This window comes from Canis lupus, chromosome 29 (genome assembly GCF_048164855.1).
Source record: "Canis lupus baileyi chromosome 29, mCanLup2.hap1, whole genome shotgun sequence".
NCBI classification, from domain to species: domain Eukaryota; kingdom Metazoa; phylum Chordata; class Mammalia; order Carnivora; family Canidae; genus Canis; species Canis lupus.
In genome coordinates, this window is record NC_132866.1 from 107668 (window position 1) to 247531 (window position 139864).

Genomic DNA, 139864 nt, shown 5'->3' on the forward strand with positions numbered 1-139864 from the left:
TTGGGAGAAGCCAGGTGGTTAGGCAGGCGGCTCCAGAGGTCCTTTACCCTAGAGGCTGGCAACAGAAGGAGTGACTGTACCTGGTTCCCTTCAGGAGAGGCGGTCCCTTCAGGAGGTGCAGGTCCAGCAGCACAGGGCACGGGATCCCCGGGCACCCAAGTGGACAAAGCCTAGGATCCTGCGCTCGCCCTGGGACAGGCGGAAACAGGGAGGACACATGACAGCGAGAACTCTCCTGCACTGGGAGCCACGCAGCTGCACAGATCAGCGCACCCAAGCCCAACCCAGGAGCATCCAGGCCAGTGCGGACTTGGAGCTGCGGTTAGTTACTCATGGGGAGCTGACTCCAGAGCTGCGAATCTGCCCGCCGCCATTGTTGGTTTTCCTCCTTGTTTCACCTCTGCCTGGGAGGGGCGAGGCCACCAGGGAACAAAGGCTTCCCAGGATAAACAGCTCATACTGAGCCCAGCACCTGGTGAGCAGCGGGCATCTCCACCCAGGCGCACACACCTGAGAACCAGCACAGCAGGCCCCTCCCCCTGAAGACCAGCTGGAAGAACAGAGGAAAAGCAAGTTTACTGAACAAGCAGTGCTGTAAAGCTCCAGGACTGAGGGAAAATAGAATATAGGACTAGAAGGTCCTTTTTTTTTTTTTCCATTACGACTCGTTTTTATAGCAGGGTAAAAATTTCCAATATTTTTTCTCTTTTCCCACCTTCTCTACAATATTTACCAACTCTTCATTTTTAAGTTTTTTTTCCTTTTTGACTTTCATATTTCTACAATTACATGTCTTAGACATATTTTTCACTTCTGGATTCCCTTCAACGTACTCAATTTAATTTTGATAGGTATACGAGATATGAGTATTTGGTTTTTTTTTTTTCTCCCTTGTTTTGTTTTACAATGGTGGAAGTTAGTACCTTCTAATGCATGACCTACATACACCCAGAACCAAGTGGAACACAGTGTTGGTTCATTCTGTGAGATTATATTCTCTCTCTTCCTTCCCATTCTGAGCCCCTCTTTTATCTTGTTTATGTTTTTGTGGTCAATGTTGGGGCTTTATATAAGTATTGCTGGGGTTTTTTTTAAAGATTTTATTTGTTTATTCATGAGAGACACACAGAGAGAGAGAGGCAGAGACACAGGCATAGGGAGAAGCAGGCTCCATGCAGGGAGCCCGATCGTGGGACTCAATCCCAGGTCTCCAGGATCACACCCTGGGCTGAAGGCGGCACCAAACTGCTGAGCCACCCGAGCTGCCCAGTATTGCTGGTTTATAGAAATTTGGGATTGAGCATCTTCTAACTACAGAACAAAATACACTCAGAACCAAGAGGGTCACCCTCTAGGACACTCAGGGAGACTACATTCTCTCTCCACTACCACTTCCTCACCATCCCATCCCTGCCCTTTTTTCCCTCTCTTTTTTTTCCTTCTTCTTTGTTTTTGGTTTTGGGTTTTTTATTTTTACTATTTGTTTTAAAATTTGTTTATCAGTCTAGTGGTCCTTTTGATTTACGTTGCTCTGTTCTTTCTCTTTTATTTTCTGGTCTCTGACTTCATCACAATCATCTAGTGTGAAATTTGCTTAGGTCGTGGCTGATAGTTTTGACTCAACCCATTCATATAGCCACTCTGCATTGGACAAAATGACTAGAAGGAAGAATTCACCACAAAAAAAAAGAATCAGAAGCAATACTCTGCCACAGAGTTACAGGATTTGGATTTTGATACAATGTCAGAAATTTAATTCAGAAGCACAATTATAAATCTACTAGTGGCTCTGGAAAAAAGTGTAAAGAACTCTAGAGACTGTTACTGCAGAATTGAGATCTAATCAGGCTGAAATTAAAGAGATTAACTGAGATTCAATCCAAACTGGATGCTGTAACTGCTAGGGTTAACAAAGTGGAAGAGAGAGTGAGCGACATAGAAGACAAGGTGATGGTAAGGAAGGAAGCTGAGGAAAAAAGAGAAAAACAATTAAGAACCCACGAGGAGAGGCTAAGGGAAATGATAGCTTGAGAAGGAAGAATATGCATCTAATTGGGATTCCAGAAGAGGCTGAGAGAGAGAGAGGACCACAAAGTATATTTTAACAAATCATAGCTGAGAACTTCCCAGATCTAGGGAAGGAAACAGGCATTCAGATCCAAGAGATAGAGATGACCTCCCAAATCAATAAAAACCATTCAACACCTCGACATTTAATAGTGAAACTTGCAAATTTCAAAGATAGAGAGAAAAATCTTATTTAATATTTTATTTATTTATTCATGACAGAGAGAGAGAGAGAGAGAGGCAGAGACACAGAGGGAGAAGCAGGCTCCATGCAGGGAGCCCAATGTGGGACTCAATCCCGGGACTCTAGGATCAGGCCCCAGGCTGAAGGCAGTGCTAAACTGCTGAGATACCCAGGCTGCCCAAAGAGAAAATTCTTAAAGCAGCCCGAGACAAGAGACTTTTAACTTATATGGGCAGAAATATCAGATTAACAGCAGACCTCTCCACAGAGACCAGGAAGGCAGAAAGGGCTGGCATAATATAGTCAGGGTACTAAATGAGAAGCACATGCAGCCAAGAATATGTTATCCAGCAAGGCTGTCATTCAGAATAGGAAGAGAGATAAATAGCTTCCAGGACAGACAGAAACTGAAAGAATATGTGACCACCGCTCTGCAAGAAATATTAAAGGGGGGATCCCTCGGTGGCTCAGCAGTTTAGTGCCTGCCTTCAGCCCAAGGCATGATCCTGGAGACCCGGGATCGAGTCCCACATCAGGTTCCCTGCATGGAGCCTGCTTCTCCCTCTGCCTGTGTCTCTGCCTCTCTCTCTCTCTCTCTCTCTCAAATAAATAAAATCTTTTTTGAAAGAAATATTAAATGGGACTCTGTAAAAGAAAGAGGGAGCCTAAAGAAACAATCCTTAAAAATGGGGACTGAATAGCTAATACAATGACACTAAATTCCTATCTTTCAGTAGTTACTCTGAACAGGAATGGGCTAAATGATCCCATAAAAAGACACAAGGTATCAGACTGGATAAAAAAACAAGACCCAAGAGACTTGTTTTAGACCTAAAGACACCTCCAGCCTGAAAATGGAGGGGTGCAGAACCATTTACCCTTCAAATAGTCCTCAAAAAAAAGCTGCAGTAGCAATCTTCATGTCAGATAAATTAAAGTTTATCCCAAAGACTGTAGTAAGAGATGAAGAGGGACATTATATCGTACTTAAAGGGTCTATCCAATGAGAGGACCTAAAAATAATAACTATTTATGCCCCTAATGTGGGAGCTGCCAAGTATATAAATCAATTAATAACCAAAATAAAGAGACACTTACATAATAATATACTAATAGTAGGAGACTTCAACACAACACTCTCAACCAATGACAGATTTTCTAAGCACAACATCACCAAAGAAACAGGACTTTAAATGATACACTGGACCAAATAGAGGTCACAGATATATAGAGAACATTCCATCTGAGCACAACTAAATACACATTCTTCTCAAGTGCACTTGGAACTTTCTCCAGAATAGACCACATACTGGATCGCAAATCCAGGCATCAACTGACACCAAAAGATTGGGATTGTCCCCTGCATATTTTGAGACCACAATGCTTTGAAACTAGGACTCAATCACAAGAAGAAATTTGGAAGAAAGTCAAACACATGAAGGTTAAAGAGCATCCTGCTAAAAGATGAAAGGGTCAACCAGGAAATTAGAGAAAAATTAAAAAGATTCATGGAAACTAATGAACATGAAAATGCAACCATTCATAATCTTTGGGATACAGCAAAAGCAGTCTAAGAGGGAAATACATCACAATACAAGCCTCCCTCAAGAAATTGGAAAAACTCAAATACACAAGCTAACCTTGTACCTAAAGGAATGGAGAAAGAACAGCAAATAAAACCTACACCAAAGGATCCCTGGGTGGTGCAGTGGGGATCCCTGGGTGGCGCAGCGGTTTGGCGCCTGCCTTTGGCCCAGGGCACAATCCTGGAGACCCGGGATCGAATCCCATGTCAGGCTCCCGGTGCATGGAGCCTGCTTCTCCCTCTGCCTGTGTCTCTGCCTCTCTCTCTCTCTGTGTGTGACTATCATAAATAAGTAAAAATTAAAAAAAATAAAAAAAATAAAACCTACACCAAGCAGAAGGAGAGAGAGATAAGAAAGATTTGAGCAGAACTCAATGAAATAGAGACCAGAAGAACTGTGGAACAGATCAACAAAACCAAGAGCCGGTTCTTTGACAGAATTAATAAGATAGATAAACCACTAGCCAGCCTTATTGAAAAGAAAAGAGAAAAGACTCAAATTGATAAAATCATGAATGAAAGAGTAGAGATCACAGCCAATACCAAGGAAATACAAGCAATTTTAAAAACATATTATGAGCAGCTATATGCCAATAAATTAGGCAATCTAGAAGAAATGGACACATTTCTGGAAAACCACAAATTACCAAAACTGGAACAGGAAGAAATAGAAAACCTGAACAGGCCAATAACCAGTGAGGAAATTGATGCAGTCATCAAAAACCTCCCAAGACACAAAAGTCCAGGGCCAGATGGCTTCCCAGGGGAATTCTATCAAACGTTTAAAGAAGAAACAATACCTATTCTACTAAAGCTGTTCCAAAGGATAGAAATGGATGGAATACTTCCAAACTCATTTTATGTGACCAGCATCACCTTAATTCCAAAACCAGACAAAGACAAGGAGAATTACAGACCAATATCCCAGATGAACACGGATGGAAAAATTCTTAATAAGATACTAGCCAATAGGATCCAACAGTACATTAAGAGGATTATTCACCACGACCAAGTGGGATTTATCCCTGGGATGCAAGGCTGGTTCAACACTCATAAAACAGTCAATGTGACAGGTCATATAAATAAGAGAAAAAAACAAGAACCGTATGATCCTCTCAATAGATACAGAGAAAGCATTTGACAAAATACAGCATCCATTCCTGGTTAAAACTCTTCAGAGTGTCGGGAGAGAGGGAACACTCCTCAGTATCATAAAAGCCATCTACAAAAACCCCACAGGGAATATCATGCTCAAGGGGGGAAACAGATTTTTCCCTAAGATCAGGAACACGACAGGGATGTCCACTCTCATGACTTCTATTCAATATAGTTCTAGAAGTCCTAGCCTCAACAATCAGGCAACAAAACGAAATAAAAGGCATTCAAACTGGCAAAGAATCCGTCAAACCCTTCCTCCTCAAAGATGACATGATACTGTACACAGAAAACCCAAAAGACTCCACCCCAAGATTGCTAGAACTCATACAGCAATTCGGCAGTGTCACAGGACACAAAATCAATGCACAGAAATCAGTAGCATTTCTCTACCCTGACAATGAGACTGAAGAAAGAGAAATTAAGGAGTCAATCCTATTTACAATTGCCCCCCAAACCATAAAGTACCTAGGAATAAACCTAACCAAAGAGGTAAAGGATCTATACCCTAAAAACTACAGAACACTTCTGAAAAAAATTGAAGAAAACATAAAGAGATGGAAAAATATTCCAAGCTCATGGATTGGAAGAACAAATATTGTGAAAGTGTCTATGTTACCCAGAGCAATCTACACAGTCAATGCAACTCCTATCAAAATACCATGGACTTTCTTCACAGAGTTGGAACAAATAATCCTAAGATTTGCATGGAACCAGAAAAGACCCCGAATAGCCAGGGGAATATTGAAAAAGAAAACCAATGCTGGGGGCATCACAATGCCGGAATTCAAGCTATACTATAAAGCTGTGGTCATCAAGACAGTGTGGTCCTGGCACAAAAACAGACACATAGATCAATGGAACAGAATAGAGAACCCAAAAATCGGCCCTCAACTCTATGGTCAACTCATCTTCAGCGAAGCGGGAAAACATATCCAATGGGAAAAAAAAGACAGTCTCTTCAATAAATGGCTTTGGGAAACTTGAACAGCTATGTGCAGAATGAAACTGGACCATTCTCTTACCCCAGACACAAAGATAAACTCAAAATGGTTGAAATATCTAAATGTGAGACAAGAATCCATCAAAATCTTAAAAAACATAGGTAGCAACCTTTTTGACCTCGGATGCAGCAACTTCTTGCAAGACACATCTCTAAAGGCAAGGGAAACAAAGGCAAAAATGAACTATTGTGATTTCATCAAGATAAAAAGCTTCTGCACAGCAAAGAGTTGACAAAACTAAAAGGCAACCTATAGATGGGAGAAGATATTTGCAAATGACCTATCAGATAAAGGCTAGGATCCAAGATCTATAAAGAACTTATCAAACTCAACATCCAAGAAACAAACAATCCAATCATGAAATGGGCAGAAGACGTGAACAAACATTTCTCCAGAGAAGACCTACACATGGCCCCCAAGCACATGAGAACATGCTCTGCATCACGTGTCCTCAGGGAAATCCAAATCAAAACCACAATGAGATCCCACCTCACACCAGTGAGAATGGGGAAAATTAATAAGACAGGAAACAACAGGTGTTGGAGAGGATGTGGAGAAAGAGGACCCTCTTGCCCTGTTGGTGGGAATGTGAACTGGTGCAGCCACTCTGGACAACATCGTGGAGGTTCCTCAAAGAGTCAGAAATAGGGCTGCCCTGTGACCCAGCAATCGCACTACTGGGGATTTACCCCAAAGATACAGATGCAGTGAAACAGCGGGATACCTGCACCCCAATGTTCACAGCAGCCATGTCCACAATAGCCAAACTGTGGAAGGAGCCTCGGTGTCCTGGAACAGATGATGGATAGAGAAGCCATGGTCTACGGACACAGTGGGCTATCACTGAGCCATCAGAAAGGATGCGATCATTTGGAACAACATGGATGGAGCTACAGGGGACGATGCTGAGTGAGCTAAGTCAGTCAGAGAAAGACAAATACTATATGATGTCAGTCATGTGTGGAATTAAGAAACAAAACAGATGAACAAAAAGGAAGGGGGAAAAGAAAAAAAAGAGAGAAGGGAGCTAGCCTTAAGTGACTTTTAACAATAGAGACAAACTGAGGGTTGCTAGAAGGAGGTGGGGGGATGGGCTAGATGGGTGAGGGGTATTAGGAGGACATGTGTTATGATGAGCACTGCGTGTTGTACGTGAATGAGGAGCCATTGAATTCTACTCCAGAAACCAATAGTGCACTGAATGTTAACTAACAAAATTTAAGTTAAAAATAATAAGGAATTTTGGTTCAAAGTTACCAAATTAAAGATAAGGTATATAATTTGAGGATGGATGAGTCAAAGGCCAACATTTGGGAACGTTGCCTACCCATCTGCTTGCACCGTCCACCTGACTGAAGGAGGCCTAAAGATGCTTTCTTCAGCCAATGAAATAAAATAAAATAAACCCACAACTTAATATCTTAAAATATGAAATTGTGTGTGTTGGTCTTTTAACATTTCAATAAATATCTAATAATGTCATTTCACTTTCATCCTTTGCATGATTAATTAGATATTCCTCATTCTGTGTTCTTAGATCTTGCATAATATTGCCTGTTTGTGCATTGTATCTGCTAATATCACTGCATGTGATGGGAAGTAAATGCAACACAGATATCAGTGCAATCTCTCCTAAATCCTCCAGCATGCAATAACTAGAATTCAATATTTGTGTATAGGTTTTTCTTTTTTTTAGGTTTTTCTTTTGATATATGATTTATATATAACAAAATGCACAATCTTTTTTTTAAAAGATTTATTTATTTATTAATGAGAGACACAGAGAGAAAGGCAGAGACACAGGCAGAGGGAGAAGCAGGCTCCCCGTGGGGAGCCGGATGTGGGACTTGATCCTGAATCCTGGGATCACACCCTGAGCCAAAGGCAGACGCTCAACCACTGAGCCACCGAGGCGTCCCCAAAATGCACAATCTTAAGCATACATTCACTGAGTTTTGACAAATGCATGAAGCTGTGTGACCCAAACGTCTATCGAGTTATAGAACGTTTCCATCCCACCCAGAAGGCTCCTTCCTGTTCCTTCCTTGACAGTACCCACTCCTTCCCCTGATGCAACCAGTTTTCATTTTTTCTACCAGAAGATAGTTTTGCACGGTCTATAATTCCACGTAAAACAGAATCATACGGTACGTACTCTTTCATATGAGGCTTCTTTCATTTAACACAGTGTCCTTGAGACCTGCTCATGCTGCTCTGTGAATCCACAGTCTATTTACGTTGCAGGAAGGATCCTATTACAGGTCAATGCCATGTTTATTCTTCCATTTTCTTACTTATGGATGCATGAGTTATATGTTGGCTTTTTGGGTGTTGTGGATAAAGCTGCTCCAAACATTCTGGTACGAGTCTTTGTGGAAATGTATCTTAATTAATCTTGGGTGCGGACCTTAATTTATCTTAGGATGCTGGGTCATAGGGCAGGTGTATATTTAGTTTTGTATGAAACTGCTAAACTTTGTTCCAGAGTAGCTGCACCCATGTTCATCCCCACCAAGAATGAATGGGAGACCCAGTTGTCCCGTACCCTTACCGACACTTGGTATGCCAGTCTCTTCCATGCTAGTGTCTTAATGGATGTGCACTGGTATCCCACTGGGTTTAATTTGTGTCTCAGGGTGAAGTGAGCAGTGGGATAGCTCCTTAGGGGGGGCAGGCCTGCGGGTGATTGCTGTGGCTGCTTTGCTTTTTACCCTCTCCTGTTTCCTTCTGATTTCCTTTGTTGAGATTTTCTTGTTTCTTGAGTTAAGTGTTTATTGAATTTACGTACTGACCTGTTACTTTAAAAATCAGCTTTCTTGTTTAAAGCACCTTTAGGTTTACAACAAAATTGATCAGGAAATATAGAAATTTCCCATATCACCCCTGCCTCTCCCCATTCCAACAGCCCTCCAGAAAGGTTCGTCGGCTGCAGGCTGCCGCTGATGAACTCACACTGACGCAGCATATCCCCCAAATCCATGGCTTATGTTAGTATGTACAGTCTTTCATTTTCATGTGTGAGTATTGCACGACATTAATTTTTATTGAAGCAAAACCGACATATAACATTATATTAGTTCCAGATGTGAATCATGATTTGATATTTGCATCTATCGAGAAATGACCACAGCAAGTCTAGCTAACACCTAGCACCACACAGAGTACAAAGTTGTTTTCTTGGGAGGAGAGCTTTTAAGACTTGTGCTTTTAAGACACCATATTTCATTTACCGACTCATTTAGTCGATGGGCATTTGTGTTTCCACCTTTGGCTTCTGAGCTTTGCCCCTACAGACATTTGTATATGATATTTTCGTGTACATATGCTTTCGTTTCTCTTGGGTGCATATACACCTGGGAGGTGGCACTGCTGGGTCAGACAGTGACTCCACGTTCAATAGGTGGAAAGCCACAGAACTGTTTTCTAAAGTGGCCGCACCAATTTATGTTTCCAAGAGCAGGGCGTGAGCGGTCTGATTTCTCCACATCCTCGGCCACGCCAGTTATTGTCTGCCTTTTTGTTTGTAACTGTTCTAGTGGGTGAGAAGTAGCGCTCCATGTGGTTCTCATTTGCATCTCCTTCATGACTTATGATGTTGAGCATCTTTTCACGTACCTGTTGGCCATTCATGTATCTTCTTTTGAGAAGGTCCTATTCAGATCCTTTGCCTATTTTTTAATCAGGTCATTGGTCTTTATATTATTGAATCAAAAGAGTTTTTTTAGAATTCTAGATACAAATTCCTTATGAGATGTACAATTTGCAAATATTTCCTCCCATTTGCTAGGTGGCATCAATTTCTTGATTGTATCTTTTGACATATAAACTTTTAAAATTTGAAGTCTAATTAATCTAATTTTCTTGGGTTGCTAGTCCTTTTGGTGTCATATCTAAGAAGACATTGCCAAATTCAAGGTCATGACGATATAGATGCCTCTATGTTTTCTTCTTAACGTTGTATAGTTTTTGTTCTTGGGTTTTTGACCCTTTATGGGTAATTCTTATATATGGTGTGAGGCAGGGAACCAGATGCATTCCTTTGCAGGTGGATGTCCAGTTGTCCCAACACCACTTGTTGAAAGGACTTTTCCTTCCCCACTGAATAGTCTTGCTAGGTTTGTCAAAAATCAATTGGCCATAGTTACATGGGCTTATTTCTGTTGAGTTATAGTCCATTGATCAACATGTTGATCCTTATGCCAATGCCACACTGCCTTGATTACTGTAGCTTCTTAGAAAAACTGAAGTCAGGAAGAGTATTGTTGGGTCCATCAGCATCCCGCTGAGGCTTGCTGCCCTGTGGACCTGGGAACCTCTGGAGAAGAGAGACTCTTGCACTATTCTGAGAATCCTCACAGCACTGGGACAGTGCCACCCATCTGGCAGGTGCCGACCAGATTGTTTAACTAAATTAGCACAGACATTGAGGTTTATATGCTACAAATGACGGGTACATGTTGTGAGCTATGAGAAAAAGTTAAAGCTCACTGATTATTTTCATGAATTGACATTATCCCTTTAAAAGAATATGTCAATTAGGAAAATCAGACATAGCCAAAAGTTATCCCACATATAAATAAAGTAGAGGAGGGGATCCCTGGGTGGCGCAGTGGTTTGGCGTCTGCCTTTGGCCCAGGGCGCGATCCTGGAGACCCGGGATCGAATCCCACGTCGGGCTCCCGGTGCATGGAGCCTGCTTCTCTCTCTACCTGTGTCTCTGCTTCTCTCTCTCTCTGTGACTATCATAAGTAAAATAAAAATTAAAAAAAATATAAAGTAGAGGAATTGTTCAGATCTTGAGTCGCTGAAACTCTGTTGCATTTACAGTCACATGAAAAAATAATTATTGGTCAGGGACTAGAACTACGTGCTGATGACTGAGGTGAAGGAATTCGGAGGCATGGGACCAGTAATTGTTCCTTTTATGAAGTTAAGAACCACTGTAAATTAACAATGGCCCTTCTGCAATGACTAATATCTCTGTCTTATTTTGAATTTGGTCACTAAGATAAATTAGTAGATTTTTTTCTGTACGGACTATTTTTTATATGTTGGGCATGTTGAAGACAGACCACCTACAGGCCAGAAACTGCTAATCAGTTGTGAGCCTCTTGACCATTCAGGTGAAGGAGCCACTGCAGTGACCTCACTGTGCCTCATCGCCCACTGCCGGGTCCCCAAGGGGTGTGCGGGCTGGGTTCGAGCCTGCCAGCACGACTCTCCTCCCCTGATGCTGGGGCGCCCAGCATTGGGCTGGCCACTTAAAAATGGTTATGAAAAAAAACATCTTCTGCAGACCAACATCAACACTGAAAGTCAGTGACAGATGTCTCCTGATGTGATGAGGTGAGGGTGACTCCTCACCCTGTGATCTTCCTCCTGAAACAGCGCCCTAGTCTGATCCCGAGAAAAACAGCAGAGAAATCCCAATAGAGGAAGACTCCACAAGATGCCTGATTAGCACCCCTCAAAGCTGTCATCAAAACCAAGGAAAGTCTGAGAAAACGTCAGCCAAGAGGACCCTACATGTCACATGATATCCTGGGTGGGATCCTGGGACAGGGAAAGGACAAACTCGGGACAGAAGCTAAGGCAATCCAAATCAACTATGGACTTTAGTTAATAACGATATGTCGATTGATTCACTACTAATAACAAATATCCCACAGTAATGGACGTTGTTACCAATAAGGGAAACTGGATCTGGGTTCTGGGAATTCCCTGAGTCGTCTTCTCAATTTTCATGTAAGTCCAAAGGCTGTTCTGAGAAATAAAGTCTATTTGAAATAAATCTCATCTATTTATGGGATTTATTGCTGCAGGATTGGTCTTAGACGGCTCTCATCCGAGACTGCCCACGAGAAAGAGGCTTCACGCCGCCTTTACACCCATGTCCGGGGGAGCCCTGTTCCTGGGGCCCCAGTCACCCCGACCCTTTTCAGTGCCCACAGGGGGCCCTGGTTACCGCCAGGAGGATAAGTGCTCTCTGCACTCTGAGCTCGTCAGCACCCCCAATATCCACTTGGTGGGTTGGACGTCACTTACAGGCTGACAGCAAGCAAGGGAGTCACAGAACGGGAAGGGATGGTGTCAGCCTCACGCCCCATCCTCTTTCCCACCAGAGGAAGAGTTTCCTGTGTCTTTGCATGAAAACATGGATGTCTTACATTTAGACAGGAGATGGTCTGCGGTGCGCCCCTTACATCCAGTATCTTGCTTTGTGGACCATCTTCCCTAATTTTCCTTTTGATGTTTCCAAAATGGAGATTTGTTTTTGCCCTGACCTATTTTAATTGTGGAAAAAAATTATAGAAAATTGCTTTGCTCGTGGTTTTCACTGCTCCAGTTTGAAGTTGCAAAGTCCTCAGAGACCTCCAGCACATCTGCTCATCTGTGACCTATCTGCACCACATCAGGAGGGAGAAAGCCAGCAGTGTGGTTTGGAGCCTAAGTAGGTCAGGATCTTTAAGAGAAAGATCTAGTGAGCCTGCAGCTGGGTTTTTGTTAATCTGGGTGGGCGGTCAGCCACACCTGCTGACAGGTACCTGGGTGCCAGAGGGGATCTCATGTGGCTCAGATACTGCAACCAGAAGAGGACGTAGGAATTCCCACTTGCACACAGCAGGTCCCCGGCGACTCCTCAGAAGGGTTGTGTGTGGCATGGGGCATGGGACGGGGCCATCAGTGACCAGCAGGTGGGGACTCCCAGTTGGCTGGCTCAGTGGCATCTTGGCTCTGCACAGGTGGGAGCAAGGAGGGGAGAGGGTTAGACATGCAGCCGGCGGGCTGTCAGGAAGCCCAGAGCTCTCCAGCCTTGGAGCTCTACCGTAGCTGATTGTAGCTGATGACGTATTTCTGTAAGTTGGCGTGTCTTTGTTCAGGGTCCACTGGGAACAGACAAACTTTCTCTGCTTGAGATAAAGCAGCTCTGCCGTGTTGTTAGCACCTGTGCCTGGTAGCCCACAGCCCACGCAAGCCCCCAAAGCAGGTCATGGGTGCTCCTACCTGATGCCCCGGGGGCTGCATGGGGTTGGCCCAGGGAGGGAGATCGGGCTGGCCTCGTTTTCCTCATGCACCATCTAACTGCACTGTGGGCATGAGGAGATGCTCCCCTCAACTGAGCCGGGCCCTGTCCTGCCCAGGGAGACTGGGTGGCCCCAGAAGGGTTGAGGGCTGTGGGTGCGCAGGCCTGGAGCTGAGGGGATGCATTGGCCCAGGTCGTGGGGCTTGCCTGAGCTGGGTCTGTGCCCCTCTTACCTGTATCCCAGCCCCTGGGCCAAAGAAGGGACAGGCTTCTTGTCCAGCCCAGGAGCAGGAGACGGGGTTAGAACCTGGAGCCTGGGTGGCCCCACTCCCTCCAACACCTTATCCCAGGGGAATGGTCTGGACCAAACCAGTCAGGGCTGGGCAGCTGAGGCTTCAATGGCAGGGCGGTGGCCAGGGGAGTCCACACTGACTCTGACGGCTGAGAACGACCATCCCCAAGCGCCTGAGCCCTCTGATGCCCTGGGCATGACAGGCTGGGCCTCAAGCCACTCATGTCCCTCCAAGACGTTGCTCTGCCCAGTGCCTCGCTCACAGCGCGCACAGGTGACAGTCCCATGGGCTCCCCTGAGTCCTGGAGGCCCCCGTCCGCCCGGGCTTCTGCTCCTGCACGGAGACAGCGGCGTGCTCTGTGCCGCACAAGCGGAGCCCACCTTGAACCCCCTCACCTGCTCTCCAGGGAACAAGCGTGTCACAGTGGCTCAAGAAAGCGTGTTCCTACGTCTGATAAACAAAAGGAAATCGCCGTGTGGAATGTTCGGGGGTTGAGCAGAACCTCAAGGGGACCTCCGCATTACAGGCCTCGGGCTTCCTAGGAGTAGGTCCTGGGACGGCACTCTCCAGAACTGATTTATTAAAGTCTTACTCCAGAGAAGCCAGGCTAGGTAAGGACAGGGATCAAACATGAGTGTGATTGACTCTAGCTGAGGCCTCAACATTGGTCTGACCCTGGGGGCGGCTCTGGAACAGGAGATTGGCGATGGGTAGAGGGGTGGACTTTCATCCGCCCACACCAGCTGCTCCATGTCATGGGCCCCAGGCAGGGATGTACCTGTGCAAGGCAGCCCGGTCCTCATGTCCCGGGAGGTGGCACTAAAGCTACAGCATAGGCCTTGCATGCAGGGAGACGCTGATGGGGGGAGGGGGTGCTCAGAGGGAAGGAGCACAGCTGCTGCGGTGTCTAGTCAGGGCCAGTCGACTGCAGGCGCCATCCATGTGCTGTATCCATACTTTAAGAAAGGCACAGCATGGTCAGTCCACCATCCAGCCCGGAGGCAAAACCAGAGCCTGGCATTGGGCTGTAAGCTACAAATTCCTAATAAATGTGTGGATGGAGGGGGGGAGTTAAGAATGTGGAGGAAAGGGATCCCTGGGTGGCGCAGCGGTTTGGCGCCTGCCTTTGGCCCAGGGCGCGATCCTGGAGACCCGGGATCGAATCCCACGTCGGGATCCTGGTACATGGAGCCTGCTTCTCCCTCTGCCTGTGTCTCTGCCTCTCTCTCTCTCTCTCTCTGTGTGTGTGACTATCATAAATAAATAAAAACTTAAAAAAAAAAAAAAAGAATGTGGAGGAAAGGAGGACCCGGCATTTGTCTGGTCCCCGGAATTCAGCTAGATATTTATCAAATCATTCTGAACACCTGTGAAATCAGCTGAAGATCTGAGAACGGTTGCAATTCTACAAACTAGAACAGCTGTGACAGGAGGTGCAAGAAGTGAATCTGGGGCTATATGTGTAAGATCAACCATGAGCAGAGGGAACTTCCTTAACCCTGCTCCTGGAAAGTGTTAGAAGCAGCAGAGTACTAAATCAGAACTTTTGGAAGTCTCTCTGAAAGGGCTTCAGGTAACGAAGCAGAGCAGGGGATCCCAAGTGGGAAGCACGTTTTCAGGATCCCGGGGTCACAAAAAGGATGGGGGCACCTGAGCGCGGCAGGGGTCCCAAGCATCAGGGCGAGCCCAGGTGCCAGCCTTCTGCTGCCCACTGCCATAACCTGGGAAGTCTGCACAGTTGGGCAACTGCTCCCGGAGCAGGGGTCCCGCAAGAGGCAGAAGCACGGCAGGACCCCTCACCCTCCCCTGGAAGGGGCGACATGGGTCCCCCACAGGAGTCTGTGAAGTCTGAAGACTTGAATTGGGGTCACTTGTCTGAGTTAAAAATGCTGAGTCACAGGCTGGGTGAACACAGAGTGTGGACGGACACCAGGGAGACAGAATGACGGACAGCTTTTCTGTGAGGGCACATGAGGAGTGGGGGGTGCTAACTTCCAGCTCCGAGGCTGCAGACGGGGTGCTGCTATTTTCACCCCCTCCCAGCTCAGGAGTCGCTTAGACTGAGCCCGTCCCCCTGGCAAGGGCGGCGCAATTACTCCTGGGCAAGGACATGTGTGAACCAGCCCAACAGGCCCGTCCCCCAGAAGGCCCGCAGGAACACCCGGCCAATAGCACAGGAACCCAACCGAGAGAACTGCAAAACTCCAGCTCTGGGGGAAATAGTATATGGCATTCCTGGCTGGTTTTATTATCATTTTTTAAAATATTTTATTTATTTATTCATGAGAGACGCAGAGAGAGAGAGAGGCAGAGACACAGGCAGAGGGAGAAGCAGGCTCCATGTAGGGAGCCCAATGTGGGACTTGATCCTAAGACCCAAGATCTCGCCCTGAGCTGAAGGCAGCGCTAAACTGCTGAGCCACCTGGGCTGCTCTGTTTTTATTATTTTTTAGTCTTCCGGGTTTTTTTTTTTTTTCTTTTCAGCTATTTTCTTATTTGATCAATTCAGTTTTTAAGCCTTTTTTAACTTAATTTTTATATTTAATCTATATTTTTTTTCACTTGGTTTCTTTTCATTGCATTCAATTCTATTTTCAGATATAAATAAGTTGTTCTTTCTTTCCTATTATGGGATCTAGTTTCTTCAAACAAACATCTATTTTATTGTTTTGATGTATATTACTTCTTGTTTGATTTCTCACTCTCTCATATTTTTTTCTCATTTATTTTGTTTGTATTTTTCTGCTGTTGCTATTTTTGAATTTTCTCTCTTTCATCTATTCTTTTCTGTATTTAATGATGAGATGGAAACACTCGCCTCAAAAGAAAGAACAGGAGGCAGTACTCACTGCCAGGGATTTAATCCATATGGATATAAGTAAGATGTCAGAACTAGAATTCAAAATAATGATTATAAAGATACTAGCTGGGCTTGAAAAGAAAGCATAGAAGACACTAGAGAATCCCTTACTGAAGAAATAAAATAATTAAAATCTAATCAGGCCAAAAGCAAAAACCCTATTACTGAGATGCAGTCAAACATGGAGGCTCTAACTGCTAGAATAAAAGAAGCAGAAGCTGTGGTCTATGTATACAATGGAATATTCCTCAGCCATTAGAAACAACAAATACCCACCATTTGCTTCGACCTGGATGGAACTGGAGGGTATTATGCTGAGTGAAATAAATCAATCTGAGAAGGACCAACATTATATGGTCTCATTCATTTGGGGAATATAGAAATAGTGAAAGGGAATAAAGGGGAAAGGAGAAAAATGAGTGGGAAATATCAGAAAGGGAGACAGAACATGAGAGACTCCTAACTCTGAGAAACGATCTAGGGGTGGTGGAACGGGAGGTGGGCAGAGGGTGGGGGTGAGTGGGTGAGGGGCACTGAGGTGGGCACTTGAAGGGATGAGCACTGGGTGTTATTCTATATGTTGGCAAATTGAACACCAATAAAAAATAAATTCATTTAAAAAAAAGCAGAAGAGAGGTAGTGATACAGAGGACAAAAAGATGGAGAATAAGGGAGCTGAGATAAAGGGAGATAAACAGCTACTGGATCACCAGGGGAGGATTCGAGAGATCAGCAATACTATAAAGTGAAATAATATTAGAATAATTGGGGCCCAAGAAGAATAGTAGAGAGAGGGGATGGCTAAGGATTTTTTTGAATATTATAACAGAGAACTTCCCTAATCTGGGGAAGGAAACAGGCATCCAAGTCCAGGAGGCACAGAGAACCCCCCCCCCTCAAAACCAATAAAAAATAGATCATCACCACAATATACTAGTGAAGCTGGTAAATTTCAGAAATAAAGAGAAAATCCTGAAAGTAGATCAAGAGAAAGGTCCTAAACCTGCAGAGGTAGAAGCATAAGGCTGGCAATAGACCTATCCACAGACCTATCCACAGACCACAGACCTGGTATGTGGACCTATCCGCATACCAGCCAGAAAGGGCTGGTATGATATAGTCAGGGCACTAAATGAGAAAAACATGCAGCCAAGAATACTTTATCCAGCAAGGCTGTCGTTCAGAATAGAAGGAGAGATAAAGAGCTTCCAGGACAGACAGAAACTGAAAGAATATGTGACCACCAACACAGCTCTGCAAGCAATATTAAAGGGAATCCTGTAAGCAGAGAGAGATCCCAAAAGTAACAAAGGCCAGAGAGAAAGAGACTATGTACAGAAACAGTGACTTTACAGGTAATATAATGGCACGAAATTCATATCTTTCAATAATTACTCTGAATGTTTGTGGGATAAATGCTCCAATCAAAAAACAAGAAACACAAAAAACACAAATCCAATCAGATTGGATTAAAAAAACAAGACCCATTGACATGCTGTCTCCAAGAAGCTCATTGTTTACCCAAAGACACCTACAGATTGAAAGTGAGCGGGTTGGGGGGACCATGTATCATGCTAATGGACAGCAAAAATAAGGTGGGGTAGGAATCTCTATATCAGACAAATTAGATTTTAAACCAAAGAGATGAAGAAGGGCACTATTTCATACTAAAAGGGTCCTTCCAACAAGAAGATCTAACCATTGTAAATATTTACACACCTAACATGGGAGAAGGCAATTTTGTAAACCAATTGATAACAAAATTAAGAAACACATTGATAATAATACATTAATAGTAGGGGACTTTAACACCCCGCTCACAGCAATGGACAGATGGTCTAAGCAGAAGAACAACAGAGAAACAAGGGCTTTGAATTACACACTGGACCAGATGGACATCACAGACATATTCAGACATTCCATCCTAGAGCAACAGAAGACACATTCACCTCGAGTGCACATGGAACATTCTCCAGCATAGGTCACAAATCAGGTCTCAAACGGTACCAAAAGATTGGGGTTATTCCCAACATATTCTCAGACCACAATGCTCTGAAACTTGAACCAAATCACAAGAGAAAATATGGAAGGAACTCAAATATGTGCAGGTTAAAGAGCATCCTACTAAAGAATGAATGGGTCAACCAGGAAATAAAAGAAGAATTTTTAAAATTCATGGAAACAAATGAAAACACAACATCCCAGAACCTTTGGGATGCAGCAAAGGCGGTCCTAAGAGGGAAGTGTAGATCAATACAGGCCTTTCTCAAGAAAAAAAGGAAAGTCTCAAATATACAACCTAACCTTATTCCTAAAGGAGCTGGAGAAAGAACAGCAAAAACAAACAAGCAAATGAATAAATCCAGTAGGAGATGAGAAATAATAACGATTAGAACAGAAATCAATGAAATAGAAGTCAAAAGAACAGAGAATGGGTGAACAAAACTAGAAATGGTTCTTTGAAAGAATTAAAAATATTGATAAACCCCTAGGCAGACTTATGTAAAGGAAAAGAGAAAGGACGCAAATTAATGAGATCATAAATGAAAGAGGAGAGATCATAATCAACAACAAAGATATACAAGCAACTATAAGAGCCTACTATGAGCAATTATATGCCAACAAATTAGGTAATTCAGAAGAAATGAATACATTCCCAGAGACATATAAACTACCAAAACTTCAAGAGGAAGAAATAGAAAAACCTGAACAGACCCATGACCAGCAAAGAAATTAAAGCACTAATCAAAAATCTCCCCACAAACAAGAATCCAGGACTAGATGGCCTCCCAGCAGAATTCTACCAAACATAGAAAGAATTAATGCCTATTCTTCTGAAACAACAACAGAAGAAGCAAATAGAAATGGACTGAAACAGAACAGAAATGGACAACAGAAATGGACTGAAAACTTCCAAACTTTCCTATGAGGTCAGCATTGCCTTGATCCCAAAACCAGACAAAGACCCCACCAAAAAGAATTACAGACCAATATCCCTGATGAACACGGATGCAAAAATTCTCAGCAAGATACTAGCCAATAGGATCCAACAGTACACTAAAAGGATTATTCCCCACAATCAAGTGGGATTTATTCCTGGGCTGCAAGGGAGGTTCAACATCTGTAAATCCATCAACGAGATACAGCACATTCATAAAAGATGAGAATGAGATGATCCTCTCAGTAGTTGCAGAAAAAGTATTTGACAAAATACAGCATCTTTTCTTGATTAAAAAAACTCCCTGCAGTGTAGAGATAGAGAGAACATACCTCAATATCATGAAAGCCATCTATAAAAAACCCACAATAAATATCATCCTCAATGGAGAAATACTGACAGCTTCTCCCTTAAGGTCAGGAACACGACAAGGATGTCCACTCCCATGACTGTTGTTCACTATGGTAGTGGAAGTCCTACCGTCAGCAATCAGACAACAAAAGGAAATAAAAAGCATCCAGATTAGCAAAAAAGAAGTCAAACTTTCACTCTTCACAGATGACATGATACTTTATGTTGGAACCCCAAAAGACTCCACACAAAAATTACTAGAGCTGATACAGGAATTCAGCAAAGTCACAGGATATAAAATCAATGCACAGAAATCAGTGGCATATCTACACATTAACAATGAAGCCAAAGAAAGAGAAATCAAGGAATTGATCCCATTTACAATTGCACCAAAAACCATAAGATACCTAGGAATAAACCTAACTAAAGAGGTAAAGGATCTGTACTCTGAAAACCATAGAACCCTCATGAAAGAAACTGAGGAAGACGCAAAGAAATGAAAAAAAAAATGTTCCTTGCTCGTAACTGAAGAACAAATATTGTGAAGATGTCTATACCACCGAGAACAACCTATACATTCAATACCATCCCTATCAAAATAACATCCACATTTTTCACAGAGTTGAAACAAATAATCCTAAAGTTTGTATGGAACCAGAAAAGACCCCAAATAGCCAAAGGAATGTTGAAAAAGAAAACCAAAGCTGGAGGCATCACAACTCCAGACTACAAGTTGTATTACAAAGCTGTGATCATCAAGGCAGAGTCCCATCACTGGAGAAGAGAGAAAAGGGCAGAAAGCTACTTGGAGAAATAATGGCTGAAACCATCCCAAATCTTGGAGGGGTATGAACATGCAGAGACATGAAACTCAAAAGATGCCAAACAAGGTCAACCTGAAGATTACCCTCAGACATGTACATCATCAACAATCATCAAAAGCCAAAGACAGAGAGTTTTGAGAGCAGCGAGAGAAAAATGCCTCATCATATACAAGGGCTTCCCCGGCCCTCCTCTGAGGCCATCACTGGATTTTTCAGAAAAAACCTTGCAGGCTTAGAAGGAAGTAGGATGACAGATACAAAGTGCTCAAGAAAAACCTGCAACCAAACACTAACGCTGTCCTTCAGAAGCAAAAGAGAAATAAGACATTCCCAGACAAATAACAGCTGAGGGGGTTCATCACCACTGCGTCTCCCTTACAAGAAATGCTACCTGGACTTTAACAAATTTGGCTGAAAGGAACTTATTAAAGTTGTGATATCTTATGAAAGTATGAAACTGTTAAAGGTAAATGCATAGTCAGATTCAAAATATGCGTGCCGTAACGGTGGTGCACATAGTACTTTTAGCTGTAGCGTAAATGTTAAAAGGCAAAAATATCACACACAACTATAGCTACGGTCATTTCTAATGAACACACAACATAAAAAGATGTAAAGTGTAACATCAAAGCACAAATGTGGAGAGAGATGAGGAAAGGGGGAGTTTTGTAGGCTCTTAAGCTAAGCTGCCATCAGCTCGAAGGAGATTTTTATAACTATAGGATGTTTGATGGCAACCTCTTGGTAAACAAAAAGCAGGAACTGCTAGTAGGTACACAAAAGACAAAGAGAAAGGAATCGAGGCAAACTATGACCAAAAAACTCAACACATCACAAAAGAAGACAGCAAGAGAGCAGAATGGGCCTCGGGAACTGCCAAAAGTGAAATAATATTAGAATAATTGGGGTCCAAGAAGAATAGTAGAGAGAGGGGATGGCTAAGGGTTTCTTTGAACATTATAACAGAGAACTTCTGTTGTTGTGAAAACAACAGAATGGCAGTAGTAATTCCCTACCTTTCAAGAATTACTTTAAATATACATGGATTAGAGATGCCTGGGCAGCCCAGTGGTTCAGTGTCTGCCTTCCTCTCAGGGAGTGACCCCGGGGTCCCGGGACTGAGTCCCACATCGGGCTCCCCACAGGGAGCCTGCTTCTCTCTCTGCCTGGGTCTTTGCCTCTCTCTCTGTGTCTGTCATGAATAAATAAATAAAACCTTTTTAAATTTTTAAAAATTAAAAAAATATACATGGATTAAATTCTCAGGCAGCCAGGGTGGCTCAACGGTTTGGCACCAACTTCAGCCCAGGGCGTGATCCTGGAGACCCGGGATCGAGTCCTACGTAGGGCTCCCTCCATGGAGCCTGCTTCTCCCCCTGCCTGTGTCTCTGCGTCTCTCTCTCTCTCTGTGTGTGTCTCTTATGAATAAATAAATAAAATCTTAAAAAAAAATTCTCTGGGTTGAGTGGGTAAAAAACAGGATCCAAAAATATGCTGCCTAGAAGAGACTCATTTTGACTTAAGGTAGTCATCTGCTGAGAAGCAAAGTCGTGGGAAAAGATATTTTATGCAAGTGGTAACCAAAAGAGCTGAACCGGCTATAGGTACATTAGACAAAATTCCAAATAGTCTTCCGGTCAAAATCAGTCATAAGAGACGAAGACATCAGTATGTCCTGATAAAGGGGTCGGTTCGTAACACAATACAACAATTTAAAGTATATGCACCCAAGGTTGGAGCATCTAAGTACAGGAAGTGAACGTTCACAGAAGTGAAAGGGGAAATGGAACATCACGGGACGACACTCGAGGACTTCCAACCCGCACTTTCATAAGTGGGGAGACCATCCACACAGATAATCCATTAGGAAACCACAGCAAATAACGGCCTGAAATACTCAGTGTGTTCCATCCCCCGGTGGCAGGATGCAGGTTCTTCTCCGGTACGTGCGGGCATCTCCAGGAGGGATCATATAGTGTCCTACATTGGGCCACAACACGGGCTTTCGCAGATTTAAGAAGGTTAAGATCATACCAAATATGTTTTCTGAGCATAACTACATGAAATTAGAAGTCAGCAGCAGGAGGAAAGTTGGAAAATCTGAAGCTGTGCGGAGGTTAAATAGCATGCTTCTGAAGAGCCCACAGGTCAGAGGCAAAATCAAACCTACCTTGAGCAGCAGGGAAGGAAACATAACACAAGACGGAATCAGACAGGGAGACAAACCATAGGAGGCTGAGTCACAGGACACAAGCCAAGGGTCGCTGGAGGGGAGGTGCGGGCGAGGGGGCACCTGGGGCCGGGGCGGGATGAGCACTGGGTGCCGAATGCAACCGATGAATCACCAAACTCTACCTCCGAAACACTAATAGAGAACTACATTGAGGCAAGATGAAGCGGAAACACAACGTCCAGAGATATGGTTTGCAGCAGAAGCAATTCTAAGAGACTCCTTTTATTTTTTTTATAAATTTATTTTGTATTGGTGTTCAATTTGCCAACATATAGAATAACAAGAGAGTCCTTTATAGCAATAAAGGCCTACGTGAAAAATGCGCATCTTGGGAAATAGGAAAAGAACAAACTAAGCCCTAAGTTACAGAAGGAAGGAAGTCCTTTGAGCCGAAGAAAATGAAATACGGGCTAGAAACACGATAGAAAATATCAACGCAAATAAGAGCTGGTTTTTTGAAATGATAAAGAAACGGGACAAAGCCCGAGCTAGACTCACAAAGAATAAAAAGAAGACTCAAGTCAACGAAGGAGACGTTACAGGTGACACCACAGACACAGCGACGGCCCCAAGAGGCTACGACGAGCAATTCCACCCAGCTAGTGGACAACTGGAAGAAATGAGCAGATTCCCAGAGACACACAAGTGACCAAGGCTGAATCACCCAGAAACAGAAAATCTGAACGGAAAAGTAGGGAGGAAGGACACGGAATCAGTCATCAGAAACCTGGCGACAAAGACCAGCCTGGGGTGCGCGGCTCCTACCGACATGGAGATGGACGCCCTCCTCTCAGGCCCTCCCCAAGAGCCGCAGAGGAGGTCGCTGGCCCGGCCGGCACAGCTCGGTCCCCGAAGCTGGACACGGACGCTGCAGGCAAGTGGCCCCGACGAGCACCGCTGAGAACGTTTGGGAAAGGAGCACAGGCCGAGGCGAGGCAGGACGACGCCTGGCACGGGGATGCCCGCGCGGGTTCGACTCGATCTACGCGAGCCCATGGGAGCAGGACAAGGGTGAAACCATACGACCGTCTGGGAGACGCAGAATTCAGTGTCCTTCCACCACGACAGTCCGTCCACCATGAGCCGCAGAAGGAGGGCGCTCAGCACAGGAGCCAGGGCCACCTCCACCGCCACCGACATCACGCTCATGCTGGAAGCCACCAGCCTTCCCGGGGCCGGGAACGAGGCAAGGACTCCACGCCCAGCACTGTGGCCCCGAGCGCACGGAAGGCCTGGCTGGAGCTCTCAGGCCACCAAGACAAGTAAAAGGCATCCCCTTGGGAAAGGAGGAGGAAAGTTGTGCCTGTTTGCAGACGGCGGGATCTTATAGGAAGAGAATGACCGTATGGGTGACCTGAAACAACCCCACAAGGTGCATCCTCACTTTTGCAACAACGTGGATGAGCCTGGAGCACATTCTGATCAGCGAAATCCGCCACAGAAAAATGGAAAACATGTGGAATCTGAAAAAGAGTTGAACACGTGGACACGGGGTAGAAAGGAGCCTGCCTGGAGCTCAGGGTGTGGGGCACGGAGGGAGCCTGGCGGAGGCCACACTGCACGCTGACGACGCACTGTCCTCCATACTTGACATTTGCCAAGACAGTAAACATGAAGCTTTCTCCCCGAGAAACGGCAGCTGCGAGATGATGGCTGTGTCTTCTGACTTGACTGTGGCGGTCACTGCACAGGGTCCTCGGGCACCGACCGTCACGTCACGTACCGTCAAGGACTCAGGTTGATAAGACCCGGTACAGACGCCTTTTCTTTGTCATTCTTACCTACATAAAACCAGGGGGAAGCCGGGCCCGTCCCACGGCCCTTACGAGCACCAATGGGGGGGGGCGCTGACCCCTTCTCTGAAACCGGGCAGTGGAGGGTTCGGGCAAGTGAAGCCCAGATTAGGCCCAAACTGGCAAGTGTCCAACCAGGAACTGAAGACGCCCAGCCCAGATGGGCAGTGTGGACGGGCCTGACAAGAGCTGGTGGCCAGCCAGCCGCTGCTCCCTCCGCGAAGGTCCCCGAGGTCTAAAAAGCCACCGGCTGGAAGCCCCCCGCCTCGTCCAGGAGCAGAGGCACCTGCAGGCACCAGGCTGCGGCTGGCGGCTGGCCCTGGGCGGTGGGGGGAGGCTGCATGCTCTCAGGTGTGCTGGGGGGCGGTGCCCGGCGGCACGAAGTCTACACTCGCTCCCTGCGTGAGGCAGTGGCACTGGAGCACGGGACGCGAAGGGCAATCCCAGTGGCTGCTGGCAGGCAGCCGTTAGCTCCTCCAAGCTGCTGACACTTGGGAATGTCCAGCAATGGCCCCGGGCAACGACCCGCTGGCAGGCGGTGGCCTTGATCTTCTGCACACGTGGATGGGGAAGGAGGACAGCGTGTCCCGTGGTGGAGACGCAGGGTTGGTGCGCTCTCTCCCTGCGCTTGTCCTGTTTAAAACAAAGTCTGTTTCCTAATCATTGCTGACGACTCCCTAGAGCTTTTTCCTTGGGACCGAGCAGGAACCTTCTCCAGAGGACACGGGATTCCAGACCTTCTCACGCGTGTGTGAGCAGTTTCTGCAATTGAATGTGGGGCCCACGTTGTGCAAAGGGGAAGATGTGCAGCGCTGCTGGGTGACGCCGTATGATCTGCTTCACTCTGCGGCTGAGGGTCTGAGATCCCATTGCCCGTTACGTTTTAGGATGAAAACTCTCTGATTATATTTTTTAAAGGAAAATGAGCAACAAGGATAATATGTAAAATCCACCTCCCTCCCTCCCTCCCTCTCTCTCTCTCTCTGTCTCTTATTTAAAGAATCACAATATTTGGCTGAAACATCTCAGCATTTCCCAGTGGGCGATCCGGTGGGTCATCCCAGAGCCTCTTCGCCGGACATGTCCCCAAACGCCAGTGACAGTCGCACCGCCCCGACTGCCGGGTGGGTGGGGAGACCGATCCCGATGGAGGCCGAGCCCCGTCCAGGCAGACACGTGAACGTCTTTACTTAACCGAAGGGCTGGGGTCTAAGCAGTGACGCATCTTCAGGCCGCCGTGTCGGAGCACCCACCCGCGCCCACCTGGCCACCAGCACCCGCCTGGCCACCAAGGGCGGCCGGAAAGCCCGAGCCCCGCTCCTGCAGACAGATGGGCCGAAGCGCTCGGGCGCTGGCTCTGATTTGGGGCCTGTGGTGGGCCGTCCTGCCCCCGACACACGGGCCTGGCCCAGCACCGGAGCCCGCACCTGAGGGTCGGCGGGGAGGACAGCGGGCCCGTGTGGGCAAAGCCCTGCCCCAGCCCTGGCCAGCGCGCTTCTCTCCCACATGCCCCTGCTCCCTCCGCCCGAGGCGAGGCTCTGGGGGAGCAAGCAGAGGGTCTCTACCAACTAGAGCTCACGTTGGAAAGGCCGCACACAGGCATTCTGGTGACATGGTTAGTCCGGAGACAGGACCATTCCTCTTCTCTCCCTGATCACATTCGTGAGGTTGGTAAAACCTGCGGAAAGTCAGCCGGGGACCAAGGCGGTGGCCAGGGGCAGCGAGGGCAGTGCTGCTGGAGCCCTGAGCTCCCCACGGGACGTCACAGCAGGCGGCTGGTAGGCCACGGAGCGCTTGCCTCTCCGACCTGCGACCTGCGAGGGGCTTGCAGGCCGCGCTTCCAGGGCTGAGCTCTGGGGCCAGACTTCACAGGCGAAGTGCCCTCCGCTCCGCCGCCTGGGGGAGACTCCCCACCCAGGTGAGGGTCCAGAGCTGCGCGCAGGAGCCCAGGGGGCCCCAAGCGCCTCGTACCCCCGGCCCACATCCGCTCCTGGGTTTCTGGGCTCCACGCCTCGGGGATTCCCTGGGAAGCATCCACGGGGTTTCTTTTCATTATAAAAGTGTATTTTGTGCTAGTAACATTGGAAAAGAGAGGACACTTAAAAGGAGAAAATTGAAAAGCAGACTCTTGTGATTCCATCCGAGGAAGCCCGTCCATGAGCACGCAGGCTGCGGGGAATGCAGAATGACTGTGCACGCGTCACTTAATAAGCCGCCTCGCGTGCAAGCCTTTCCATGTCATTCCGGAATCTTCCAAATCAGTCGATGTTCCAAGGGCTCAGTTTCTTTCCCGGCTCGTGTGCGCAGGTGTCAGGAGCCCACCGCCTCAGGTGGGTGGCGTCCTGTCCCAGGAGTGGCGGCCTTCCTCCCAAGCCCTAGGCACAAATTCTCAGCAAGTCTCTTGTTCTTTTCCTGCTTCAGAATAAAACATATGCAAACTTAAGGATTTTTAGAAAACTTTGAATTAAAAAGGACACGACGGGCTGTTTCCACTTCTGTAGTCTTTTTTTTTTTTAAGGACACTTCTATAGTCTTAAGTAGGTTTTCTCAATAGCCCTCACACAAGAACAATCGTAATCTTCAGAGCAAAATTCTTTGCGTGTCACAGCTCTTTCTAGAACCTGAGACTGGCCTAAATCAGGCAAAACTGGGTAGGAATAGACCTGGAAAGGATGGAGTCAGTGTAAGGATCTGTGTCTAAGCTCGACTGCGAGGTGACCTCGGGGCACTTACGACGCATCACAGGGCCACAGGCCAGCTGGCCTGAGGGGTCAGAGGACAGAGATTGTGGCTGCCGGGCAGATGGGAATGGATGGTAAATGTCTTGGAAAAAAATAGAGGCGGGGGATGCGAGGGCCTTCCAGCCACGGGCCGACCTGAATTGTGCCTGGACGGGGCCCTGGACGGAGACAACGGACTGTCAGTGTCTGGAAGGCTCAGGGGGCTGCATGTGAGCTGCTCTCATCATGCGGGGCACAGATGGACTTTGCAATTCGAGTCCATCGCGTTAAAGAGACTTGGTTTTCCATTAAAACCCAAGAAAGGTCGTACCTACGGGATAAGGACTGTGTCACTGGACCAAAGAGTCCCCTTAAGACTAAGATGGGGCAACTGGGTGACGGGCATGGAGGAGGGCACGTGGTGTGATGGGCATCTGAGGAATCGCTGAACACTACATCTGAAACTATGTACTATCCATGAGCTAATGCAATTTAAATTTTAGAAAGACTAAGATGGCTCAACTACAGATCAAAGCCGCGATGAGTTCAGCAACTATTACTTGAGCTCCTACTATGTGCCATGGACTATTCTGGAAGTGAACAAAAGAGGCATATGTCCTGCCCGCAAACAGCTGACACTCTAGTAGGGGCAAGGAGGATCAGACAATAAAGAGGTAAGTATTTAGTATGTCACCCCTGAAAATGCTAAGCATCAAAATAAAGCAAGCGAAAAAAGGGAGTAGGTATGTGGGCATGAGTGAGGGGCCAGAGGGGAATGAGGGGCCAGAGGGGAACTGCATTCCTATCAACAGTCTGTTTCTCCTTATAATTCTATTGATGTTTGTCTTGGGTGTCCTGAGCTCTGTTGTAATGTGTGATTACTCTAGATCATTTACCTTCTAAGAGAAATTTTTCCTTTTTAAAAGAGCAATTCTCTGTCATCTTTCTTTTTTATTATAAATTTATTTTTGTTGGTGTTCCATTTGCCAACATATAGAATAACACACAGTGCTCATCCCATCAAGTGCCCCCCTCAGTGCCCATCACCCAGTCACCCCCCCCCATCCACCTCCCCTTCCACCACCCCTAGTTCTTTTCGCAGAGTTAGGAGTCATCTTTCTTTTGCATCTGTATTAGTTTGGAATTTACACATATCCGTTTCCTTTTTTATTCAATTTTAATTTTTTTTTTAATTTTTATTTATTTATGATAGTCACAGAGAGAGAGAGAGGCGCAGAGACACAGGCAGAGGGAGAAGCAGGCTCCATGCACCGGGAGCCCGATGTGGGATTCGATCCTGGGTCTCCAGGATCGCGCCCTGGGCCAAAGGCAGGCGCCAAACCACTGCGCCACCCAGGGATCCCTCCTTTTTTATTCAAATTGGTTACTCAGCTCTAAAATTAATCAAGAGCTCTCTTCTAGCCCAAGAAAAACAATAACCTAAAGGTTATTTTAATGTTGATCTTTTCTTTCTATAATATCTTTGATTAATATTTAGATTCAAGTGGTTTTAAAACCGCAAATTTGAACATTTTTAACAGATTGATCAAGCTATTCATACATCCATTTGCTCACCATTGTGTCTTGAATATTCTGTTTTATTTTTCACATTGTACTATCTGTATTTAAAATGTATGTATTTAAAAAATGTATGTATTTTATAATTAAAAAAAAAACAAAAAACAAAGCCGTGATGAGGCATCACCTCACTCCCGTCAGAATGGCTGACACGAAGTGATCATATGCGTTGGTGAGGACGTGGGGAGAGGAAGCCTCAGCCCTGTGGGTGGGAATGCGGATGGAGGCAGCCCCTGTGGAAAGCGTGGAGGCTCCTATTCCATCCAAAATTAAAAGAGAATTACCTTATGCCGCAAGCATTGCACTTCTGCACGTATGCAAAGGGGTTGAATCAGAAGCGTGTAAGGGTCTCTGCACCCCCACGTCCACCGCAGCACGGCTCTCACACGCGGCAGGACACCGTTCAGCCTAAGGCAGGAGGCCTGACCTTTATGGAACTGGGATGCAGCTTGAGAGCGTTGTGCTGACTGACCCCCTTAGACGGAGCAAGATACACGCAGTGTGAGGCTCTTACACGGGATCCAAACCAACAAGACCGAAAACTAAGAGAAACAGCAAGGTGATGATGAACAGACACTGGGCAGGTGGGTGGGAAATGGGAAGATACTGGTCAAAGGGGAGCAGCTTCCCGTGATAAGATTAACGAGTTGGGGGACCTAACAGCTAATGGGATCATTAGTTACAGCTAATGATCCTGCATCACACACGTGAATGCTCTAAGAGCGGATCCTAAGTTCTGACCACAAAGAAGTGGTACCCGAGTGTCACGGGGAGGTGTCGGCTAACGCTCTGATGCTGTATTTTCATAAAATACAAAATTTTCAACGTGCAGATGTGTCAGATCCATGTTGTATGACTCAACGTACAAATGCTATATATGTCGATTATATCTCAATAAAGCTGGGGAAAAAAATAAATGTACAACAGCGAGGACTGTGGTACACGCACATGTGTACGCAGCGGACTATTCCGTCAGAAGGGAGGAAGTCTCGCCACCTGCATCGTCATGGATGGAACTGGAGGGAGTGATGCTCAGAGGAGGGTGAGTGCCATATGCTCCCAGTCACACGCAGAATAAAGAAATAGTGAAAGTGGGCAGCCCGGGTGGCGCAGCGGTTTAGTGCCGCCTTCAGCCCAGGGCGTGATCCTGGAGACCCAGGATCAAGTCCCACATCAGGCTCCCCGCAGGCAGCCTGCTTCTCCCTCTACCTGTGTCTCTGCTGCTCTCTCTGTCCACCTCTGAATAAAAATAATAAATAAATAAATAAAAATTAAAAATTAAAAAAAAAAGAAATAGTGAAAGTGACCACAAGGGAAGGAGGGAAACAAAAAACAAAAAACAAAAAAAAAAAAAAGGGAAGGAAGGAAAGCGAGTGGGGAAAAGTCAGAAAGGAAGACAAACCATGAGCAACTCTTGACCCTGGGAAACAAACTGAAGATCGCCGAGGTGGGGGGGGCGGTGGATGCGGTAACCGGGTGACGGGCCCTGGGGGGGCGCCAGGTGTGATGCTCTACTATGCTGTCGGCAAATTGAAATCAAATTAAAAATTAATAAAACAATGAGGGAAAAACTAGCGTTGAAACCGAACAGACCCATCCTGATAAGCTCTGGGTGTTATTCTACATGTTTGCAAATTGAACACCAAAAAATAAATAAATAAATTTATTTAAAAAAATAAAAATGAATAATTTCTTTAAAAAAAAAAACAAAACAGACCCATCCTGACAAAATAAAGAGTGATTCCCAACAAACAAAGTGAAGCTTCCAGAAGCTCCCACCAGTAATTTGACTCTGGTGGAGAAGTCAGCCCTCTTCACAGGAAGGAAATGTGCTCAGAGGGCCTGGGGAGGCCCGGTTACGGGGTCTAGCAGTGTGCCCGGCTCACAAGGTCACACACGCGGTGGGGACGGTGTGAGCAGAAGACAGGAACACGGTCACGGAGGCGCACCCCGAGACGGCCCCGATGCCGGAGAGCCTGAGTCCTCTAGCTCTCAGCCGTGTCCCGTCCACCAACGGCCTCTCGGAGGCAGTCTGCGTCCCCGTCCTGGTGGTTTGTGTCCGGAATTCCCGTGCTCCTCCTTGGGATTCCTACCTCTCCGCTCAGTCGCCGACCTATTAACTGGAATCGTTTTATGCTCCTGGTCTGATCCGTCCGACCTCCCTGTGCGCCTGGTTCTGAGGCTCCTTCTGCACCTTCGCTTCATGCCTCGATGTGCCCGTGATGCCCTCTCCACACCAGCTGCGTCGGATCGGTCAAGGGAACGGCCACAACGGGTCTTGGCGCTGTGCTGGTGAAACGGAGGAGGGGACGCCGTCTGCCGTCCTGCCAGGGCCCGGGCCTTCAGGAGTCCGTGCCCAGGGTAGGGCCCCGGAGACTCTCGGGCTCCTACTGGGTTTGGGGTCCTTGGATCCAAGTGTGGGCATTGCAGCTTTCAGTGTCCACCCCTCACAGGCACGGAGTGTCCAGATGGGAGCCGGCCGCCCTGGGGGCCAGGACCCCGGTGAGGGAGCCCGGGGCCGGATCCCACGGGGCCTCCCCTGAGAATGCAGCCAGGGCTGTGTGAGCAGCTTGCGGCTCAACGTGTTCCCCGGAGGAAATCGGCACAACTGCAAGGGCTTAGCCTCGTGGTCCCGGGAGGGAGTGGACAGGCCGCAGCGCCCCCACGTCCCTGGGGGGGCAGGCGGGCGCCTTCCTGCAGTGACAACCAGGAGCATGAGAGACGTGCGGCCTTGCAGCCCCGTGGGTGTGAGAGAAAACACCTGGATTCTAGGGGCACGGGAGGGACTCTAACCCGTCGTGGGGCCGTGGGGCGAGCGCGATGTCAGAAGGCGATGGGCCAGGATGGCCCAGTCCGGGTGGAGCGGGGGGCGGGGGCTGGAGGGAGGCGCCCCTCAGAGCAGGGTGGGGGACAGGAGTCGCAGGACGGGTGCCTGACCCTGCAGGTTCGAGACCCACCAGCCACGGCGCAGGGATGGGGGGCGGCAAGAGCAGGTGAGGGAGACAGGCAGGCACGGGAGATCGAGGCGGGGCACCCTCAGAAGGGAAGGTCTGCACGGGGGCGGGGCCGTCAACACCTCGGGCTCTGGGGGAGACGACGTCCAGGAGACATGGTTTGGCCTTTGTTAGATTTAAATACGTGAACAGTGTGAGGAGGGGTCGGAGGGGTCCCCAGGGTGCAGGCGAGGGGACAGCGCCCGGGAGCAGGTCTCGGGGAGGGCACCGGTGCAGAGCAGGGTGGCGGCCCGGGGGGTCAGGGGTGCGGGGCTGTGCACCCTCGTGGGTGACAGGCCCAAGCCCCAGGCGGACGTCCAGGGGAGGGGAGGCTGCGGGCCGTGAGGACGGGGCAGGCCCTCAGTCTCCCCAGAGCCCGCGCCCCCGCCGCCCTGCGTCCTCCCCGCCGGACTGCGTGCCGCCGTTTCTTAGACCCCGACGACGCCCCAGCCCCGGCGGCAGGTCTGCCCTGCACCCCCAAACCAATCTTCAGTTCACCCACATGCGTGGACGAGAGAACCAGGCGTCCCGGCTGCGTCACCTGCTCCAGAGCCCCGGGCCCTGGCACGGCCACACCTGGCCCTCCCTGCACCTGCTCCCTCCCCACTCATGGAGGTCAGCACCACCGCCTCCAAGAAGCCTCCTGGGCAGTGCCTGCAGGGAAGCGGGGCTGAGTGTGCATGGGGACTGGGCGTCCTGTGTGGCCTGGAGCAGGGCCAGCCCCTGCCTGCGCTTCCGGCCTCCGCCTCCCTGCACAGCCGCTCGGCCCAGGCCACCGTGCTCAGGTCCCCAGGCCCAGGGCCTCTGAGGCCCTGCAGATGACAGGTCTGCAGTGGATCCCGGCGGGGGGGGGGGGGGGGGGGGGGGGGGCGGGCGCGGCGGGGGGAGGCTGGCGGCTTGGCTCCGGGCGCACAGCAGGCGGCTCTGCTCAAAACCACGGTCACTCCACCCGGGCTGCCTGCCTCGTCCTGAGCAGGGACCCGCCTGCCACCGAGTGCCGAGTCCTGCCCGGGGCCTCCCTCGGCTGCCTCAGGACCCCTACCCTGCCTCTAGGGCTCGGAGGAGCTCCAGGCTGCTCAGGGATTTTTTTTTTTTGAAGATTTTATTTATTTATTCATGAGACACACAGAGAGAGAGGCAGAGACCCAGGCAGAGGGAGAAGCAGGCTCCATGCAGGGAGCCCAACGCGGGACTTGATCCCGGGACCCCGGGTCACGCCCTGAGCCGAAGGCAGACGCCCAACCGCCGAGCCCCCAGGCGTCCCGCCGTGTGTTCATTCTCCGTCTCGCGTCTCTCTCCTGCTGTTAAGGAGACACCGTTTACAGAATTAGCACAATTACCATGACTGAGGCCATGAAACGTTGTATCTGTAGGTCATAGATTATTATTATTGAGCAGTTTGGAATTTTAGGAGGTAAGTGTTGGGCGTCCTCCGTGTTTGCGGGGAGGGCAGGGCGGGAAGGGAGGAGGCCGGGGAGCACGTCCTTGCAGCAGGTGTCGTGCTGTGCACCGTCCCCCAGGCGCCGCGGGCCCCTGACGGCCTCCAGGGCTGCGGGCCGCCCGACACCTGTCCCCTCCAGACCCACAGGAGGGAGCCAGACCACAGGGGGCCCGAGGCCGCGCCTTCCCCTGCGGATGACACGGCGTCTGTGTGTCTCTCTGTGAGGTGACCGTGGCCGCGGGGATCCAGGTCCTTGAGTCTGCGGTCCCAGCGGGTGCGGGTACCTGGCGCTACGGAGGGTCGGGTTCGGTGTGTCTGAACACCACTGACTTCTGCTTTCGGAGAATGTGTGGTTGTTAGAATTCGCCATTTCGTCGAGTTTTTTTTTTTTTTTAATTCAGCATTCTTGCTTCTTTTTTTTTTAATTTTTATTTATTTATGATAGTCACAGAGAGAGAGAGAGAGAGAGGCAGAGACACAGGCAGAGGGAGAAGCAGGCTCCATGCACCGGGAGCCTGACATGGGATTCGATCCCGGGTCTCCAGGATCGCGCCCTGGGCCAAAGGCAGGCGCTAAACCGCTGCGCCACCCAGGGATCCCCATCGTCGAGTTTTTAAACCAACTGCCGAGCACGGTGTCCAGGCTCAGACGGGTCGGGGAAGGAGCAGGGGGTGGGGGTGGGGGTTCCCGGGAGGCTGCCCCCACTGCTCGCACCGCAGCCCCTCGGCCCCCAGCCCCGCATCCATGGAGCGGCCCAAGCCGGCAGCAGATCAGAAACCGCTGGGCCGTGCAGGGTCCTCCTCCCTGGGGGGGAAGGCTGAGGGGCTACGACCTCGGGTCCCCTTGCCAGGATCACATCCTCAAGAGCGCCTCCAAGAACGTCCTATTAATGCTGCAGAACTGCACAGAACGGAACGGTCCACAGGCTACTTCGGGAGCTGGGGGTGCCCCCAGGCTGCTGGGCCTTCCCCCACGGAGCCCTCCTAGGGCTGTAAACAGGGAAGCGCTGGGGACCAGGCCCATCGCATGTTTCAAGCAGGGATATTTCCCTACAGACCGGGGTGTCCCCGTGAACCCGAGCAAGCTCGGTGCCTTTGCTGGACGAGGTCAGAATTCAGGGACAATACACCCCACTCTGTGTTGGAGACCTTAGAAGGTGCTTGCCGTGCAGACGTCAGCGGCAGGCCACGCGGGGTGGGGGATCCTGGGTCCCGGGGGTGTCCGCTCGGCGGCTCGGGGCTGGGGTCACCGGCCGCCCCCACTTCCCAGCAAGCGAGGCCACCACCTGCTGGGCAGCGGCCGCGGGCTCCCGCACAAGTACCTCGCTGCTTGTCGCAGGGGCCGGGGCGTGCAGATGCGCGCAGCGTGTCGTGGTCGCCGCAGCCTGACCCCAGGTCTGGGACCAAGACTCCGAGGGTCCCTCTCCACCAGGTGACGGGGTGTCTCCAAAATGTCCCACCTTCTCCACGAGACTGACGTTCACCCACTTGTCATTTGTAGGCTCATCCAGGGGAAGTTTCTTTCAGTCTATTTTCCCACAACCAATGTAACTAAGGAATATAAACTTTCCTGCAACTGTGCCGATTTCTGAAGTCGTCACAGAACCAGCCGGGACCGGGACTCCGGGCAGGGTCGCCCACCGAGAGCTGGATGCTGCCACCCAGGCCTCAGAAGCCTGCCCTGCCCAGGCCTGGACACATCACCCCCAGAACCAGCAACACGCGTCTCTGGAAAACCCTTTGGCTCTGCTCTCTTCTTGTGTGGCCGCCCTTGACTGGGAAGCTCCTGGCGGCCCCCAGGACTGCGTGAATCGCTTCAGACCCTGCTCTTCTGGCCCCGACTGTACCCCCAGCCTGGACCTCATGCCGCTCCCTCTTGGTGACTTAGGTCCCACCTGACTGCAGAGGTATCTGCCCTGCCCCGTGGCCCCCTGCCTTCCCCTGGCATCATTCCCCATCCCCCTGTCCAGAGCCAGGGCTCGGTGAGGCTCCGATGTTCCTGAGGAGGAATCTCATGTCTGGGGCAGGTCATCAAGGGGTGTGAAGGGATGGGGGGGGGAGTCAGGCAGAGGAAGTGCGACAGGACACTTAGGGGTGCAGGGGAGAGAAGCAGGGGCGATAGAGACACTCTCTGGCCTGATGGGACATGGTGACACTTGAAGGCCCCCTGGAGACATTGGATATCATCTCTGAGGGCTCCAGCAGGGACATGGCAAGGTCAGACCATCACTGTGGGAGGACAGTGTGCCATGTTGAGGTGTGAGAGGGTTTTCCTTAGTGTAGTGGTGGGAGGATGGAGAGAAGTGGTGGAGGATGGAGGGAGGAGGTGGAGGATGGAGGTACGAGGTGGAGGATGTGGGGAGGAGGCAGAGGATGGAGGGAGGTGGTGGAGGATGAGGGAGGAGGTGGAAGATGGAAGGAGGAGGTGGAGGATGAGGGTGGAGGTGGAGAATAGAGGGAGTAGGTGGAGGATGAGGCAGGAGGTGGAGGATGGAGGGAGGAGGTGGATGTTGGAGAGAGGAGGCAGAGGGTGTGGGAGGAGATGGAGGATGAGGGAGGAGGTGGAGGATGAGGGAGGAGGTGGAGGATGGAGGCAGGAGGTAGAGGATGAGGGAGAAGGTGGAGGATGGAGGGAGGAGGTGGAGGATGGAGGGAGGAGGTGGAGGATGGAGGGAGGAGGAGGAGGAAGAGGGAGTAGGTGGAGGATGGAGGCAGTAGGTGGAGGATGAGGCAGGAGGTGGGGGATGGAGGCAGGAGGTGGGGGATGGAGGCAGGAGGTGGGGGATGGAGCACTCCTGCCCCTTCCTGAGAGGAGCTTGGTGGCTGTGCTGCCCAAGCAGACCGGACGCTGGCCGTCGTTCATGGGGGGGGTACCCCGAGGGGCCCCGGCGCGGACCGCGGACCGTGAGCTGCGCCCTGTCTTGCAGCCGCAGAGCCGGGAGCCAAGGCCAGTCTGCGCCATGAGCAACAGGACGCTGCTGACGGAGTTCATCCTGCAGGGCTTCTCCGACGCGCCGCGGCTGCGCGGCCCCTTCTTCGCGCTCTTCCTCTGCCTCTTCGCGGCGGCGCTGGGCGGGAATCTCCTCATCGTGGCGGCCATCGCCTCCAGCCCGCGGCTCCACACGCCCATGTACTTCTTCCTGGTCAACCTGTCTGTGCTGGACGTCACCTGCGCGTGCACCGTGGTGCCCAAGCTGCTGGACATCCTGCTGGCAGAGAGGAGGAGCATCTCCTACGGGGGCTGCATGGCCCAGATGTACTTCCTGTCGTGGTCGGTGGCGGGGGAGGTGCTGCTCTTCACGGCCATGGCCTACGACCGCTACGTGGCCATCTGCCGGCCGCTGCGCTACGGCTCCCTCATGAGCCCCAGGGTGTGCGCGGCGCTGGCCGGCGCCGTGTGGGGCATCAGCGTGCTGGGCGCCGGGGTCAACACCTGCCTGATGACGCGGCTCAGCTTCTGCGGGCCCAACGTGATCGATCACTTCTTCTGCGAGATCCCCCCCGTGCTGGTGCTCTCCTGCTCCTCCACGCTCGTGAACGACATCATGGCCGTGATGGCCGACATCTTCTTCGCCATGCTGAACTTCCTGCTCACCGTGGTGTCCTACGGCTTCATCATCTCCACCATCCTGAAGATCCGCACAGCCGAGGGGAAGCAGCGAGCCTTCTCCACCTGCTCCTCCCACCTCACCGCCGTCACCTTGTACTACTCCACCATCATCTACACCTACCTGAGCCCTGGCTCCAGCTACTCCCCAGGGATGGGCAAGGTCATGGCCGTACTGTACTCCACTGTGAGCCCCACCCTGAACCCTCTCATCTACTCCCTCAAGAACAAGGAGGTCAAGGCAGCCCTCAGGAAAGTCTTGACGCTCGTGGTCAAAAGCCTGTAAACGGGCGGGCTCTCGGACCAGCGACCCCGAGACATGCACCCCACCCGCTATAAACACCCTCTCTCTGCGCGAGTTGACTCGGACCCCCTCGAGACGGCTTTGCCGGGAAAACACTCCCCTGTGAGTTGCCTACGGCACCTCGGGGAGCGGTGGCTTCGGCCGCCTGTTACTGACGGGCTGCAGCTCCCGGAATTTGACCCATGTTAGTCTACATGGGGCGCGCGGCTCCTTCGCAGATCCCTGGGCTGCACCCCGACTCGGAGTCCCGCCCGCGTCTTATTGACCATCATGACTCGGGAGCTGACTCAGCCCCGTCACCCATGCCCCCGGGAGGCTCCCCAAGGTTCTGCTCAGGCCACCGGATCTTGGCCTCAAATTGCAGAGGACGCAACTCCTACGACGGCTGATTTCGTTGTGTCGACCCGACTGGGTTCTGGGACACGGGACAGCTGCCCAGACATCACCTTGGGCTGTGTCTGTGAGCGTGTCTCTGAGAGACATGAGCCTCTGAATGGGCGTGAAGATCACAGACCATCCTGACGCACGGGGGGGACATCATCAGGACCCTGGAGGCCAGGACGGGACAAAAAAGAGAAGGAAGGTGTACATGCTTCTTCGGCTTCCAGACTCAGAATCATGCTTGCAAACAGCCCCTGATTTGCAGGCCTCTGGATGTGGCCGAATCACGCCATCAGCTGCTCCAGGTCTGCAGGTGGCAGACGGTGGCCATTGGGGCTTCTCGTCTTCCACGAATACTCGAGTCAATCCCAATAATAAACCTCCCAATGTAGACGAGCTAGGGGTGGTGGAAGGGGAGGTGGGCGGGGGGTGGGGGTGACAGGCACTGAGGGGGGCACTTGATGGGATGAGCACTGGGTGTTATGCTATATGTTGGCAAATCGAACACCAATAAAAAATAAATTTATTAAAAAAAAATAAATACACCTCCCAATGTACCTCAGTGTGTATATGCACGCACTCACCGTAAGGTCGGTCGGCACACAGGCAGGCAATCACACGTGTATTGTCTATACGCGTGCTACAGGGGTGTGCGTGTTGTATACGTGTGTGTGCATGTTATGTAACGTGTGTGCGCGTGTGTATAGATGTGAATGCAAATCCTCACGAGTCCAAGAGCGTGTGAGTACCTCCTGCTGGTTCTGTTTCTCCGGAGAACCCGCCAAGCCCCCTCCCTTCCCGTGCATGATTCCCCGGATTCCCTGGAGACCACTCAGGGCTCATCTCCCAACTCTGCAGGTGCTCGGTGCTATTTCCGAACTGTCACTGATTTTGCCCCGTAAAGCCGTGAAGTTCCCTCATTTCCCACATCTCCTCAGCGGCTTGGACAGGTGACCGGAGAAAGTGATTGCAACCAACCTTGAATTATTTCCCCCACTTCTCCTCTGTAAGAGCAGATACCTAGGTCTCATCCCTGCAAAATGTTCCAGGAAGAGTGAAAACAGTTCCACGGGTGGTTGGTCCTCCCCGGATCTGCGCTCCCCACTTACACACACCCCGTTTCGACCTCCAGAGGAATCCCTGTTAATTTCTTCTTTTGCATTCTTCCAGAAAATTTTTGTTGAGCGTCGCTAAACAAATACTGGATAGCTGTCTGTCACGCCATTTGTAGATTTCTGTAATTTTTTACTGTACAAAGTAATTTTATTTAGTCAGGTATTTATTAATGGAGGTTTGAATTATTTCATTTTTCTGTTATTAAAATACTACACTTGGGGATCCCTGGGTGGCTCAGCGGTTTAGCACCTGTCTTAGGCCCAGGGCATGATCCTGGAGTCCTGGGATCGAGTCCCACATCGGGCTCCCTGCATGGAGCCTGCTTCTCCCTCCTCCTGTGTCTCTGCCTCTCTCTCTCTCTCTCTCTCTCTATGTCTATCACGAATAAATGAATAAATCTTTAAAAAAAATACTACACTGGATCTTTTTACAAGTACGTGAGCACTGAGTATTTATGCAGAGCACAGTGTGGGGGAGGTGGAATTCATCACGGAGGGGATATTTATGGAAACTGTCAAATTTTGTTTCTTTGTTCAAAAAATGCAAATAATGTACAAATGTATTAATTTTCCCGTAGCTTCACCAAAATTTCCAACCCAAAGGAGAAATTTTATTTCACTGTTGATGTAACTTGCACATCCCCCTCCCCCCAATGCTGGCAATACCAGGTCTCTCTTGGGACTCGGCTCGTCCTTCCTCAGCTAAGCCGTGTGCCGGCCACCCTCCCGGGGCGTGGACTGCAGGTGCTCAGGAGGGGACGCGGAGGGGCTCCGGGGCCCACGCAGGCCCCGCCAGCCCGAGCGAAGGCCGCCCGCTCCGCCCGAAGTGCCTACAAGGAGCCTCCCAGAGGCGAACAGATCGTGACCTGCTCGTTTCCGGCCAGAAACACGACAGAGACAGGAGGCATTTTTCTGGAAAAAAGTCAATAGCTTAATATTACAAATAGATATTATTAATAAACTGATTGAAGTGCATGACAACACGAAATCATGCGTCCGGCATCCGTTCGAGATGACAGACGAAAGGGGCAGAACCGAAGCGTGACAGACCAGGGTGCAGGTCGGTGAGCAGATAGAGCAGAACACGCGCGGGACACGGAATCCGTAACTGCATCCAAGCAGCCCGTGGTCCGTGCTAAAAAAGTGAGTGTAAGTGAAGACAAAAATGCAGAGGCTTAATTAAAAGCCAGATCGGACGTGTCGACATGGAAAGTGCTGTGCGTCAAGTGGAGGCTCTCGAGGCACAGAGCTGGTGGCTCTGCAGACGCAGCAGCAGCCGCTCCTCGCGACGGAGGCCAAGCAGAAACCTGGGAAACCAGCGTCTCCGCTGACCCACGAGGGATACCGAGCCGCCTGTCAGCCGGAAGCGGACCACCCAAAAGGGGGTGGAAACAACAATGGAAATGGGTCACAAAAGATTTCTTAGGTCCAGGGATCTCAAGGGTCGCCCCGAGCAGCACAAACACACGCTGACTCTGCGTCGTGACCACCGTCACCCAGTCTGACCCGGAACAGAGACTCTCAAGAGGAGCTGAAGGAGACGAAGACTCACATATGAGGGAACAGAGATAAAATATTGGCTTGTCACCAGGAATTGTGCGAGCCGGGGCGCCCGGGGGGCGCAGGTGGGGGAGCGGCCGGCTCGGCATCGGCTCAGGTCGTGATCCCAGGGTCGTGGGATGGAGCCTTGCACCGCTCTGAGCGCAGAGCCCGGTCTCCCTGAGGTTTCCCCTTTGCCCTCCTCCCCCTACAAGGAAGGAAGGAAGGAAGGAGGGAGGGAGAGAGGAGGGAGGGAGGGAGGGAGGGAGGGAGGGAGGGAGGGAGGGAGGGAGGGAAGGTGTGTGAGCCAGAAGGCCGTGCAATGACAGCTCTACTTTTTTTTCTTTTTTATAATAAATTTATTTTTTATTGGTGTTCAATTTGCCAACACACAGAATAACACCCAGTGCTCATCCCGTCAAGTGCCCCCTCAGTGCCCGCCACCCAGTCACCCCCACCCCCCGCCCTCCTCCCCTTCCACCCCCCCTAGTTCCATCTGCCCTACGACCCAGCAATTGCCCTGCTGGGGATTTACCCCGAAGATACAGATGCAGGGAAACGCCGGGACCCCTGCACCCTGACGACAGCTCTAAAATGCAAAACACTGTGCGTGGAAGCATCTGTGGGCAAGAGCCACAGAGTGTGTCACGCCTCAGGCGATTCAGAAGGAGATGAAAGTCTTGTGTGTGGTTCTCTAACAAAGACTTAGGGAAGGAAGAATTCTTTTATTTTTTAAGGAAGGAAGAATTCTTTTTTTTTTTAAGGAAGGAAGAATTCTGATTTTACAAAACATCTTCCAGGGAGGGGAAAGACTAAAGCAATCCTGACTTACCCGACAAGTCCACCAGGGCCCTGAGTTCCGAGACCCGCGGCAAAGATATTATAAGAGGAGAAAACAGATCAAAACCCTCCACAAAACATTACAAGGTCAGGCTGATAACGCACAAACGATGAACAGCAGCGGAGGCTCAGCCAGAGGGCGGAAGGCTGGTTCAACCAATACAGTTCCCGTCCAACCGGCTACCGAAGCCTACGATGATCCTTGAGATGCAGAAAAACCAGCTGACGAAACTCAGCGTGCGCCCAGAACACCTGACGGGCGACCTGCACACCGCCACTCTGGGGCTCCGCTTCCCGGACAAGCGGCTGCTCGAGGAGAAGCGGAGGCTCTGTAAGGCTGGTGGGACCCCAGACCCGGCCCCGGGGACGCGGAGGCCGCGGGGCGTCCGAGGTCACCGCGGGGCCCCCTTTGGCTGGAGCCTCCTTCCAGAGCGCCCGGGGGCGGCGGGGACCAGGGAGGCTCGCCCCCCACAGCCCGCGCTCCGAGCCAACACGTCGTCACCTTTTCCTGAAGGTGACGGAGAAAGGGAGGCGCAAAGGTCACACGAGGCAAAATCGCGTGACTGTTCACTATTTGGCTCTCGAATGGGTCGAGATGTCACCGGCGGGAGCGCATCCAGCTGGCTCTGTCTCCTTTGGACCCATCGTCATCGTCTTTGAGCAACCTCTGGCTGGAGGCCACCGGCTTCCTCCCAGGACACGTCCCCCGGGTGCTGCTGTTCCCGGGGTCCCACAGCCACCCCATAGCCCACACCTTGCACACCTGCTGGGCCACAGGCTGGCGGCGGCACGTCCACCCGCTCCTCCCACGTCCCGCTGTCACCGTGGCCTCCTCGGCTGTGTCCTCTGCCCCGTGAGCCGCCCCAGCCACAGTCCTGAAACCGACAGCGAGTCCGTGTGCTCTGCGGACCTGAGCGCCCCCAGCGCGACCCCCCATCCAGTCCCCGAGGAGCCCGTGGGTCAAGCTCGCCCGGGGAGCCCCGTCACCCTTCCCGGAGGTCACGGTGATGTCAAGGCCTCCTGGCGGCCTGGGACCCCTGCACCTGTCTGGACACCAGGCTTGTGGACGTTGTGCCCGGCTGTCACCTGTCGGGCCGGTGACAGCTGGGCGTGCGTGCTGACCACGCTCTTCCCACCTCACAGGCCCGTGCTGCGCACACGGGGCACGCCGCCTCTGCAGAGTCACAGCCCAGGTCCCCGTGGATGCTCGTCCTGCCCCCCAGGGGGGCGTCACGGCTCCCGGGGGATCCAGCACCAGACGCTGGAACTGCCCCGAAGCCGCTGCTGACCGGCTCTTCCTTTGCGGTCACAGTCTCCTGCTGACCCCGAGCTCTGGGGACGGGCCACCAGCTGGATCTGTGACGTCCTAGTGTCCCCACCCCCGTAACCGGAGGGCCGGAGCCCCTTCCTTGGGGCACTGTCCACCCCGTGCTCCCAGCCTGCCCCCATCCCCGGGTCCCACCTGCCCCGGTACCAGCCCCCCCCGCCCCCTGTGCGCCCCCGACCCTCCCTCTGCCCTGAGCCGTAAATCCTGGCAGCCGCCCGCCTCTGACGGCGTCCCAGCACCTGGCCGGCCGCTCCGCCTCATGCCAGTGTCACAGATCCCCGGGGCCCGTGCCGCCCTCGACCCTGCAGAGCGGGTGGCGGCCCTGACGAGGTCCTCGGGCTCCTCCGGGCCCTCCCCGCTGGTCTCGCTTCCGAGCGTGTCGGGGTGACGGGGCCGGGGCCGGTTCAGGGACCCGCAGTAGTACCTGCCCCGCCTTCCAGGGCGTCCCCCCGACCCCGCCCGCTCCGTGCTTCTCTGTCACCAACGTTGTGGCCAAGAACTGACACATCCTGCCCTGCTCCGTCCCACAACAGGCTCCAGCCACTCGCCCATCCAGGGACACGCTCACGGCCCCACGGCCCAGTGCCCAGCGGGTCTCCTGAGCTCCACGCATGAAGACCCCCCTGTGCTCCAGGTGTACCCCGAACTCCTCAGAAACCAGTTAACAGGGGCAGCCTGGGTGGCTCAGGGGTTTAGCGCCACCTTCAGCCCGGGGCGTGACCCCAGGGTCCCGGGATCGAGTCCCACGTCCGGCTTCCTGCATGGGGCCTGCTCCTCCCTCTGCCTGTGTCTCTCTCTCTGTGTGTGTGTGTGTGTGTGTGTCTGTCACGAATGAATAATCAAATATTACACAAAAAAAAGAAAGAAGCCAGTTAACCCGTTCCTAATCCACACATGTGGGTTGAACTGTGTGCCCTGAAAAGATGCGCTCACGTCTTTTTTTCTTTAAGATGTTATTTATTTATTTGACAGAGAGAATGAGAACGCCTGTGAGCAGGGGAGCAGTGGGGGGGAGGGGGAAGCAGATCCCCCACCGAGCAGGGGCCCGACGTGGGGGCGACCCCAGGACCCTGGGACGGTGACCAAGCCCCAGGCGCCCTAGCATATGTTCAAGTCTGAACACACGAGCCTTTGCACGTGGCCTTTGGAGACGGGTCACCGCAGACGTGCAGCCGAGGCGAGGCCCTGCCACAATGAGGTGGGCTCTGACCCCCCTGACTGGGGTCCTGATGAGAGACCCCGGCCGTGGATGCAGGGGAAGCCCGGGGCCGGTGGAGACGACACTGGAGCCGAGCGTCCATGAGCAACGTGTCTGGATCGCCGTGAACATAGACACGGGACGCCACGGGGACCCTCCCACAGGCTCAGACAGGGAGGGCGACCCGCGCCGGGGCTCAGGGGTGGGGCCTCGAACCCTGGATGGCGCCCGGTGTCTGTGGTTTTAAGCCAGCAGGGTGCGGACCCTACGGCAGCCACTGTGGGGAGTGGGTCCCGTCCCGCAAGAGCTGTGGCTGTGGGCCCGCAGTCGTCGGCCTCGGGGGAAGGACGTCAGCAGGGGCCACAGGGAAGGGGTCGGCAGCCCACGACCCCCAAGGGGCTCCAAGGGTCCTGAGCTGCTGCTCGGGGCAGTGGGCGGGCAGGTCAGCAGCACAGAGTCTGGGTCCCCGGGGCCCCGGAGCGAGCTGTGGGCTGTGGGCCGACGCTTTGCCTGCGTGGGAAACAGCTCTGGTGCCGGCGGGGCCCCTGCCCACGGCCAGCGGTCGCACTGACGCTCTGCCCGACCAGGCCGCCCGCCCTGTTTATGCAAGTGACAGGCTCGTCCCCAGGCCCCAGGGGCTCGTGGCCCAGGGTCCGGCCTGTCCCCCCCAACAGTCGGCCCCTGAGTCGCCCAAGTCGTCAGGGCCACGGCCCCTCTGCTCCCTGGGCAGCTCTGGGAAGGCCTCCCTGCAGCAACGGGCGAGCCCTGGCACCCCTCAGGCCTGCACCGGCCAAGCTTCCTCTTGGACACAAAGCCCGGGCGCCCCGCAGGAGTGGGCCGGGGCAGGTGGCCCCGGGGCTGCTCCGTCCCTCCTCATACCACCTCGAGGGAAGGAGAAGGGCACAGCCGGGGTGGGGGGCCCTGGTGGGGCTGCCCGTGACCCCAGCACCACCCTGCCTCTTCACGAGTCCCGTGCGCCCTGCGGTGCAGGAGCAAGGACGCTGTCCCCTCCAGCCTCGTCAGGGCTGGGTCCTGGCAGTGTCCTCACTCCGGAAACACGTTTGGTCCAGCACGGTGTGCGGGCGGCTTGGCCCCGCAGAGGCAGGAGGGCCCGCCCAGCCCCCGGGCTGTCTCCATGTGTTCGGGGTGGGACACCACAGATGGGGGGCCCGCAGCCCGCAGTCCTGGAGGCAGATCCGGGGAGGGGGGAGCCCACCTGGGTCCTCACAGGAGGCAGGCGTAGGGCGCTCTCTGGAGTCTCTTCCAAGGGCAGCGACCCAACTGGTGCGGGCTCCGGGGCCACAGCCTCGTCACCTTCCAGCGACTGACACCCTGAGCTTGGATCTCGAGGTGGCAGGGTGATGGGACGGCCTAGAATCCTCCGGGGCCGTGGTCAGCGACCGCAAGCAGCGCACAGTCCTCCGAGAGCGCGGGCTCTTGGAAAAGCAGCCACACATGCCACCGGCCAGGAGCCAACACCCCGGCAGGCCCGCGTGCGGACCCAGGCCGACAGGCAGGTGCACGCCCCGTGGGACACACGCGGGACACAGGCCAAGCACCCCGGGCCCCGCGCTTGGCGCTCACGCCTTGGCGTCCAGACCGACACGTCCTCCCGGACATACACCTGGAGGCTGAGGGGCTCGCTTCTGAGCACACAAGTGTTTCCATTCTCTTTCTTGGTTCCAGGAGTTTTTAAACTTGCAATAATAAATGTGTATTATTTTATAAACAGAATAAGGTCAATAGGGGTTTCTTTCTGGGAGATTTGCCGCCGACCAGTGTCCTGGGGGCCGCCCAGGTTTCCAGAGCGGGAGGCGCGAAGAGTCTGGAGGGAGAGGCCAGGAGGGCCCGCGGGGCAGCAGCCCGGGCACCCCGTGAACCACAGCCCGGCCTGGTGCCAGAGACACCCCACCAGCACCCCACAGACAGCCCGGGGGGTCCAGCAGGTGGGGCGCACGGCCGTGGGGCACAGTCTGGGCACAGCGGGTGCAGACGGGCAGCCAGAGGGACGAGCTCCGCGCCTCCTCCGAGTCCTGGGCCCTGGGCACCCCCCCACCGGCCCGCTCTGCTCCCCACGGTCTCCCGGGTCCCCTGTCATGCTCAGATCCCCACCCCACCTCCCGCAACTCACTTGTCTCCTCTGGACCCCAGGGACCCACCCCTGGGCTACACCCTCCCCACACCCCAGTCCCTGGGATGTCCAGTGTGGTGGTGGGGAGGGGGTGGTCGGGGTAGGGGGGGGTGATCAAGGTGGGGGTGTGGTCGGGAGGGGATGTGGTCGGGTGGGGGTGATGGGGAGAGGGTGGTCAGGGAGGGGGTGGTCGGGGTGGGGGAGGTCGGGGAAGGGTTGTGGTCGGGGAGGAGGTGTGGTCGGGGAGGGGTGCACTGGGGATGGGTGCCGTCAGGGTGGGGTGAGGCCGGGGTGGGGGAGCCCATACACCGCTAGCTCCCCCGTGATCCCCCACCGGCTTGGGGGGGCGTCCAGGAGCAGGTGGGTGCGGAGCGCGGAAAGCCCGGCCCGGGAGCAGGGAGGCCGGGAGCTGCCCCGGGGCTGCGGGGCTCTGAGGAATGTCTCTGAGCTGAATTAATGCACGAAGGAGTGACTCCAAAGGGACTTTAATGACATCTGCTTTTGAAATGAGGACAGTGAAAGCCACCAGGGCGGGGGCTCGCTGCCCACTGTGGTCCCACTGACGTCCCCACGGCCAGCTCCCTGTCCTCACCGCCTTGGGCGCGATGCGTCGTCTGTCTCAGCCGGGGCTCCAGGGCCTCGGCCGGAAGGGGCCGCACCTGCGTTAGAGACACGCGCATCGAGCCCATGGCTCAGGGCCCCACACCTTCTGGGCCCTCGTGGGTCACTGCACAGGGTGAGCCAGGGTAACAGCGCGTCCCCCCGCCTCCCCGCTCAGGACAGTGGCCCAGGGTCACAGCGCGTCCCCCCACCTGCCCAGGACAGTGGCCCAGGGTCACAGCGCGTCCCCCCCCACCTGCCCAGGACAGTGACCCAGGGTCACAGCGCATCCCCCCCACCTGCTCAGCACCCCCCATCACAGCCAGCAGGACAAGGTGCTAGAACCTGGGAGCAACCAGGAGAAGAAACCCGAAGAAAACCCCAGGACCCTCCCTAACTCCACATCCACCCTTAGGAAGATTCCAGCCTCTGGGGCAACTTTGAAGGGATGGCCGAGCCTCCTAACGACCAAGCCTGTGACGCTGGACTGAGGGGCATGGACACACGGACAGGTGGCTCTCAGAGTCTTTAAATGTAGGCGCTGGCCAGAGCGGAGCCACGGGCGTAGGAGCAGTAGAGCAGAAACAGCGCGACAGACGCCCAGGCACAGAGGTGCACACCTGCAGGGCTCAGGGGCGCCGGCTCCTCCTCCTCCTCGTCCTCGTCCTCGTCCTCGGTGCCCAGCTCCAGCTCCCCAGCGTCATCATACTCCTCCTCCAGGGCCGGGGTCCCGGACACTGTGGGTCCCTCGCCTTGGTCCGCCATGGGGACGGCGCCGATGTCCTCATAAACGCCTTCCGAGGGCAGACTCCCCCACATCCTGGAACCTGCGAAGGCCACAGCTCAGCCGTCCAGCAGACGCACTCTCCCTGCCGCGCCCCCCCGCCGGCCCACAGGTGCCCTGCAGCACCCTGGCCCCTCTGCTGCGGCCGCACACGACGGCGACACGCCAGCACCAGGGCACCAGGGCCACCCGGCTCCAGCCCACGCACCGCACGAGGCATCAGGAGCCCACGGGGCCCCTCAGCAGCTGAGCAGGGACGGAGTCCCCCCACCCTGTAACTCATAGGCCCTAGAGCGGCACCGAGAAGTCACCACACAGTGGGGCCCGCTCGCTGAGTGGGTCCCAGGACAGGAAGGGCCGCGATGGGTTGGGTCTCAGAGCACGCCCCCGCCTCCCCCGCCTCCCCCCAGAGCCCCGTGTCAACCTCCCAGCTACTGCCACCTACCCCTGCGGGCTCTCCTGCCGCGGTACCACTGTACCCCCAGGACCAGGGAGACGGCCAGCAGGAGGGTGCCAAGGACAAAGCAAAGCATCATGGGCAGGTTCCCAGCCTTGAGGGCAGGCGGACGGGCCAGGGGGGCTCCTGTGGGGACAGTGACAGGCGGGGTCTCCCCTGTGCGCCCGTGTGCCTGGGGTATTGTGACCTTGGGCCTGGACCACCAGAGGTGCTCAGGGTGGGTGAGGCCCCCAAAGGACAGACGGGCCTTGCGCTCCTCCCCCAGAGGTGGCCCTGAGGTCACGGGGCAGAGGTCAGGAGGGAGCGGCAGGGGAGGGTGGGGGCCAGGAGGAAGGCCACACTGTTCCCGGGTCAGAACCCCCAGCTGGTACAAGAGTGACCCCAGAGAAGGGGCTGGGAGGGCCTGAGCCACGGCCCGGGCATCCCGAGGGGCTGACAGGGGCCTCGGCGCCCACGGGAGACTCCCTGGCGCCCCTGTGAGCCGACGCAGGGCCCCAGGCGGGGCCACACAGGAGGGCGTGAGCCAAGCCCTAGCGAGAGCAGCCTACCTGGTGTGTGCGCCAGAGCGGGCGGCAGGGCCGGGGGTCCCCTGTCACCTGCAAGAGAAGGGGAGTGGCCTGAGGCGAGGGGAGCAGCGCAGGCCCCAGCCGGACCTCGCAGCCCAAGCCCAATGCACACAGGACAACCACCGGGGCAGCCCCCAGTGGGCACCCCTCCCGGCGGCCACCCCAGCCCCCAGCCAACCTGCCACCACCTGTCCCGCCGCCACCCACTCACGGGAGCAGCGCACGCCCGCGTCCTCCTTGTGGCCGCAGTCTCCGAGTCCCCAGGGCTCCGCAGGGCAGCTCCACAGGGATGTCTCGCTGCCCCGGCACCCCACCTCGTCCAGCCACACAGGCCCCGAGCCCGGCCCAAAGGCAGCCCCCATGGGCGCATCCATGGCCGGCCCGCAGCCCAGCTGGCGGCACACGACCTCCGCGTCTGCCAGGTCCCAGGAATCGTCACACACGGTGCCCCAGGAGCCAGCGTGCCAGAGCTCCACGCGGCCTGAGCAGCCGTCCTCGCCCCCACGCACACGCAGCACGGCCTCCCCTGGGAAAGGGGGCTGTGGTCACCGCAGGGTGGGACCAAGGTGAGGAGCGGACGGGGGGGTGGGCAGAGGGGTACCTGGGCAGCTGTGGGTGGACGAGCAGTTGAGGGGCTCCCCGGAATCCTGCGTCATCTTCTCTGACACTCCTGTAGGATTACACAGTCACCATCCCATGTAAATGCCCTGGGAGGCTTCCGAATGAAGTTTGTAGAGCCCAAGGGACCCTCCCCGGGCCCTGAGTCATGGAGCGAGGGCAGTCCCTGCAGGTGGCTTGTTCCTGGACCTGCAGGGTCCCACCTGCACAGGTGATCCAGGCCTCCTCTCCAGGGGCACAGGACTGCGGGTGCCATGGTGCCGAGGGGCACTGCCACAGCGTAGAGTTTCTCAGCCTGCGGCACTCGATGTTGTCCACCCAGGAGGGGCCCGAGCCAGTGGGGACCGGCCTGTTCTCCAGCCAGCCCTGCTCCCCACAGCCCAGCTGCTTGCAGATGATGGACATGGAGATGTCCTGCAGGGCGTTACTGCACACGGCGCCCCACGTGCCATTGTAGAACACGTCCAGCCACCCAGCACAGCGCTGGGTGCCACCTCGCAGCCTCAGAGCCACTGACTCTGGAAGACAAGAGCACTCAGGCCAGGGGACATCTCTGAAGGCCAAAGTCAGAGTGTCCCAGCACCAAGATCAATGCCACTCAGGGGCATCCGACCCGGGAGCCCCTGCATGAACCTTAAATCAGTCGTGCATCCCCATGACAATGTCCCACCCCAGAGATGCAGGGGGCGCTTAACCTCAGGTGACCAGGGTTAATCCCCAGCTGAAACATCTTAGCAGGTGTCAGTAATTGTCCAGAAATCCATCCTTGGAAACCATTTAAAACACAGAAATAATCCAAGTGCTAAATGAAAAAACTACGCAACCAAGAATTCTTTATCCAGCAAAGCAGTCATCCAAAATACAAGGAGAGATAAAGGGCTTCCAGGACAGACAGAAACTAAAAGAATTTGTGATCACTAAACCAGCCCTGCAAGGAATATTAAAAAGAGATCCTTTAAATTAAGAGAGAGCCCAAGAGTACGACAGACCAGGAAGGAACAGAGACTTTACAGGTAATAATACAGTGACACTAAATTCATAACTTTCAATAGTTACTCTGAACGTCGACAGGCCTAATGCCCCAATCAAAAGACACGGGGGTGTCAGACTGGATTTTTAAAAAGACTCATTGATATGCTGTCAGCAAGAGACTCATTTTATGTTTTTTTTTTTAAGATTTTATTTATTTATGAGTCAGAGAGAGAGAGAGAGGCAGAGAGAGAAGCAGGTTCCATGCAGGGAGCCTGATGTGGGACTCGATCCCAGGACTCCAGGATCACTTGGCGCTAAACCTCTGAGCCATCCAGGCCTCCCAAGAGACTCATTTTAGACTAAAGACACCTCCAGGTCCAAAGTGAGGGAGTGGAAAACCATGTGTCGTGCTAATGGTCCTCAAAAGAAAGTGGGGGTAGCAACCCTCGTATCAGACAAATTAGATTATAAACCAAAGACTGTGATAAGAGATGAAGAACGGCACTATTTCATAATAAAAAGGTCTATCCAACAAGAAGGTCTAAAAATTGTAAATATTTATGCCCCTAACATGGGAGCAGCCAATTACATCAACCTATCAAAAACAAAATTAAAGAAGCACATAGAAGAAAAAGAAGAAGAAGAAGAAGAAGAAGAAGAAGAAGAAGAAGAAGAAGAAGAAAGAAGAAAGAAGAAGATCATCAATAATAATGAAATAACATAAAATAATAATAAAATAGAGGACGTTAACACCACTTTCACTGCAAAGGACAGAAACAGAAGAAACTCCAACCACAGTTCAGGTGTAGTGACCTGAAGGGACCCTTGCACCCCAGTGTTCACAGCAGCCAGGCCCACAATAGCCCAACTGTGGCAAGACCGTTAATCACAGGAAACAAACTGAGGGTCGCTGAGGTCAGGGTGGGGGTCCCTGGGGGGCAGGCAGGAAGGAGGGCGCGGGATGGCATGAGCGCCGGGTGTCATAGGCAACTGATGAATCACTGAACTCTACCTATATGCTAATTAATTGAAAAACCAAATATAGAACAATCCTTGTGTACTAGATGATCAACTTAGCGGTGACTATAAAAAATTTAAAAATTAAAAAAAAAAAACAGGAATGAGCGCAGCATTCCATATTCAGAGACAACATCAGCCCTGGCTGGTCATGGCCCGAACATCATCACGTTACCCTCAAGTGGGGCAACTCCGACCACAGGGAGACGTATTAAGGAGACTACGATATCACCCATAATAAAGCACAGGAAACTCTTCAAAATTATGCAAGTCCATGATACGTCAAAAATACGTCTACAGGATAAGTGGAGAAAGTAGGATACGAATTGCATATGACAGGGTCATAACAAATTAAAATTTAAATAAGCTTTTAAAAGACACTCGAGGGCAGCCCCGGTGGTGCAGCGGTTTGGTGCCGCCCACAGCCAGGGATGTGATCCTGGGGACCCGGGATCGAGTCCCATGTCGGGCTCCCTGCATGGAGCCTGCTTCTCCCTCTGCCTGTGTCTCTGCCTCTTTCTCTCTGTATCTATGAATAAATAAATAAAATCTTAAAAAATATAAAAATAAAAAAATAAAAGACACTCAAAAGGGGATCCCTGGGTGGCTCAGCGGTTTAGCGCCTGCCTTTGGCCCAGGGCGTGATCCCAGGGTCCCGTGATCGAGTCCCATGTCAGGCTCCCTGCATGGAGCCTGTTTCTCCCTCCTCCTGTCTCTCTCTCTCTCTCTCTATCATGAATTTTTAAAAATAAAAAATAAAAATATAAAAAAATAAAAAGACACTCGAAGGAAGTGCATCCATGATAGGTGACCAGAGAGGCCACCAAGATCTCCTGCCTGCACCCACACCCCTGGAATCCAGGTTGGCCCTGGGACGTCAGCCAACTGAGCAAACAGTGTAAGAATGACCACAGCCGTTCTGGGCCTGGGGGGCCCCCGCACCTCGCTGGCCTCTGCTCTCGACTCCGGAGCGCTGCTGCCATGCGGAGTGGCCGCAGCAACAGGGCCCCCCGCCCCCCGCAGCCGAGGCCCCTCAGTCAGCAAGGGAGCACTGCCGCGGGAGCCCGTAAGGCGAGCCGGCCAAGCTGAGAAGGACGTCCAGCAAGAGCGGTGCTGCACCCGGCAAAGCAGTGACGCGCACACCTACGGTCTCCGGAGCCCCTCCCGCGAAAACAATAAATAAAAGCGACAGGGAAGAGCTAAAATAATGAGGCCACGGGTCACGTTGGAAGACACGCGATTGCAACAGAGCCATCCTCTGAGACAAAGCAGAGGAAAACTTTCCTAAAGCAAAACCAGGACTGGAAGGGATGAAAGAAGCCACAGTGAATGCTCGGCTCGGCCGTGGGGAGCAGCCCCAGCAGACCCCGGGGGCTCACACCCCCAGTAAGGCACCACTGTCACCCAAGAAGGCCACACCCCCGCGCGGGCAATGCAGAGAGCCTTCCACAGCATGAGCTAAGACACAAAGACGTTCAAACACCACCTGCAAAGCCCTGGAGAAAGCCCAGCCACACTGAAATAGGGGTCCCAAGAGTTTGAGACAGAGACCCTCCCACTCACTGTGAGGTGAGCCTGTGAGCAGGGGTGACAGACCCCAGGCAGAGCTGATCCAGCCTGCCCCGGCCCCCACCCCCTGCAAGTGAGAGAGCCTAGGAAGAGCTGACCCAGGCCCCCAGCACCTCTGAGCAGACCTGCCCCCCTCAAGGTGTCCCCCCCAGGTAAGAGACCCCAAGCAGGGCTGGCCGGCCCCCGCACCTCCGAGCACACCGGGGACCCGGAGCCCGCGGGACCCCCCCCAGGCCGTGTAAAGGTGCTGGGCCCGCAGCATCGCTGCAGCAGGAGCCCCCAGGCCTGCAGGCGAGGCGGAGCTCCGGGGAGGGACAGCGCGAACCCCCCCCACCGCGGCCCCGGGCACGCTCGACGGGACGGACCTGAGCAGACGACGCCGGCGTCCTCCTTGTGCCCGCAGCCCTGCGCACCCCCGGACGGGCACCGCCACAGCGCGGACTCGCGGCCGCCGCAGCGCAGCTCCCCCATCCAGATGCGGCCCGAGCCGGCCCCGAAGGGCGCGGCCCCCAGGGCGCGGAGGGCGTGGCCGCAGCCCAGCTGCCCGCAGACCACCTGGGCGTCCCGCAGGTCCCAGCCGTCGTCACACACGGTGCCCCACGCGCCCCCGAGCAGCACCTCCACACGCCCCGCGCAGCGGTGGGGCCCCCCCGCCAGCCGCACGCGCCGGCTCCCTGCGGAGAAGCGATTCAGGGCGGGAGGGGGGTCGGGGGCGCCCTGGGTTGGGGTCGGGGGCGCCCTGGGTCAGGGGGGCACCCTGGGTCGGGGAGTGCGCCTTGGGTCGGGGTCGGGGGCGCCCTGGGTCAGGGGGTGCGCCCTGGGTCGGGGTTGGGGGCGCCCTGGGTCAGGGTCAGGGGCGCCCTGGGGCGGGGGCGGGGGCGCCCTGGGACTGGGGGTGTGCCCTGGGTCGGGGTCGGGGGCACCCTGGGTTTGGGGCGGCCTGGGTCGGGCGGGCGGGGGGGCGGGGCCGGGACCCACTCACCCGAGCACACCACGCCCGCGTCCCGGGAGGTGCCCGCGGGCACCAGCGCGGACCTGGACACGTTGCACTGGGTCAGGCGGGTCTCAGTGCCCCGACAGCGCGCGCGGCTCAGCCCCACGGGGAGCGCACGGCTCGGGGGGGGCGCGTCGTAGGCCCGGTGGGCCCGGCCACAGCCCAGCTGCGCACACACCACGGCGGCGGCGCGCAGGTCCCACGCGGCGTCCAGGACGCGGCCCCACGCGCCGTCCAGGGAGACCTCCGCGCGGCCGTCACAGCGGCTGTGTCCGCCCCTGAGGCGCAGAGCGTGCGGGAGACCTGGGGGCATGGAGGCCGCTCGGGGTCGCGGGGGTGGGCACCGGCCTCCCGCGGAAGCCCCAGGGCGCCCGCGCCCACTCACCTGAGCACACTGCGGCCGCCGTGCTCCCCGGGGCGCAGGCCCGGTTGCCCAGGGTGCTCACGGGGCAGTGCCACAGGTAAGGCTCTGTGCCCGCGCAGTGGAAGGCGTCAGGCCAGATGCCCACGTCCCCGGCCCCAAAGTGGCCTCCCGGGGGCGTGGCCTCTGCGCTGCCGCAGTTGAGCTGGTGGCACAGGACAGTGGCATCCGCTAAATCCCAGTGGGCGGCGCAGATGGGCGCCCAGGCCCCCTGCACCTGCAGCTCCACGCGCCCCTCACAGCCGCCACTGCCGTTCACCAGCCGGAACTCTGAGGAGCGCAGGGGGTGTCAGCATCCCCGCTGCCCCTCCAGGCCCCGGGTCTTGGTGGTGGCCCCAGAGCTGTGCCTTTCCCTCACCAGCTCCCTGCCCGCAGCCTCGGCGCCTGGTCCCACCTCTGTGCACCTGTGCCTGCCGTCGGGGGGCAGCCTGGGGGCACCATCCTCCCCTCCCCTTCCCTCCACCCGCAGGAACACCCCCCTCTGGGCAGGAGGCTCCCTTAGGAAACCAGCTTAGAGCCCGCAGGGGGAGTGAGCACGTGGCTGGCAGGGGAGGGGCAGGGCTGAGCGTCAGGGCCCTCCCGGCCCGCCTCACCTGAGCACCTGAGCCCAGCATCGCGGCGGTGCCCGCACCGGTGCCCAGGCCCCCGAGGGCAGTGGAACAGCAGAGACTCGTTGCCCGCACAACGGAAGGCCTCGGTCCACACGGGCCCGGAGCCCAGGCCGAAGTGCGCGCCGCCGGGAGCCCACACGGCCGAGCCGCACCGCAACTCCCGGCACACCACGTGGGCCGTGGCCTGGTCCAGGTCAGCGTCACAGACGGTGCCCCAGGTCAGGCCCCGCCTCACCTCCAGACGCCCAGCACAGGGGTGCTCGCCACCCTCCAAGCGGGCTTCCACATGTCCTGGGAGGACACACAGCCGCAGGATGAGTGTTCGCAGGGGACACTGCGGACACGTCCCGGACCACGGACCATGGGGCAGACCCCCTGTGAGGGCAGCGGGCCACAAGGCCTGGGAGGGGGTACAGCGGGGGCCCGTGCACCCCGCACCCAGAACGGAGCAGGGGTCCCCGTCACTTCCCGAGGGCAGAGGGCAGAGTCACCTCCTCCAGGCACCCACCTGGAGGTGTCATAGCCTCTGCCCACCCAGGCGGTGGCCTCCAGGCCCCGTGTGCCCCTGCAGGCCAGGCCCAGGCACCCAGGAGGGCGGCCTTCCTGCTTCCCGGGGCTCGGGCAGGACCCAGAAGGGCCACCTCCCTTGGCCACCTGAGACGGGACTGCGAGGAGGCCGGCAACAGTCCCTGACGCGCGCTGCACGGGCAACAGCCCCGGCCCGGGGCCCCTGAGCCAGGGCCGGCACACGCGGGCGCCCACTGGGTGAGGCACCGCCCGGGGCCCCTGTGCTCCCGCCTCGACCTCTGCCCGGGCTTCACGGCTTTCCGGCCTCTCCCCTCTCCCAGGTGCCCGGGGGGACGGCCTCACCTGAACACACCACCTCCGCGTCCTGCTGGAAGTCGCAGCCGCCGCGGAGATTGTTGTTGAGTCTGCAGTTTCGAATGGTGGGCTCGGTGCCCTGGCACGTCATGTACCGGCTGCTGCCAGCCGCGGCCCGTCGGGGGGCCTGCAGCGCCCGCCCGCAGCCCAGCTCCCCGCAGAACACCGTGGCCTCCTCCTCGTGCAGGCCGCACAGGCGGTCCACGCCGTTCACGTTCCTGATCTCGGGGAGCCCGGCGCAGGGGCTGCGGCCCTTGACCAGCCGGATCTCCCGAAAAGTGCCGTCTGGGGAGCACAGGCCATGGGACCGAGGTGGGGACGCTGCCGGCGCTGTGGCCTGCCTCCAGGACCAGCCTGCCCGGGTCCACGACGGTCCCTGCCCCGGGGCCGAGCCTGAGACCAGCCCTGCTCCTTCCAGGGGTCAGCGCAGCGCTGACAGGGGTCCTTCCTGAGCAGTCACAGGGGTCCCTCCGCTCCCAGGGCCCCCCACCCAGAGCGTCCCCGCTCACCGGGGCCTGTGCCTGACTTGGAGACCGTGTGGTGACCCAGGAGCCTGCGTGTTCCGCCAACGGGGCCCCTGAACCCCGGAGTGGGCCGGCTTCAGGCACAGGCTGCTGGGGCACAGGCCCGGAGGCAGTGGGAGACCCTGCAGGGGACCTCCCAGGGAGAGCATCTGCCGGGCCGAGACACCGAAGGCGGAGGGCGCCCGGCCGGCTCTGGGGCACAGGGGGGCACCCGCCCCGCCCGTCTGGTTCCTGCCCCCCACGTTCCGCAATTGCCGTTTCCCGAGTCTGTTCACTCTGCGTCCCCCTGGGAGAGAACAGGCTCAGGCGGCGGCATTTCTGTCGGGTTCCGTCCCAGCCACACCCTCTGCATGAAGAGCACCTCACGAGCAGCATTTGGTGGCTGGGAAGGACAGGAGCCCTAACCGAAGGGCGGAAGGGGTCTGGTCCCCACGGTCCCCCCAGCGGGCCTGTTCCCTGCACGAGCCCTCCTGCGCCCACTTACTCGCGCACAGGGCCACCACCACCCACTCGTGAGGGCAGGCGGTCTGCGTCCAGGCCCCGAGGCTGCAGTCCCAGAAGGAGGGCTCGTCACCCCTGCAGGACACGTTGTGCAGCCGGGGCCGCAGCGTCTCCCCAAGCAGCGGGACGTACTTGGGGGCGCCCACGGCGGGCCCGCAGCCCAGCTGCCTGCACACCACGGATGCCTCCGCCAATGTCCACTCCTGGTTGCACACATGTCCCCACTCCCCGTCGCGTCCGACCAGCACCACTCCATCGCAGGGGCTGTGTCTGTACCCCAGCCGCAGGTGCGGCGGCCCACCTGCAGCAGGACGGAAGGACAGGCCGGCCTCAGAGGCGCGCGCCGGGGTAGAGGCAGGCCCGGCCTGTCCCAGGGCTTGCAGTCCAGAAAGGTGAAGGGTGGGGTCACACAGAGCCCCGCCCTGCAGCCCCTCCGCCCCGTGCACAGCCCCGTCCCCCACAGCCCCTGCTCCGCCAACCCTCTGGGGCCCCTTGATGTGGGTCACCCCCCCAGGCGAGGAAGTCCCCTGGTCCCCCGCTGGCTGGAACTGGGCTGGCCCTTCCCACCACCCTGCTCCACCGCCCGATCACCATCTCCCCGCTTCCTGAAGAGGCCCTGCGGCCCCGACTCACACCTCCCCTCTCTCCGCACCCTGCTCACCCCTACCCACCCACCTGGGCTGCACCTTCCCTTCCACTTCCACTCTCCAAGCCGGCCTCCTCGGGTCTCAGGGTCTCAGCAGCTCCCTAGACCCCAGCCAGCGGGCCCAGTCCACAGGACCACCGAGGTGTCCCTGAACCCCTCCTAGGCCTCTGCCCCCTGGTCTGTCCTGCACCGCCCCTCCCACCTCCATCCTCACAACCCCCCTCCGGGGCTGGTGCTGGAGAAACACAACAGCAGCCACGGAGGAGTCTACATCCCGGCCTGGGCCACCCCACGCCACCTCCAGGGCCCATCCTGGACCCACGGAGGAGACAGGGGCAGACTCCCCACACAGGGCCAGAGGAAGGCATGGCCCTCGACCCGCCCCTCTCGCTGACACCTGAAGGTCTCCACTGATCCCCGGCACCCTCCCCAGAGCCTCCTCATCGCCTTCCCGCCGCGCTTCTCTGGACATAGACGTGCATGGTTGTCTGCATCTTTAAGACGAAACAGGATGCCCTCCAGCTTGCGCACTGCCCACAGATGCCCGCCACCACCGCCCGGGGCGCCCCTGCTCTCCAGCTCTGGGGTCACCTGGGCTGGGCCCTGTATCACCAGCAGTTTCCAGGGCACTGGACACTGCTACCCTCTCCTGTGACCCTGCCCAACACATGCACACATGCACACCCGGGCTCTCACTCTGCCACACCCAGTCCAAGGCCGCGTGCCACTGTGTGCCGTCCCCCCCAGGGGCTGCTCTTTCACTACCAGCCTTTCCGTGCTGTTCCCTCTGGGAGAACAGCTTCCTGCCCACGATTCTGGACCCAGCAGCACCTCACGCCCCTGTGCCCCCCACCTTGCTATTGTAGCTCCCCGGAACTGTGACTTTCTTCCTTGCCCCAGCCTGAGCTGAAGGTCACCCTCACTGCCAGGTACAGCCGGCTTTCCTGCTCCCCGCCAGCCCAGCCCCAGGGACAGGAGATGGAGCAGCCGCTCAGCAGACGCATCAGCATCTCCCGTCCATGGGGGTCACTGGGACCAGACACTAGCCATGTCCCCTCATTCCATCCACTCTCTGACCCAGACCTGCACCCCAGGTTCACCCTGGAGTTAGAGCTGCTCAGTCATTAGAGTAAGCGTCTCCAGAGGTACACGCTTAGGACGCCACAGCTCTCCCGTCCCAGGATGACCCATCCACCTCTGGGCTGAGCAAGAGCCAGAGAGACACCCCAGGGTCCCAGGCTCTACACACCTGCTGCCTTCAGAAGCTCCCGTGGATGAAGGAAGGAAGTACTTACCAATGGGGACTGCCTCGAGAATGAGGAGAAGGGTCCCCAGTCCCAAGGGCCAGAGAACTGCCTTCATGGCCCTGTGATCCCCAGGGCCCAGCCAGCTCCTGCCGCCCAACTGATGCAATGGCAGACAGTACAGTCCAAAATCAGATATACAGAAGTAGGAGCCACCAATGGCCTCCAGGGGCCAATGGGGACAGTGAGGGCCTTTCCAGAATGTACCAAGGGTCTGTCTCCCTATCTCTAAGCAGAGCAACCAATGGCCTTGGCAGCCCTGAGCTTTGCCAGATATCAGGGAGGGGCCCAGGCTGTGGGTTTCCTCCCACACTGGTAACTGCTGACAGGGTAGCTTGACTCAGACCCCACAGTCAGGCAGGTGGGCCAGTCTGCCCACAGCCACAGCAGCAACAAAGCCCTCCACCCAGCCCCAGAGGCTTTGGTTCCCCACCACAGACAGTGACACAGTGACACCAGACTTCTGGGGACCAGCGGGGACTGAGTGGAAGCCCCACAGCACCAGAAAAATGAGACAGGCCAGGGCAGCCTTGAAAGGCCCCTAAAAACTGTCATTGGGGGATCCCTGGGTGGCACAGCAGTTTGGCGCCTGCCTTTGGCCCGGGTTCGATCCTGGAGACCCGGGATCGAATCCCACGTCGGGCTCCCTGCATGGAGCCTGCTTCTCCCTCTGCCTGTGTCTCTGCCTCTCTCTCTCTATCTGTGTGTGACTATCATAAATAAATAAATAAAATCTTTAAAAAAAAAAAAAACTGTCATTGGAACTAAAGCCACAAAAAGGTAGAACCTACACGCTGAACCTAAACAGGGTGACTGCAAGAGTGTCCTAACATCACAGTCCAGAATACGAGTGAAAATCACGCATCATCTGAAAAATCAGGAAAACAACAGATGATCAAATGCAATGAACTGACACAAGATGAAGTTGATCTGGCAAGGACTTTTAAATACCCGTCATAAAAATGCTTCCACAATATATTGCAAACTCTTTTGAAACAAATGGAAAAAATAGAAAATCTCAGCAAAGAAATAGAAGTTATAAAAATGAATTACTGGTGAGGATGTGGAAAAACTGGAACATTCATTGGAAAATGGTGCAGTCACTTTGGAAGACAGTTCGGCAGTTATTCAGTGTTAGACATAGAGGTACTCTGCGACCCGGCAATTCCACTCCTAGTTACGTATCAAAGAGAAATTATTATGTCCACACGAAAACCAGTACATAAACGTTCATAGCAGCAATGTTCATAATAAAAAAAAAACAGAAACAAACTAGATGTACATCAGTTGATGAAAGGATAAACAAAATTTGGTCTATCCACAGCACAGAACGATATTCAGCCACTGAAGGGACAGAGGCTCTGACACCTGCAACAGTGGAATGAACCGTGACAGCATCGTGCTAAGTGAGGGCTGTCAGACACAAGAGACCACCTGTGTGACTCCACTTATATAAAATATCCTGATTGGGCAAATCCATAGACAGAGAAAGTGAATCAGGGGTTGCCAGGAGCTGGAAGGAGGAGAAAATTGGAAGCGACTGCTAATAGGTATGGGGTTTCCTTCGAGAGAGATGAAAATGTTCTGAAATCAGCCAGTGGTGATTGTTGTATAATTCTGAGTATACTAAAAACTACTCGGTGATACACTTTTAAAGGATACATTTGGTGTATGAATTATATTCTCAATAAAGCTGTTATTCTTTTTTTTAAGATTTTATTTATTTATTCATGAGAGACACAGAGAGAGAGGCAGAGGCACAGGCAGAGGCAGAAGCAGGCTCCATGCAGGGAGCCTGACGTGGGACTCGATCCCGGGTCTCCAGGATCACACCCCGGGCTGAAGGCGGTGTTAAACCACTGAGCCACCTGGGCTACCCAAAGCTGTTATTCTTTTAAAGAACCAAATGGAAATTATAGAATTAAAAATATAATAGCTGAAGTTTTTTTAAAACTCACTAAATAGGGACACCTGGGTGGCTCAGTCTGTTAAGCATCTGCCTTCAGCTCAGGTCATGATCTCAGGGTCGGGGATTGAGTCCCACATCGGCTTCCTGCTCAGCAGGGAGTCTGCTTCTGCTTCTCCCTCTGTCCCTCCCCCTACTCTCTTTCAAATAAATAAATAAAACCTTAAAAGAACCCTCACTAAATGGACTCAAGAGTAGAATGGAAATGCCAGAGGTTAGCATCAGTCAAATTGAAGACAAATATATAGAATTTACATAATGTAAACAGCAGAGAAAAAATAGACAAAAAATTAATACTGCCTCAGAGGCCTCTGGGACAATAAGAAAAGAGCTAATATTTCCATCACTGAAGATCTGGAAAGGAAAGGAGAGAAAAGAATGTGAAGAAACAATGGCTGCAAACTTCCCAAGACATAAACTTACAGATACAGGAATCTGAGTAAATTCCAAACAGGGAAAATCCAAAGAAATTCACACCAAACCATATAATAATTAAAATTCTGAAAACCAAAGATTTAAAAAAAAAACTAAAAGCAGCCAAAGAAAAATGACACATTATCTATAAAGGAAAACCAATTTGAATAACAGCAAATTTCTCATCTGAAATGGAGGCCAGCAGGTAACAGGAGACCAGTTTTTAAGTGCTGAAAGAGAAGAGTGTTAAGCCTGCATTCTACATCTGTGAAACCATCCTGCAGAAATTAGGGGAATAAAGACATCCTCAAATGAAGGAAAACAAGAGAACTTCTTGCTAGCAGACATACTGTTACATATGGCTAAAGAAAACCCTCCAAACAGAAAGCAAATGATAAAAACCTGGGACTTTCAGAAAGGAAAGAGGAACAGTGAAATGGTTAAAAGTAGAGGGACCATAATAGACTATCCTTCACTTTGTGAATTTCTTTGATCACATTTTATGTTATAACACTATCCGAAGTGGTGCTCAGTGCGTACAGAGGATAATTCCAGATGGTTCTGTGTTTAAGGTGGAAGGGTAAAAAAAAAAAACAAACTAAATATAAGTAAGGTTTCTATATTTCACTTGAAGTGGTATAATGGCAACACCAGAAGGCTTTAGTATATAAGTATATATACATACATATAATTGTTTATATATATGAAATTGTTAACTGTTATATACATAACATATATAATATAGTATTATATAGTATAATCTTGTATATGTTATATATAAGGTAACCAATAAGAAAATTATACAAAACTCAAAAACACTATAAATACATCAAAACAGAAAGCTGTTAACATAACTCAGAGGGAGAGAAGGAAAAAAAGAAACAGATACATGAGAAACAGGGGGAACAAACAGAAACCAAAATGCAAACAGCAGATATAAGCCCTAACACACTAATAATAATTTAAATGTAAATCTTCTAAATATACAAATTAGAAGACAGATGTTGACAAAGTGAATTTTTAAAAATGATCCAAATATATGCTGTTTTTTTAAAAAAGATATTTTATGTGAGCATTAATCAATAAAAGTGGGAGTGGCTATATTGCTATCAGAGAAAGATTCCAGATAAAAGAAAATTACTAGGAAGAATGGGGAACGTTACATAATAATAAAAAGGATGAACCCACCACAAAGAACAATCCTAAATGTGTATGCACCAAACTACAGAAGTTCAAAATATATGAAGCAAAAATGGATAAAACTGAAAAAAGAAATAGACAAATCCACAATTCTGATTAGAGACTTCAAGATGCCACTCACAGCAATTGACAGAATTACTGGAGAGAAAATCCACAAGGTCTGGAAGAACTGAACACCATCAACCAACAGGATCGAATCCACATTTGCAGAACACTCACACAACAGCAGAGGAATACACATTTGTTTCACACCCACCGGACATTCACCAAAATTGACTATGTCCTAGGTCATAAAACAAACCTTAACAAACTTAAAAGAATTTAAATCATACAGAATATGTTTTCTGACCATAATAGAACCAAACAAGAATTCATTAACAGGAAGACAACAGAAAAATCTGCAAACACTTGAAAATTAAACGTACTTCAAAATAATCCATGGGCCAATGATGAAGTCTCAAAGGAAATTTTAAAAACACAAAGAAGTGAATGAAAATGAAAACTACATGTCAATATTTGTGGGATGCAGCTAAAGTAATGCTAAGAGGGAAGTTCTTAGTGCTTAATACTTACATAACAGGAAAGATCTCAAACCTATAAGCTAAACTGCCATCTCAAAAATCTAAATAAAGCCAAAGTATGCATAAAGAAAGAAATAATAAAGATAAAATCAGAAATTGATGAAGTCAAAAACAGGAAAACAATTTTTAAAAATTAATAAAACAAAAAGCTGGTTTTTTGGAAAGAAAAATAAAATTAACAAAACTCTAGCAAGAACGACAAAAGTTAAAAATGACCCAAATCAATACCTAGAATAGAAAAAGTGATATCTTGAACACCCAACAGCCACTAGAAGGATAACAGGGAGGGGCACCTGGATGGCTCCAAGGTCGAGCATCTGCCTTTGGCCCAGGGCATGATCCTGGGGTCCTGGGATCGAGTCCCACATCAGGCTCCCCAGTGGAAGCCTGCTTCTCCCTCTGTATGTCTTTCTGCCTCTCAGGTCTCTCATTAATAAATAAATAAAATCTTAAAAAAAAATAAAGGGATAAGAGGGAAATCCTATAGACAACTTTATTTTTTTATTTTTTTTTATTGAGTTCAATTTGCCAACATATAGCATAACACCCAATGCTCATCCTGTCTGGTGCCCCCCTCACTGCCCACCACCCAGTCACCCCACCCCCTGCCCACCTCTCCTTCCACTAACCCTTGTTCTTTTCCCAGAGTTAGGAGTCTCTCATGTTCCATCACCCTCACTGGTATTTCCCACTCATTTTCCCTCCTTTCGCCTTTCATCTCTTTCACTATTTTTTATATTCCCCAAATGAATGAGAACATATAATGTTTGTCCTTCTCTGATTGACTTACTTCACTCAGCATCACACCCTCCAGTTCCATCCACGTCAAAGCAAATGGTGGGTTTTTGTCGTTTCTAATGGCTGAGGAATATTCCAGTGTATACACAGACCACAGCTTCTTTATCCATCATCTGTCGGACACTGAGGCTCCTTCTACAGTTTGGCTGTTGTGGACATTGCTGCTAGAAACATTGGGGTACAGGTGTCCCAGCATTTCACTGCATCTGTATCTTTGGGGTAAATCCCCAGCAGTGCAATTGCTGGGTCGTAGGGCAGGTCTATTTCTAACTCTTTGAGGAACCTCCACACAGTTTTCCAGAGTGGCTGCACCAGTTCACATTCCCACCAGCAGTGCAGGAGGCTCCCCTTTCCCCACATCCTCTCCAACATGTGTGGTTTCCCGTCTTGTTAATTTTCCCCATTCTCACTGGTGTGAGGTGGGATCTCAGTGTGGGTTTGATCTGTATTTCCCTGATGGCCAGTGATGCAGAGCATGTTCCCATGTGCTTGTTGGCCATGTGAGGGTCTTCTCTGGAGAAATGATTGTTCATGTCTCTTGCCCATTTCAGGATGGGATTGTTTGTTTCTCTGCTGTTGAGTTTAATAAGTTCTTTATAGATCTTGGATACCAGCCCTTCATCTGATACATCATTTGCAAATATCCTCTCCCATTCTGTGGGTTGTCTTTGAGTTCTGTTGACTGTTTCCTTTGCTGTGCAGAAGCTTCTTATCTTGATGAAGTCCCAATAGTTCATTTTTGCTTTTGTTTCTCTTGCCTTCATGGATGTATCTTGCAAGAAGTTACTGTGGACGAGTTCAAAAAGGGTGTTGCCTGTGTTCTTCTCTAGGATTTTGATGGAATCTTGTCTCACATTTAGATCTTTCATCCATTTTGAGTTTATCTTTGTGTCTGGTGCAAGAGAGTGGTCTAGTTTCATTCTTCTGCATGTGGATGTCCAATTTTCCCAGCACCATTTATTGAAGAGACTGTCTTTCTTCCAGTGGATAGTCTTTCCTGCTTTGTCGAATATTAGTTGACCATAAAGTTCAGGGTTCACTTCTGGGTTCTCTATTCTGTTCCGTTGATCTATGTGTCTGTTTTTGTGCCAGTACCACACTGTCTTGATGACCACAGCTTTGTAGTACAACCTGAAATCTGGCATTGTGATGCCCCCGGCTCTGGTTTTCTTTTTTAATATTCCCCTGGCTATTCGGGGTCTTCTCTGATTCCACACAAATCTTAAGGTGATTTGTTCCAACTCTCTGAAGAAAGTCCACAGTATTTTGATAGGGATTGCTTTGAATGTGTAAATTGCCCTGGATAACAATGACATTTTCACAATATAAATTCTTCTAGGGGATCCCTGGGTGGCGCAGCGGTTTAGCACCTGCCTTTGGCCCAGGGCGCGATCCTGGAGACCCGGGATCGAATCCCACGTCGGGCTCCCAGTGCATGGAGCCTGCTTCTCCTTCTGCCTGTGTCTCTGCCCCTCTCTCTCACTGTGTGCCTATCATAAATAAAAAATAAATAAATAAATAAATAAATAAATAAATTCTTCTAATCCATGAGCATGGAATATTTTTCCATCTCTTTGTGTCTTCCTCAATTTCTTTTAGAAGTGTTCTGTAGTTTTTAGGGTATAGATCTTTACCTCTTTGGTTAGGTTCATTCCTAGGTATCTTATGCTTTTGGGTGCAATTGTAAATGGGATTGACTCCTTAATTTCTCTTTCTTCAGTCTCATTGTTAGTGTATAGAAATGCCACTGGCTTCTGGGCATTGATTTTGTATCCTGCCAGGGATTTTTGTATCCCTGAAAACCCCAAACTACTGAAACTCAGCCTGATGAAAGAGATAACTGCAGAATTGCTGTATGAGTTCTAGCAATCTTAGGGTGGAGGCTTTTGGGTTTTCTATGTACAGTATCATGTCATCTGTGAAGAGGGAGAGTTTGACTTCTTTGCCAATTTGAATGCTTTTTATTTCTTTTTGTTGTCTGATTGCTGAGGCTAGGACTTCTAGTACTATGTTGAATAGCAGTGGTGAGAGTGGACATCCCTGTCTTGTTCCTGATCTGAGGGGAAAGGCTCCCAGTGTTTCCCCATTGAGAGTGATATTTTCTGTGGGCTTTTTGTAGATGGCTTTGAAGATGCTGAGGAATGTTCCCTCTATCCCTACACTCTGAAGAGTTTTGATCAGAAATGGATGCTGTATTTTGTATAGACAACTCTAAACTCATAAAATTGATGGCTTCAAAGAGATGGACCAATTCCCTGAAAACCACAAACTACTGAAACTCAGCCTGATGAAAGAGATAACTAAAACTAGAAAAGAAACTAAGTTTTCGCAAGCAAAATGCTTCTGAATCCAGAGTTCTCACGGTTACAACTGACATTTACAGACCAACAAGGGCAGGAGGCTAAAGGACACACGCAGGGTGGATAAGAGGTGGAGATGTCAGTAAGATCTTGTGTTCAGCTTAACATGGGTACAGATGGCTGCATACGGAAATGTTACATGTGTGTATATTTCTACACAGATGTGTGCATAGATGTGCACGTACACACATGTGTTTCTTTGTTCTGCCAACTGAGAAGGCCTGGAAGCAGTAGTGCCCCAGTAGCAATGAGCACACCCAGTGCCCAGATCTTGGTGTCTAGCATCATCTTCAGTAAAAGGAACCAGGACTCCTGGGAGAAGTGGCTGATTCTAAGACTGGGGTTGGAAACATGTAAGGTGGGTCTGGAGCATCTTGTAATGTCAGAAAGTAAAGAAGTGATCAAAAACAAACCATAAGAGAAAATTGAGAACACTGATGATGAGGTATGCAAAAGGTGCATAGGGCCTGACTGAAGGAGTCCCAAAGACCAAAGCTGGAACAATTTGCACAATGATCAATCCATCAGTCAATATTGGCTTATAACCCAAAGGGTAAAATGCAGATCCATGAGTCATCCTGACATAGGAATGACTGAATAAAGGGAGAGAAGGGACACACTTCCCATGCAGAAGAATTCCAAGTGATTTGTTTACATACTCTGCTTTCAAGGAAGGAGTGCATAAACTCCCGCTCCTTAGGTGTGGGCCTAATGTCTTCCTCAAAGAGTGAAGTATAGAAAGGAGAGATAAATGGAAAAAAACTTGACAAACACAATTCAGCCACGTGATCGAGGTCAACACCAACAATCCTACACCATCTTTTTTTTTTTTTTTTTACACCATCTTGATATGTGTACCCTTGATCATATGGGATGAAAATGGTACTTCACCTCTGTGATCTGCCTCCAAAAAACCTGTAACTATGATCTAATGGGAAGATCATAGAAATTCCTGTGTGAATAAAAGGGGATCTTACAAAATCCCCGAGCATACTCTTTAAAACTGTCAAGGTCACCAAAACCAAGAAAAGGATGAGAAACCACCATGGCCAAGAGGAACCTCAGGAGACACGCCAACTTAATGTAACATGGTGCCCTATATGGGATCCTAAGACCGGGAAAGGACATTAGATAAAAACTAAGGAAATACGAATAAACTATGAACTTTTGTTTATAGTAATATGTCAATATTGGTTCATTAATTGTAGCAAATGTACCATATTAATGTAAGATGTTAAGGATAATAAAGTGTGTGTGGGGTGTCTGTACTAGCTTCTCTATTTTTGTGCAAATCTAAAACTGTTCTAAAAAATAAGGTCTAAAAATTCCCCAAAAAAAGAAATTTCTAGGCCAAGATGTTTCCACTAGAGAATTTTTACCAGATATTTAAAAAAGAATACACCAATTTCACACAATCTCTTCTAAAAATAAAAGGAGATGGAATCCTTCCTAACTCACTTTATAAGACAAGAATTATCCTGAAACTATAACCAGACAAAGAGAGCACTGCAAATGAAAACCACAGACCAATATCTCTCATGACTTCAGATGCAGGATCCTCAACAAAACTTCATCAAACATAAACCAATATATAAAAAAATTAATGCACTATAACTAAGTGGATTTATTCCAGGCATGCAAGACTGGTTCAATATTGAAAATCGATCATCCTGGGCTGCCCGGGCGGCTCAGCGGTTTAGCGCTGCCTTCAGCCCCGGGTGTGATCCTGGGGACCCGGGATCGAGTCCCACATCGGGCTCCCTGCGTGGAGCCTGCTTCTCCCTCCGCCTGTGTCTTGCCTCTCTCTCTGTGTGTGTCTCTCATGAATAAATAAACAAATAAAACCTTAAAAAAAATCGATCCTTGTCATTCATCCCATCAATAGGCAAAAGAGAACAAATCTTATGATCATATTAAATGCACAGAAAAAGCATTTGACAAAATTCACACCCCTTTCAGGATTAATAAAAAACCCTCAGAAAACTAGGAATCTACCAAAATCCTCTGCAATTAACATCATCCTTTCTGATGAAAGGCTGAGCGTCCTCCCCTATGATCGGGAATAGTGCGGGGAGGCCCACTCCTACCACCCGCACTCAACATAGCCCGGGAAGTTCCAGCCAGCCCAGCAAGGCAAGAGAAAGAACTAAAAGTATACATATCAGAAAGAAAGAAATAACAAATATCTCTATTTACAGATGACATAATTATTCATGCATAAAATTCCAAGAAGTCTACAAAAAGAAAAGTCCAAGAAGTAAAAAGTGGATTCAATAAGATCTTAGGACAGAAGATTAAACACAAAAATCAGATGCATTTCTACACTAACAATGAACAGATGGAGCCCTCAATAAAAAAAAAAATCAATATAATTTATAATTTCTTCAAAGAAATGAACTCAACCTAACCCTCAGCTCTTACACAAAAACTGATTCAAAAATAATAATGGGGGGCCCTGGGGAGCTCAGCGATTGAGCATCTCCCTTCTGCTCAGGGCGTGATCTTGGGGGTCCAGGATCGAGTCCCACGTTGGGCTCCCTCCCCGAGAGCCTGCTTCTCCCTCTGCCTGTGTCTCTGCCTCTCTCTCTGTCTCTCATGAATAAATAAAATATATTTTTTTAAATGATGGGCCTAACTATAAAACCTCTAGAAAAAAATTTGACATTCTTAATTTGACATCAAAAGCAAAATTCTACAAAAAGTTAAAGCGGACCTTGTAAAAATTTAAAATTGTGGCTTTGCGAGAGTATCGTGAAAATACTTATACACTAGGAGAAAATATTTCCAAATCACATATTCGACGCAAGACTTGCATTCAAGTATTTTTTTTTAAACTCTAAAGACTCAACATGAAAAAATATTCAATTAGAAAACAGGAACGTGTAGTCATTTCACCAAAGAGCACATACAGACGGGTCATATGAGGACATGAGAAGATGCTCCGCTTCGTTAGCCGTTAAGTACGTGCAAACTGAAAACAAAACAAGTATCACCACGGAACCACCAGAACAGCTCTTTTAAAAATTAGTGGTCAGGGGGATCCCTGGGTGGCTCAGCGGTTTGGCGCCTGCCTTCGGCCCAGGGCGCGATCCTGGAGTCCCGGAACCGAGTCCCACGTCAGGCTCCCGGCATGGAGCCTGCTGCTCCCTCCTCCTGTGTCTCTACCTCTCTCTCTATCACAAATAAATTAAAAAAAAAAAAAGAAACTTTAAAAAAATAAAAATAAAAATTAGTGGTCACCTCGGGTGCCGGCAAGAAGTCAAGAAACTAAGTCACTCCTGCGTGGCCGGTGGCAGGACACACGGCCTTTCCCTCCGACCTGCCAAGCAGACTTGCCACCTGACGCGGCCACTGCAGTGTCGGGCATCGACCCCAGAGCCGCGAAACGTGGCATAGCTGTTGGCCCCCAAGTTGGGTGAACCCCAAGGAAAGTCGGCTGGACGTAAAGGCACCTCAAAAGGGCCCGTGCTGCATGGGCCCACGTGTACGATGTTTCTGAGTTAAGAGCAGAGAGCCTGGGGTAGGGGTGTGGGCCAGAGGGGGGACTGCAGGGCGGCACCAGGGAGACCTGAGATCCCCACGGTGCTCACCTGAGGGTGCACGCATGATGACACCGAGAGTCACGCGGACACACGAGTGAGGACGTGCACAACCGGTGGGATCTGAACGGCGCTGCGGGCCACGGTCTGGAACCGCCGTAAACCACCCCGTGCCCCCCAAGGGCATCCCTGGACGAGCCGGTGGCCACCCCCGAGCTGGCGCAGGCAGGGGCACAGGGTCCAGGCAGGAGCTCGGGCAGCTCGCCGAGGGCTCCCCGCGTGCCCGCGCCGTCCTCACCGCGCCGCACGCACACGTTTCTAGGACATGCACACGAACCTGTGGTGGCGGAAAGCAGGTCAGTGGCCGCGGAGAGGGGGGCGCGGGAGGGGCAGGAAGGAGGAGGCCTCGGGGGCTCGGAAACGCACATCCTGCTCACCCCGTAAGGGTGTCGGGGTGCATGCAGGGGCCGAAGCCCCCCGGGCCGTACACCCCCAGCGTGTGTCATTCACTGTCGTCATTTGTACCTCAATAATGCTGCGCGGTTTTTAAGATCTTATTTATTTATTCGCGAGACACACAGAGAGAGGCAGAGACCCAGGCAGAGGGAGAGGCAGGCTCCACGCAGGGACCTCAGCAAAGTCTAAGGAAGGAAGAAAAATACGCCGAGTTCATGGGTCAGCAGCCTCGGTCTTGCAAAGACATAACATTTCCCCAAATTAACCACTGAAGAGGGGAGCCCTGACCTAACAAAGCGACTCTAAAATTCACGGGGACCCGCCTGGGCAGCGGCGGTCAGCAAGTCGGGCCTGTGCAGGTCTCAGCGCCACCAGCCGCGGGGACAGAAGAGCTTGGCCAGGAGGGGACTCCACTCCCCGCAGGCCTGGCACAGGCGGCAGGAGCCTGCGGGGGTCGTGGGGTGAGGGCGCCCCGGGCTGCCACGGGAGGGGGGCGGGGGGAGGGTGCAGGTGCGGCCCCGGGGCTGGACCTTCCTCGCCTCCATCTCGGGGACAGGAGGCTGCGGCCAGTGTCCCTGCTTAGCCAGGAAAGGAGGAAAGGGGTGGAGCCCCAGCGGCAGGGAGGGGGGGCAGCAGGGGAGCCCCCAGGCCCGCGGCTAGAGGTGAGGCCTGTGCGGGGGGAGCAGGAGGGCGAGCCCCTGAGGCCCTGCCCCTCGGCTCTGGTCCGAGAGGAAGCCTGCCTGGGGGAGGCCGGGGACAGCCAGGGGACCCTGCAGGGACGGGGTGGATGCTGACTCTGGGAGGTGGGGCGGGGCAGGTGCTGGGCACCCCTGAGGTGGGCCGGGGGTCGCGGGTGACCCGAGGATTGGGCAGGAAAGACCCAGATCTTCGCATCCTGCAGTCAGGGCAGAGGCCCCACCCTGGATGTGAGGCTCCCCTGAAGAAAATCTCCAACCCCCCGCGGCAATCAGCAACCCAGCAGGAGCCCAGCAGCCCTGGGCAGGAGGCCATAGCCTGGGGGGGACACGGTCCATGGGGGGGGGACAGGGCCTTCGGGAGCCGCCGGCGGGGGGCCGTGGTGCCAGGCTCCTGAAGGTGGGGGAGGGGTGAGGCCCAGCCTCGCGGCCCACGGAGCCCACATGCCCCCCACAGTGAGGCCCGGGGAGGGGGGGCCGGACTCACGTCCATGCCCCGACAGCCCCTGTCCCTAAATCTACATCCAGAAGCAGCCCCTGACCACCCTGCCCCCCAAGCCTGCCGATTGCACCCGGGGCCCGCGCCCCTTCCCCGGCCGCCCCTGGCCCTCTCTCCCTGGATGCTGTCCCTACTCCAAGTCTACCTGGTTCCGGCACCTGCTGGCCCGAGCACCCGCCACCCCAGCCTGTTCCCTGCAGCCCCCCAGGACCCTGACCGCTGGGGGCAGGACCCAGAGGCCAGAGCCCAGCTCAGCTGAGTGTGAACGAGTCACCACGACGGCCGCAGAATGACCCTGGGGCCCAGGAACACGGGCGACCTGTGCCCACCCGGGCGCCCCGGACATCCGGGTCCAGGGGGCCAGGACCTCGCGTCTGGGAGGCTGGTGGGCTGTGCCCAGGGCCACAGGGCTCCTTCCCTGACGGCACAGGGACCGACAGCACAAGTGGGCAGACAGTGGACCCCACGAGGCAGGGGAGCCCGTCACCCCATGTGGGGTCCTGGACACCTTCCTCTCACCTCCCGGGCCTCTTCACGGCCGGCGAAGGGGCTTCTCTGTCCACCTCGTGTGGCCCCGCGGGGACCCGCTGGACATAGGGAGGTGGGTGGCCACGGGCAGGACCAGGGCCTCAGCCCAGGCCTGAGGGATGCAGCGTGAAGCCCACTCGGGAGAGCAGGGTCTAGCCCGCAGCGCTGCTCGGGGGTGGGGGTGCACATTGCTCCCGGGGCCCCTCTGTGACCCCAAGCAGCTGAGGCAGGGTAGGGGTGCCGCCTGTACCCACGTCCCCCCACCGGGTCACAGCTGCCGTGTGCCCACGAGGACGGCGGAGAGGGACATGTTTCCACGCTGGCCGAGGCGGCGGGTCCCTGGGGCGGTGCGTCCCCGAGCAGGGGCCCGAGGGGCTCCCCGGGCAGAGCTGCGGGTGCCGTGGGACAGCCCCTGGGACGGCGGTGGGGGCAGGAGCTCACTCCCCGGCCACCGCACAGCTACTGCCCTGCCTCCCCTCCCGCCTGAGCTCTGCCCACGGAGGAGCTGCCGGCACGGAGGTGAGCTCGCCGCACGGCTGCCCCTAAGAACCCACGGGCGGCCGGGCAGGGTGTGGGCTCCGGGGCTGACCCGGGCCCCCCGAGCAGGCGGGGCCCCTCGTGTTTCCCCCAAGCCGGACGCCTGCTCCTGGGCAAGGTGGGCAGGGAGGAGGCAGCGGTGGCCTTCGGCATCCCTGGCGGGACCTTAGCACACAGGATCCTCTGGTTTTCTATTTTCCAAGCTCTGTCCTGGCCCTGGGGGGCCCCGGTCATGCGGCCGCTGGGGCTAGGGGCATTCAGGGGGCCGCCGCCGAGGGCAGGACACGGCCCTCGGAGCCCACGGTCACCCCCGTCGGCGCTGAGGGCCAGGAACTGAACCACGTCCGCTAAGTCCCCGCCCTGGTGGCCCCGGGTTCTGCGGAGAGGCCAGGGAGCAGCGGCGGAGCCCTCCGCAGGTGAGGGCCCAGGGCTGGGGCTTGAGAGCCGGGGGGGGCAGGGGGGGGCTGCGTCTGCACAGGTGGGAGCCGACGGGTGCTTGCGCCCGCGTCCGCCTGGGCCCGTGTGAGCCCCTGGTGGGGGGTGTCCTGCGTGCACCACGTGGGACGAGGGCCGCAGGCTTGTCTGGGACCTGCTGCTGCACGTGTCCGTCCCGCGAGGGGCCGGGTTCTGTGGTTTGGGGGCTCAGCTCCGCGTCAGGAGCTGATAGTGCAGGCGTCTCTGCGACACAGCGTGCAGCTCCTGAGGCTTGACAGGGGGTTGGCAACTGTCCCGGGGCCGGCAGAGAGTGCAGGGTGCCTGCGTGTGTGTGTGTGTGTGTGTGTGTGTGTGTGTGTGCGCGCTGGGGGCACGCGGACATGCAGGTGCCTGGAGTCCACGTGGGAACCCGCATCGGGGCCGGTGGGTCAGGGTCCATGGCTGCTGAGCACCACCAGGGCCGGCGGCGTGGGCAGGATCCGCATGCGGGGCAGGGGACGTGACTCTGCACCCGGCAAAGCTCGGGACACAGGTGTGGGAGCGTCACCGTGGAGCCGGGGCCGTCCCATCTGTCTGCTCGTGTCCGTGGGGCGCGGGCTCCCGAGGAAATCCCGTCCCCCCAGCCACCCAGCGCGGTCACACTCCGCCCGGAGACAACCTTGGACCAGGTGGAGCTTGGTTCCGTGTCCCGTGGCTCACAGGGGCACATTGGAGCGGACAGTCCCGCGGTCACCCCCACAGGTGCTGTTACCGGGTCCCTGCTTCAGGGCGCTGACCCCAGCGAGGTCCGACCGGGCCCCCTCCGGCCGCACGGCCAGCAGCACCCACCGGGCTGCACAGCCCCTCGAGTGGGTTGGCAACGTCGCCGTGGGGTGGCCAAGGGGCGTGAGGCACTGAGAGGGCGGGCGTCCCGTCGTCCCATCACAGGCAGCGGAGGGGGGGGTCCATCTGCAGCCGCCTCCTCCCCCCCCGGGCTCTGGGCTCCACGGCCCCGTGAAATCTTCGCAGGGTGAAAACCGCGTGTTCCTGCGTGAGGCGGGCCCTGGGCGGCGTGCAGGGCTGAGGCCGGGGAGTCCCGAGTCTCCCAAGGAGGCAGGAGGCCGACAAGGGACAGGAGCGGGCCCAGGGCCGGGGCAGCCACCCTGCCGGGGTCTGGGCTCAGGGGCCTCCAGAAAGGGTGGGGGGGGGCAGCTGGGCCCGGGCACCTCCTGCACCAGGGCAGGCGGCCCCCCCACACCGCTTGGCCGAGCTCAGCCCCCGAGGCCCGTGGGGCGGGATGCAGAAGAGCCCGAGCAGCCGGCTGGGGGTTCCTCCTGCGAGCCCCCGCCCGTGCCCTCCACGTCCACACGGGTCTGCTCAGGCCGTGAGGCTCGGGGTGCAGGTAAGGAGCTGTGACCCCAACCCCGGGACGGACTTCGCTGCCTTTACAACGGGTTTAGGAGACGTGCACACAGCCGCGGCCTGCGGGGGCCCCGGGACGGGGCTCAGCCACATTGTGGGGAGCCCCAGGGGGGACCCAGGGCCGTGCGCAAGGCGGGGTGACAGGAGCCGACTTCTGTTTGGGGGAGCGGCCCTGTGGGCCCTCTGACCACAGTCCTCGTGGCGGCGCTGCAGGGGCTGGGGTCACCGAGGCCCCCTGCACCCTGTGGCTGCCTCAGCGCACAACCAGATGGCAGCTGCGTGTGGGGTGGGGTGGAGGCTGGACCCCCAGGGCCCGTGGAGGGGCCTCAGCCCTAGGACCTGGCTGGGGTGACCAGGGTGGGCCTCCTGCGTCCCTGCACCTCCCGGACCCCGAATCCTCCCAGGGAGCAGGTGCCCCGTGGGTGGCCGTGACCCGCGTGGCCCCTGCCCTCCTGGGGCCATGCACGTCAGCAGGTCACCTGCAGGCGGTCACCTCGAGGACAAGACCAGGAGCCCCGCTCAGGGCGCAGCCCTTCCCCGTCCCCCCAGGCCGCTCCCTCACCCCCAGACCCACGAGACGCCAACCCAACCTGGGAGACGGTGGCCACAGCCTCCCTGACCCTGTGCAGCCCGGGCTGGGCATGTGAGGCGTCCTCGTGTGCCCCGCAAGGCCCCCTCCCCTCCACGTCCCCACCTCCCACCCGGCACCCGGGGAACGAGAGGACGCAGGCGCTCCCGGGGGCCAGCCTGGGGGAGGCGGACGGGGACGGGGCAGCGGCTCCCACACCCCGGCCGGCACCCCAGCCGCTGCCTCCGCCCCCAGGTGCCGCCATGTGCGCCCCGGACAACGGCTCCGAGGTGACGGAGTTCATCCTGGTGGGCTTCCCGGGCCCGGCGGGCTTCCACGCGGGCCTGCTGGCGCTCTTCTCGCTGGCCTACGCGCTCACGGTCACAGAGAACGCGCTCATCGTGGCGGTGATCCGCGTCAGCCCCGCGCTGCACAAGCCCATGTACGTCTTCCTGGGCCACCTGTCCTTCCTGGAGCTGTGGTACGTGTCGGTCACGGAGCCCAAGATGCTGCTGGGCCTGGCGGCGCCGCGCTTCCGGCGCATCTCGTTCGCGGGCTGCATGGCGCAGCTGTACTTCTTCCTGGCGCTGGCCTGCACCGAGTGCGCGCTCCTGGGCGTCATGGCCTACGACCGCTACGTGGCCATCTGCCGCCCGCTGCGCTACCCGGTCGTCATGAGCGGCCGCCTCTGCCGCCTGCTGGCCGCCGGCTCGTGGCTCTCGGGCTTCAGCGTGTCGCTGGGGAAGGTCTTCTTCATCTCGCGCCTGGGCTACTGCGGCCCCAACGTCATGAACCACTTCTTCTGCGACGTGTCCCCGCTGCTGAACCTGGCGTGCTCCGACATGTCGCGGGCCGAGCTCGTGGACTTCCTCCTGGCGCTGCTGGTGCTGCTGGGCCCGCTGCTGCTCACCGTGCTGTCCTACGGCGCCATCGTGAGCGCCGTGCTGCGCGCCCGCTCCGCCGCCGGCCGCCGCAAGGCCTTCTCCACCTGCGCCGCGCACCTGGCCGTGGTGCTCGTCTTCTACTCGGCCTCGCTCTTCATCTACGCCCGGCCCCGCGCCATCTACTCCTTCGACTTCAACAAGCTGGTGTCCGTGGTCTACACGGTGCTCACGCCGCTGCTCAACCCCATCATCTACTGCCTGCGGAACCGGGAGGTGAAGGACGCGCTGCGCAAGGCGGCCGGGAGGGCGGCCTGGGCCCTGGGTGCCCGGTCTTAGGGGCCTCCCCGACCCCCGCCCCTGGGCCGCGCCGGACCCAGCTTCCGTCCTGAGTGGCCCCGAGGTGAGGGCCCGAGGCGCCGTCCCTGGCGCACACCTGAGCGGAACGTGCCCGGGACAGCACGCAGGGTGACCACTCCGACCCGGCTCACGGCCCCTGGGGCCTGGAGCGGCACCCCGTGTGGAGCCCCCGCCCCCTGCCCTCCGGGGCACCACACAGGGTCTCATCCTGGGCCACTTCGCTGCCGCCGCCTCCAGGGGGCCCACACCCCCGTGGCTGCAGGAGGGAACACCCGCTCCCCGACCCCTGGTGGGCGCAGGGTGGCCAGGACGCAGGCCTGGCCCCACCTCCTTGCTGAGGCCCCAGGCAGCGCCAACCCCCGCCTCCCGTCTAGCAGACCCCACGGCCTGGTCGGCTGCAGCACCACGACCCCCGCCGGGCATGGGGAATGTTCCCACGTGGACCCTGGAACTGCCCGCCTGCCACCAGCACCCCGGCTCTTCAGGGGAGCATCGCCGCTCCACACGGCCCCAGACACTGGGGTGCTGCCGCCAGGGACCCGCACCCCCAGCCCCTCCCGCCCCCTCCAGCCGTCTGTTCGAGCTCCGTGGACCCGGCTCCCACACCCGCGTTGTCACCAGTGGGGACCTGGCTGGGCAAGGGCTCCCCAGAGGGGCCTGCGCCTGCTCTCCTGAGATGATGGGCGCCAGGGCTTCAGGGCGCACCCCAACCCAGCCGGGGGATGGCGGGGACACCGCGGCCCCTAGGGTGACCCAGCCCTGCCTGTGCCACAGAGGCAGCCGGGGTGCGGCTCAGGAGTCTCCAGGCGCCGACGCAGGATGTCTGGTAATAACGGTCAACCCCGCTGGCGAGGTTGGGGACCGAGTGTTCCTCTTGTGCAGTTGGGGACACCATGCTTCATCCTTGGAGCACACCCCGTGTCCGACCGGCCCGCCTCCAGCTCGGTGTCCAGGCACCTGGCAGCCAGGAGCCTGGGGGGCGGGGGCAACCCCACGGTCGGGAGCCGGTGAGGGCAGGACGGGCGGGACGGCCAGGCTGCAGGGGGCAGGGGCACCTGCCTAGGCCCAGGGCCGGGACCATGGCACAGCCTCCCCCGCGGACGCTCCTGCCCTACTGGCCCGTTGTCGCCACTCCTGGCCGGGGCCTCAGGGCTCCGCGGGACAGAGCCAGCGCCCCCAGGGAGCCCGTGAGTCTGTGTCCCCGCACCGCCCCTTCCACACGGATGTCACTTCCAAGTAAACCTCTGTAACGTGGTGGCTTTAAAAAACACGGTGAAAACACTACCGGCTCCCTGGTTTGCCCATGAAGCGCCAAGTGGTGGGCGCTGCCGGGCCCCCAAGGCCAGGACAGCACCGTCCGCACACGGGGCACCCCCAGACCACAAGGCGCCGCATGCAAGGCCCAGACGAGCGTGACCCGCGTCCTCCCGCAGAGGTGGAAGCGACTTTGCACGGCGGCTGCCAGCGGCCAGGGAGACCCCCGAGCACCAGGGACAAGTCGGGGGCCAGTCGGGCAACCAGTGCCCACCGGGGAGAGCACGGCCATGGAGCAGCTGGGGCCACTGGGCAGGCGCCCCAAACCCAAGACCCCAAGAAGCCCCAGAGTGGGGAGGGGGCAGCGGGGGGCCTGGGGGGGAGCCTCAGGGAGCCCTGGGAGCTCTGACTGGGCTTGTCCTCCGCAGGTGGGGGCGGGAGGGGGCGCCCGGGCAGGCGCAGGGGCTGGCGCTCGGCAGCCTCCACCCCGACGGGCAGGCCTGCAGGCAGCTCTCCGGGCCCAGGGCCGCCCCGGCTCCTGGGGAGCTCCAGGGAGAGGCTGCCCGGCCCGCGGGGTGAAGAGCCAGGGGAGCCGCGAGGGGCCCCCCGAAGGGAGCACGGAAGGTGCAAGCCCCGGGCCGCCCCACAGCCGGGTAGGGGAGGCCCCGGAGGGCGCCGGGTGAGGACAGGACGGTCCGCTGGGTCTGTCAGCAGGTAGGACACGGGGGGGGGGGGGGGGGGGGGGGGGGCGGGGGGGCGGGTGGCAGCAGAGAGAACAGTCCCGGGGCAGGAAGGCCAAGAGCAGGCCCTGCCAGGGAGGGGCACCCCCTGCACCCGTGGACCCAGCCCCGAGGCACCCCCAGCCCCCGCCTGCAGCTCCAACCTGCAGGAGCAGGAGCAGCCCTGCCGCTCCCCGCCCCGCACCCCCTCCCCCCGCTGGACTCGGAGCACATTGTCATCCCCCCACACCCTGAGGCAGCGGGACCCCCTCCCGGCTCCAGGCCCTGAGGCCGTCCTGCACCCCAGAGTGATGACCGCTGCCCCGGGGGGACACACGGCCCGCATCACCCTGCTCACCACACATCACCAGCCCCGTGGAGCTGTGTCTCTGTCCCCTCCACACTGTCACTGAGCAGGACTCCTGTGGGGACCCCCGGGTCTCCCAACCCCCCACCCCTGTCAAGCCCATGCGGCCCAATCCTCCCCGGGTCCCCGACGCAGCCTTCACCGGCACCCTTCTGGGTCCTGACCCCATGGCATCCCCCTCCCCCGATGCCCGGCATCTCCCTCCCCCAATGCCCCGATGCCTGGCCCCGGCTCAGGCCAGCACCAGCCCCACTCAAGGACATAGGAAGGGACAGTCCCCTCTGCCCCGACCCCTCCCACAAGCCTGACTCTCTGTGGGGCTCACACAGACAGACACCCCCTCCCCCTCCCCGGCTGCCAGGGCCCCCACCTCCTGTGGACACGGTTCCCTGCACCTGCCCCCGGGGACTGAGGCGGCCTGCAGCCCAGTGACCTGTGCTCTGTCCACACATGCCTGGTGCAGGGATGGAGCAGCCGGCCAGGAGGGCGGGAGCGGGTCCACGGCAGCCACGGGGAGCATCCGCCCAGCCCCCCGGCATCCAGGCCAGCCTGGCCTCCGCTGTCCGCCTCAGGGCAGCTGCCTGGGTTCTGCTTCCTCAGACCTCGGAGGACGGTGGGCGCACCGAGGGGCTGGGAGCCACCACGGCACAGAAGGAAGAGGCCCTACTGCTGGTGGAGGGGCAGTGGGGGGCCCGAGCCCAGGCCGGAGTGCTGAGCCACACCTGCCCCACGGCCACCCCTCGGCCACCCCTCGCCCGGGCCCCAGACAGGGGATGACTGACCAGTGGATGAGGAGTTGGAGCTCCTGTGGCCTGGGATGCCCTGTCCCCAGCGGCCCTCGAACCAGCCCAGCCCACCCAGGCCCCCTCTGTGCCCCCCTGTCCCCATCAGTCCCTCTGACTAGCCCCAGCCCACCCAGGGCCTCCTGTGTCCCCCCCCATCCCCATCCGTCCCTCTGACCAGCCCCAGCCCACCCAGGGCCTCCTCTGTTCCCTCCTGTCCCCAGCAGCCCCTCAGACCAGCCCCAGCCCACCCAGGCCCCCTCTGTGCCCTCCTGTCCCCATCAGTACCTCTGACCAGCCCCAGCCCACCCAGGGCCTCCTGTGTCCCCCCCCATCCCCATCCCCATCCGTCCCTCTGACCAGCCCCAGCCCAGCCAGGGCCTCCTTTGTCTCCCCTGTCCCCAGCAGCCCCTCAGACCAGCCCCAGCCCAGCCAGGGCCTCCTCTGTGCCCCCCTGTCCCCATCAGTCCCTCTGACCAGCCCAGCCAGGGCCTCCTCTGTGCCCCCCTGTCCCCATCAGTCCCTCTGACCAGCCCAGCCCACGCAGGGCCTCCTCTGTGCCCCCCTGTCCCCATCAGTCCCTCTGACCAGCCCAGCCCACCCAGGGCCTCCTCTGTGCCCCCCTGTCCCCATCAGTCCCTCTGACCAGCCCAGCCCACCCAGAGCCTCCTCTGTCCCCACTGTCCCCAGTAGCCCCTCAGACCAGCCCCAGCCCAGCCAGGGCCTCCTCTGTTCCCCCCTGTCCCCATCAGTCCCTTTGACCAGCCCAGACCACCCAGGGCCTCCTCTGTCCCCCCTGTCCCCAGCAGCCCCTCAGACCAGCCCCAGCCCAGCCAGGCCCCCTCTGTCCCCCCACCTGCCCCCCGGTAAGAACAGTGTTTGGTTAAAGATAGCAGATTGAGCACCACATGCTCCCTCCTCAAATCCCAGCAGAAGGATGATAAAGGAACCCACAGGATCAGGACAGTGACAGAGAGGACAGTAGCAACAGAGCTCCAGAAACTGGACAGATGGACTGGACCCTGCTGAGCATTAGCCCAGAAGGCAGGGGTTTGCCCCTCAGATGCCCCTGTGGCTGTCCTTACTTGTAGCTGGCATGATGAGCGAGGGGCAAACTCACAGCACCTACAGCACAGCTTACTATTCAAAACCAGTTGTAGGGGGATCCCCGGGTGGCTCAGCAGTTTAGCGCCTGCCTTTGGCCCAGGGCGTGATCCCAGGGTTCTGAGATCGAGTCCCACGTCGGGCTCCCTGCAGGGAGCCTGCTTCTCCCTCTGCCTGTGTCTCTGCCTCTCTCTCTCTCTATCATGAATAAATAAATAAAATCTTAAAAAATACAGTTGTATTTCTACAGAGCAGTAACAAAAAAACTGAAATGTTTTTTCAAATGTCATTCCCAGTACTATCAGAAAACATAACATAGCTAAGTGTAAATCTTACAAAAATGTGCAAGAACTGCAGACTCAAAACTACAAAACTTTGGTGATAACATTAAAGACCTAAAGAAATGGGATGCAAACCACTGGTTGAAACACTCACTTAACACTGGTTGTTAAGACGTGAATCCGCCCCGAGCAGATCTGTGGGTTCTGCACAATCTCAGTCGGAACCTAAGCAGGTTTCTCTTAGAAATCTTACCAATCTGATGCTAAGAATTGGAATTCTCAAAGCAACTTGAAAAAGAGCCATGGATTTGGAAAACGAACACTGCCTGACTTCAGGTTTTATTACAAAGCCACCGTAATAAGTCAGCGTAGGATTGGCATCAAGATAGACAAATAGACCCGCGGATCAGAGAAGAGAGACTACAGGAATGGAGCCACCATATAAAGACAGCTGAGTTTTGACAAAAATCCAAAGAAATTTAGTGGAAAAGGATTAGTCTTTTCAGCAAACAGTGCTGGAAAAATTAGGCATCTCGATTCCCCAAAATAGGCCTTGATCCCTACCTCACACCGTATATACCGATTCCCTCATCGACCAGCCTAAGACTGTACCTCCCAGAGGAGAACATCCGAGGGAATCTTTCTTACCTTGGGTTGGGCAGAAATTTCTTAGATATAAAAGCAAAACCAAAATCCATGAAAGAAAAAAAATCATCGAGTGGCCTTCGACAGAATTTAAATCTTCCGCTCTTCGGAAGGTGCAGTTACAACAGGGCGGATACAAGTCTGAGAGAAGATGTTTTCAAATCACGCGTCTCGGCGGGAGGGCATGTGGCCTAGCGAACTCCAAGAACAGGGTGGGAGCTCCTGAGACGCTACACCCCACACACACACCCTCGCTCTTAGGGTTTACGTCCTTTCAGGCCCTGTAAGTGTGTGTTCACGGCGGCTTCCTCTGTGGCAGCCCCGGGGCGGGGGGAGCGGGCAACACCGGGGTCCACCAGAGGTGGACAAGCTGTGCACGGCCGCGGTGTCAGCAGCAAGGGGAACGGGCTGTTCCACAGGCAACGGTGCAGGTGCTCCAAAGGAATCGGGTTAAAAGGGGGAAAGTATGATGTATAAAAATCCAGAACGTGCAGACAGAGGCCCAGCGACAGGAAGCCGACCGCGGTGCCTCAGGGAGGGCTGCGCGGGGGGCTCCGCGAGGCGACAATGTACCACCGGCCCTTTGCAGACAAGGCTCGGCCCCACCGTGGAGCCATATTTGATCGGACTGTGGTTGAGAATATTCCAGAACCAGTGAACAAAAGAAACCTGGAGAGTCAACAATGGTCACCGAACGCCGAGCACACAGAGAACCAATGACCTGCGGGACGTCAAAGGCGGGGGTCCCGGAAGCAGCAGGACAGGGACAGCTGTGTTCCCACCAGGGGCCGCGTGGTGGCCGTGGGAGTCAGCGGGTGTCAGCGGGGCCGGGGTGGGCCGCACCGTTGTGGCTGAGCCCGGAAAGGGTGCCGCGCGGGCCCCAGGACCAGCCTGTCACCCGGGTCCCCTGCCCACGACCCTGAGCGCGGCCCGGCCTGCCCCATCCCGGCCACTCTCCAGAGACGCCGCCCGGGCCTGTGCACACTCCGCCCTCACCCACCGTGCACACTCGTGCCCACAGCTGCGTGTGCGCCAGGCCCCACTTGCGGGCTCCCTCCGGGTCGTGGCCGCATGGGCCTGAGGGCAGCTCCCTGTGGGCTGGGTGCTGGGGCCCCCGCAGATGCCCTCTCGCCGGGCGTCCCCCACAGCCAGCAGCTGGGCTCGGGTGGGGTGTCAGCTAGTGTAAGTGTCCCCGGAGGGCCAGCCTGTCCCCTGTGCACGGTGGTCGGCTTCCTCCACTCCCCGGCGCTTCATGTCACCCTCAGTGGTCCTCAAGGTGAGTCGGAGGAGAGCGCGCTTCGCCGGGCCTCCCCCAGGAGAGGGTCAGCCAGATTCGTGCCCACGCTCCTCCTGCTGCTTAACCTTTTAAAATTCCTTTTCCCGGGCAGCCCAGGGGGCTCAGGGCTTTAGCGCCACCTTCACCCCGGGGCCTGATCCTGGGGTCCCGGAATCGGGTCCCGCATCGGGCTCCCTGCGTGTAGCCTGCTTCTCCCTCTGCCTGGATCTCTGCCTCTCTCTCTCCCTCTCTGTGTCTATCATGAATAAATAAATAATAAATCTTTAAAAAAAAAGATAAGGCAAAAAATGAAAATAAAATAAAATGTCGACTTTTAAAAGCGCTCATTGTAATCCTGGCATATAACCCAGTCTCGCCGTTAACCACGGTATGGTTCCCGAGGTGTCTGGGTCGTGGCCTCCGGCTGACCACGCTCACCTGAGCCTCCGTGCTTATGGCCTCGTGTGGAGGACGGAGCACAGCCCCAGCCCTGTGGACACCAGATGGCTGGTCAGACGAGCAGGACTGGCTGCGGCGGAAGGGGAAGGGTCCCCCCCACGTTCAGGAGCCTCGGAGCTGGGGGACGCGAAGGGCACGTGACAACACGGTGCACGTGACGCGTCGTGCAGCCCTGGTGGGCCCCGCAGGTGAGCGCAGTCGTCCAACATCCGGCCTTCGGGGTCTGGCTCACGTCCCCTAGCAGCACGTCCTCCAGGTCCCCCCACGCTGCCACCTATGGCAGGACTGGACGTGTGTGGACACTCACCAACCTCCTCTATCCAGTCCTCTGTTGATGACATTTGGCTGTGTCTGTGTCTTTAGTATTTTTGTTTAAAGATTTTATTTATTTATTCATGAGAGACAGAGAGAGAGAGAGGCAGAGACACAGGCAGAGGGAGAAGCAGGCTCCATGCAGAGAGCCCGATTCGGGACTCGATCCCGGGACCCCAGGATCACGCCCTGGGCTGAAGGCGGCGGTGCTAAACCTCTGAGCCCCCCGGGCTGCCCTAGAATTCAATTTCTTAAAAAAAATTTAGAAAGCTTGCTGTGTGATATCGTCCCACTCACCTGGAGGAACACGTGGGACGGCACCCAGAAAGAAGCGGAAACACACAGGGACACACACACGGAGGAACGCAAAACGCCCGCGGAGGCAGAGGAGCACCCGGGACGATGCGCGACAGCCTCCACTTCTGGGATGTTCAAGGGGGACAAGGCTCCACAGTTTTGAATGAATGAATGAATGAATTTTGTCACATGCCAATAACAGTGAATAAAAGCCTGGGAGCATCGCAGTCGGTTGATGCAGAGCCGCCTCTCACCCCTCGTGCTGGCGCGGCCGAGCTCACCGAGGCGGTGCGGGAGCCGTGGGCGGGCTGGGCTCTCGCCGGGCCTGGTGTTGGCCGTGCTCGTCCCGTCCTCAGCACACTCGTGACACAGTCCCGGGGGCTGGATGATGGCAGGTGGCTGTGCCGAGGATTTTTACCCCTGTCCCCTTGTTACGGGGCTGCCTCACATCCACTGGTGTCCGTATCCTGATCCATCCCCCCAGCGTGGTGTATGAAGCGGTGAACGTGCTCCTGGGTTTGGTTTGAGAGTGTTTTGCCGACGACTTTCCCACCTGTGCTCATTAGGGAGCTTGGCCTGCGGCTTTCTCTTCTGAGCGTCTTTTTCTGGCATAAGTCTCAGGAAAATCCTAAAATCATGTGGGCCCGTGAAAGACCCCGAGTAGCTAAAGCAATCTTGAGAAAGAAGAGTAAAGCTGGAGGCGTCATGCATCATGATTTCAAACTAAATGACAAACCGACAGTAATTAAAACAGCGTGGTCCCGGCTGAGCAGCGACACGCAGACCAGGACAGTGAGACAGACCCTGGAAGCCGGGTCATCCGAAGCGGGCGACCGCGCCGACGCTCAGCAAGGCGCCGGGACGCACCGGGGGGGAACAGCCCCTTAACACACGGTCTTGGAAAACAAGATCCACGTGCAAAAGGTTGAAATTGCACTCCCATCTTACACACACACACACACACACAAGCTCAAAGTGGATCAAAGATTTAGGGACGCCTGGGTGGCTAAACGGGTGAGCGTCTGCCTTTGGCCCAGGGCGTGATCCTGGGGTCCTGGGATCAAGTCTCACATCGGGCTCCCTGCACGAGCCTGCTTCTCCCTCTGCCTGTGTCTCTCATGAATAAATAAATAAAATCTTTAAAAAATAATAAAAATTAAAAAAAATAAAACCTTTTTAAAAAAAAAGATTGAAACCCAGGACTTGAAACCATAAACACTGAGGACAACCCCGTGACATCGGTCTCGGCAGGGATTTCTTGGACACGACAACGCCCAAAGCACAAGCAGCAGGAGTGGGAGTGACCGCCACGCTTTTATTCAGCTGTTATTGGCATGTGATAAAATTCATTCATTCATTCATTCTAAACTGTGGAGCCTTGTCCCCCTCGAGCATCCCAGAAGTGGAGGCTGCCATGCATTGTCCCGGGTGCTCCTCCCTCCACGGGGCGTCTTGCGTTCCTCTGTGGGTGTCCCTGTGTTTCCGCACCCCCCCCCGCCGGGGAACCGTCCCGCAACGTGTCCATCCAGGCGAGACCTTGGGTCGCAGTCAGCCTGGGACCGTTATGAAGAAGGCTGCTGCTGGACGTGTCCGCGTGGACCCACGGCTCCACTTCTCCTGGGCAAACGCCCAGCAGCAGATTGGCTGGGTCACGTGCAGAGCGTTCGCAGCTCAGCTCTCTGGAACACTGCTGGGCTGTTTTCCAAAGTAAGCAGTTGAGATCTGAGGTGGCTCGTGCACAGGCCACCGTAGGACCAAGTGGCCTCCGTGCTGCGTGGCCAGTAGGGAAGACGACACCAAAGCAATAGGGGCCAAGCAGGTCCCCCATTGCCTGTGGGGACCCAGCCAGCTGCATGCCTGTGCCTGGGGTCCCCGTCTGCTCACCGAGCGCAGGCTTCTGCACCCAGCCACACGAAGACGTTCCCGTCACGTCTGCAGGAATGAAATAAGTAAATGATCTAGTGACCACAATGACGCGTCATCATCCTAAAGGATGCTTTATGCCAAAAGGAATATTTTCTTAGAGAATTGTGTTCAGAGCAAACTCAGCAGTCCTCGGAATAGAGGTCACCGCGGCCCGCATCCCCGGGAACAAGTAGCACAGTCACGTAACAGTTGGGCCCACCCGTGAGCCTCCCACAGAAGCACGCTTGGCCCACCTGCCCTGGAGGCCCCCTCCCCTCGCCGCCGCCAGGCTGAGCCGTTTCCTTCAAGAGGGGGACGTAGGGACGTAGGAGGACGGAGGTTCAAGGTCCTGGGTCTCCAGTGGCTCAGCACGGGATGACGAGTCTCTTCAACAAAGTGGGATTCTCTCCCTGCCTTGTCCCGCCCGTGGGGCAAATGAGGTAGCACCGAGGCCCTCCCAGTGCTGCAGGAAGTGTGGCGGTCACTCTCACTTCGCGGACGGGGCGCAACGACAGAGCCACCGAGAGCAGGAGCAAGACCCACCCCAGCTCCCGGCCTGGGTGTGCTGCCCCGAGCGAGGAGCGAGGCCCCGCGTCTGGCACAGCAAAGGCCACGCAGCTCGTGGCCTCATCCAACGTTTCCTCGGATGTAAGAGGAGCTTGTCGCCAACCGCGTGTATTCCACACAGAAAGGCTTCGGGGGTGCTGGGGACAGAGGTGTTGGCCTGGTCCACCGTCTCCACGGCAACGGAGCGCGGCGCCCTGCTGAGCTGGGCCATCTGGGTGCAGGTCCCACAGAAGCCCCGTCCTGCTCTCCCAGACCCAAGATCAAGAGAGCGTTGGCTCACGTCCCCACGGCAAGCAGGCACGAAGGAGAGCCCAGCATCGTGGTCATCGGGAGACATAAACTGAAACCGCAATGTGCGACGTCTTCCAGGACGGCAGCAATGAAGACAGATGACAACACTGAGTGCTCACAGGGATGGAGAGCAGAGAGCACCCCCCGTACGCTCCTGGGGGGACTGGGCATTGCGGCGACCGTCCAGAAAGACCGATGTCAGCCACCTGGCAGCTCAGCCACTTGAGATCCAACTCTTGATTTCGGCTCAAGTCATGGCCTCCTGGTCGTGAGATCGAGCCCCACGTCGGGCTCTGCGCCCCACTAGGAGTCTGCTTGAGGGTCTCTCTCTCTCTCCCTCTGAGTCTCCCCCCATTCACGCTCATGCTCTTTCTAAAATAACTAAATACATACAAAAATAAAATGTAAAAAAAAAGAGGAAAGGAAGACAGACTGTTACCTGCTAAAGCTAAATAGACGCAGACCTATGACCCAGCAATCCCGCCCTGGGGCGTGGACCCGACAGAAATGCATGCTCGTTCTCCATCAAAGACGTGCATGACAATTATCAGAGCGGCGCTACTTGTAGTGGCCAAAAGGGAGAAACAGGTGTGCACCGAGAGCTGAGTGGAGGAGTCATGATGTGCTCATGGCGGGAGAATTAATGAGTGACAGCCACCCACGGCATCAGGAGACGATCTTGGGTGAAACACGAAGCACACGAGAGCGCGTTCTGTGTGATTCCACTGAAATAAATAGAGGAAAAAGGCAAAACCAGTCTAGGGTAGTGGGTAGTGAGGACCGTGGTTCCCTTTGGGGGCCGTGGGGGGAGGGAGTGCTGGGGCTGTGCGGTTCTAGCCACGTCGGGTTCTCGACTGACTGTGGGTCTCATGGGTTTGTGCAGTTTATAAAAATTCATCAAACTATACACTTAAGGCAGCCCGGGGGGCTCGGCGGTTTAGGGCCGCCTTCAGCCCGGAGCGTGATCCTGGAGACCCGGGATCGAGTCCCGCATCGGGCTCCCGGCATGGAGCCTGCTTCTCCCTCTGCCTGTGTCTCTGCCTCCCTCTCTCTTTCTCTGTGTCTCTTGTGAATAAATAAATCTTTAAAAAAAAAAAAAACTATACACTTAAGATTTGGCACTTTTCTATATGTATTTTATAATTCAATAAAAAAGTTTGCAAAAAAATAAAAAATCATAAAATAAAATAAAAAGTTTGCATTCTGGAGGCAACACACAGCATGATGGCTACAGTTGATAATAGTATGTTCTATTTGAAAGCTGCTAAGAGAGTAGATCTTTAAAAAAAAAAAGATTTTTATTTATTAATAAATAAAATAAATAAGGCGCACACCCCCTCCTCCCGAGCCGCCTCGGGTCCCCTCCTGCGCCAGCGCCCGGTGTGCGAAGCAGGATCTGTAATTGCTCGTTGAGACTAATTGACTCCCGCGAGCCGAGCTGTTGTGAGGAGCCGCGTGTGGTTGTTAGTGGGGGACGCGGTCCCCGTGGCGCCCGGAGGCCTCGGCCGCCTGTCGTGGGGCGCACGAGCCGCCGCCTGATGGGCCCCGGGAGGAGGGCACCCTCTCCCCCCCGCCCTGAGCCGACTCCCGTCCAACTTGGCTGCAACCTCCGTGAACTGCAGACTTGATTGGGCGCCAAGGGGCTTCTGAGCGATTCCCCAGCTGCTTGAAGAACAGAAACTTTTTCTGAGACGCAGCGCCGAGGGGGGACACGCTCCCCCGGGTGCGCGGCAGCGGGCGGCCCAAGGGGCTCGGCTGTCACCAAACTCCGCTCCTCACAGGCGAAAAGCCCCGGGGACGCCCGTCAGGATGCTTGGCAACGCCGGCCCGCCAGGACGGCTGAGGCTGCGGGCGCGAGGGTCGGTTAGCGGCAGAGGCCTGGGTGCGTCCTCCGGCCCAGAGGCGCCTCCTGGCAGCGGCCACCCGGGAGGACACTGCGGCCACCTCCAGCCAAGCCGTCCACTCCTGTCCCCCTTGAGAGCAGGCACAGAAGCCCCGCGTCTGCAGACCCAGGGCAACAGGCCGCCGCAGCTCCCCTGCCTTCACAAAGGCACCGGAAGAGTCCCGAAGTCCCGACCACCTCACCTCCACCCTGGGCTGCAGATCCGGGAAGCCCCAGAGCACCTGGATGGCCGCTGCCCCCTGACCCAAGGTCACTGCAGCACTTACCTTCTCTTAGTCCCACGACTCGGAGATTTCCCTCATTACCAACGCTGCCCTCGAGGTGACACTATCCTACAGGCGCACCCCACTCCCTCCCCGCTGTGGTCTCCCCCCAGCTTCTTACCTCCTCCAAGCCCCTGTCCCTCCCACCTCACCACACTGTCCTGTCACGTGGCCTCCCCCGTGGCGAAGCCAGGTCCAGCTGAGGATGAGCAGGTGCCCTCAGCAGCGCTGCCCTCTGCCTCTCCGCCTCCCTGTGCCCAGCCTCCCAGGCTCCTGGGCTGCTGCCTCACCTCCCAGCCTCCTCACCTCCCAGCCTCCTCACCTCCCAGTCTCCTCACCTCCCAGCCTCAGAGGGCTCAGGTTCACCACCCAACTTCTCTCTTCTCTCCCTGGCTCTTCCTTCAGGGTCTTGGCCAGTCTTGGGACTTCCAGTGCGACGCTCCAATCAGTGCCACTGCCCGGGGTCTCCCCGAACATCCAGGCCTGTGTCCGGCTGCTCACTGACCATCTCCACTCAGATGTCCCCTCGCCTCACAGACCCAATGCATCCGACATAGAGCCCTTGAAGGTCCCTCCAAAACTTGCTCTAGTCACAGCTCTTCCATCTCTGTTAATGGAGTCCATCCTTCTAGTTGCTCAGGACAAAACCCTGAGTTATTCTCGGCCCTTCTTTTTTCCCTCACATCCCATCAGCCGTCCTATTGGATCTGCTTTAAGAATATACCTAGACTAGGGCAGCCCCAGTGGCCCAGCGGTTTAGCACTGCCTTTGGCCCAGGGCTGATCCTGGAGTCCCGGGATCGAGTCCCACATCGGGCTCCTTGCATGGAGCCTGCTTCTCCCTCTGCCTGTGTCGCTGTGCCTCTCTCTATGTCTCTCATGCATAAATAAAATCTTTTTTAAAAAAGAATATATCTAGACTAGACCCCAGTGGCTTTTTCCTCCACTGCTGCCATCACCACCACCTCTCACTTGGATTATAGCGAAGCCCTCCCAACTGGGCTCCCTGTTTCCACACTACAGTGTCTCCTCAACATAGCTGCTGAGGGGTCCTTCCAACAAAAGATAGATTTCACCAGTCCTCCACTGGTAACCACTAACAGTTCCCATCCCATCCAGAGCACAGGTAAGGTCTTCAGGTAAGAACCTGCAAGATTCTACATACCCTGGCCCTCCTCCACTCCAACATCATCTTCTCCTACTATACCCTTCTATCACCTCACTCCAGACACATAGGCTCCACAGCTATTTCTCAACTCCCCTGGAAACATGCCTTCCTCCTGTGGAAGAGGAAAGGAGGGAGGGGAAGGAGCCAAAAAATTAGAAGAAGGGAAAGCATGGGTGTGTGGACAGGTAGATGAATAGACAGGCAGTTGGATGAATGGGTGAATGGATAGCAGATAGATAGCTGGGTATGGATGAGTGGGTAGGTGGATGGATGGTAGGTGGGTGGATAGGTGGTAGATAGATGGATGGATGAATAGAAGGTGGGTAATTGGGCTGGTGAGTGAGCAGATGACAGTGCTGATGGTAGTGATACACATAAGAGCCACTGGCCTCTGCCCTCAAAGAGCTCACAGTGTAGGAAGAATCAAGTGACAGATTAACACTATGACATCCTTTTGCCAGGAAAAGGTGACTTGAGATGGAGTCAGGAGTCACCCAAAGAGCTTAGGGGAGATTGGCCTTAAGCACAGGCTCGAAGACGGCCATCCTGACCAGATGGTTCAAACAGAAACCAAGTCCAGACATAGCCAAGTCCACAAGGCAAGGAGCCCAGCTCAAGACCTGGGTCACCAGGGGATCCCTGGGTGGTTCAGCAGTTTAGCGCCTACCTTCGGCCCAGGTCATGATCCTGGAGTCCCAGGATGGAGTCCTGCATCAAGCTCCTTGCATGGAGCCTGCCTTTCCCTCTGCCTGTATTTCTGCCTCTCCCTGTGTGTCTCTCATGAATAAATAAATAAAATCTTAAAAAAAAAAAAAAAGAGGGATCCCTGGGTGGCGCAGCGGTTTAGCGCCTGCCTTTGGCCCAGGGCGCGATCCTGGAGACCCGGGATCGAATCCCACGTCGGGCTCCCGGTGCATGGAGCCTGCTTCTTCCTCTGCCTGTGTCTCTGCCTCTCTCTCTCTCTCTCTGTGACTATCATAAATAAATTTTAAAAAATTAAAAAAATAAAATAAAATAAATAAATAAAATTAAAAAAAAAAAAAAAAGAAAAGAAAATGACGACCTGGGTCACCAAGTTGCACTTGGTGGGGAGTTCCTTAAAAGCCAGTGGAGTTCTGCAGCCATAGCTCAAACTTTAGGGTAGCTCAGAGGCAGGTGGCATGTCATGAGCATGAGTGGCAGAGAGGCAGGTGACACTGACACTTTGCGGCTGCCTCGGGTGTGTAGATAATGGACATGGGGCTCCCGGGAACACAGGATGAAGGAGGCCTGAAAAAGCATTGAATCAGCACAAAAGGAAAAGATGTTCCTGAGCGTGGGGCAGCATGTCAAGAACACAGATGGATGAGAAAACACAAGCCACAGGGAAGAGCCAGGTCTTGGAACAGCCACACTACAGTGTGTGTGCATACTGGCATGGCCAACGTGATGAGGGAGGATAGGTTTCCAGAATATCCAGAGTCACCCACCAGTCCCCCAGCCAGTGACCCGAGAGCTGTCCAGACTCCTCAGTCCACATCCAGCATGTCCCCACCCCTCAGATCTCCCTCCAAATGCTTGTCCCCAGTCTCACATTGCCACCATCCCATCATGTCTTCTCGATGATGCTGGAACCCCAGTCTGCCCCCCAGACCAAGGCCAGAGCAATTTCTAAAGTTCAGATTCCTTTGGACCCCACTCACTTCTCCCTCCAGACACAGAAAGCTGCCAGGTGGAGCTGTGACTTTTGCCCAGATTCAGATCCTGCTGGCCAGTCTCCAATGTCACAGCCTCTCTGTGCTGCGATCTCATCTGTAACGTGGGACTGAAACGGCACCTGCCCCCTATTTGTGGTAAAGGAGGGCACAGCCACATGTGAAGTTTATTAGGACAGCTCTCAGCACCTACTGATCGTCTGTGCTCCTCCTTCCAGCCTCAGCTTGAGTGTCACACTCCTTAATGCCCCCAGCTGAGGTTGGGGTCCCCATGGCACCTTGGCCTTGTCAGTCTTGGTTACCTTCCACGGTCTGTCCTAATGGCCTGCAAACCTGTCTCTTCATAAGGCAGGAACCTGGCCTAATGTGTTTCCGGTGTCCCCCCAGGGCCCAGTCAGCACCTGGAACACAGCAAAAGACCAAAGCATTTTATGGGATAATGGAGATTACACTGCTTCATGGCTGCTGCTATGAGGATTGGAAATACAGGAGAATAAGCCAATTTGAGAGAAGAGTGAGTTTCATTTTTGACCTGTTGAATCTGAAATCCAACTGGACATTCCATCAGGTAGTTGGATATGTGATTCCAAAAGAAGAAAAAAAGAGTGAGGTGTCGGGAACCATCAGTGAACAGAAAGAAGCTGAAAAACCACTAGGTAACACTTGAGGATACAGTCAGGTCAAAAGATAGACCCTGTGATACAACTAGACCTCAGAGGCATAGTGAGAACAGCTGAGGTGTGTGAAGGTGCATGCGGGGATTCATGCACCAGACAGGCCCTGGATGGCCTCCCTACTCACAAGGCTAGTCCATATCTGGGGGCTCCTAGGGGGAGGAGAGGTGAGAGACAGAATAAAGTGGCCCCAGGCTTCAGGCAACATGACAGATCACCAGAGAAGGGCTCAGCTACCTGTGCAGGCTCAGTGGGCATCCAGCAATGGCAGATCAGAGAGGGGAGGTTCTCCCCTGAACTCAGCAGAGCCACAGACTGTGGTGCAGCAGGAAAGAGGCTGGAGGCCAGGAGAAGAACCAAGGAAAGATTCTACTCTCCCCTGTATTTTTGATTGTTTGAACTTTAAGTTTGTTTTCTAGAGGAAGGAGGGATAGTACAGTCGGCGATGAAGCCTCAGGGGGAAGGTCTGGGTGCAGCTCACAGACTGGCTGGCCGTGGTTTACTTGGCGTGTAAAACAAGATGATAAATCTGACCTGGTCTATTTGTCAGGGAAGCTACGGGCATGAAATGAAATGATCTATAAAATGTAATGGCCAGGGCGCCTGGGGCCTCAGTCTGCGGAGCGTCTGCCTTCAGCTCAGGTCATGATCCCGGGGTCCTGGGATAGAGCCCCACATCAGGCCCCTGGCTCAGCGGGGAGTCTGCTTCTCTCTCTACCCCTCCCCCCTGCTCATGTACTCTCTCTCTCTCAAATAAATAAATAAAATCTTTTTTAAAAATAAAATAAATTGTAATGACCAGATCACATGTAAGGAGTTCCCGCTGCTCACATTCACTAGGTCCATAGCACAGCATAGGAAACAGAGCTTCTCATGCTGTGGGGTGTAAACTGGCACAACCTTTTGATGCAACTTGGCAGTAATTTGTCAAAGAGTCAAACAGGGGTTCAAAGAGCCTCATTCAGGCACATTCTTTGCAGTATTGTCTATAAAGGGAAAGCATTAAGATCCACCAAATGCTAACTAATAGGAAGTTGGCGAAATAAATTATAGTATATCCATTTACTAGAATGATAACCATTAATTTAAGAAACAGAACTGTTATTTGGTGAGATGAAAATATATATCCATATTATAAATGGAAATTTAGGTTGCAAACTTTGATGTCCTGTGATCATATTTTTATAGGAGTGAGGATATGCTTAGAAAAGCATTTCAGGGGCAGCCAGGCTCAGTGGTTTAGCACCACCTTTAGCCCAGGGCCTCATCCTGGAGACCCTGAATCGAGTCCCACGTCGGGCTCCCTGCATGGAGCCTGCTTCTCCCTCTGCCTGTGTCTCTGCCTCTCCCTCTCTCTCTGTGTCTCTCATGAATAAATAAATAAAATCTTAAAAAAAAGAAAATCATTTCAAACAATCTAAATATACACTAAACCATTAATATGGCTATTTTTTAACCACCCGTACGATGAGCATATATGATTCACTAAAAAGGAAAAAAAGTAAGGTTATTTGTCCCCTTAAAAAATGTTCATATATCTATTAAAGAAATTGAACCAATCTTCAAGAAGAAAAAGCCCCAACTTAACGGGATAAGCACTGGGTGTTATACTATATGTTGGCAAATTGAACTCCAATAAAAAATATACAAAAAATAAAATAAATAAGTCACAGGAATTTAAAAAGTAAAAAAAAAAAAATTAAAAAGAAGAAAAAGCCCCAGACCCAGATGGTTTCACTGATAAGGTCTGTCAAACATTTAAGAAGGAAGTGATACCAGTTCCCTACAAGCTCTTCCAGAAACTAAAAGCAGAGGGAATACTTCCTAACTCATTCTATTAAGCCAGCATTACCCTAATACCAAAACCAAAGACATCACAGGAAAGAAAAACTACAGATCAAAATCTCTCATGAACATAGATATAAAAATCCTCAAAAAAATTAGCAAATCAAATCCAAAAATTTCTTTAAAAAAATTATACACCACAATCAGTTGGGACTTATTCCAGGTGTGCAAGATGGGACCTCTGAAAATCAATTCGTGTCCAGGGCTAAAGAAGAAAAATCACGATCATATCAATAGGTGAGGAAAAATCATTTGAGAAAATCCAATACCCATTCATGATGAAAACTCAGCAAACTAGGGATGGAAGAGAACTTCCTCAAGTTGATTAAGAACATCTACCCAGAAACCTACAGCTAATGCCATGCTTAATGCTTTCCCTCCTGAGATTGGAAAAAAAGGTAAGGATGTCCCATCTTGCTACTGACATTTAACAATCCTGAAAGAAAAAAAAGAAAAAAAAAACAATCCTGAAAGACTGAGCTAATGTAATAAGACAAGAAAAGGAAATAAAAGTACACAGACTGAGAGGGAAGAAAGAAATTTCTGTTCTCAAATGATATGATTGTCTATGTAGAAAATCCCCACCTCGAATATAAATAATAGTGAAAGGGAATAGAAGGGAAGGGAGAAGAAATGGGTAGGAAATATCAGAAAGGGAGACAGAACATGAGAGACTCCTAACTCTGGGAAATGAACTAGGGGTGATGGAAGGGGAGGAGGGCGGGGTGTGGGGGTGACTGGGTGATGGGCACTGAGGGGGGCACTTGACGGGATGAGCACTGGGTGTTATTCTGTATGTTGGCAAATTGAACACCAATAAAAAATAAATTTATTATTAAAAAAAAATCCCCACCTCAAAAAATGACCAAAAATCTCCTGTAACTCAGTAATGACAAGGTTGCAAAATACAAGTTCAACACACAAGTCAGTTGCTTTTATATATTAGCTATATCTCAGCAATAAACAAGTAGAATTTGAAATTTTTTTTAAGATTTTATTTATTTGACAGAGAGAGCACAAGCAAGGCAGCAGCGGGGGGAGAGGAAGTGGGAGAAGCAAACACCCCGTGGAGTAAGGAGCCCGATGTGGGGCTTGAACCCAGGACGTTGGGATCATGACCTGAGCCAAAGGCAGATACTTGACTGACTGAGCCACCCAGGTGTCCCTAGAATTTGAAATTTAAAACATAATAGCATTTACATTGGCAAAAATTACCTACGTATAAATCTAACAAAATACGTATGAGTTCAACATGAGAAAAACTATAAAACTCCAATGAAAGAAATCAAAGAAAATCTAAATAAATGGGAAGTCAATTTATCCTGATTTTATTTATAGATTTAATGTAATCCCGATCAAAATTCTAGCAAGTTAACTTGCAGATATCAACAAACAGATTCTAGATTTTACCCACCACAGCACTAAAGAGGGACAGAGTCAGGAGACTGACCCTACCCGACCTCAAGGCTTACTCACGTTATAGTAACCAAACCAGCACAGTCTCGGTGAGAGGACGGACTAATCGGTCAGTTAACACCGAGTGAACCCAGATAAGCGCCGTCAATGAATCACCGGCGAAGGAGCACAGACAACACAATGGAGAAAGGACAGTCTCTTTTTTTTTTTTTTATTTGAACTCAATTAAAAAAAAATTAAATAAATAAAATAAACTCAATTTAAATGACAAATAGTGTATTATTCGCCTCCGAGGCAGAGGTCAGTGATCCATCGGTCTTACATGACACCCGGCGCTCACCCCATCCCGCACCCTCCTTCCTGCCCGCCCCCCAGTGACCCTGCCCCCACCCCCTCCCCAGCGACCCTCAGTTTGTTTCCTGTGCTTAAGAGTCTAGCATGGTTTGTCTCCCCCTCTGATTTCATCTTGTTCTCCCCCCACTTGTTCTCTCTTTCTCTCTAAAATAAATAAAGTCTATTTTTTTAAGATTTTATTTATTTATTTATGAGAGACAGAGAGAGAGAGAGAGGCAGAGACACAGGCAGAGGGAGAAGCAGGCTCCATGCAGGGAGCCCGACGCGGGACTCGATCCCGGGTCTCCAGGATCACGCCCTGGGCTAAAGGCGGTGCTAAACCGCTGAGCCACCTGGACTGCCCTAAAATAAATAAAATATTAACAAAAAATAGATCCTAGAACTAAATGCAGGGACGTTTGGGTGGCTCAGCGGTTTAGCACCTGCTTCCAGCTCAGGGTGCGATCCTGGGGTCCTGGGATCAAGTCCCACGTCGGGCTCCCCGCAGGGGGCCTGCTTCTCCCTCTGCCTTTGTCTCTGCCTCTGTGTGTGTGTGTGTGTGTCTATGAATAAATAAATAAAATCTTTAAAAATATATATATAGGGAAGCAGCCGCGATGTCCTTCAACAGGCGAGGAGGTAAACAGTGTTCCACTCAGGCAGTGGAATGTCATCCGGTAATAAGAAAGACATGGGTCATCGAGTCACCAAAGGACCTGGAGGTTGCTTCCGTGCGTGTTGCTCAGGGAAAGAAGTGAGTCTGGAAACGCTCCCGATGGGACAACTCCAAGGACACGATGCAAAACTACAAACGACAAAGATCAGGCGTTGCCGGGGGTCCAGGCAGGAGAAGGGGGAGATGATCACATGGGACATGGGGGATTCCTGGGGCCGTGAAACAAGTCTGTGCAGCCCCGTGACGCGCGTTTGCCGAGACCCACAGAACGCAGGCCGTCCAGAGTGGACCCCGAGGTCTCGGAGTTAACGTGGGTCCATCCCTTGCGGCAGACCCGCTGCACCCTCACCAGGGCCTTAATAAGCCGGGGGAGACGAGAATGTGGCAACTCCGTGCTCTGCTCAACTTTTCTATGAACCTAAAAGTGCTCTTAGACTCTAAGACCTTAAAAACCCTTTAAAAAAAGTCTTCGAAAAATTAAAAAATAAAAATTAAAAAGTCTTCGAGAGAGAGGAAAGGATGAAACAGCGGGAGCTGTTAGAAGCCGGTTCCCCCTCAGTGACTCACGGAGGAGCCAGAAGCCCTCAGAGCCAGACCAGCCAGGCTCCAAGGCCCGCGGGTCACCCCTTAGGGACCCGACGCCACGTTCGGTGTCCGGGGGGTGAGAGCGGGACGCGACGGCGGCCCCCACAGCCTCCCCCGTGACTCGCAGAGCACGATGGTCACTGAGTGGCCTCCACGAGTCACAGAAGCTACACAGAGACCAGTTGACCATAAACGCTCTGGAGCTCCTTGACCACCTCCCGCCGATGGCCGCCGGTCCCCTGCGCGACGCATCTGCCATGAGGACACAGAAGCTGAGGGGTCGGGAATTGACCAAGACACCCACGCCCTGTCCCCAGGCTGCCCCTGTCCCCGCGGGGGACCCGCAAGGGCTTCACGTCCTCCAGGGACAGATGAAGACAAGACGCCCCCGCCGCCCCGTCCCAGGACCAGCTGCGGTTCCCCAGGCCCTGCTCTCACACTGAGCAGTAGTAAAGATCACCCCAAAAAACGGGAAAGACAGCATTTCCTGCTGGTGGGAACCCCAGCAGGTGCAGCCACCTGCAGAGCAGCGTGGAGGGTCCTCAAGAGCTGCCCTGCGACCCAGCGACGGCACCGCGGGGGATTCACCCCAAGGATACAGGTGCAGCCAAACGCCGGGACACCCCCCCCCATGCTCACAGCAGCAGCGCCCGCAGGAGCCCGACGGCAGGAGGAGCGGTGCCCCCGGGATGGTGGAGCGAGGAGACGGGTCCCCAAGTCAGTGGGCTGCCCCGCGCCAGCAGGAAGGACGGGTCTTGACATTTGCAACGACGTGCACGGAGCTGGAAGGGAAGCTGCAGAGTGAGCCCGGGGCCTCGCTCACGGGGCACATGAGAAACAGGGGCGCGGGGAGGGGGGCGATGAAACAAGACCAACCAGAGAGACTCTTAAGCACAGGAAACAAGCTGGGGGCTGCAGGGGGCAGGGGGGGGGGGTGCCTGGGGAGGGGCGGGGAGATGGGGTGAGTGCCGGGAGCCCCAGGAGACCCACGGGTCCCTGACCTCTGCCTCTGAGACTGACATTACGTGTTAATTAACTGATTTTAAATAGAATAAAAATTTTAGAACTTTTTAAAAATTAAAAAAAAAAAGATAGCACTCTTTCTGAGCCTTTAAAAACTACCCAATTCCTAAGCCTGAGGAGGAACACCGGGGAATCGCCGCTTTCTCACGGAGGCAAGTCCAGGGCGCCGAGAACCCCAGCGGCTCCGAGCTGTGAGGAGAGGCATCCCCGCGTGGCCTTGGGAACAGCAGGGGGACCTGGGAGCCCCAGTGCGCGTGGCCTGGAGGCCGGATGCCCAGCAGAGGGGATCGGGGTCTGCTGGGACCCGCCCCACCGGCTGGATGCACAGAAGCAAATGCGCCCAGGGCGGAAGGGTTGTTTGTGCAGAGGCCGCCCCCTGCTCCGGGCCCTTCACCCCAGAGACCTGTGACGGGAGCAGGGACAAGGAGCACCTGGCAGCGGCCGGGGCAGCGGGGTCCACGCAGCCATGAGCTCGGGCCGCAGCCACACCCAGGGCCCTGCACCTGCACTGTGGGCCCCTAACCTGGGCCCCGGGGACGCGGGAGACGAGCGAGGGCCAGCTTCCACCTCCCGGAGCAGAGGAGCCTCCGGGTGGCGGGCAGAGGGTGGGGGGCCTGCAGGGGAGGAGGCTGCCTGGGATCCCCCACGGGTACCCCTCGGGGTCTCCCAGCTCAGGCCTCAGGCTCCGAGGAGACGCGTCGACATGGAAGGTGTGGGGAGCCGGCGAGGCCGCAGGGCTGGAGAGTCCCCGTCTGTGGGGACGTTGTGCGCGGCCCGGGGGGTCAGCCAGCCTGTCCGGGCCGGGGCCACAGCGGCGTCCTTACGGGAGCCCAGGCCGGCCTCTCCCCAGGCATGACCAAGAGCCGGCCTGCCGCGAGCTCCGCTGACTCTCGGGAGGACGGGGAGCACCTCCCAGGGTCCTCTTCCTCCGGCCAGGACGCCAGCAGATCCCACGAGGACGCAGTTTGACTCGACATCTGGAAAATGACTTCACAGAAGCACAGACGGCACGAGCACTGCGGGCCGCAGGCGACCCGGAGTCCACGCCAGAGGGCAGGCTCTGGGTGCGGCCCCGGGACCCCAAGCCCAGCGGGAGGCGGCCCCAGCACCCCCGGGTGGCGACCATCGGCCCCATGCGAGGTGGACAAGGGGGACGACCGTCCCTGCCGCATGTGGGGCCAGCGCCAACACCGGCACGTGCCGAGCCCTTGCTGCCGCCGACCTCGGGCCCCGAGAGCGCACGCGCCCGTCTCCATCGAACATGACGCAGCCGCTCAGTCAGCCTGTGGCCCAGGTCCACGCCACCCGCCAGGGACCCCGCGCCGTGAGGGCTGTCGGGGCCTCTCACGGGGGTTCCGGAGCGTGCGGACCCCGCACTGCGGGCCCAGGACAAGGTGAGCCCCGCGGGCCGAGCTCTGGGCAAACCACGCACGGACTCCTGTGGCCTCAACATCTGCACGACTCCTTGCAAGCTCTGCACATGCATTTCTCTGGGTCGCCTCCTTGGTGGTCACGGCCCCCCCGGGAGGGAAGACTCAGGAGACCAAGGTGTCGAACCATCAGCGCCCGGCCCCAGGCCGCGGGGGGCAGCGGGTATGTGCTCATGCGTGGAGGGCTCGTCGGGGGCCCGTGTCCCCCTTTCTGTTCCAGAACCTGCGTTTGGGACTCCGGGGCTGAGAGTGGTGGAAACTCCGTGAGGCCAAGATGGGGTGGGAGCTCCAGCCCACAGCCCCCGCCCCCCGCCCCCGGGAGCCCCTGGCAGCACCGTGACAACGGGGTGCAGGGGAACGGTGCGGCACTTGGTGAGGCCCACTCCAAGGGCCGGAGGGCCAGGGCCGGGGGCTCACTTGCCCTGCACCCAGCCCCACAGGGCCTCCCTGACCTCCCTGTTCCTCAGGGTGTAAATGAAGGGGTTCAGCACCGGGGTCACAGCAGTGTTGAGCACGGTGACGGCCTTGGTGAGGTCCAGCGAGCTCTCCGCCGACGTCCTCACGTGCAGGAAGATGGTGGAGCCGTACCAGACGAGGACCACAGTGAGGTGGGAGGAGCAGGTGGAGAAGGCCCTGCGCCGCCCCTCGCCGGCCGGGATCCTGACGACGGTGGCGATGATGCAGGCGTAGGAGAGCAGCGTGACGGAGCAGGAGCCCAGGATGACGCAGAAGGCGATGCCGAAGGACGCCAGCTCCACCACGCGCGTGTCGCTGCAGGACAGCGCGATCCAGGGCGCGATGTCGCAGAAGAAGTGGTTGATGACGCGGGCGCCGCAGAAGGAGAGGCGGGCGATGAGGGCGGCGGGCACGGCGATGGCCGAGAAGCCGCACAGCCAGCAGCCGAGCGCCAGGCGGGCGCACAGGCCGGGCGTCATGACGCTGCCATAGCGCAGCGGCCGGCAGATGGCCAGGTAGCGGTCGTAGGCCATCGCGGCCAGCAGGAAGTACTCCGTGCAGCCCAGCGAGAACACGAAGTACATCTGCGCCGCGCAGCCGGCCGGGGAGATGGCTCCGCGGCGGGAGGCGAGCGTGGCCAGGGCCTTGGGCACGCAGGCCGTGGTGAACCAGACCTCCAGGAAGGCCAGGTGGCAGAGGAAGAAGTACATGGGCGTCCGGAGGCGCGGGTGCGCCCCGACCAGGCCGATGATGGCCAGGTTGCCTGCCACCGCCAGCACGTACATGAGCAGGAAGAGGACGAAGAGCCCCACGTGCAGCCCCAGCGGCCCCGGGAAGCCCAGCAGGATGAAGGGCTCCTGCGCAGACTGGTTCTGGCTGCGGCCCCAGGCCATGGGCACCGTGGGGACAGGGACCCTCCCGCCGGGGCCAGGGACCGCCCACCCCGAGCCCAGAGGTGAGAGCCGGGGCCGGGCCGGTCCCTTCTCTTTGGGGTCTACTCACCTCGTCTATGGTCCCAGGACTGCGGCCAGACCTGGGTCCCCGTGGGGGCGACGGGGCCACGGGCCTCCCCTCCGCAGGGACACTGCTCACAAGGACACTGGACCCAGGTTATCAGGGCTTCCCACCTGGGGGGACAGCGCCTCGTTCCAGACCCTTCTCACCTGGGGGTCCTCACTCTAGACTCAAGAAGCCTGGGAAAGGGGGATCCCTGGGTGGCGCAGCGGTTTGGCGCCTGCCTTTGGCCCAGGGCGCGATCCTGGAGACCCGGGATCGAATCCCACGTCGGGCTCCCGGTGCATGGAGCCTGCTTCTCCCTCTGCCTGTGTCTCTGCCTCTCTCTCTCTCTCTCTGTGTGACTATCATAAATAAATAAAAATTAAAAAAAAAAAAAAAAGAAATTGAGATTTAAAAAAAAAAAAAAAAAAAAAGAAGCCTGGGAAAGGACACGAATTGTCAAGTTTTCACAAATGAAATTATGTGTGGCCCAATTTTTAGCATTTGCATCCAATAAAGCAGATTGATTCCTGGTGAGACATCCTTACCTGTGCCCAGTAGCCCCCACCCCGGCCACACCCAACACAACCGTCCAAGGTCGCCCAGGGGCCCGGCTCCCCTCCCCTGGGGCTGTCACCCCCACTACCGGGCCGAGGCCCCAAGTGTGAAATTGCAGCTGCCTCACGAGCGCCCCCTCCTGGCTGGATGCTGGGGGGGCACTTGGGGGGCACTTGCTGGAAGGGGGGGTGCCTGAGGGTGGTGCCCGCAGGGGAGGGCGCAGGGCTGTGGCACCTGTCGGGGGGCTCGTTGGGAGCTGAGCTGCCTCCCGGGGTGCCCGACGCCTCTGCACAAGGGCCGGGGCCCCCACCCCGCGGGCAGCCCCGGTGAGCATCGAGGGGGGCAGAGCCGGCTGCGAGCAGGAGAGCGGCGGGCAAGGGTTCCCAGGCGGCGGAGGCTGGGCGCACTCTGGGAGCCGGCACGCAGGCGCCCGTCCCCCTCCCCCCCATCAGGCGTCCCCCTCTCCCACAGGCACCCTCCTCCCCCGTGCAAGCACCTGCCTCCCCACCCAGTCACCCCCCCCCCAGGAGCAGGTGCACATACCACGCACCTAGAGGGTGGGCAGGCACACCCACGGGCCTGGGCTCACACATGTGTGCACACCCGCTACCGACCGGCCCTGGAACACTCCCCCTGGCTCCGGGTGGGCCGGGGGTCCCCCGCTGCATCCCCCCACGGCGCATCAGCAAAGCCCCCCCAGCAGCAGCCCACGCTCAGCAGCTCGGGCAGCGAGGTCCCGCGAAGGCCAAACCCCAGGTCGCCTGTCCCCAGGCCCAGCGGGGCGCCCGGCGGGTCTTGTCCTGGAAGAAGCCGTCTTTCCGGCAGGGCCCCCATGACTCCATTTCGGGGGGCTGGAGTGCCTCTCAGTGCCGCCCCCAGGACTCAGAGGGGTGACCCAAGCCCTGGGCACCGCGGCCCCGGAGGGCAGGCCGGCCAGCCTCGTGCTCGACCGGGGCGCTGGGTCCTGACGCGGGAACCGGGGCTGCTTCCTCTGCCTCGACGCCAGGTCGGGCCTCAGCTAGGAACCGTCTTCGCTGCTGAGGGTGCCCACGTGGACAGGAGGCGTCGGCTCATCCTGCCGGCCAGGGCACCCCGGTTCTGCAGGCCCCAGTGGCCGTTCCTCCCACGTCCCCGAGCGAGGACAGCAGGCCAAGGCCACCGTGGAGGAGCGCCAGGCCCCGGAAGCGTGCGCATCTCACACGGGGTCCCTCACGAGTCCGACTCGGGACACCCCTCGTGAGGGACGACAGGGCTGGGGAACCCACCTGCCCAGGTCAGCTTGGGGGGCACAGCACGGTCGGGGTCACTCACCCGAGGTCTGAGCAGTTCCAGGAGCCCCCGAAGGAGGGTGAGCGTGGGAAGGCCCAGGGACTGTCGGGCGGGAGCGCTGCCTGGGGCCCACAGACCCTCTGACTTGCCAGTGGGGGCCCCTTGCTGTCCACCGCCGACCTCCTGACACGCAGCGAGGAGGAACAGAGCGGGGGGCTCGAGAGTGGCCCCACGCAGCCCGGCTCATCCAGGGCGGGGCCGGGAGGCAGCTCTGGCCGCCCAAGAAATGGCCTGGTCCCCCAACAACACCCCCGGGGGCGGCCCCCAGCCCATCGTGGGTCCCGAGCCTGCAGGACGGCGCTGCCCGGGGACCCCGACTCTGCTCATTCACACTGGCCAGAGCCCCAGCGCCCCTGCCTCCGGGACGAGGCCCGAGGTGCCCGTGCCGAGCCGCCCTCACCCCCAGCTGAGGCTGCAGTGCCCCCTCCCGGCTTCTCCTCCGACGGGGACGCCCCCCAAGGCCCAGGTGACCGTCAGCTCCCACCTGCCACCGTGCTCAGGCGCACGGTCCGGGCTGCACACGCATCTGAGGCGGGCGGCAAGGGGACCCCCTCCCTGGAGCCCCCACCTGCCCGCTAGTGGGGAGAGCAGAGGGCAGCCCTCCAACACCGGGTTACTTCTGCCCTCCCCCGGCCTCCCCCGGGCTCAGGCCTGTAAGGACCCTCCCGATAATCACGCAGCTGCCGCGGGGCCCTAGGGGCCGGCGAGGTCCCTGGGCTTTGCCTGGCGCCCGTTTCTCACCCGCAGCTCAAGCCTCTCCCCCGGGCCCAGCGGCGCACCTGGCCTGTCTACACAGAGCGCCCACGCTACGGGAACACTGGTGGCCCCCGGCGCCCCGGGGCATGACCCAGCCGTGCACTACACACCGGGTACTCATGGCAGGTGCTCTGTGCCTGGTTCCCCGTCTGTAAGCTGTGCCTCAGTTTCCCCCTCTGTAAACAGGGAGTTGGCTGCAGGCTGATAAGCAAAGGGCGGCTGCCCCACTCCCTGCCCCCACGGAGCTTTCTGGAAAGAGCTGCCTCAGCAAGAGCCAAGCTGGGGCTGTTTGCTGCCAGGCAGCCTCCCCGGTGTCCCCACACCCGCTGCCCCGCGAGGCCGGGAGGAAGCTATGACACGGGGGGAAGGGCTGCTGTCAGCAAGGTGGCCTGGAGCAAAGGCCTGTGGCTGGGCCGCACCCCGGGGGGCGCGCTCGGGGCTGCATCCGGCTGCCTGCAGTCACTCGGGCCCGGGCTCAGGGCGGGCACCCCGGGCGGTGGGGGGAGCGTGCTCCCCCGAGCCTCAGCCTGCTGCCCTCACCAGCACCAGCCGGGGCGGGGCCTGACGAGGCCCCAGGGACATGGGGCCCACTGACCCCGCCGACCTGCCCTGGCATGGCGTGTCACACTGCCCCGGGGACTCGGGGCCACCGCGGGCACTGCCACACAGGTGTCTGGGCTCCCCTAATTGGGAGCTCGTTAAAAGTTGGCGGAGGGGCTCCCTGGAGGCAGCCGCGTTGCCTCATCAGCTGGCGCCAAGGCCGGGGCTGCGCGGGGCGGGGAGGGCGGAGCGCCCGCCGCATCCGGACCCTTGTCAGCGCCCGCGTCTCGTGTCATTATTACGGTGCTGTCGACGGACCGGAGAGCCCGCGGTGGCCGTGAGGTCGCCATCAGCTGAGCCTCCCCCACGCGCGAGCCCGCGGGGACAGCTGGGCTGTTACCGACCTGCCGTCACCAGCGGCTTTTTTCCTATTTCCAACAAGGTCCCAACCAGAGAGGAAATCTGTGATCCCCCCACCCCCCGCGACAGGACCCTGAGAGGTGACGAGGCCCGGGGGCCTGCGCCTGGAGAGCCCCTTCCCCGGCCCCCCTCGACCGCCTTCTCCGCGAGGGGCCACACTCTCCTCCATTTGCTCTGCGGGGGTCGCGGCGAGGACGAGCCATCGGGGGCCATGAGGACGCCCTCGCAGGATGCGAACCCGGCGGCGGCATGAAACGGGCCCGTCCTGACACCGAGACCCGGAGGCCCGGAGGGCGGGGGCTGTGACCAGCACAGCAGACGCGGACTTCCAAGGGCGCCGGTCGCCCGCCGGGGTGGCACAGGGTCAGGAGGGGCCTGCAGGCGAGACGGAGGGGCCGCCCACTCGAGCTTCCTTCACGCCCTGCAGCAGGCGGGTGGCTGAGCGTCCCTGGCCCTGCGAGTGCGAGTGTGAGCGCGACTGCGAGTGTGAGCGCGACTGCGAGTGCAGCAGGCCCCACCCGCGGCCCCGGGCCCAGTGGGGAGTTTGCTGGGGCCCCTGAGGCGGTTCCACAAACTCCGTGGGCGACTGAGAGCAACACACACCTGTGACCTCACGGCGGGTTAGCAGCTTGGCCCCGATGCCGCGCGCTGGGCAGGGTGTGAGCAGGAGCAGCTTCGCCCCGGGCAGTCTGTCTGCTAGGCTGTCCCCACCCCCACCCCCCGCGGCCCTGACCCCCCCCACGGCCACACCTCCTCCGACTGACCGCCTGCCCCGGGCCCCACTCCGAGGACCCCCCAGGACCGGCACCCCCTGGGTCGGCTGACGGCCCTGCCCCAGCAGCCATGCCGCGGACACAGCGCACCGGCCCAGGGAGTGACACGCCCGTGTGCGGGGAGGGCCGTGCTTCCCCGCGGGGCACAGAAAGCCCCACCGGGCCTGTGGGGAGGCCGGCCTGGCGGGTCTCCTGGGGACCCGTGGGCGCCCGAGACCCCGGCCGTTGCCGGAGGCGTTGACAGCTCGGAAAGAAGTTTCGTGTCCGGACACGTGAAAGGAACCGTCGGAGACAAAGCAGCCATGATTGAACGACGGCCGAGTTGTGATGAGAGTGACCTGTCCTTCAGCAGTCGTGCAAAAACCCCAGTGGGCGGCTTACGGTCCCAGGTCCTCCGCGACTGTTGGTTTTATTGTTTAAGGTGATCAACGCGCTCTTTGTGGGCCTGTAGCCCCGCAGCCGCCCAGCCTGGAGTCACCCCTGCGAGCCTCCCCCCTCCTCGTGGAGGTGCTCACGATACCCAGCCCTCCCCTGCAGCCCAGGGGCAGCCCCCCAGCTCCTGCACCCCGACCTGCCTCCACCCCACCCGCCACATCACGACCGGCTCCTGGATCCCACGGGTGCTGGGCCACCGGTTGTCTGGCCACCAACAGGGCCGCTCTGGGGTGGTTGTAAATGTCCCCTGGGGAGGCCATGAAGACGGATTTGGGGGACAAAACAATGACACCCCCTGCTGCCCTCGGAAGCTCTGCACACAGTATCTCCTCCCAGTTGTGACGTCCTCATAGAGTTGAGCAGAAGCCCGCACCCCTTTGCTCTCACCGGCAAATCCGCAGTCCCTTCCCGGAAGGTGGGTGGGCGTCCGGAGGGCCCCCAGACACCGCAGAGCAGGGACGCGGGCAACCGGTCACGTGCACCAAGTGCAAACATGCAGCTGCCAAGTGCAGGTGCGGGGACCACAGGAACCGGCCTGAATGGCGTGACCCCAGGTCCCGGGATCGAGCCCCCGTCGGGTCCCTGCAGGGAGCCTGCTTCTCCCTCTGCCTGGGTCTCTCCTCTCTCTGCATCTCATGAATACATAAGTAAGATTTTTTTTTTTTAAATGCCCAAGAGTAGACAAAACAGGAGAATCGCTGCTAATAAGATGCCGGAAACACCACTGTTGCGACGCCACCGCTGGCTCTAAGTGGATAATCCTTGAGATTCCCTGAAGGAGGCGAAACAGGGAAAACACGCACCCCCACTGCTCACGCTCTGTGCGCTGCTTGTGACCCACCGTTCTGAAGTCACCGCTCGGGGGCACGTCGGTCACCAGCGTGACTGGCATTAATCCCGTTTGGACAAACGTGACTTAGATGAGTATGTGTGTGTGCGTGTGTGGTTCAGCATGTTAGTTTGTTACAGGAAATCCTTGCGGTTTTTTGCTTTTTGGGGGTTTTTTCTGGAGACAGAGCGAGCACGGCAGGAGCACAGGGAGAGAGACTCCCAAGGAGGCTCCGCGCGGGACCCGACATAGGGCTGGATGTCACAGCCCTGACATCACGACCTGAGCCCAAATCAAGTCAGACACGTGACCCCTGGGCCACGCAGGCGCCCTACGGGAAAACTCTTTTTAAGTGAAGTGGTTTATCATGAACCGGTGCAGGCCTGTCTGCGTGAGCTGCTGACATCGTCCTTCCATGACCGTGCCTGGGTCCGGCCCGTGCGTGCTTGTGTACGTGTCTGTGTGTCTGGGTTTCCACGTCTGTACTTGGGCGTCTCGGCGTCAGACACGTGAGTGCTGGTGAGCGACGGAGGCTGCAGAGCGCACACCCCGGAGGGTCGGAGCTTCCCAGACCCAGCGGCCCCGTGCCAGGGAGCCCCGTGGGCCGGGGGGGGGACACCGTCCAGGGTGCTGGCAGCCCTCTGACCAGCACCACGCAGACGCCTCCCGGCCCCACCCTCAGGACCCACACAGCACTGGCCCTGCCCGGGGAAGCCCAGAGCGCACTGGCCTCCCGGGACCTCACACCAGGGAGCCCCAAACAAAGCTCCCCCCGCAGCTGCTGAGCCTGGTCCGACCAAAGCCCCTCAGGCCCAGCCCACCTTCTCCGCACCTCTTGCCCGAGAACCTCAGAGAGCGTGAACCTCACCTGAGACCTCCCACCGCCTGCACCAAGATCCCGAGACGCTGCGTGGTTGGCAGAGCGATGGCTGGGAGACCCGGGCAGAGGTGGGGACAGGAGTGCCCTGCGGCCGGCAGGAGGAGGTCCCCCTCTTCGTCAACCACAATATGTTAAAAACAAAAACTGATCACACTTGGTGACAAAGGTCTGCCTGGTGCAGGGGCGTCCGCTCCTGAAGGACATGCTCAGAGCACGGTCTCTGAAACAGGCTCTGGGGAGCGGCCAACTGTGACGCATGACAGTGGGCGCAGCAGATGCCCGGGGAAGGAGACCCCGCTCAGCGCTGGAAGGTGACCTGAGACAAATATGCCTGCGAGCGTCAAACCAGGCACAGTAATCAACTCCAGATGCAAATTTTTTTAGGAAAGATGGAAGACTTTTTTTTTTAAGATTTTATTTATTTATTCATGAAAGACACACATAGAGAGAGAGAGGCAGAGACACAGGCAGAGGGAGAAGCAGGCTCCATGCAGGGAGCCTGACGGGGGACTCGATCCCGGGTCTCCAGGATCACACCCCGGGCTGAAGGCAGCGCTAAACCGCTGCACCATTGTGACAAGAAATTAATGAAGACCCAAATACGGGGGTGCCCAGGCGGCGCAGTTGGTTAAGCAACAGAGTTTTGGTTTCAGCTCAGGTTGTGACCTCAGGGTCGTGGGATCAAGGCCCACACAGGGCTCCACTCTCAGCACAGAGTCTGCTTGGGTTTCTCTCTCCCTCTCCCTCTGCCCCTCCTCTTGTATGCTCTCTCTCTTTCTCTAGAATAAATAAATAAATGTGAATACATAGAAAGACAACCCATATTCGTGGAGCAGATGACTCAAGAGTGTTGATCTTGCCAATGCCACCCAAAGTGACCTACAGACTCAATGCAATCCCTATCAGAATAACAATGACAGATTGTTAAGTCCCAGTAGTTCATTTTCGCTTTTGTTTCCCTCGCCCTTGGAGACGTGTCTAGCAAGGAGCTGCTGAGGACAAAGTCTGTAGCCAAAGGTTGCTGCCTGTGTTCTCCTCTAGGATTTTGACTGATTCTTTTATCACGTTTAGGTCTTTTACCCATTTTGAGTCTATCTTTGTGTGTGGTGTGAGGAAATGGTCCAGTTTCATTCTCCTGCATGTGGCTGCCCAGTCTTCCCAGCACCATTTGTTGAAGAGACTGTCCTTCCAGGGGAGAGTCTTTTCTGCTTTGTCAAAGATGAGTTGACCACAGAGTTGGGGGTCCACGTCTGGGTTCCCTATTCTGTTCCATTGATCGCTGTGTCTGTTTTTTGTGCCAGGACCACACAATCTTGATGATCACAGCTTCCTAACACAGCTTGATGTCCACAATTGTGATGCCCCTGGCATTGGTTTTCTTTTTCAACATTCCTTTGGCTATTTGGGGTCTTGTCTGCTTCCATATAAATTTTAGGATTGTTTGTCCCAGCTCTGTGAAAAATGTTGGTGGTATTTTGATAGGGGTTGCATCGACTGTGTAGATTGCCCTGTAACATAGACATTTTCACAATATTTGTTCTTCCAACCCATGAGCATGGAATGTTTTTCCATCACCTTGTGTCTTCTTCAATCTCCTTCATAAGTGTTCTGTAATTTTCAGAGTACAGATCCTTTACCTCTTTGGTTAGGTTTATTCCTAGCTATGTTGTGGTTTTTGGTGTAAATGGGATAGATGCCTTCATCTCTCTTGTTTCTGTCTCATTAGTGTATAGAAATGTAACTGATTTCTGTGTATTGATTTTGTATCCTGCCACTTTGTTGAATTCCCATATCAGCTCTAGCAATTTTATCCTGGAGTCTTTTGGGTTTTAAATATAGAGTATCATGTTATCTGTGAAGAGTGGAAGTTTGACTTCTTCTTTGCCCATTTGAATGCCTTTTATTTCTTTTAGTTGCCTGATTGCTGAGGCTGGGACTTCTAGTACTATGTTGAATAGCAGTGGTGAGAGTGGACATCCCTGTCTTGCTCCTGATCTTAGGGGAAAGGCTCCCAGTGCTTCCCCATTGAGAAGGATATTTGCTGTGGGCTTTTCATAGATGGCTTTTAAGATGCTGAGGAATGTTCCCTCTATCCTGACACTCTGAAGAGTTTTGATCAGGAAAGGATGCTGTATTTTGTCAAATGCTTTCTCTGTATCTATTGAGAGGATCCTATTGTTCTTGTTTTTTCTCTTATTGATGTGATCTATCACGTTGATTGTTTTACGAGTGTTGAACCAGCCTTGCATCCCGGGGATAAATCCCACTTGGTCATGGTGAATAATCCTCTTAATGTACTATTGGATCCTATTGGCTAGTATCTTGCTGAGAATTTTTGCATCCGTGTTCATCTGGGATATTGGTCTGTAATTCTCCTTTTTGGTGGGGTCTTGGTCTGGTTTTGGAACTTCATCAAGATAAAAGGCTTTTGCACAGCAAAGGAAACAATCAACAAAACTTAATGGCAACCTATGGAATGGGAGAAGATATATGCAAATGTCTTATCGGATAAAGGGCTAGTATCCAAAATCTATAAAGAACTTATCAAACTCAACACCCACCAAAAAAAATCCAGTCAAGAAATGGGCAGAAGATATGACAAGGCATTTCTCCAAAGAAGACATATAAGTGGACAACAGACACATGAAAAACTGTCCAACATTGCTCAATATCAGGGAAATATGAACCAAAACCACAATGAGATCCCACCTCACACCTGTCAGAATGTCTAAAATTAACAACCCAAGAAACGGCAGGTGAGGATGCAGAGAGAGGGGCACTGTCTTACGCTGTTGGTAGGAATGCAATTTGGTGCAGCCACTCTGGAAAACAGTATGAAGGTTCCTTATGAAGTTAAAAATAGAGCTACCCTACATCCCAGCAATTGCACTACTGGGTATTTACCCAAAGGATACAATGATTCACAGGGGCACCTGCACCCCCGTGTTCACAGCAGCCATGTCCACAATAGCCAAACTGGGAGGAGCCCAGATGTCCATCGACAGATGAATGGATAAAGAAGACATGGTATACATACATACGATGAAATATTATCCAGTTATCAAAAAGAAAAAATCTTGCCATTTTCAATGACATGGATGGAACTAGAAGGCATTATGCTAAGTGAAATGAGTCAATCAGAGAAAAACAAATACCATCTGATTTCACTCATATATGGAATTTAAGAAACAAAACAGATGAACATAGGGAAGGGAAGGAAAAATAAGATAAGATGAAATTAAAGAGGGAGACAAACTGGAGGAGACTCAACTCTAGGAAACAAACTGAGGGTTGCTGGAGGGGAGGTGGGGGGATGGGGTAACTGGGTGATGGACATTAAGGAGGGCACTTGATGGGATAAGCACCGGGTGTTATATGCAACTGATGAATCACTAAATTCTACTCCTGAAACTAATAATACAGTATATGTTAACTAAATTGAATTTAAATAAATAATTTTTTAAAGAATAGCAATATCCTTTTTCTTTTTTTTTTTCCAAAATTGAGAAAACTGATTCCCAAATCAAATGGATTAGCAATGGTCCAGAATAGCCCCAGCAATCTTGAAAAAAAAAATTGTAGGACTTACAACTCTTAATTTCAAAACTTACTACAAAGCTATAGTAATCAAGAGTGTGGTACTGGCATAAGGATAGACACACAGACCAATGGAATAGATTCAAGAGATAAAAAATAACCCCACACATCTACGATCAACCAATTTTTGACAAAAGTATCAAGACCATTCCATAGGGAAAGAATAGCCTCGCCAACAAAAGGGCTGGCACAACTGAACATCTACCTGCAGAAGAATGAGGTTGGAACCCTACCTCACACCATATATCAAAATTAACTCAAAAAGGATCAATGATGAAAATATATTAGTTAAAACTATAAAACTCATTGAAGAAAATATGAGTAAATCTTTATGACCTTGAGTTTGCAAAAGGACTCTTAGATATGACACCAAGAGCAACTGGAGTTCATAAAAATTTAAAACTTTTGTGCATCAGAGAATACTCTCAAGAAATTGAAATGATAACTCACAAAACGGGGTGAAATATTTACAAATCTATGTCCAATAAGGGTCTAGTATCCAGAATACATTAAAAAAAAAAAAAACCCTCTTACAACTCAAAACCTAAAAGACAAACAATTTAACTTAAAAATGGGCAAAGGGGGCAGCCCAGGTGGCTCAGTGGTTTAGCGCCGCCTTCAGCCCAGGGCGTGATCCCAGGGTTCTGGGATCGAGTCCCACATCCGGCTCCCTGCAGGGAGCCTGCTTCTCCCTCTGCCTGTGTCTCTGCCTCTCTCTGTGTGTCTCTTATGAATAAATAAATAAAATCTTAAAAAAAAATACTTGCCATGGAATATTATCCAGTCATAAAAAGGAGTGAAGTACTGGTCCATGCTACAATGCGAACAAACTTGGAAAACAGAGCTAAAGGAAAGATGCCAGACACAAAACGCTACATACTGTATGATTCCACTTATATGAAATATCTAGGATACAAAGCAAATTGGTGACAGCCAGGCCGGAGCAGGAGGAAGGAGGAATGGGGCACAGAGCTTCCTCTGGGGGTGATGAGAACATGCTGAAGTCAGACAGAAACAACAGTGGCACAACATCACCAAATCCTGCTGGACCGCACGTTCTCAGTAGTTCATGTTATGCTGTGTGAATTTCACTTCAGGAAAAAAAGAAAATGAAAAAGAAAAAGATGCCACAAACAAGGAAATCTTAAAACATTTCCATGAAGGTATAGATGCAACTATTCTAACCCCAGAGTAGTCAAGAATGTCCTTAAAAAAGAATGTGTATTTTAAAAAAAATTTTTTTAAAGAATGTGAATCAAAAAAGAAAAAACTTTTATTTTTTTAAAAGATTTTATTTACTTATTCATGAGAGACACAGAGAGAGATAGATAGAGAGAGAGGCAGGGACACAGGCAGAGGGAGAAGCAGGCTCCACGCAGGGAGCCCGACGTAGGACTCCATCCCGGGACTCCAGGATCACGCCCTGGGCCGAAGACGGCGCTAAACTGCTGAGCCAAAAAATAAAAAAATAAAAAAATAAATAAATAAATAAACTGCAGAGCCACCCAGGGATCCCCAAAGAAAACATTTTTAATTGACAACAATCATTATTTATTAACTTCATTCTACACTTTAAGACACAGGGAGAATGCTTTATCAATTTCCATTTCTTAGAACATCTCGGGTATAGCCCAGAGGGCATACCCACTGGCAAGTGGATTGATGAGGCATCTGTATGAAAGCAGGTCTACAAAGGAGACAGTCTCATGTAGTGGGTAAGAGCTCGGACTCTGGAATCAGAAAAGCTGATTCTAATTCCCATTCACTGCCTAGCCCCTGTGTCACCATGGGTGGATGGCCTCAGTTCCATCTCTAAAATTAGATGGTTGCAGAAATAAAATGAGAATGCATCACAGATACCGTTTACAATGCCTGGCTTATAGTCCAGCCCTCGACAAATGTTAGCTATTATTATTGAGCAAGAAGACAAATCGTAAAAGGAAATTTTTTAATTTCTGAAAATTTGTTAAAATTAAGGCCTTTATTTAAGGGGAACCTGGGTGGCTCAGTTGGCTAAGCGTCCAACTCTTGATATTGGCTCGGGTCATGACCTCAAGGTCTTGGGGTCAAGTCCAGTGTCAGGCTCCGTGCTGGACTTGGAGCCTGCTTAAGGCTCTCTCTCTCTCTCTCTCTCTCCTCCCTCAAAGAACAAAAAACCTTTAAAACCTGACCAAAGAAGATACACAGATGGAAGAAAAGCATATGAAAAGATGGTCAACAAAGATGTTGCTAGAATATTGCACAACTAAAATATTGCACAATTAAAACAATGAGATATGACTACATGCCTATAAGAATGGCTAAAATTCAAAAACCTGACAATGCAAAGTGCTGGTAAGGATACAGAGCAACATTGCTGGTAGGAAGGCAAAACCCTAAAGCCACTTTGGGGGATGGTTCGGCAGCTTCTTATGCAGCTAAACATACTCTTGTCATAAGATCCAACAATCACATTCTCAGATACTTACCCAGCTGATTTGAACACTTACGCCCACACAAAAAACTGCACATGGATGTTGATAGCAGCTTTATCCATAATCACTCAAAGCTAGAAGCAACCAGCATGTCCTTTAATAGGTGAATGGATAGTCTGGAAAGTCTGTATACTGTACGATTCCGATTATATGACTTTTCCAAAGTCAAAACTATGAGGACGGTGTAATGATCAGTTCAGGGGAAGGAGAGTGTTTAGTAGGTAAAGCTCGGAGGACTTTCAGGGCAGGGAGACTATTCCATACCCTAGTGTAATGGTGGGTACGTGATGCTTGCTGAAACCCATTACACTTTACCACACAAGAAGTGAATTTTGATGTATGTAAATTTTTTAAGAATCAGGGCAGCCCGGGTGGCTCACTAGTTTAGCGCCGCCTTCAGCCCAGGGCATGATCCTGGAGTCCCGGGATCAAGTCCCATGTCGGACTCCCTGCATGGAGCCTGCTTCTCCCTCTGCCTGTGTCTCTGCCTCTCTCTCTCTCTCTCTCTCTGTCTCTCCCTATTTTCATGAATGAATGAATGAATAAATAAAATGTTTTTGGGATGTCTGGGGGGCTCAGCAGTTGAGCGTCTGCCTTTGGCTCAGGGCGTGACCCTGGGGTCCCGGGATCGAGTCCTACGTCGGGCTCCCTGCATGGAGCCTGCTTCTCCCTCTGTGTGTGTCTCTGCCTTTCTCTGTGTGTCTCATGAATAAATAAATAAAATCTAAATAAATAAATAGATAGATAAATAAATAAAAAACCAACAACACAAGGAGACACCAGAAAAAACTTTTTAGAGCAACAGTTTCTCAAAGTCTGTACCCAGTGCAAGGCGGTGTGGCCACGTTGGACCAGCCTGGCAGCTCCTCACAGAGCTGAACACACTCTCATGTAACCCACACTTACATTCGCACAGGAAAATGTATGCAACTGTTTATAGTGACTTAGTTCGTAATCAGCAAAAACTGGAAACGGCCCAGGTACCTCGGCTGGTCTTCCACGCAGGGGACGCACGCAGCAGCCTGGCTGAGCCACGAAGGGAGCGCACTAAGGGAGCCAGGCTCAAAATGGGACACGCTCTTTTGATCCTATTTATATAACATTCTGGAAAAGTCAAAGTTACAGGAACAGAAAACAGATTTGCCAGGCACCGGGGACGGGGAGGTTTATTCACCAAGGGGCGGGCAGCAGGGAGGGAAACTTGGAAGATGGAACCTTTGTATATTTTTATTGCGGTGGTGCTTATACGACTATGTGCATTTGCTAAAATTGCAGAACTGTACACCCGAGAGAGTAGGTTTTGCTGTATGATACCTTAATAAAGAGAACATGAAAATACCTAAGAACATCCGTTCATTAAAAGACACCTTAGGGCAGCCCGGGTGGCTCAGCGGTTTAGCGCTGCCTTCAGTCCAGGGCCTGACCCTGGGGTCCCGGGATCGAGTCCTGCGTTGGGCTCCTGCATGGAGCCTGCTTCTCCCTCTGCCTGGGTCTCTGCCTCTCTCTCTCTCTCTCTCTCTCTCTCTCTCTGTGTGTCTCTCATGAATAAATTAAATCTTTAAAAAAAATAAAATAAAATAAAAGACACCTTAAAGAAAGTAAAAAAATACGTTAAAAACTGAGGGAAGCTACTGCAACACATAGACTACATCCATTTTGAGGATATACGTGTGAGGCGGCCTCCAGCTGCATGGAGCGAGCTCGCGTCAGGGCCGCCTCCACCGCAGTGACGGGGTTAAACACGACCCGTAATATGATTATCTGGGTGCTGTCACGTTAATCTTTAATAGCTGTTTCCGGATGCCGGGCAGGGGCAGTGCGGGGCAGTGACCCCGGGAGCAGTGGGGCCGGGCTGGACGGCAGCTGTGCGACCAGGGCCCGGGCCAGGACTGCTGGTCTCTGCAAAGGGAGGAGCTCAGGGGCCGCAGCAGGTTGCGGACGGGGTGACTGGACTTGGGGTCCCGCCTGCCGCCAGCACGGAAGCCAGACGCAGACTGAACCTCCCGCCTAAAAGGAAACAAACACATGAAAATTGTGGTTTTTCAAGACCCGGAACATGAAGGCAAGAGAGTGACGCTGAGGGACGGGGACGAGGGGGTGGGGCGTTGGCCGACCCGGCTTATTAAGGGCTCGGGGGCTTCAAGCCACCAGACGGGCCCCGGGCGGAGATGGGGTGAACATCACACACCCAGCACAGCCGCCACAGGGAGCAGCAATGGCAGTGACGCGGAAAGGCAAGACCCGAGGGACAACATGTGGGACAGCCTCCCGCACAGTTGGCATCGAGCCACCATGCATCACCCTTGATTAGGCCGCCGGGAGCAGCGACGGTCCCCGGGCACAGGCTCGCTGGCGGCCGCGCTCCCGCAGGGCCGACGACAGTGGGTGTCGGGGGGCTGCCGGGGAAGGCCAGACGGCTCGGGCCGGCTCCCCAGCCTGGGCGCCCCAGGGCGGCGGGCGTGACCCCACTGTCACTCAGGTCAGGGGCCGGGCCGCCCCCTCCCCCGGGCCCCGCACTAGTGGCTCTGCACCCCTGCCCAGGTGAGGATCTGCCTCGGCGTCTGCTGTGGGGCTGGTGGCCAGGACCCAGGGAGAGGCGGCGAGCAGGCCGGACCCCGGACCCCGACCCCGACCCTCAGAGCCCCACGAGGACCCAGGGAGGCCGAACCTCCTCGGGGGAGGCTGTTCCTGAGGCATAGGCCGGGGAGGGCGAGGGGCCCTGGGCCTGGGGTCCAAGCGGGTCCCACTGACCGAGTGCGCCCTCCGTCTGCAAACACTCTGCCAAGAACTGGGGGGCAGGCCTCATCCATCCGCACCCGCCCATGCACGCACCCCCCAGCCCCCAGCCAGCCCCCCTCTCCGCCCCCCCGCCCCCCGTCCAGGGCCAAGCGGGTTGCCGGGAGCACAGTCCCTTCCCTGGGTGAGTGGCGGTGGTATCCCAGGGACCGTAGTGCTGCGGGAACGCCCGGTGCACCCCTGTCCACGGGGCAGCGCGAGCCTGGCCAGCTCCCCAGACTCCCAGGGCCGGGGGGGGGGTCCCTCACCCTGAGACACCTAGGGCAGGGGTGTCCTACCCCTTGCGGCTCCCAGCCCCCAAACAGCCACTTTGCTGCTCAGATAGCTCAGGATAAAGGCCTCAGGGGCTCAGCCACCGCCGACCTGGACAGGAGCCCCCCCTTCCGCAAACACGCTGGTGGCTGCTGGGCCCCGAGAGCCCCCTGGCCGTCCCACGGACGTGGTGTCCGTCCCCAGGCTTGAGGGCCCCTGAGCATTCTGGCCGAGGCCAGGATGATGCCCAGGGACACGCCCGAAAGACAGAAGGGGTCTTCCTCTTGCTCCGGGTGCTGTGCACACCAGGTGTGGGGGGCATGTGTACACCTGGAGATGTGGGGGGTGCACACAGGCGGAGGGTGCCCCGGGGTGGGTGGGTGGGTGTGCATTCGTGTGCACACACCCCTGGCGGGCACCGGTGCACTGGAGCAGGAAGGGCACACACCTGGCGGCTTCCCCAGTAGATCGCTGGCCTGTGGGGCCCAACGCCTCTTTGCAGGGGCCACCCGGGTAACGGCATGGGGGTGGGGTGGGGGTGACACCCAGGGGGGCAGCACCGTGGGGACCCCTCTTGGGAGGGGTGACGGCACAGCCACCGGCCCCGGCGGCCACTCACCACCACGTCCCCCCACCGTTCCAGGTGCTCCGAAGGGCCCGCCCCGGCAGCCAGGGCCATGGGCAACTCCACCGACGCCCTGCGAACGGAGTTCATCCTGCTGGGCTTCCCAGAGCTGTGCCACCTTCGGGGACTGCTTTTCGGGTTATTCCTCGCCACCTACCTGGTGACCGTCCTGGAGAACCTGGTCATCGTGGTGACCATCCGAGCCAGCCGCCAACTGCACACGCCCATGTACTTCTTCCTGGCCAACCTGTCAGTGCTGGAGACCCTCTACATCTCGGTCACCGTCCCCAAGCTGCTGGCGGGCCTCCTGGCGCGGGCGAGGACCATCTCCTTCGCAGGGTGCCTCACGCAGCTGTTTCTCTTCCTCTCGCTCGGCTCCTCCGAGTGCTTCCTCCTGACCACCATGGCCTGTGACCGGTACCTGGCCATCTGTCGCCCGCTGCGCTACCCGGCCACCATGAACCGGGGGCTCTGCCTGTGGCTGGCCCTGGGCGCCTGGCTGGGCGGCTTCCTGGCCTCGTTCGTGTCCGTGGCTCTCATCTCGCGCCTCAGGTTCTGTGGCCCCAACGTCCTCAACCACTTCTTCTGCGACGTCTCACCCCTGCTGCAGCTCTCGTGCTCTGACACCAGTGCCGTGGAAGTTCTAGACTTCGTGGCAGCCCTGGCTGTGCTCGCCACCTCCCTGCTGGTGACCACGGTGTCCTACGTGCACATCCTGGCCACCGTGCTGAGGATCCCGGGGTGGGCCAGACGCCGGAGAGCCTTCTCCACCTGCGCCTCCCACCTGCTGGTGGTGGCCGTCTTCTACAGCACCACCATCTTCATGTACGCCCGGCCTCGCGCCGCCAGCTCCATCGACCTCAACAAGCGGGTGTCCGTGGTCTACTCACTCGTGACCCCGCTGCTCAACCCCGTCATCTACTGCCTGCGCAACCGGGACATCAGGGCGGCTCTGGCCAAACTCCTCCACGCCCCTGGGCCCTGCTGACCACCAGCTGCAGGAGGAAGGACTCCCCAAAGCCCTCCTCCCCCTGCTCACAGCCCCAGCTCAGCCCGGACAGGCCACAGCCTGGCGCCCTGAGCCTCAGCTGCCAGGGACCCGGTGCCAGGGGGGTACCGAACAAGCGGGGAGACCAGAGCTCCCGGCCACCCACGCTCCAGAGCGTCAGCACCCGAGCGTGGACAGCTCCCGGCAGGGCCTCAGCCCAGGAGGGCGGCCCCCTCCCCTCCCTGTCCCCTTCCCCATCCCCTCCCCCGTCCCCCCTCCCTCTCCCAGGCCCCTTCCCCTCCGCCATTCCCCCTACCCAGCCCCCTCCCATCCCCCATCCCCTCCCACGCTCCTTCCCCTCCCCTCCCCCACTCCCCCTTCCCTCCCCACCACCCCTCACAGGAAGGCTCCTTTCCCCTCAACCCCCGGGGGTGGCCAGCCCCTCTTCCTGGCCCTCCTGGGCCCTGCTGCCCTGTCCCTCAGCCCCCCTGGATGGCCTCCAGGCCCGACGGCCCCAGGCCTTAGAGCAGACCTCCTTGCCACCAACCTCAGCTGGCTGGACGATGGGCCAAGTGTCCCGGCACGTCCAGACAGTGTCATAGGCCACACACTTGCCATCTTTCCTCAGAAACAAGAATGTCACTTTACCTAAAACTTGGCGGGTCTTGGGGATCTCTGGGTGGCCCAGTGGTTAAGCCCCACCTTCAGCTTGGGGCGTGACCCCGGGGTCCCAGGATTGAGTCCTACGTCAAGCTCCCCACATGGAGCCCGCTTCTCCCTCTGCCTGTGTCTCTGCCTCTCTCTGTGTCTCTCATGAATAAATACATAAAATCTTGAAAATAAAAAAACAACCTGGCGGGTCTAAGAGATAGACGGCAAGCCCATATGTGGTATTTCTGCCTTTTCTTTGTTCCCTGGCACTTAGGGGCAGAAACTGGGTTGGCCCAGCACTCTCCTTCTTAGTGTGCTGTCGTCACTGGTCAGGGTGACCTCATTGCTTCCCCTGCCGCGGCCCCAGCGAGGTGTTTCGTGTCCCCCCGCCGGCGGCACGTACCCACAAACCTGTGCCACTGCTTTGCATGTGAGACTGTTAAATGCACAGACGTGATTTCCTACAGTTTTGCTTTATTATTTTGAGGTTATGTCATTACACACACGAAATTCCGAACTGTTTTGTCACCTTGGTGAATCTAACCTTAGGTCTTGAAGAAGCGCTCCTCTGTCTCCCGTAAGGCTTCCCGCCTCGACCCTGAGGCTCGGGTCTGACGTCCACAGAGCCGTGCGCGCCCCCGGGTCACTCGTGGGAGCTTGTGTGACACAGGACTTCTGTCTGGGCCTCTCAGCTCTGCAAACCGCACCTTGTGTCTCAGCTGCCCCCCGTGTCTGTGGAGACATCAGCTTGTCTTCAGTCCCTTTAGGTTACTGGGTTTCCCCCGTTGCCAGAAGCTTTCAAGGTCTTCTAACAAGAAGTTTGGTGTTTGGCTTCCAGGGCATGCTCTTCTCTGTACTTGCCATGCTTGGAGCTTGTGATGCTTCTAGAATGTGTGCCTTGTCTCATCGGCTTTTGGAAATGGTCGGCTTGTGCCCCTAGACACTGCACCTGCCACGTCCCCCCTTCACCCAGCTCTGCGTGTGGCCCCGCAGCCCCGGCAGCCTTCTGTGTACGCTGGCTTCCTCTCTGTGCTTTCTTCTGGAAATTTCCTTCTCCTCTTCCAGGCTACTAATTCTCCCTGGCCACATCTAATCCGCGTTTTTAAGTGTATTCTTTTCAGTTCTAGAATTTCCGTTTGATTCTTTGAGGTTCTGGCTGCGTCACGCTCTCGCCCCCGTCCTACTCGTGTAGGCGCGTGTGAAGTTGCTCCGTGTGTCCCTTAGCAACACTCACTTTGCCTGCACTGCTCTGTGTGATCCTCGCCAAGACCAGGTTGCTTTATCCCCGTGACCTTTTATAACAATGTCTGACACACTGAGTCCTTCCTTGATCTTGTTTATCAAAATGAGTTACATTAGTACTTTTTTCACTTTCCCATATGGACTAGAAACCCTTGGGTTCTCTGTTACTTGCTCAGGACGGCACAACCAAGTACCACCCATGGGGTGGCTTAAACACCAGAAGTTCATTTTCCTTTTTTGTTGTTGTCATAACTCTTGAGATCCTATCCTTCTCCCTCAATTTCACTTGTCACCTGAGCTTTTTCTTTCTTTTTTTTTTTTTTTTTTGTATATTCTTTCATTGGAGTTCTATTTGCCAACATATAGCATATCACCCGGTGCTCATCCCGGCAAGTGCCCCCCTCAGTGCCCGTCACCCAGTCACCCCCCCACCTCCCCTTCCACCACCCCTAGTTCGTTTCCCAGAGTTAGACGTCAGTCTCTCATGTTCTGTCTCCCTCTCTGATATTTCCCACTCATTTTCTCTCCTTTGCCCTTTGTTCCCTTTCACTACTTTTTATATTCCCCAAATGAATGAGACTATATAATGTTTGTCCTTCTCCGACTGACTTACTTCACTCGGCATCACACCCTCCAGTTCCATCCACGTCGAAGCACATGGTGGGTATTTGTCCTTTCTGATGGCTGAGGAATATCCCCACTGTATACAGAGACCACATCCTCTTTATCCATCATCTGTCGCAGGACACCGAGGCTCCTTCCCCAGTGTGGCTATTGTGGACATTGCCGCTATGAACATCGGGGTGCAGGTGTCCTGGCGTTTCACTGCATCTGTATCTTTGGGGTCAATCCCCAGCAGTGCAATTGCTGGGTGTAGGGCAGCTCTATTTCTAACTCTTTGAGGAACCTCCATACGTTTTCCCACGGTTCTGGGGGCTGGAAGTCTGACACAGGGTGCGGTAGGGCTGGTTCCTCCTGAGGCCGCTCTCCTGGGCTCACAGATGGCCGTCCCCTCTCCGTGTCCTCACCTGCTGGTCCTGTGCCTGCCTGTGTCCTGATCTCTCCTTATAAGGACACCAGGTGGACTGGATCAGGGCCTGCCTTACGGACCTCATTTTACCTTGATTACCTCTGTAAAGACCCCATCTCCAAATACAGACCCATTCTGAGGTTGTAGGGGTCGCGCCATCACAGGATTGTGTGTGGAGCAGCAGCTCTGAGCCTCTGGGCATCGAGAGGGGTCAGTCATGTCACAGGTTAGGAGGCCGTGGGGTGCACTCCTGAAGCCATCAGGGGAGCGTGGTGTCCCCAGGCCGACTGGCCAGGGCGCAGGGGAGGAGACCTCAAAGCCGGGTAGCAGGGAAGTGTGATGGATGCAGCGGGACAGGGAGGAGCGGTTGGCTGGGACAGCGGCTTCGGCTTCCAGGCAGGGGCTGCACAGGCCGGGAGCCAAGGTCAGCCATGGCTCCTTTGCTCCGCGGCCTTGGAAGAGCCACCCCCTCCTCCCGGGGCCTCCTGCGGGCCCTGGACGCCGCCGGGACCTAGAACCGGGCCGCTGGGGCATTCTGAGGGCGTCTGGGGCACATGGTTCGAGGGAGGCAGGGGAGGAGGGGAGGAGGGGGGAAGAGGGAGGGGGAAGCGGGGGCAGGGGCGCAGGGGGGGCGGGGATGGTGAGGATGGGGGTGCGCAGGGGGACGGGAGGGGGATGGGGCAGGGGGAGGGGGAACAGGCAGTGGGGCAAGGGGCGGGGATGGCGGGGGGGGGGGGGGGGGGCCGGGCGGGGATGGTGGGGGGGGCAGGAGAGGGAGGAAGAGGAAGCAGGGGGAGGGGGAACAGGCGGCGGGGCGCGGGGCGGGGATGACGGGAGGGGGGGGCCCCGGGATGGTGAGGATGGGGGCAGGGGGACGGGGGGGGGGGGGGACGGGATGGTGAGGATGGGGGCAGGGGCACGGGCGGGGCGGGGGCAGAGGGGAAGCAGGTGGTGGGGATGGCGAGGAGGGGGGAGGAGGAGGGGTGGGGGTAACAGGCGGCGGGGCGCGGGGCAGGGGCGCGGGGTGGGGATGGCGGGGCGGGGGTGCAGGGTGCAGCGGGCGCGGGGGGGTGGTGAGGATGGGGGGCAGGGGAGGGGGAAGCAGGGGGGAGGGGAGGGGGAAGCAGGCGGTGGGGGGGATGGCGAGGATGGGGGCAGGGGGACGGGGACGGGGGCAGGGGGGAAGCAGGTGGCGGGGATGGCGAGGAGGGGGGCGGGGGAAGCAGGGGGAGGGGGAGGGGGAGGGGGAGCAGGCGGCGGGGCGGGGCGGGGGCGCGGAGCGGGGATGGCGGGGCAGGGGCGGGGGCGCGGGGGGGCGGGTGCCGAGGGGCCGCGCGCTCCCCGCCGCCGGGCCGCTCTCCTCCGCCGCCGCCGCCGCCGCCGCCTCCCCTCCCGGGCACGAGCCTCGGGCCCGCCCGCCCCCGCCCTCCGAGGCCTCGGCAGCCGGCTCCGCCCGCCCGCAGCGGGGTCTCGGCCGCCGCCGCTCCCTCCCTCCCGCGCCCCTGCAGCGGCGTCTCCGGCCCGCGGTCCGCAGCAAGCCCGAGGCGGGTAAGGCGGGGCGGAGGCGGCGCGAGGGCCCGGGGCCCGGGGAGGGTGGCGGAGGGTCGGGGAGGGTCGCGCCGCCGCCGGTCCCCGCGGCCCGATGGGGCCCAGCGAGCGGCCCGGCCCGGCCCCGGGCTCCGCGGCGGTGGGGGGAGCGGACGGCCCCCGGGTCCCGGGCTGCGGGGCGGGGCCTGCACCGGGTCACGGCGCGCGTGTCCGCGCCGCCTGCGAGGCCAGAACGCCCTGCTCCGCCCCGGAGGGTCCGGGGGAGACGCACACCTGGTCTCCGCCACTGTGGCCTCGGGTCCTGCGGGGCCTGGGTGGGTGGTCCCGGGGCGGCCCAGGCGGCGGGGCCCAGCGCAGGTGTTCACCCCCCCCCCATTCTTTGCTCCCGCTCCACCCCCGGGCACAGAATAACCCCTGTCATTCTCCAACTCACCCCTTCCTCCTTCCTGAACGGGACCCCACCCTCTCCCCAGGCCTGACCGCCTAACCCTCCCCCACCCGCGGGCCCCAGCCGTCCCACCCTGAGCTCAGGATGCTGGTGGCCGCGGAGCGCCCAACGCTGAGCCCCGGCCATGGCTCCCCGGTCCCTGAGCCCCCAGACCCTGAGCCCCCTGTCCCCAGGCCTGGCCCCCCTGGTCCCTAAGCCCCGTGTCCCAGGCCCTGGGCCCCCCAGGGCCCTGAGCCTCCTGGACCCTGAGCCCCCAGATCTTGAGCCCCTGAGCCCCCTGTCCCTGAGCCTCCCCAGTCCCTGAGCTCCTGAGCCCCCTGTCCCTAGGCCCTGGCCCCCTGGGCCCTGAGCTCCTGGTCCCTGAGCCTCCCCAGATCCTGAGCCCCCTGTCCCCAGGCCTGGCCCCCCTGGGCCCTGAGCCCCCAGACCCTGACACCCTGGCCCCCCGAGCCCCCTGTGCCCAGCCCCTGGCCCCCCGACTCCCTGGCCCCCCTGGTTCCTGAGGCCCTGACCCCTGTCCCCAGCCCCGGCCCCCTGACCCCTGGACCCAGGCCCTGGACCCCTGGCCCCTCGAGCCCCCTGTGCCCAGCCCCTGGCCCCCTGACTCCCTGGCCCTGGTCTCCGAGCCCCCGACCCTCTGGCCCCAGGCCCTGACCCCCTGAGCCCCTGACCCCTGGCCCCCCGACCCCTGGCCCCCCTGGCCCCAGCCGCGGCCCCCCGCCCCGGGAAGCTGAGGCCCTTTCCCCTTCCGCCGCAGGTCTGCTCCGCAGCGATGAACTGGACGGCCGCGACGTGCTGGGCGCTGCTGCTGGCCGCCACCTTCCTCTGCGACGGCGGCGCGGCCAAGGGCGGCCGTGGGGGGGCTCGCGGCAGCGCCCGGGGAGGGCTGCGCGGGGGCGCGCGGGGGGCCCCGCGGGTGCGCGTGAGGCCGGCGCCGCGCTACGGGGGCTCCTCGCTGCGCGTGGCGGCGGCGGGGGCGGCGGCGGGGGCGGGGGCGGCCGCGGGCCTGGCGGCGGGGTCCAGCTGGCGGAGGGCCCCGGGCCTGGGGGAGCGCGACCCCGACGACGGCGAGGACGCGGCCCCGGGCGGCAACGGGACGGGCCGAGGCGTGTACGGCTTCCGCGCGTGGACCTCGGGCGCCGGACCCACGGGCAGCCCGCGCCTCTGCCTGCTGCTGGGCGGCGCCCTGGGCGCGCGGGGGCTGCTGCCGCCCTAGGCCCGGCTCGGGGCTCCCGGCCCCGGCCCCCGGCCCCCGGCCCCCTCCCCCGCCCTGCCCGGCCCCCTCCCCGCCGCCCAGAGCCCGGCGCGCCCGCTGGGGGATGCCCGGCCCACTGCCTGCGCGTCGCCGGCTCCCCAGAGAGGCAGGTGCCCTGTGCCTCCTGCACCGACCTGGCCAGGCGCCCAGAGGGGCCACGCGGCCGCTGAGGCCTCGGCAGCTCCCCCGACCCCGCCCTGGACGCGAGGGCTGCGGGCGGTGCTGACCCGGCCGGGACCCGAGGACCCCGCGGCCTCCCTCACAGAAGCGCCCAACCGACCAGAGGCCCCACTCCCGGGCTGCGGTGTGCCTGCCACCGCCTGCGGGTCCCGGAGCCCAGGCGCGCCCAGCACGGGCCTCCGCACAACCCCCAGAGCACCCGGCCACAGCCTCGCCAGCTCACCCCCGGGCGCAGCGGCCGGTCCCTCCCTGGGCCACACTCAGACCAGGGTTCCCTTGGAGCCACTCTGGCCCAACTTGAAACAAATCATTCCACTTTTCTTGAGACCTATTTTGGGAGGGAAAAAAAAAAACACAAAGGTTCTGTTTAAATTTCAAGAGCTCTCCGTTTCCTTTGAGCTTCAGGTTCACCTTCTGGAATCAGTGCCCGTGGGCACCCAGGGACGCAAACTGCCCTCGCGCTGGGCCCTCCCGGGGCAGCCAGGTGCATGAGGCCGCCCTGTAGCCCACAGCAGCACCTCCCCGCAGCACCTCCCGGGAAGGGGACGTGTGACCGGCACGGGCCAGACCCCGGGTCAGAACCAGCAGGCGGCACCGAGGGCCTGAGGACTCCGGCTCAGGCCAAGAAAGCCCGCAGAGGCTGAGCCCCCGCCATTCCGAGGGCAGGACAGAGCCGGGGAGCCTCTGAGGAGATGCCAGGCGGGCCCTGCAAGATGCGCCTCCGGCACCCCAGCAGCCCTGTGCAGGAGGCCAGCCCTCGGCTTCTCAGGCGCCAGGAGGCCCGTTTCCCTCAAGCCTCGGGCCTGGGTCACCGTCCCTGAGCTCAGCCCCGCGGCCCTCAGCTCTTCACACCCTCCAGCCCGTAGCCCACGGCAGGACGGCGTCCCCGCCGGGTCCTCCAATCTCCTCCTCTGGTGCTCACTGTAGTCCTCAGCAGCTGCTGGGCTGCGCCCCAGACCCGGGGCCTCGGGACTCAGACGCCAGCACCTGCAGGGGCCCCACAGCTGACTCACAGGTCTGGTTGGGGGGGGGGGTCTCCAAGCTACCAGCAGAATCGCGGACCAAGCATTTTTCTCCAAAGACCAGGACGCAGTTCCCCGCAGCCGCCCGCGTCCACACTGCCAGCATTCCGGGGGACAGCAAGCCCAGACACGCCTCCATCCACTCCAGACCAAACGTGATGCTACCAAAGACCCGCAGGCCATGGCCAAGCCCTGCCCAGGGCCTGGGGGCAGTGTGTCCACTGAGCCACCGTACCTGCGGGCAGGACACCCATCGGGGCTGCTCCCTGGGCGCACTTGGTTCCACCTGAGGGCAGGAGCGTGGGCCCAGCCTCCGGGCGCCCTGGCAGGCCGCACGCACCACGTGGAGATGCGCGGAGTCAGGGAGTGCCTGGCATTGGGCAAAGCCGCAAGTGTGGACGCTTTGCACTCTACTGGCCAGGGCCCCAGCAGGAGGCAGGCGGCACCTGGGCCGGGGACCCTCAGGAGAGGTTAGTGTGTGCACGCGGGGTGGGCGGCATCGGGGGGTGCTCGGCGGAGACCCCGGGGTTTCCAGGAGGCCACGCCTGGCTGGACACAAGGGGCAGAGCCCTGACTGGGCCCAGCCTGGGCGCCGTCCTGGGTGCAGGCCGGCAGGTGCAGCTCCCGGGGAGGCGCCCCACGAGCCTATCGGGTGGAAGGTGCTCACAGGCGGTGGGGAGCAGCTCGGGAGTCCCCGCCAACCGCACCAGCGCCGCAGCCACTTGGGGACCTCCTGTCCATTCGTGTCCATGTGTCAGTCGTGTCGTAAAATAAACACCCTGCTGGCAAACAGACTCTGGTTTCCTGAGGGCCCAGGACACTAACACCCAAGGACCTGATGCAGGAGCCCCACTTACTAAGCCGTTCACCTCCCGTGCCTCTTGGTGCGAGGCGCACGAATGAGCCGCCAGCACAGAGACCTTTTAAATGTTTAGATTACAGATTGTACTTTGACCTCCTAAGAAAGCGTCAGCGTCTCCTGAAGGGATCCCTGGCGTGTGCGAGGCAGGGACAGCCCTGAGGTCAGCCGCCCTGGGCGCAGGCCCTGTGGGCGGCAGCTGGCCCGGCCCCCTCCTGGGTGGGGCCCCGCATGGACTCTACAACGACCACGCAGAGCTCCTGGGATCCCAGCGCCCAGTCCTTGGCTGTGAAGCTCTGGGACGTCCCACATCTCGGGTGCCAAGGGCCAGGCGGGCACGAGGCCCCCGCCAGCGGGACCAGTTCAGGGGTCTGCGCGGGACGAGCTCCGCAGGACGTCCCTATCCAGCATCACTGGGCCCAGCAGCCCGTGGCGGAAGGTCCGGAGGAAGTCGCGGGCTGCTGCGGGGTAGTTGGGCTGGATGACATTGACGTCTCCTGGGGAGACGAGAGGGTCGTGAGGAGGGCCGTCCTGCAGCGCAAGCCCAGGGTTCACATGCACCCTTCCCGGCGCGGCCCCAAGGACTGGTGGTGGGCACTGCGGAGCCCGGGCAGAGGTGCCTGGACCTCGGGAGGCCTCCCCGGAGGAGGGGGTGCAGGGTGTACCCAGTACAAGGTAGGGCCGCCCGGCCCCCTCCTCTGCAGAAACCCCGTTCCCAGAGCAGCCAGCTGTGCCCATCATGTCCCCACAGCTGCAGCCCCGGGGGGCCTCCGCGGCTCACCTGTGCCTGTGAGCACCTTCACCTTGTGGGTCTTCCCCAGCCTCACCGCCACGTGCTTCAGCACACGGGTGATGTCATCACAGGCTCCGTCCAGGCCGTAATGCTGCACGTACCTACAGAGACCAGGGCTCAGGGCAGGGAGCCGGGCCAGGACGCCCCCCAGAGCCGCCGACATGCACCCTCCCACTTGGCCATGACCACCTGTCCCAAGCCGCCCTCAGGCTGCATCGTCCACCCCAGTCCCGAGCAGGCCCACGGCCTCCAGACAGCCACCCACGGTCAGGAGTGAGCGCCAGCGTCAGCAGCACCCGCTCCCCCAGGGCCTGAACAGGTCGGCCTGGCACATCTGCAGCCCCCAGAGCAGCACAGGATGACAGCACCCCCCACGGCTGAGGACGGCCGGGGGCTCTCGCACCCTCCCCGTGCCACGGGTCACGGGCCCTCGGCTGGATAGGAGAGGCCCAACACCCGGCCGGATGCGTCCGACCCCGCAGGGCTGAAGGAGACCAGCCTTGTCCAAGCCTCTCCCCAAGCCCCGGGAGCTGCACCCACACCCCTGCCGGATCACTGCAGCCTGGACCTCCCGACAGGCAGGGGAGGTGCTGTCACCCACCTCGGGGTGTACCGGGGAGGGCAGGCGCAGCCACGCAGAAAGTAAGACCTGGCCCAGCCCCCCGCGGGCCTCGGGGAGCCTGTGTCAGGGCGTGGGAACCCCAAGGCCAAGGGTGGCCGGCGGCCCCAGGGTGCTCTGTCCTGGCGAGCGGGGGGCTGCCTCCGGGTCAGCACCGCACTCACACACAGCTGAGACTCTGCAAACTCCAGAAATGCTGCAGGGCCACAGAGGCCTGAGCAGACTCAGCCCCACACATCAAAGCCGTGGAGAATGTGGACAGGCCCCTGCCACTGCCCACGTGGCACCTGGAGACCCTGGAGCCCGCGGGGTCATCAGGCTGCGGGCCCCAGGGAAGGGTTCCAGAAGTCTGCCAGCCTCGCCAGCCAGGGAGGCCATTCTCTGAAGCCAGAGGCCAGGAGGGGCCACGGCCAGTGCTCACGTAGCGCCGCGAGCAGGTGGACGGGGCGCAGGCAGACGACCGTCCCAAGCAAAGCCCGAGAGCTTGTGCAGGAGCTTAGAGATCCCGCCGCCCCCAGACAGAACTCCAGGAGCCTGGCATCGGGCAAACTCCACCCAGCACACAGCAGGACCGTCGTGAGGACGAGACCTGGTGCTCAAAGTCCCGGCAGGCGGGAGGGGGGGAGGTTAGCGGAAGAGACGCCAGACCGCTTCTTGCGGCCACGTTCCACGTGGTTAGGAGGCCAAGTGGAGAGACGATGGGAACACGGTCCCAGTCGGACTGCGGAGCCACGCCGGGAGACACGGGCAGGTCGACACGCAGGGGCGCAGGGGTGGGCCCACGCGGGGCAGCAGCCGGGGCCAACACTCCGGAGGATGGAGGAGGCGGGAACCGAAAACAGAGAAATCACGGCTGGAAATCTGATAAAAGCTACAACGCCACAGTCCTAAGAACCCCACAAACCGTAACCCGAGGAAAACACCAAGGAAACCATCGCGGGCCTGTTGTCATAAAAGGCTCAGAAGCCTGATGAGAAACTCTTAAAGCAGCAGGAGGAACAGAGACGAACATGACTGATGACCCGTCAGAGACCACGGGGTGACAACGCGACGCCATGACATCCTTCCAGAAAACCGCGGTCCATCTAGAACCTCCGGTGCGGGGCAGCTTTGCAACACAAACGTGAACTAAAGGCTCCTGCAAACCACCCCAATCGGAAAGAATTCAGCAGCAGCATCCCCGCCCCACGACAAACATCCCAGGACATCCCAGGGGACGCACACGGAACGGGCGCGCCCACCAACGCTAAGGTGATGGGGAAAGGGCAGAGGTTTATTAGACCTGAAGTCTCTGTCTCCCTCAGGTTTACAAAATACCTAAAAAGACACTGAACAATAAAAGCCCGAAGACCCGGAGAAGAATGGAGACGCCCCACCGTAAGGGGCTGGCGCTCACGGCTGTTCCTCAAACGCTGAGGCAACGGCCTCCAGAAGCCACAGATGACGAGCCGGGAGACGGGACGCGGGGACATCGTGAGTGTCCACTCAGTGCACCAGAGGCCAAAGAGAGACACGGAGGGGCAGGGGAGGGAGACTGGCAGGCAGACGCAGAGGAGACGGAAGGAGCGGGGACAGGAGGCCCAGACAGCAGGACGGCGGGGCAGGGAGCGGGGAGCCTGAGCGAGGGGCAGGGAGCCCGACGCAGGGCTTGACCCCAGGGCCCGGGACCACGACCCGAGCTGAGGGCACACGCTCCACTGACGGAGCCACCTGGTGCCCTTCCCGAAAGACGACAAATTTAACCCCAGCGTCAATCATCCCGTTACGTGTAAACGGCCCAAAGACCTGAAATAAAAGACAGAAATGGTCAGATTAGATGAAAAACAAGACCTCGCTGTCTGTACGTGAGAAAGACACTTTCAATAGAAAGACACAAATATGCTTAAAGCAAAAGGTTAAAGAGATGTAGCGCTTGGACACCATCCAAAGCCGGAGTCACTGGGCACCTACCAGCCGAGGCAGACGTCAGAACAGAGCACGGGGAGGGTCAAGGCCGTTCTGAACGACCACGGCATCAAATCGGGGACACGATGACCCGCGCGCCTTGCAACGGAGCTTTGAATACACGAAGCGGACGGACGTGGCCGCAGGGACAGACTGACCAGTCACAAGTGGACACCTCGGTACCCCCTGTCAACGACTGACGGCAGAAACAGAAGGAAAGGCGGCAAAGGAGCATGATAAAGGTCGAACGGTCATCATCAATGAAAGGGAGAGCTGGTTCTTGGTGGAAATCCGCAAAACTGATGAACCTCTAGCAAGACGTCCTGGAAACATCCAGCTCATCCTAGTGACGACAAACGAACGTGTCGGTCTGTACCGCGGACAGCACGTGCCAGCCACCAGGAGCCACCCGCGTCACAATGCGCAGGAACCCCAAAGCAGTCACGTTGAGCGCAGGGAACCCAACAAGAGCGTCCAGGCCGTGTGACTCCATTCACAGAACTCGAGCGACAGACCAAAGGCGGGTGGTCACCAGGGTGTGGCGTGCGGGGTCTGGGGACCCCTCTGCAAAATGGGGGAAGGAAGGGGCAAGAAGGAGCGATCGCCCCACACACAGGACACTGCAGGGTTTTCTTGACTGTGTGACACTCAAACGTGTCAGGCCGTACGTGATGTGCAGAGTTCGTCTAAACGCCTTAGGCTGCTACGTCCCCTAATTATGTTTGCACGGGAGGAAAGAGAGAGGACCGGCCGCCGCCCCACACCCTGCACTCACCCAAAGAGCTGGTGCCTGTTGAGGGTGTAGAGAAGGTAGTCGGCCAGGGTCTCCTCCCCGACAAGGTGGTCCAACACGGTTCCTGGGACCAGGAGGCCAGTGTGAGCTCTGAAAACCAGCCCGGCATCGGCTCTCCAAGGCCCCGGGCCTGACGGCTCTGCCTTGGCTCTGCCTCAGCAGTACACCGAGGAAGGCAGGTGCTCCCCAGGCCGTGGGGAGCGGGAGCCAGGGCGGTGGCGGGCCCGCGACAGCTGGGAGCTAGGGCCGCACAGGCTGCTTGGCCTGCTCGCCCAGCACAGCCCTGAAGCATCTGCAACGGCCACATCCAGAAAGGGAGGCCCCCCACGCCAGGCCTGGCGGCCCCCCTCAAAACCCCCCCACTTACCACATAGGGCCAGCTTCAGGCCCATCTCCACACTTTGGATGCGAGGGGCCAGCACCCCAGGAGTGTCCAGCAGGAACATGAGGGGCCGCTCACAGACCTGTGCACACAGTGGGCGGTCGGGCAGCCGCTCCGCCCAGGCGTTGTAGGGCGGGCCCTGCACTGAGGCTCCGAGGAGGCCCTGGGGCCCCGTCCTGATGGGTTCCTCCCTTACAGGAAGCTCTCGGCTTCCCCACAAGATCAGTTCCCATTGAGTTTGGAGAATAAATCAAAGCAACAGGCGCCAACAGCCCCCGTCTTCCCCTCCCAGGGCGAAAAGAGCAAGCGTGGACAGGCTGAGCAGAGCCCGAGACAGTGTGCCTCGGTGTGACCGTGGGCAGGCCTCAGGCTCCCCCATGCATTCACCAGGGTGAGAGCACGCCCTCCCACAGGTTTGTGGTAAGGGTGCTGTGGTGCCCGGCACGTGGCAAGCACTCGGGGAATGGAGCGGGACGAGGCAGGCAGGCCACCCACAGCCCTCAGGAGGCGCCAGGCGTGTGCACGCGGAGCTCTACACCCAGCAGCCAAGGACTGTACCTGAATTCTGGACATCACAGCTCTGGTGATCCCGGGCTCCCCGCCCACCCTGGTAGCTTTTCCTGCAGGATGAAACGCGGCTGTCACATGCAGTCAACACACAAAGCCTGGCAGACAAGCTGCAGAATGAGAAGTGAGACACATGGAAACCGACAGAGGCCCACGTGAGCTTGATTCAATTTGGCTCCAAAGTAGGTCACGGCAGTGACGCTTCAAGCCAGGAACCAAACCTCGTCTCCGAGACCTGCCGAGGGACAGGCAGGCAAGTGCCTGACCGTGGAGGTCCCAACGGAGCTGCTCCTTTCAGCACACCAGCCGCCTCCCCCCAGGCCTTGACCCTGTGGCCCTGACGCCAACCCTGCACCCTGTAAACCTGCCCCCGAGGGCCCAGAGCAACTCAAGAGTAAAGAGATACACATGTCCATCAGTGGACACACAAAGAAGCCAAAGCTGGTTTATAAACCCAACGGAATATTCTTCAGCCTTGAAAAGGAAGGAAATCCTGGCACTGCCCGCAGCGTGGATGGGCCCTGAGAACGTTACGCTCAGCGAAAAATATCCAACACCAAAGGACAGACACTGTGTGATGCACTCATGTGAGGCACCAGATCGTCACGGCTGCCGACAAGCAGACTCGGAGGGGCTGGGGCCGGGGAGAGGGCGTCAGTCATTGTTTAAAGACTTCCAGTTGGGGGATCCCTGGGTGGCGCAGCGGTTTGGCGCCTGCCTTTGGCCCAGGGCGCGATCCTGGAGACCCGGGATCGAATCCCACGTCGGGCTCCCGGTGCATGGAGCCTGCTTCTCCCTCTGCCTGTGTCTCTGCCTCTCTCTCTCTCTCTCTCTGTGACTATCATAAATAAATAAAAAAAAAAAAAATTTAAAAAAAAAAAAAAAAAAAAAAAAAAAAAAAAAAAAAAAGACTTCCAGTTGGACGCAGCGGGAAAGTCTAGAAATAGTGCGGTGGATGCACAGCCCCGAATATACTTAATACCACAATTTTTTTAAAGCCACAATCTTTTTTAAAGCCATGATTAAAGAAAAATAAACTTAAAAAAATAAGCGATTTGACAAGTCGGCAATGAGCACCAAAACACCGTCTAAAAACAATGGTCCGGGATCCCTGGGTGGCGCAGCGGTTTGGTGCCTGCCTTTGGCCCAGGGCGCGATCCTGGAGACCCGGGATCGAATCCCACATCGGGCTCCCGGTGCATGGAGCCTGCTTCTCCCTCTGCCTGTGTCTCTGCCTCTCTCTCTCTCTGTGACTATAATAAATAAATAAATAAATAAATAAATAAATAAATAAATAAATGGTCCGGGTGTGCGCTGGGTCCGGGTGAGTGAACAGACCGCGCGTCGCTGGTGTGCAGCGGAGCCGACCTGCGCTTGGTGCTGACCTGTGGCGCTTATTGGAAGAGGGAAAGGCACGGGGGGAGTAGAGCGGCTGCAGTCAGGGCGGCCTGGGAGGAGGCCACCCCAGCTGCCTGCTCCCCAGGTCATCCCGCACCTCCCGCCTGACACCAGGTCGGTCTACGCTGCGGCACCTGAGGACAGGTGTCAGGCGCCTCGGTGATGGAGGAGGCAACCGCCAAAGAGCACGAAGGTCACCTGCGCGGGAAACCCCTTAACGCTTCACGTCCAGGAGAGAAGACAGGTGCGACGAAGCGCGCCGCAGGATGGCCCGGCCTCAGCGTTCAACCTGGCGCCAGGCGGTCAGGTGGTCCCTTCGGGCCGGGGGGCGTGGCTCTGGGCGTCCTGCCCGCGGCCGCAGGAAGGGGGCTGCTCGCCGGGGACACGAAGGGCCCACGCACCAGCTGCGCGGCCGCAGTACCTTTCCTGAGGTGCTGTCTCCTGAGCGCGTTGATGAGGGAGGACTTGCCCACGTTGGGGATCCCGATCACCAGGGCGCAGTACTCCAGGTTCTGCAGGGGCGCAGCGGCCGCGCAGGGTCACGGTCCGCCCGCGGCCCCGCCCACACCGACCACGCCCCGCCCACAGCACCCTTGGCCCCGCCCAGTCCTGACCACGCCCCGCCCAGACCGGCCCTACCCCGGCCACAGCCCCACCCACACCGCCCGTGACCCCGCCCAGACCCTGCCCACAGCCCCGCCCACTCCACCCACGCCCCGCCCAGAGCGTCCAAAACCCCGCCCACACGGCCCTGGCCCCGCCCACACGGCCCCTCCCAGAGCCTCCTCGGCCCGTGCCCCGCCCCGCAGGGGAAGGTCACCCTCGTGGAGGCCCCGCCACCTCGGCAGGGCCACCCCGACCCTTCTTGCCGCCAGCACAGGCGGGTGGAAGCAGGGCCGCCCCCCCCAGGGCCTAGACAGGGAGCCCCAGGCCCAGGCGAGGAGTTCTGGGCCAGTCGCGCCCCGCAGGGGGCCTGCTCCACCGCGAGGGGCCATCCCACAGCACCGGGCCCACGACCAACCTCCTGGCGGTGATAGCGGTGGCTGCTCTCCACCAGCCCTCTGACCATCGGGATGACCTGCAAGGGACAAACCACACGGAATCGGGCTACTTCCTTAGCTTCTGGAGGCGGTGGCCTCCCAGGTCCAGCTGGGGCTGGGGGGGGGGGGTGCACCTGCACCCATCATCAGAGAGCAGGCCATCCCCCAGAGGGGGCAGCTGTGACCACAGCCACCTTCCACAAAGAGGCAGGTCGGCCAGTGAAATAGTCCTCAGAATCACTGCAGAAAATGCGGCCCCAGAGCGTCCAGCAGCTCGTGGAAGCTCGGGCCCCTGAGTGCACACTGGCCCGGCGCCCCAGGACCCCCAGCGAACCCACGGATCCTCTCCAAAACTCTGCTTCTTGTGAGAGCATGAGATAATCTCTGGGATTTCTGACCTGTATTTAAGCAAAAGCATTAGAGTGTGAAACGGAGGGGCGCCTACCTGCTGGATATTCTCATCCCTTACACAGTTGGTGAAAACAACATTTTTCAGGCCCTCTTCTTCTAGGTGTTGTATAATTTTCTGAAAGAGAGATTTCCATTTTAAATACCAAATGCAAATACGGGTGGTGTGATATGCTAAAATCAAGGATCTGAGAGGGAGGTCCCCACCCCCACAGGGCCAGGCGCGCTCAGGGCCACAGCAGCAGGATGGAGAAGAGCCAGGCTGTGGGGGGGCGGGGAGGGGGGGGTGCAGGCAGGGAGTAGGCGGGCGGGTGTGCAGCACAGAGCACAGGAGTCCCTGGCTCCCCGGTGAGGGCAGGAGGGAAGTGCCCTGGCCCGGCCCCATGCACTCCAGGCTCCAGCGGGGATGAGGGCCTCTCCAGGCTCAGGCTACCCCCATGTACTAGGAGCCCCCTCCAATGTGAAGTGCTACAGCTCTGGTCTCCATTGCTGATCTTGTTACACCCTAGCTCCCCTGCACGCTGAGGCTTGAACCTAATCCAGTCACAAAGTATATGTAGTGTTTTGAAAGCCCAAATGTAAACTAAGGCAAGTATGAATTCACTGGTCTTTTTTTTTTTTTTTAAGATTTTATTTATTCATGAAAGACACAGAGACAGACAAAGGGAGAAGCAGGCTCCCTGCGTGGAGCCCAATGCGGCCTCGATCCCAGGACGCCAGGATCACGCCCTGGGCGGAAGGCAAATGCTCAACCACTGAGCCACCCACACGTCCCTGAATTCACTGGTCTTAACATGAAGCAAATGCAGTGCAGGAACCCTACTTTTTTTTTTTTTTTTTTTATTTATTTACTTATTTATGATAGTTGTACAGAGAGAGAGAGAGAGAGGCAGAGACATAGGCAGAGGGAGAAGCAGGCTCCATGCACCGGGAGCCCGACGTGGGATTCGATCCCGGGTCTCCAGGATCGCGCCCTGAGCCAAAGGCAGGCGCCAAACCGCTGCGCCACCCAGGGATCCGGAACCCTACTTTTTAAAACCAGTATGGGGACACCTGGGTGGCTCAGCGGTTGAGTGTCTGCCTTCGGCCCAGGGCATGATTCCAGAGTCCCGGGATCGAGTCCTGCATCAGGCTCCCCGCATGGAGCCTGCTTCTCCCTGTGCCAGTGTCTTCGCCGCTCTCTGTGTCTCTCATGAGTGAATAAATAAAATCTATAAACAAATAAAAATAAAACCAGTATGATATTGTTTGATCAGCTACCGACCTAAAAAGATGACCCATGTCTGCTTATATATTTTAATTATTCGTTAGATGATGCAGATCAAGGTACAGGCCACACAACAAAGACGTTTGGAGCCTCACTCTGAAGTGCATCAATCCACGATGGATGTCCCGAGCCGGCACCCAGAGACAGACATGGGGCCGCTGCGGGGGGCCTTGCCTCTCCTCTGCGGGACTTCTGCCCCAGCAGCACCTGAGAGCACCTCCCAATGTGGGGAGACAGAACTAGGTCCCCAGGGTAGGTCACCTCAGTACCCAGCATTCTATGAAAATTAGCATTTAAGGGCAGAAGCAATCACTGATTATGACTCAGCCAGTAAAAGCAGAGGTTGGGACAAATCTGCACAGCAGGAAGGCTTTAAATGACCCCAGGTGCCGGCCTGTGGACTCTCAATGAACAAAGGACTCCTGTGGCTTCAGGATTTGATGTTTCCCTGGAAACCTTGAGACAGAGGCTTGTGGCTGGCGTTTATTTTTTTTTTATTTTTTTTTTTAAGATTTTATTTATTTATTCATAGAGACACAGAGAGAAAGAGAGAGAGAGAGAGAGAGGCAGAGTCAGAAGCAGGCTCCATGCAGGGAGCCCAATGTGGAACTCAATCCAGGGTCTCCAGGATCACGCCCTGGGCTGCAGGCGGCACCAAACCGCTGTGCCACCGGGGCTGCCCGTGGCTGGGGTTTAAGTAGCTCAGACCTAATCAACTAAGAAATCTTGGGATCCCTGGGTGGCGCAGCGGTTTGGCGCCTGCCTTTGGCCCAGGGCGCGATCCTGGAGACCCCGGATCAAATCCCACGTCGGGCTCCCGGTGCATGGAGCCTGCTTGTCCCTCTGCCTGTGTCTCTGCCTCTCTCTCTCTCTCTCTCTCTATGTGACTATCATAAATAAATAAAATAAAATAAAAAAGAAATCTGAGCTGTGGGCGCTGGTGGCTCAGTCGGTTCAGCATCCATGTGTTGTGTGTGTGTGTGCATGCGTGTGTGTGTGTGTGTCTCTCTCTCTCCATGGTCAGCAGGGAGTCTGCCTCTCCCCCCACCCCCCTGTCCCCTGCGTTCTCTCTAGCACACTCTCTCTAAAATGAATAAAATAAAGCTTTTTAAAAAGAAAAAGAAGCCCAAATTGCATTCTCGGAAAAAAAATAAAACTGCACCAACAGCCTGAACGCAGCGTGGCCGGAATCCTCGAGGTCTGGGACCTGCCCTCTGGGAGGGCTTTGACCCCCACAGCAGGAAGAGCAGAGCTGCGTGCTCGAAAACAGCGGGTCCAGACCTTCAGGTTTCTTGTACCTCTGTGACACCTGGGAAGGCCCTGAGCTGTGGAGTTACTTCGGGCCTCCCCACCCTTCTAGCGTCCAAATCACTGGATGTGCAGGACTGGCCAGTGAGGGCACCTGGGGCACACGCGGCCACCAGCCCCACAGAACTTCTGAAATGCAAATCATTAAACTGAAATATGATATAAACATCATTCCTGCATCATTCCACGTTCCAAGTGCTCACGGCCACACGGGGACAGAGTCCACACTGTGGGACACTGGGCTCCGCCTTACAGCCTGGCCACTTCCCATGGGAGATGCCCATTTGACTGGGACCATAAATTAAACATTGGAGGCAAGCCTGTCATCCTGAGGGGCCATGTGAGAATACCTCCGCAAACAACGGGCTGTTTGCTAAAGCAAGCCTGCCCAGGTGGGCCACCAGCGAGACAGCTTGCAGTCCGGGCGCAGCAGCCCGAGTGCTGCCAGCATCAGGGACGGGGACCCTCACCTGCTGCTCCTTCAGATCCGCCAAGTCCATTTTGTTGAGGACCAGCACGTGAGGCTTAAGCCCGAGAGCTTCCTGAAACAGGGGGTTGCGGCCTGAAAGTGGGATGTGGCAGAGTTAAGGGAAAACTCCTTCAGCGCTTCACCAGCCCACAAACTTCGTCTGTCTCGTTACGCAGACTGCCCACGGCCTCGGGAGGGACCGAGCCGAAGGAAGCCCGGTCTCCACGCAGGGGCATGCCCCCAGCCAGCCTCTCTCCAGGCGCTAGGACAGCAGCCCTGGCCCTGCCCTCCGGGGGGGGCGGGGGGGGGGGCGGACAGGACCCCATCGCTGCCACAGACCCCCACAGACACGCAGAGCAGGGCTCCATGTGCCTTCTCAAACAGGAACGACAGTGCAAAAACAAAACACAAAGCTCGGTGGAAGGTTTTCTAGCTGCTCTTTGTTTACTTGCCAAGGCACATCAAGTTCAAAATGAATGATAGCACTCAAAAAAGCGCGTCTGGATCCCTGGGTGGCTCAGCGGTTTAGTGCCGCCTTCAGCCCCGGGCGTGACCCTGGAGACCCAGGATCGAGGCCCTGCCTGGAGCCCACTTCTCCCTCTGCCTGTGTCTCTCATGAATAAATAAAATCTTTAAAAAAAAAAAAAAAAAAGCGCATCCGGTAAAGCCCTGACTAGTGTATCTCAAACTACTGCTACCCGCTGGTCACGCCTAGGAGCGGCCAGTCCCCCATGCAAGCTTCCCGGGGGCTCTGCCTCCTTCGGCACCGTGAGGCCCCTCCACCCTCAGCCAGGGACCCTTGGGGTCAGGACAGGTCCCACTGGATGGGACCCTAACACAGGCAGGAGAGGCCCTTGCTTTAGTCTCCTGAACACTCAGCCCCCGCTGGTGCTGCACCTCGTGGAGGCCTGGTGTGCAGCTCCCGAGCCTCCGGCACACCCCAGGTCCAGACGCCAGTTACAGGCCGTGCCCTCACCCACACGAAAGGACTTTCTACAAATCTCACCGTCCCCTCAAGGGTTAACCAATCCTGTGTAGCTCAGAAGAGCAAAGCCTCAGACCTCCTCCCAGGGTCCCTGCCCAGCCTAGGGCTCCCCAAGCCTGGAGAGAAGCGCAGCGGTCTAGAAACCAAAGGACAGATGTCCGCTCACTGTGCACTAACCACAGGTTTATCCTTTTTGATCATCCAACACACGAGCGCCAGCAAACACTGACCAGCAGGGCTAGCCCGCAAACTGACGTGCGGAGCCTACGGTAAGTAAACTTGGTACATTAGTCCAAAAGTTCCAGAGCCTTGAAGCTGTGAACCCGGCCCCTCTTCCGCGACCCTTGAGCTCGTAACAACCGTCAGCCCAACGCCGTCATCAGAGAATCTGAGCAAGCATGGCTCAAGCACGGTGAAAACCAAGTCCGAGAAGGAAACTCATCGAGGAACAAGAGCAGCAGGCCTCAGGCCTGGAAGAAGGCCGCGGGCTGCGGGCTGCGGGCCGGCACGTTCGGGCGGCTGCAGACCCCACCTAGAGGACCCGCTGCTGGACTGCACTGGACTGGACTGGACTGGACTGGACTAGATGGCCAGGGCCCGCCAGGTAGGGGCTGGAGACAAAGATGCCACCTGGTAGCAGTGGGCACTTCAGAAAACACAGGGCCTGGACCCCATACCACACACTCCGATGAACTGGTCTGGAAAGGGGCCCAGGCCAGAGGGTTTTTAAACCTCCAGAGAAACTCTCGTGTAATGAGGGCTGAGAACCACTGCGTGTAATGCCAGTAACTGAGAGGGGTCTCGGCCCCCAGGGTAGCGGACCCAGAGCGGACAGCAGACCCAGGAGGACGGAGACCAGGCCGCGGTCAGGGACGCCTCCCGCCGTCCCGAGCCCGGTCAGGGAGAAGGCCCCGGACGACTCTAACCCTGCACCCAATCCCAATGGCGCTGGGGCCGAGGGAGCCCAGCATCTTTTAAAAAAAGATTTTATTGATTTATTCATGAGAGACACACAGAGGGAGGCAGAGACACAGGCAGAGGGAGAAGCACTCCCTGCAGGAGCCCCATGCAGGACTCGATCCCAGGACGCCGGGGGTCACGGCCTGAGACGGAGGCACACGCTGCACCCCTGAGCTCCGCAGGCGTCCCAAGCATCCAACTCTGGATTTCAGTTCAGGTGGCGATGTCAGGGTCAGGAGGTGGAGCCCTGCTTGAGATCCTCACTCCTCCACCCTCCTCCAGCCCTTGCATGGGTGTCCCTCCCAACTCCAATCAATCAAAATCATCAAAAACAAAGTGCCACTCTCCCTCCAAATCCACATTTGGCCAACCCAGAAGCTCTCCAAACCCTGTCTTTTTAGCTTTTTATTGAGGCTTCATTATATAGGCCTGACTAATAAATCACTGGCCACTGGCAACCGGTTCCACCTCGGGCAGGTGGTTGCACCTGGCAAGCAGCCCTCAAACTTGGGAGACTTAGGGCCTCCCCAAAGTCGCCTCCGCGCCACACCCACCGCCGACACTCTCACACCCAAGAAATGCCCCGGGTTTCCCAACCAGGGACAAGGCAGACCCGGTCCCCCTCTGCCCCGAGTCACGGAAGGATATCCGGGCGTCGTGCACCTCGATGACGCAGTCCACCAGCCTCAGGCTGCCCTGCATCTTCTTCAGCCCTGGGCGACAGGGGGGCGCGTGAGCCCCGCGTGCAGGATGCCACGCCGCGCGTGCCGGGGCCTGCGAGGGCCTCCGCGAGTCCAGCCCGGGGCCCCGGGAGCCGCTCGCGGTCTGGCCACGGGGCAGCACCCAGGGCCCGACCCACGGGGCGCCCCTCACCCGCCACGCCCGGCGCGCAGCGCGGCCTCCCGCAGCCCACGGCGCCCACTCCGCGCCCTCGGGTCGCCGCGCGCAGAGGGGAGTGAAGGGGCACAAGGGACTTGCTGGGACTTGCTGGGACTCGGGTCGCCCCGGGCGCGGACAAGGACGAGGAGAGGCGGGGGCAGCGGGGGGGGGTGGAACCAGGCAGGGAGCGGGGGGAGGGGGACGGGCTGGGGGCGGGGGGGGGTGCAGCCGGGAGCAGAGGGCCGGGGGCGGGGCCTGGGACAGCCGGGGGGGGGGGCGGGGGCGGGGGCGCAGCTGGGGGGGCAGCTGGGGGGGCAGAACCAGGCCGGGGGGCGGGGAGGGGACTGGGCTGGGGGGTACCGGGCTGGAAGAGGGGGAGGGGCCGCGGGGTCGGAGCGCGGCGGGGTGGGGGGGCCAGGCCTGGGGCAGCGGGGGCGCCGGGCGGGGGGCAGCGGGGGGGGGCAGCGGGGAGCAGCGGGCCGGGCCGGGGGCGGGGCGGGGCGGGGCGCGCACGGAGCAGACGCAGACCCGGCCCGGCGCCCCCCGCCTCACCCTTGGCCATGTGTCCCGGGAACCAGCGCGCCACGTCCCGCCCGCCCAGGGGGAAGCTCTCCCGCCAGGCGGCCCCGGCGACGCCGCAGAGCGCGCGAGAGGCCAGCCTCATGGCGCCGTGTGCC

At 56.4% G+C, this 139864-nt stretch overlaps 7 protein-coding genes across 11 annotated transcripts in view; 4 read left to right on the top strand and 3 right to left on the bottom strand.

Annotated features, from left to right (window-relative positions):
- The first annotated feature begins 32520 nt into the window (after positions 1–32520).
- LOC140620504 (olfactory receptor 13A1-like) lies at positions 32521–37731 on the top strand. 2 transcript variants are annotated; one of them, XM_072804711.1, is made up of 3 exons: positions 32521–33016; positions 34544–34949; positions 36042–37731. In XM_072804711.1, exon 3 carries the CDS (start codon positions 36171–36173, stop codon positions 36933–36935), a length of 765 nt encoding a protein of 254 aa, XP_072660812.1. In that variant the 5' UTR covers positions 32521–33016; positions 34544–34949; positions 36042–36170; the 3' UTR covers positions 36936–37731. The 2 variants fall into 2 exon arrangements, with proteins under 2 accessions (XP_072660812.1, XP_072660811.1); XM_072804710.1 differs by lacking the exons at positions 32521–33016; positions 34544–34949 and having other exon boundaries at positions 35953–37731.
- An 8695-nt stretch (positions 37732–46426) lies between these two features.
- Positions 46427–58189, bottom strand: SCART1 (scavenger receptor family member expressed on T cells 1). Its single transcript, XM_072804763.1, is given in 15 exon segments — positions 46427–46911; positions 47314–47451; positions 47874–47921; positions 48103–48417; positions 48493–48561; positions 48732–48887; positions 48890–49027; positions 52433–52682; positions 52684–52806; positions 53042–53364; positions 53447–53752; positions 54076–54384; positions 54964–55260; positions 55984–56301; positions 57942–58189. Coding segments are annotated over 15 exon segments (3156 nt in total). The 5' UTR covers positions 58009–58189; the 3' UTR covers positions 46427–46612.
- A 16001-nt stretch (positions 58190–74190) lies between these two features.
- On the top strand, positions 74191–75147 carry LOC140620497 (olfactory receptor 226-like). Its single transcript, XM_072804702.1, has one exon. It carries the CDS (start codon positions 74191–74193, stop codon positions 75145–75147), a length of 957 nt encoding a protein of 318 aa, XP_072660803.1.
- Positions 75148–98777: 23630 nt separating this feature from the next.
- Positions 98778–99785, bottom strand: LOC140620505 (olfactory receptor 287-like). The gene has a single exon (XM_072804712.1). The coding sequence runs from the start codon at positions 99783–99785 to the stop codon at positions 98850–98852; it is 936 nt and encodes a 311-aa protein (XP_072660813.1). The 3' UTR covers positions 98778–98849.
- A 14528-nt stretch (positions 99786–114313) lies between these two features.
- Positions 114314–117389, top strand: LOC140620507 (olfactory receptor 226-like). Its single transcript, XM_072804713.1, has 2 exons — positions 114314–114541; positions 116171–117389. Exon 2 carries the CDS (start codon positions 116205–116207, stop codon positions 117138–117140), a length of 936 nt encoding a protein of 311 aa, XP_072660814.1. The 5' UTR covers positions 114314–114541; positions 116171–116204; the 3' UTR covers positions 117141–117389.
- A 4100-nt stretch (positions 117390–121489) lies between these two features.
- Positions 121490–123290, top strand: SPRN (shadow of prion protein). The gene is made up of 2 exons (XM_072804714.1): positions 121490–121611; positions 122817–123290. Exon 2 carries the CDS (start codon positions 122832–122834, stop codon positions 123273–123275), a length of 444 nt encoding a protein of 147 aa, XP_072660815.1. The 5' UTR covers positions 121490–121611; positions 122817–122831; the 3' UTR covers positions 123276–123290.
- Positions 123291–125437: 2147 nt separating this feature from the next.
- LOC140620648 (mitochondrial ribosome-associated GTPase 1-like) overlaps positions 125438–139864 on the bottom strand; it is a 26595-nt gene continuing 12168 nt past the window's right edge. Inside the window, exons 1-11 of one of the 4 annotated variants that reach the window (XM_072804766.1) lie at positions 139740–139864; positions 138955–139021; positions 136365–136467; positions 133357–133437; positions 132893–132949; positions 132293–132383; positions 130465–130526; positions 129892–129988; positions 129507–129588; positions 126157–126269; positions 125438–125872 (exon numbers count right to left, since the gene is read on the bottom strand). The exon at positions 139740–139864 is cut by the window's right edge and continues 57 nt beyond it. In XM_072804766.1, coding sequence (XP_072660867.1) covers positions 125739–125872; positions 126157–126269; positions 129507–129588; positions 129892–129988; positions 130465–130526; positions 132293–132383; positions 132893–132949; positions 133357–133437; positions 136365–136467; positions 138955–139021; positions 139740–139851 — 999 coding nt within the window. In that variant the 5' untranslated portion in view covers positions 139852–139864 and the 3' untranslated portion in view covers positions 125438–125738. Of the gene's footprint in view, positions 125873–126156; positions 126270–129506; positions 129615–129891; positions 129989–130464; positions 130527–132292; positions 132384–132892; positions 132950–133356; positions 133438–136364; positions 136468–138954; positions 139022–139739 lie in introns of all 4 variants that reach the window. The other 3 variants (XR_012020358.1, XM_072804764.1, XR_012020359.1) reach the window with 3 other exon arrangements.

Bases quoted from the DNA above. Each gene is read 5' to 3' on its own strand.
- LOC140620504 (XM_072804710.1), top strand. From the start codon at position 36,003: ATGAGCAACAGGACGCTGCTGACGGAGTTCATCCTGCAGGGCTTCTCC.
- LOC140620497 (XM_072804702.1), top strand. From the start codon at position 74,191: ATGTGCGCCCCGGACAACGGCTCCGAGGTGACGGAGTTCATCCTGGTG.
- LOC140620505 (XM_072804712.1), bottom strand. From the start codon at position 99,785: ATGGCCTGGGGCCGCAGCCAGAACCAGTCTGCGCAGGAGCCCTTCATC.
- LOC140620507 (XM_072804713.1), top strand. From the start codon at position 116,205: ATGGGCAACTCCACCGACGCCCTGCGAACGGAGTTCATCCTGCTGGGC.
- SPRN (XM_072804714.1), top strand. From the start codon at position 122,832: ATGAACTGGACGGCCGCGACGTGCTGGGCGCTGCTGCTGGCCGCCACC.